This window comes from Notothenia rossii (genome assembly GCF_949606895.1).
Source record: "Notothenia rossii genome assembly, chromosome: 3".
Classification (NCBI taxonomy): domain Eukaryota; kingdom Metazoa; phylum Chordata; class Actinopteri; order Perciformes; family Nototheniidae; genus Notothenia; species Notothenia rossii.
In genome coordinates, this window is record NC_136901.1 from 24,810,764 (window position 1) to 24,954,942 (window position 144,179).

Sequence of the window (144,179 nt, forward strand, 5' to 3'; positions counted from 1 at the left end):
ACCCTTAGAAAGCCAGACTAGGGTTAGGTCAATGAAATCAATGGGACATCCTACCCGACTAGATATAATCCCATCTATTGTCTCAGCACCAACTCACATTGAAAAAAACAAAAGGTATACAAGAGAGTGGAGCGGAGGCTTGTGAAGGGATTGGGTAAAAGATAAAAGTGAAGTGTGTGACTTCATGCAAAGGGAGAATGGTATGGTTAATTTCCAAATAGTCATTATCTTCTGTTCTTTTGCTTGGTTTGCAGTCTTCCTTATCAATGGGAATTTTCAGGATCCTTGATTTTAGTTAGACATTTTCCTTGAAAGATACAATTACCACCATTCAAATGGGCAAATAACATAACAATAAGCTGTAAGAAATGTTTCATTATCAACATTTAACACTACTGTAACTTATACCGTAAAAAGCTATGGTCAAAATGGTGAAAAGCCAATGCAAAATATCCCTATGACCATAATATATGTCTTATAGAAGCATCAGTTATTGTGGCTTCCTACTCGCCTGTAAAGCTGTCTACCTAACAAAATGCAAACGCTTACACCCCACACCATATTCATACATTATTCCTGCTTTATTTCCAACCATTTCCTCCTCCAGTTTTGGAAGGTTAGACACATTTATAATCGGCAGCTCTGGTGATGCAGCATTCATCACGTTTGGCATGGCTGTGGCCCCGGCAGGATCTGACCTGACAGGAATAAATGACAACGATCACCAAGCAAGGCAGCCCTATTAACTAGGCGGAGGGAAACATGGCTGCTGATGGGCGAGGCTGTGAGGTAGTTTTAAATAGATGGGATTTAGCTTTTTTCACTCTTTTCTTATTTCAACTGACTTGGTAATTAGACAGATTAAAGTACAAAGTTGATGTTATGCCATTTTGAAGGGTAGTGGTGGGCCAGTGAAGGATGCTTGCAATGCATATAACTGAAAGAAATAAGCACATTTGAATAAATGACATAGGACAAAGGAAGTGTTTATGAGAATTCTAATGATAAAAAGTAAAAAGTTGGCACACTTATGGCGCTTTTCCACTGCAGGACCTAGCACGGCATAGTATGGTATGGTTAGGCCTTGGTAGGCCTGGCTCACTTTATGCTGCGTTTCCATTACAGTTTACCAACTAGGGTAGCAACTATAGTAACGCAGTGTAGACGGGGCGATCGGCTGTTCGGCGGGCGTAAAACTGCCGTGATGTCATCTTCAATGCGAACCACAATACCAAAACATTAGCTGTTAGCACTCAGAGCTCACAGCTCCTCATATCTGTTCAGAAACTAGACAACAGTTAAACAAGTGCAAACCACAGACTGTCTGTGTCATGGTGAATACAGTTGCTGGTTTATTTATGTCTGTAGGCCATTGTTGTGAGTGTGAACGGAGCATATACAACGTTAGCTTAGCCTGATCGATAAGATCTCCATTCAGAAAACACACATTTTAAAAGGTTTTTCGCCTGCCATCTTGTCTGCAGACCGGTATCAGTATGTTATTACTTCGGCATCATTTTGAAACGTGTATAACAATTAAATCACGGTAAAATATGTTCATTTTGTTGTAGTTGTAGCCACCTTGCCAGCGATTCTATCTGACTATTCAGCAGTCGAGAGTGTTTATGTCACTAGTTTAGCATATTCAGCCCGGTTGTTGGCCCGGTAAGAACATCGATTTTGGAGGGCCAGAAAAAAGGTGAAAAAGTAGCCCTGAGCCGGAACTAACCCTAGTGGAAAAGCAAAAAAAAGCAGATCTGGTTTGGCCCGGCCCGCTTAAACCGTGCTGCAGTGGAAAAGTGATTTCATATGGACATTGAGAGCAGTTCAATATGAACCAAATCTTTTTCTGAGTGGTTTGAATACACTGTGCTTGTCCATAACAAGTTGGTTAGTTATCAAATCAACAGCCTCAAACAAGAAAGCCAATTATTATTTATGAAGAAATGGAGGCCACTTAACTGACCAACGATTTATTATGGTTAAAGTAACTTTCGATGATATTTAGTTAAGTTTTTGGAGTTGTGACCTGACTTTACCTTAAACATTACCCTAATGTTTCCATTTAAATGAAATAGGATGGCATCTAGTTGATCAATTGCCATGAAATATGCGATGTGCATCTATTGTATTACTATCATTTTTATCATCAAATAGGCATCCTGTTAAACTAATGGAACTCACATTCACCTCAGCTGTTCTTTCATTTTAACTCCAACAATCAGCATGCTCTAATAATGCTAAGCCTGTCCAATATTACATGCCAAACATTAGCATGTTAGCAAGTCACGTTGAGCATTAGCATGCTAATGTTTGCATTTACCTCAAAGCAATGCTAAAGTACAGCCTCACAGAGCTGCTAATTGTCCATTTTGTATTGCTCTTCTGAGTTGAAATACCTTCGACTTATTTTAAAGAATGTGTTGTTGCTGTGACATTTAACTAGTGTTTAATGTTTGCTGTGATTCAGTTTTGTCAATGAGGCAGAAAGGAAACATATTCATGAAAACTAAAGTAACATGAGCTAAAGGAGAATAAAGTAACTTGAGCTTTGTTTATGACGTGTTTTGCCCTTCTCATAGTCGAGATCTGTATTGCCAAGCCCTATGGATTATGTTAAATTGATCTCCACACCATGTCCAACGGAAATTTAACTATTGTACACCTTTAAAAGTCCTATAAGTATGTGAACTGTGTCCCAGAGACAGTGTTGCTAGTTCTGGTGAACTCCTTGTTCAATGTTGCATTCTACATGTGATAGTAATGTATTGTCAAAGTAAAATGTGTATCATGGTAGTATCACTACAGCTAGGTTACATTGGCATTTTGTGTCAACTTACCTCCCAATGTGCTCAGGCAGCATACACAACATGCCAGCAGGAGCAGATCCAGGCCTTTCATGGTGGCAACCCAAACCAAAAAGATCTCCCCTCCGCCGAACAGATCCTTAGTAAATAAATCCAAACTTTGTTGGTCCCTCTTTGTCTTTCCAGTGCGGCCGACTGGAACTTTTCAGTGCAAGTTTTGGTTTGGTCGCTGTGTACTGTTGTTGTCTGTCAGTCAGGCCAGTCTGGCCAACTGCTGTCTCCTCCAATTACATGCTTGGGGAGGGGGGGATGCGTGTCACTGTTCACCCCCTCAGTCAGTGTGGATCATGCTGAACTCAAGCCCAATGAGAGCTTAGTGTACTTACATACCACTGGTTCTTCATATGACATGTCCTTCTCTGCTTCCTCATCTTCTTCTCTCGTATTATTAGAACCAAATTGGAAACAATGAAGCTACAATACACTCAATGGGTCACTGGCTATGATACCTTCAGAATTATAGCAATGATTGATCTACATTTGACACTTACTTTGTGCCCTAAAGCTAAACCTTCATTTTCTCTATCTTGCTTATTTCGAGGCCCATAATGAAATCTGCACTTTGCAGTTTCATTCAGGAGCAATACAGGGAGTACTGGTGTGCTCTTTATTTAGTGAAATGTAATAAGTAAAGTAGGCGAGCCTCTGTCTCCACATGTATCATGTTGTATATTAAAAAAAAACAATTAAAAGAATTGTGTTTGTAACCTAGAGATTAGCTACCATAACACCTCATAATGTGGAATCTTCGACTAAACCAACCGTTAGTCGCTTAAAGGCCTTACTGCTTATTCAACTTAAACATGGAAAGTATGGTTTTCTTGTATGGTGTTGAAGTGATATACAATGCCCTTTCTGCAAAAAAAAAAAAAGCATTGTTCAATCACCCACTATTATGCCTACCGTATAGTTAAACAAAAATATTTCACTGCCACACTCTGCTGTATTTCCTGAAGGCCTATGCAGTAACACATCTCTACCAGCCTATATCCCTTTGGTTCATGCCACTGTGCTTTCACTCACATTCACAGGCCTTCCACACCACCGTAATTTACAACCCGCTATCACTGCCATTTGGCCTCCTGCCAATTTAATTACCATAGAAGCTAACTATTAACAGCTAGCAGCTAGTGTCAAGTCACACATCAAATTTGTGGTCATGAGGGAGTGTATATGAAGACACTGTTGGCAGTGAGTCAAAGTCAGGGAACTCTCTCAGGGCAACCATAATATATCACTGTTTAATTTGGAAGTAAATAGTATAGTTTAATAAGATAAATTGCTTACCCATGATTGTTATTTTCAAGGTAAATAATAACAAATGAAATGTAACAGAAAGATATTAATTGGATCACGTCAAAAAAGTTGATGTAAGAAAAATTTAGTTTGATGTTTTTGATGTTTAGAGATGTTTTTAAAAATGCATTTCAGCACAGTGTCAACTTTTCTCACTTTGATTATATTGAAAATCTATCAGTGTAATCACTTCCTTTGTGCTTATTTACCTAATTACCTGGCAGAGATCAACTTTGTCCTATCTGAGATTTCAAATTAAAAGTCTGCCAATTGATCTTTGTGTTCAGTTGACAATTAAAAGTAACACAAGAATACTTATAGTAATAGGCAAAAAGGTTTGGGGAGATCTTAATAAAGCAATCTTGCACGGTTGAACATCTTATTCCAAAACCATCAAACTGGTGCTATTAATCCCTTTCAACAACAGGTCAGCCACTTTTGTTGGGAGAAAGGGTAATCCAATTATTCTCCAAGCTTGATGTCTGGGTTTGGCTCTTTTTGACTAGGCCAGTTATGAAGGTAGATATGGTGCAAAATGCGAGAGCGTGTCAAACCTGATGTGAGCACTTGCAGAAAAAAAATCTGAGCTTGTGTGCATACATTTACACTTGTATAAAATATCCACGTAACTGTGAACCAAATGTACCCTTGTATAAAAATATCCACGTAACTGTGAACCAAATTTGAAGTCACAGAAGAAAAAAAAAGTTTTGTATCTTGTAGAAAAAAAATGAACTTAGTGATGAAATATTCACTTGCAGAAAAATACATATTTTTTAAATATATTTTCCATTACAACTGCAACTTGGTTATTACAACCTCTCAAATCAGACGAATCTGCTCTGTGGCAGTATAAATCGACGAATCTGAGGTCTTGACTTTTGCTACACTTCTTGCGATAAATGTGTCGCAAAAGTAATTTTCACCTGTAGATCAGCTGTAGATATGGGGGGAGGGAGGGGGGTTGGAGCGAAGGGGCGGAGCTAATGGTTTGTGTCGCTACCTTTTTATATATACAGTCTATGGTCGCTACCAGTCCGCTGACATGGCGCGTCAATCAACGGTAAGTTTTTTTCCCATTACTTGCCCAGTATTACTTTGAATATTATTATTGTGATTGAGGATTAAATCCGCTTTGAAGACCACCATTTTATATCGTGCAGTTTAGTGGCAAAATAACGTCAGTTAGCCAGCTAACGCTAGCTTTGTTGAGTTTATGCTAGCTAAACAAGGAGTGGTTGTAGTCTACAGCGAATCACCTTTTTTGCGGGTCACCCGTCGGGTACCCGCGGGTACCCGACCCGATGCAGGACTCTGCCATAGACTGTATATATAAAGGTAGCAAGAAGTGTAGCAAAAGTCAAGACCGCAGATTCGTCGATTTATACTGCCACAGAGCAGATTCGTCAAGTTGTAATGACAGTTTTGAGAGGTTGTAATAACCAAGTTGCAGTTGTAATGGAAAATATATTTAAAAAATATGTATTTTTCTGCAAGTGAATATTTCATCACTAAGTTCATTTTTTTTCTACAAGCTACAAAACTTTTTTTTTCTTCTGTGACTTCAAATTTGGTTCACAGTTACGCGGATATTTTATACAACTGTACATTTGGTTCACAGTTACGTGGATATTTTATACAAGTGTAAATGTACGCACACAAACTCAGATTTTTTTTCTGCAAGTGCTCACATCAGGTTTTACACGCTCTCGCATTCTGCACCATATCTACCTTCATACCAGTCAACTAATTCCACTCCAAACTGGGAACACAATTTCTTATTCGAGCAGCTTTCTGCCATGTTATAAAAGGAAATGGACACACTGGAACTGTTCCACAACGTTGGAAGCACACCATTGTCTAAAATACAAATGTAGTATAATATTATGACTTTGCGTGTTTGGAAGTTGTTTTTCTTTTCCCGTAGCGTACCAATTGTGTTCGGTCGTTTTGGTTCAGTTACTTTAAGCTGGTTCAAAAGCCGGGTTTTAATGGCATTTGACATCCAGTGTTAGTCTTGACTTTTTATTGACTTTTATTATATTTTCTCTTAAAATCAGTGTTATGTTTTCTTTTGGTCCAGACTAATTAAACACCTTTTGAGAATTTGGATATCCTTGATCCAAACCAACTGTTCTACAGATGCATAAGCGTCCAAAGGAACCCAGCCCGAACCATAACATATCATATACACATATTAGTCAACTCACCTAAATTAGAAATGTAGGTCAAATGTCTTGACATCAAAGGAAAAAAAACTCCCAGCAGACCAGCGATACAATCATACAAATATATTAGTTTGTTTTATTCAATTATATCCAATAATATGTATCCCCTTGACTTTGTGTAAGTTATCATAGAAATAAATACATATTGCAAATGCAGAGACAAGAGTTTGGGATAATAGTGTTGGAGGATGGGGGGCTTAAGGGGTTAAAGAGTAAATATTTGGGTAAAGACTGTTTCTTCGAAGGTGTCCAGTAAATGATTGGCGCATGCATGCTTGTAATCTCGCCTGCCTGTGATCCTCTACCTCAACCCAGGAGTTTCAAACTACAAGTCCCACAACTCCTATTCCTTTTCAGCTGCTTTCTCGCAGTGATCCATGGGTTCAGATGGCGTATAGGTGTATAAGTGTTATTCCACCTTGCCAGCAATAGGGGGAGTTACTGCACCCCAACCACGTTTGCATGGATATATTTATATATATATAGATATCTTTTTTTGCCCCATTTGTATACAAAAATAGTGTCATTTTGGCTTTGGAAGACTGAAGCACTCTTTTTGCATTTGGAAGACAAGAAGGAAAGCAAGATTATGGTGATTTCCTTAACATCGTTTCTGGAAGACTTTGTCACAATTACTTGGATCGTCCATGCAGTACAAAGAAAAGAAAAGAAAACATCCCTCAATGATCGATCGAAGAATCACACACACACGGAGCCGGTGTGTTTGTGTGTGTCTGAGGGGAAGACAGACGGTGAATGAGCAGTCCACATGCTGCCGGTGAGCAAATTGAAATCCCGTTAAGGTATCAAAGATCGGTTGGTCTTTGATCGACAGGTGAGTGCTAGAGGGGTGTGGAGGACTTGGCGTACTTAAGTTTTCTCTCTTTGAGCTCTATTGTCCAACATCCAGAGAAAATACACGTTTAAACACACTAAAACAAACAAACACACATGGACAGACCAACATGATTCATAGCAATACTCAGAATTCCTCATTTCTTTATAGGTCACAGTACTTCCAATGATATACACATCTTTTTTTAACAAAACACTTTGGGGTAAATAAAGACATTTAAGCCTTGTGTACAATCACAACTTAAACACTGCCGGTGCATCAGCTTGGGAGAGGTGGAGTCCCTCCATGTTTTTAAAGGTCACCACATTGGGTGTATGTGTGCAGTGCAGATGTGCGCTGGGAAAAACACAGCCTGATTTTGATACCTAAAGTTAATGTGGGGACAATATCATACAGGATGTGACATGATGTGCTCTGGATTTCGGTATAAAAGCACTTTTTATGAAGAGGGAGCAAGAGAGAGAAATGTGTCCGAGGACGGCGTCACTCTTTTTATCACGTGAGCCTCTCTCTTCCTCCCTCTCTTTTTTGTGTTTTCTGCTGCATTGCAGATGTGGTGAAGGGACTCCACCTCGTAGTAATGCACACACACACACACACGCACACACACACACACACACACACACACACACACACACACACACACACACACACACACACACACACACACACACACACACACACACACACACACACACACACACACACACACACACACACACACACAGCAACCCAGATCACAAAAGGGGTTAGAAAAATAAAAGTTCTAATAAAACATGCGGTTGGTTTCTATATCAATATTCATCTTTTTTAGTTCACACTCCTTCCCAGATAATGTGACTGCACCTTGTTAATGGAGTTTATTGCTTTCTGCCCAAGGACTCACACTCATTCATTTGGCCTCTGGTTTATCGTCTACCCCCCCTCCAATTCTCTTTATTCCCTCACACATATTGGACATACAGAGATATTTAATCTCGTTTACAAAACGATTACACACAAAGACCAAAGCTGATGAGTGAGATCGGGAAAACACACACACACACACACACACACACACACACACACACACACACACACACACACACACACACACACACACACACACACACACACACACACACACACACGCTCGCCTCCAGGTTAAAGGGAAGTTGTGTTTGCAAAAAGGATCAGAGAGGAAGTGCATCTTCAGAAGGAGACAAGTTGTGAGGGCACAAGTTAGCTGAAGTAAGTGTGACACACACCTCCCTCTCTCTGAGTCTTTCACAACCCCGCATGACCCTCGCTTGATTTGCTCTGCAAGCAGGGAGAGACCTGACCCTGTAAAAATTGAGTCCCCAGAGAGGTATGTGCGTGGGTATGTGTGTGTGAGGGTTTGACGTGTTAAGCATGCAGCTGAATCAGATACACTTCTTTAACCCCCTCATATATCAACAGACACACACCTCTCCCACTGATTTTTCACAGAAAAAGAAACAGCGAGCCCAAAGGCCAATATTTAACATTTACAGCTGAAACCAAAGACATTTATCAGTGAGTTAAAGGCTGTATATTAAGCAAAAGAGGGGGTTCACTAATCAAACATGTGCACAGTTAGACGGCCTACCGAGATAAATGGCAATCTTTACATCCTGTTATCCACAGGGGTGTTTGAAGTGAAGCCTGAAGGCTGGTGAACAGAGAAGCTGATTTCAGGCTTCACAAGGGACTAACAGACAGATAAATTAGTGTGCAAAACACACACACACACACACACACACACACACACACACACACACACACACACACACACACACACACACACACACACACGGAATCAATTACTTTTTTACCTTTTTGCAAAGTTACAAAGTGAAATCACTGCAAAACGGAGTGGGATTTTCATACCTCCTCTTTTACAATCTTTACCCCCCATCTACAGACCCAAATATATCAATAATAGTCCGCTATCAACATCTAATTAATCTGATTAATCTAATTAAAAACTATAGTATCTGTTACAGCCTCTGCATAAATTATAGTAATTACATTACAGATGTTAATAAAAAATAAAGAGATTATAGGTCAGATTGATTCAAATGAAAATGTAAGAAGAGCTAATATAGCTGCACATTCTAGACGGGAATAGATCCTCATGACTGATGCAACTATAAGTGGCCAATGTATCATTTGTATTGGATTGGATTTAATCACCATGTCTACACACATCATGAAATATTCCAGCAGATATAAATAAAACTGTCTGAGGCAGGAAATGAGATGATTGTAGACCACCTCGATTCCTATTTAATTTCTTTTGCATCTGTGTAGGCATATGCATCAACTTAAAATAAATACTGCATTGAAGTTTTAAGGGGCTCTCAATCAGTATAGTAATGCACTTCCATAAGGGGAGGGGACTCACCAGAGGCCAATTTAAAAAGAAGCATGAAAATTAAAGGCAGAGGCTGAGATATCCTGTCTTTTTGTGTCATTGTTTTGTCTAGCTGCAGCATACATTTCCCATAATGCAACTTATCTTTTATCAGAACCTTTGTGCCTCGTAAATGCTCACTTATTTTAAACCCCATAGGCCTACCTCCAGTCGGCTTGTGTGCATGATTGATGCATTGCTTATACACTTTATCTGGCAAATATTCTTATGTATTTACTATTTCCTCAGTCATCATGAGCTTGCACTAACATATTAGCCCTTAACTCTCCTTTAGAGCTATTTCTTTTTGATACAAAGTCTGAAAACAGCAAACATGACATATACATAAGAAAATATTGCAACATAGATTTCCCAGCCCTTAACATAGAAGTTGTAACAGAAGTCATGGCTTTGCAGAATTCCTCCTACCCTCTCATCTAAATGTATTCCTCTATGAAGTCCCACTAAGTATTTTTTCCAATCTAGTTGGCAGGAGTTTCATTTAATTAAACATTTGTGTAATTACTTTGTAAATAGTACTCGTGCTCTGGATTTAGCGATCCATAGGGGGAGACTGGTCGGACACACTAGCCTGAGGGTCCATTTAACAGTTTAATTAAGGTCTTCCGAGAGTGAGTGAGGTTTTAAAAGTAGTTTGTGTTGAATAAAAGAAAAAAAAAATAGTAATAGGTTTGTTCCCAATAAGTCCTTCCTGTAGATTGTTTTTGGAATCAGTTCTTTCTCCGTTAGTCTTCCCTCTTGAACCTTTTATTCTCCTTCAGTAAACTCTCTCTGTTTCCTTTTACCTAGAGAAACAAAGGTAAAGCTTGCCCAGATTATTTAGCTCAGCAGCTCACCTCTATCTTGCACGGGTTATCAGCTATCATTATTTACAACAGCAGGTTAAAGTGGAGCTGAGTGTTGTGCATGAAATAAGATGTGTGTGTGACTATGTGTGAGTCCAGAGAACGCTGTCCACTTAATAACCTCTTTTTCTTCTACTCATCACTTTTCCTCTCCTTTGTTGGACCCACTCTCTGAGGCTTGATCGTGAATCTATTCAGGCCTCCTGAAAACACAGGACTCCCTCTTTTCCTTCAATACATAAACATTAGGCAGAAACAATTACCCTGCCAGGCATATTGCACCAACACATTTGATATGAAAAGTATTGCTTTTTGTGTTGAATGGAGAGAAAAAATGGAAAGACTCAAGACAATGTCTCCTGAGCGAGCATAGTCATATATTTTCAAATGGTTTGTTTCTTTACCAGGAAGCTATATTTTTCTGTCCTCTACAGCCATCAATTTTAATATTTGTATACGACTTTAGTTTCCTAATTCCCCCTAACAAAACAGTCATATACCTCATTCACACCAATGCAACTCCGGTTCAAGCTCCGTGCTAGAGCTTTTCAGGTTCAGAACCGGTTCTTCGGTTTAACTGCGGCTCTTTTCACACCGCCCAGAGTCCAACTGGTAATGCGTCATTGCGTCATCGTTTGCGTCATGACGTAACCGTTTGTGTGCCTGCTTAATAAAGCCAAACCGCACGGATAAAATCAGTTGCATTCATTTCTTATGGCTCTATCTGCAGCTTTTCCGGAGTGATTTCTGTGGTTTAGACTATATTCTTATAAAAAAGTGTACTCATGTCAATAAAGTTTTTTTTAAAACACAACTGCTTCCGAGGTCGGTCTTATTTCTTAAGGTGGACTGAACCATGAGTGTGGAGTAACGTTGTATCTTTCATTTAAATGAACTGTAACCTTCACCCAGGTATGTAACAGCTGTTCTCAAATGAACACGTGAAGTAAAGTTTAATATTTATAGTTTTCTAGATTTATAATAAGTTATAATGAGAGGTGATCAACGTGAATGCTCAGGTTCCACCTTAACACGCAGACACGTCACTTCACCATGAGCAGAAATCTTTATATATACAGTCTATGGCAGAAACACTGAAACTCTGAACTCTTGTTAAGTTTCTCCATCGTTGTGCACAAACTGGATAAAAAGCTGGCTTTTTGATGTTGTTCAGGAGTTGATCCTGACTCTGCCCCCGCCTCGATGTAAGCGTGACGTATGCGGTGCTTTTGCTCTGGTCGGACAATTTGTTGGTGCTTGAAACGAACCGGATTCCGGAGCTAATACCTCATTCACACCAACGGTGTTTCAGGGCCGGTTCGGAGCTGGAGCTTGAAAAGCACCAGGTTTTCCTTTTCAAAACGCAGCGGAGCAGCCTCTTAGCTCCGGAATCCGGTTCATTTCGAGCACCAAAAATGTTTCCGGCCAGAGCAAAAGCACTGCATACGTCACGCTTACGTCGAGGCGGGGGCAGGGGGGGGATCAACTCCTGAACAACAACAAAAAGCCGGCGTTTTATCCAGTTTGTACACAACGATGGAGAAACTTAACAAGCAGCAGTGGTCCACTGAAGAGACCAGCGACCTACTGGGAATCTGGTCTTCCGAAAAAGGTACAGAGGAAGCTGGAGCGCAATCGGCCATTGTTGTTGTTGTCGGTGTCAGCTGTGAGGGGTTTCCGCGCGGTTTGGCTTTATGAAGCATGCACGCAAACGGTTACGTCATGACGCAAACGATGACGCAATGGCGCAGCACCAGTCGGACTCTGGGCAGTGTGAAAAGAGCCGGAGCTAAACCGAAGTACCGGTTCTGAACCTGAAAAGCTCTAGCACGGAGCTTGAACCGGAGTTGCGTTGGTGTGAACACGAAAACCCGGTGCTTTTCAAGCTCCAGCTCCGAACCGGCCCTGTAACACCATTGGTGTGAATGAGGTAATAGTAATTAAAATTTATTAATTCAATCGTACGACTTGAAATGTCTAGTGATGAAGGCTTGAATTCCATTACATCATAACATTTCAAAAACTGATTAAAAAAAACTGAGCGACCAAGTGATTAATTTGTAGCATTGTGTTGTTACTTGTCAGCAAGAAGGTTTGAGATTTACTAATTCATGTGTAAATAAGGGCTTAAAGGACCACTGGTGATTTAGTAGTGCACTCCCTATAAAGCAAAGCGTTGGTCTTGTCATACGTTTTCTTTTTAGTTTTGCTTCCCAACATGGAAAACTGTGTTGCATAAAGCTTTGGGCTTTATTTGGGTTTAGTTTTTATCTCATTTCTAATGTGATATTTTTAAACGGCAACTTCTGCAAATGTAAAAAGTTGAATAATACATTTTGGACCTGCTGAAGGAACTTTGTAAAATCTGATAAATTGCCTAAAGTGATTGGACACAAGGAGGTGTCAGAAATTGGGTCAAAATTGGGGTTGAAAACTACAGTTTTTTTAAAGTGAAAAAAAAATCTTGAGTCAATAAGAAGAGATCTTACTTGACCTTCTTCCCAAGCTCCTTGGCCTATAGTCGCTCAAAGTTATATTAGCCGCTACTAGCATAACAGACCAGAATATCCAACCAAAAGTGTGGTGGTGGATTCCCATTGCTTGCAGTTCGATTAATGTAAGCCCAAGCATGAACAGAGCCACTCATAATACTAAGCCTTAAGGACAAACCAGTGGGCATGTTGAGGAATTTTCTATCTAGGACAGCAAAGACGCAAATAGAAATGTCTACCTGTTGACTTGGTATTCCAGACATTGTTATTTGAGAAAATGGCTTTAGATTACTCAATCTAGTATTTTCTCAGAATTGACAAAGCTCCCATACAGCCCCAGAAGACACTACACAAATGTTTGCATAGGCTTAAACAGGCTCTCCGTGACTTCAACATGTAAAATAGGTGGGGTGCCCCTTTAAAATACTTGAACACACAACTTTTCTTTTTTTTACCATATTGTTATTTCACAATTTGGATGCAAGAATTGAAAACAAAAACATGGTTGTATTATTTGGGAAGAATACCAAATTGAGTGATATCCCAAGATACTTCTCGGGCCTCAAGGGTTATGTGCAATGCATGGCCAGCCACAGCGAGAAAAGCTATCGCAGTGCAATCACAAGCTACACAGTCAGGCTCCATCACTACCTGCTGATATTCTCATCATCCCCCCCCCACCTGCACACACACCCCCACCAAGTCAGCATGTGTGCATGTGTGTCTTAATGCATGTTGTGGTGTTGAGTGTTAAAACGTGAGATTATTGTTCTGATGTCGTTGCTCATCTATATCAGGATGTGTACAGAATACGCACACTTCTGCATGTGTGTATATGCCAGTGTAATAATACGTGTGTGTGTGTGTGTGGTGGGTTATGCAGTGTGTCGAGGGAGCTCTTGGCCCCTCGTTTAAGGGTCGAAAAGATTGTGATCAGCCCCAGACTCCATTAACAGAGCCAGGGACGACGGGAGGGGTTTTCTTGTGCGGCCGAGTGGAAAATTGAGTCCATGTCACAAACTAATCAAATCGCGCTAAAGGTGAAAGGTAGATGAAAGGAACACACACACACACACACACACACACACACACACACACACACACACACACACACACACACACACACACACACACACACACACACGAATGAGGTTGACAAGTATCCAGGCCATCTCACAAAGTCGCTGACACACACGGAAGAAGTGGACTGAGCAGATGGCTGCGGAACAAAAAGTCTGCAAGGGTCTCTGTGACAGACTTGCATTAGCATGGAACCCTGTGGGGAAATGAAAACTCGTTTGTAAAGTAAGTTTGAGGGACCGTTTTGACTGTTGCACCCGTTGTGGTAGAACCAGGAAGACTTTGTTCAAATATTTGGTTGACTGGAAGCATGTCGCTGATGATGGCGGTGTGGGATTTTTCTTCCAGCAAGTTAAACACGCAGTGGTGACATGCTATACGATGATGTTCACCTCTTCGTGGAGTTATTGCTTTTATATCCCAGGCTTTGATAATAAGAAGGTGGAGGGCTGGTGTGGGTGCGTGGGGGGTCTGTGAATGTAAAAGGGGCTCCCCATTCGCCACTTGTTTCTCCAACTTTACACCAGTGCATTGTGGTACGTAGAGTTCATGTAGGGTCAGTGTTGCACATTGGGAGTAGCCCTAACAACCCTGTCCAGGTGTCCGCTGGTGCCAAGTGCCCCGTGTCCTCCACCCCTCCTCCCACCCGTGTCTTTAAGTGCTAGGAGGTGGAGGTTTTGGTTTTGGATTTAGGGTCCTTCTTGCCGTTCTGGAGCACTGGCGAGTCACTGGAGGTCTTCTGCGTTTTCCTGGGCGGACTCTGCTCCACAACGTCGTGTAGAGAGGGCTCCCGGTACATGGCCACTGTGGAGGGAGAGGGTTGAATTAGTTAAAACTGGGAAGAGACAAGTGAAAGTATAAATGAAAGACTTAACTTTGTGTTTGTGTATAATATTTTTGTAGGTGGACCCGGAAATTAGCATCTCAAGAGCTCCCTCAACAAAAAGCAATGTCGTTTTTCCATTTGACTTCGGAATAAACAAACGTTTATGATACTTGCATGTTTTTTTCGGCAGGATAATCTCCACATATAACAGCACTATATGATTTTGTGGCACACATGGAATTGCCAGAAGTGAAAAACTATTGTTAGGCTATAAATGAACAGTGGTGTATCTGTAATGTTTAGTAGATTTAAGTAGTCGCTTGTTTGCATCCGCCATTTCACAACACATAGAAGCTTCAGGCATTCAAGGTAGGGGTGATAACTGATGTGTTTTTACATTCGACCTTGAGTTATGAAAGGCGCTATATAAATTCAAGTTATTATTATTATTATTATTTTATGTCATGGAACAAAATGTAAAAAAACCCGACAAACCTTAATTCAGGTATCTAACATCAAACCCATTTTTAAAAAAAAGACTTTGATACAAGGAAACCGGAAGTCGTCAAATGCTATTTCATCTTCAGTTGTACATAGTTGTTTGACACTTTTAACATGACCTTATATATAAAAGGTCATGCTTCATGTAGATACAGAGGGAGTGGGGAGAAATAGTAAAGGGCAGAGAATTAATTTCCAAACTTTTATTTTGAAATATCTATTTAATATATTTAAATGAGCAATCGATCAAATAACTTTGCATAAAGTGGCAGTCATTCTTTGGTACTTGATGTGACTTGTCTTTTACAATTATTTTAGCTAAATTTAACAATTCCCCTGAGTATATTAAATGGTAATTCAGATCACCTATTGCACAGGTGGTGGAGACTGGCTCCTAATCAAGAATTGAGAGCAGCTTGCTGGATTTCCCTTGTGGTGGAAATTCCACACATGACAAATATTCAAGCTTAAACCAAAGTTGTGTTATTTAATAAAGAGTTATAGCATTTAACAGAATCAATATTATTTCCAGTTGGAATTGCCAGAGGTCCAGCACTAGTAGATAGCACCAGGATCTGACCCCATTACAACAGAAAAACAAGCACTTTATACAGGAAAAAGACAAAAGAGGGGAGCTCAGCTAGGGAATTTACACTACAGGCCATTGAAATGTTGGCCAGACGGGCGGAACTTGCAGATAATTCACCCAGAAACTCTACTCTTCAGGCCCTTTAGAGACTTTGCTACTGTTTGAACTTTTCGGATTAAGGCTGATTTTGAGCATTCTGAAACATAGCTGGGGTGAAAAACAGCTTTTCACTACCTCGAAGTGGAAGGTTTTTAGAAACCCCCTTCATTGGCATCCCCTTACTTTTCAATTTCTTTTCATTTTGAATCCGCTAGTCAGCCTTGCTTCTCCAAATTTGCCAAAATTCATTTTGTTTGACCAGTCCACCTCTCGTGGCAGCATGAGAGCATTAAGAGCATTGTAAGTTATATGAATCTGTTGTACCTTCAATGAGTTTAGGCAGGAAGTGCGCAGCCCCCTTTGTCTTCTTGACACGGTTCCCTTTCATGACCTGTCCATCTCGGTTGATGCCGATGTACCACGCCCGTCCTGACTGGGTCTGTCTGTACAGGATGGATGAGTAGGTGACGTAGTAGTTCTCAAACACACTCTCCTTAAACTTACACTCCGGCGTGAACTTTTCCTGAAAGACACACACAGAAAACAAAAGCTTCAGGTCAGAGAAAAAAACAAACATCTGGCATTTTTTATCGCTTCTATTATTTAAATATTTACTCTGCAATTCCACTGAACTCAGCTGGGAATGAGGGGAAAGGGGCCCCACATTTCGTGACAGGGTTACAGGAGAGTCTGTGGTTGCATCAACAACACACACACACACACACACACACACACACACACACCTATTTGCCACATGACCAGAGCGGTGTGTGATGCCATAACTCAGCCGATTCGGTTTACCTGTAACAAACAATCAAGGGATCCTTCCCCCCCCCTCTGTAGCAAACTGTCGGCCTTCAGCGCACACACACACGAAGCTCTGCATTAGACTATACGTCAACACCGGGACATCCCCCACCCTCATCCCTCTATCTCCCTCTCGTTACAGCGCTCACATATTCCCCCTCTATCTCATATTCTGCACTTCATTCCCCCCATCCTTTCATCATTTGGTAACCTTGTTGAAGGAACAAACCAATTTGCAGGATTGATTTGGAGCCTTGATGTGACGGGTGAGCAGAAAAGGCCTGAATAAGGACTTTGCTCTCTCTCTCTCTCACACTCATTCATCCCTCACTCCTGCTCTCTCTCTGTACTCGTCGGTCACTGCAGGGCCCTAACGTCTGCCTATATCCATTGTACTGCACATAAACAAGCTAATTACGTTGACTGTATCGCCCATTTCATAATTACACATCCATTCACTTAGGCGGCCATTCCTTTCTTCAGCCACCCATTAACTGAGCTCTAATAGCACGGAGCCAAATCCAAAGGTCTGGAGCCTCTTGGAAGGTGTAATAAGATCGCTGTTATTAACCGTGTTTGCACTGCAGTGTGTTGCATCTCATCTTCTTTTGGTAACACCTGATCACCAGCACACACACAATCAAAAACAGGCTCAAGCTCATTATTTGATTATGAGTTATAGGGAATTTTCCAGGTACGGTCTAAATGAGGCCTGTATCATTACCAATCCATGACCAAGCTACTGCAAAAGAGGTGTTTTCGATTATCCAACAGAGGAAATATAGAGGCTGGATTTTCCAACCCCAGAGAAACGCTGACTTTGTGATTACAGATAAAACTTTAGGAGGCCATTTATGATGTTTCCTCTGAGAATAATCCATATATCGTGACATTTTGCGTCCATTTACAGCCTACGTGCTGTAGATACACAAGGAGCCCACATATAACTGAAGTAGAATGTTGAGATACTTTACTTAAAGATGTTTGTTTGATGCTTGTTATACTGTTTTTGTTTTGTGTAGTGTTTTTGCAGTGTCACTTTACATGAACCTACATAATGATAGTTATCTGTTAGCGATACAATTCATTCTAATATCCTCTTTAGACTCTATACTGTCTACTATTATGTCTACTATTGTAGAGGTATGTCCTCCAGTCAGTAAACATCATAGACTGAGCAGCAAAAATGGGCAAGAATCTTTTCTGTTTTCAGTGAATCATACATTTTAGATTCCCCCTTGAAAAAAAAACCTTTACTATTTAATAGATTTTTAACTCAGTGTTATGCTTAGCATGGCGCTACACCGGCAGAGTCCCCTTGCAGGGAAACACAAAGACTTCCTGGCTCACACGCTTGATTGCATGAGAAAACGTTTTTGTCAGAAGAATGATCCAACTATTTCATTTTTATTTCAATACATGAAACACTTTTTTCTCTTCGTGAAGTTTCCATCAGTCCACTTTTGTCCCGGCCAGACTCCAACCACTTGTACTTAGTCACACACATTTGGGGTGCTATCAGCGATGATGCTTTATAGGATAACACACTATTAAACAGTCATTTACAGAGACACATTATTCACCAAGCAGAGACACAGGGGACATATGCACATCTGTCTGCAGAGTGTTTACTCTGACTGCACTTCAGGCTGATTTTACATTGTGATTTACTCTCTAAAACAAAGTGAGAAAAAAGCTTCCTTACACACTGGAATGAAGATAATTCAGAATGACCGACAACTGTTCTCGTCTCACACCCTCCAGGACTGGGGGAATGACACGCAGCGGTGGAAAGGCGTAGAGCATGTAAATAGGATAGAATAGAGCCAAATGTACCGGACAGAGGCTCTAGACTCCCTTCCTCGCACCAACGTTGGAATCCAAAGCACTCCGTCCTGTAACAGGCAGTGGTGGATCCCACTTTTGCTGCCTGGATAGTCTGTATAACATTGTCAGACAGTCCACCCCTTCTCAGCCTGTCCCTCTCAGGAGCCAAGCCTGTAGAGGTTGGCCCAGATTGGGTAACGCCCGTTTTGCACCCGTATTGCACCTGCTTCCTGAGACAGCCCCCCCCCCAGAACTGAGGCACGGTCCAGGGCTGGCCCACCATCATCTGTGTCACTTCTGCGTACCACGGTGCCGAGCAGCGACCTGGGGCTACCAGAATGACCGAAAACTGTTCTCGTCTCACCCTCTTTAGGAGTGGGGGAATGAGACGCAACGGTGGAAAGGCGTAGAGCAGCTTTCTTGGCCATGGGTTGTGTGCAAACGCGTCCACCCACAAGGTTGGATTGTCCTGCCGAGCCAGGGAGAACCACCATTCGTCTGGCAGGGGCCCGCCTCTTGATATGAGGCCAGCCCCCCTGTTCTCCAGTCCCGGAATGTGGAGGGCCTTTAGATAAAAACATTCTCTGAGGCCCACAACCACAGGTTCTCCGCTGCGCTCAACAAGGCGTCGGAGCGGACTCCGCCCTGCCTGTTGATGTAAGCCACTGTGGTGCGGTTATCGCTCCTCACCAGCATATGTTTTCCCTGTAGTAAGGGTTTGAAGTGCTGTAGGACCAGCACTACTGCCTGTAGCCCGAGAAGGTTGATGTGCCGGGTCTCTGTCAGAGGCCAGCCACCACCTATAGCTGTCTCTAGGCAGGTCCCTCCCCATCCTGTAACGGACGTTCTTTTTTTCTGTGAACACCGTGACGTAGGAGGTCAGCCGCCCCAGTGGAGTCCCCTTCAGCAAATGCTTTGGGGACCCCCAGTATCAGAGGTTACCCTCCACTGATGGGGGATGGTCACCAGACATTGTTTGTGTGTCTTGGGATCTAAACAAAGGCGGCAAACCACCTCTGTAGGCGACGCATGTGCAGTAGCCCCAGCGGTACCACATGGTGAGCAGCCGCCATGAGACCCAAGGTCTGCATGATGGTCAGGGCTGTCACCGTTGCCCCCCGTCCGTCACAGTCTGAAAACTGCCTGAAGCAGGGACGTCTGTCTGTTCTCTGACAGAGTGGCACGTAGCCTGCCCTCTTTCTCGATGGGGGCGTACACTGAACGTGCGTGGGGACAGGGAGTCTAAACCCAAACAGTAGCCTATTGTACTTGTAGGCTATCCCCCGGAATGCAAAACACAAACACTTCCTGCGTTTTGGAGCAATTTCGACTTGAAAGTAAGCATCGTTCAGGTCGATGGTTATGAACCAATCGCCCGGCTGCACCAGTTCCAGTAACTGTTTAACATGTGGAACTTTTTTGCAGGAGGTGTAGCTGCCTTATATACTGTTAGGCCTGCGCGCGCATTCAGGTAGGCTCGCCCTGATTGGCCGGCTACGGTTATGCAAATTCAGTGTGTGAACGCTCGTGTATCATGATGAAGAGTAGTATCCAGCGGTTAAATTGGGCCGGGGCTGTCCGGGGAAAAACTATATATATGTTAAAACTTTTTTCGTTCTTAATATAGACTATATTTAAGGTTCAATATGTGTTGACTTTACTTTAAAATAGCAGATCTCTGTGACAGAATATAGTCGGCTTCGTGAACGTGCGTCTCTGCTCCGATCAGGAGCTGCAGCACCAGCCGCCGGACCGTGCAGAGAGTCTGCAGCGGTTCCGCCAACCCCCCCCGACCCGTCCTGTAACACGTAAACGTTTCTTAAACCATGCAAAATGTATGTGTGTGCATAAAGCTGAGTTATGATTGGTCATAATATCATAGAATTTGGTGATGATTAAATAGTTTAAGCTTTACAGTGAGATTTACTCACATGCTTTTGGCCATACTCGCGGAGCCTACAAATGAACTGAGATTTCCACACAAACATTCTTTAGCAAGTGTGCAGAGCATTGTTGATTTAAAAAAGCAATTTGAAGCTTGGATATGTAAACCTTTTTTTGTGTATATATTAATAATTTAAGATGTAAATTAATTCTAGTTTATATGTAGTACTTTCCATTTGTATTGTGTCCTTTGATGGCATCAATGTGTGCATTTGATACAGATAATGGAGCAGTTGCTTTAGGGCCTCTTATACAGTATAGCCCTTAAGGTCAAATAATGAGATCCTTGAGAACCCCCCTTGCACCTCCACACAGAGCCCCCCCACATATCAAATCCCAATTTAACCCCTGGTAGTACCCTTAGAGTCCATTAGAGGGCGGAGCCTGTGTGAGATAGAACTTGTAATCATCTCAAAGACAAATAAGTGCTGCAGTTCCTCTTGTGTTCAGCAGGGGATGCTCCAAACACATACTGTCACACTTCCTGCTTGTGTTGATGCTCCAAAATTAACTTGTGTCTACTTGCCACTCCATAATGCTCAGCTCGTCCCAAAGGGCCTCTTTTAGCTCGCTGAAAACCACTCGAGGGGCAGGTACACACGAGGATTCCTCTCTGTGCTGCTATTTATGCACCAATGGTCTTTTTATATTTCTAGCAGGATTCGCTGAAATGAGCCATCATGGTTCTTAACACGATTTAGGAAGAAGAGACATGGATATAAAAAAAAATATGGAAGTTGAAAGAAAAAAAAGTCACAGCTTTGCAAAGTTCCAGGGCCTAAAAATCGGTTGAAATGTACACTGATTACACAACATGTATGGACAGAAGAGTATATTAAAAATAAAGAAAGAAAGACAAAACCCACTAAACAGATAAATTCAGTAAAAAGTATCCATGAACACACGCTGAAATACTCTGTTACACACAAATCACATTAGAGGAGACAACTGCATTGTGTGTGTGTGTGTGTGTCTGTCTGTCTGTCTGTCTGTCTGTCTGTCTGTCTGTCTGTCTGTCTGTCTGTCTGTCTGTCTGTCTGTCTGTCTGTCTGTCTGTCTGTCTGTGTGTGTGTGTGTGTGTGTGTGTGTGTGTGTGTGTGTGTGTACACGTTCACTCATGCGTGTCTGCTGTTGTGACAGTGAGACATGACGGATCCCTCTTACATCAGCGGGAGGCCACCCGGCGCCAGATGACATGCATACGTACACACAGACACACACACACACAACATCAACAGTGACGGATGGACCGGTCGCCTCCCTCATCACTCAACCCCGCAGAACAAAAGACAGGGAGCAGGAAAAGAGGGGACGAGATGAAACTATTACACGTGAGGACGGAGAAAGTGTAGTGGGATTATTCCCCAGTAATGACACACCATCTCATTTACATCCGTTGACACCTAAAGACATTATTCCGCAGGTTGCCATTAACTATTGAGCCTCTCGTGTGCTTAACTGGAGAATTGATTCAATGTAAGACCTCTGTGAAAAGTCAATAGGCATTAGTCCAGAAGAAAAACCCGGATTAAGCTTTGATTGGACCCACAATGTGGTGACATAACTGAGCGTGAAGAACTTGAAACAATTACAAGCGGCGATCGGGCAACCGCAGGTTAATCTGGGGGCTTTCAATCGCAGACGCTTATCGACCGCATCCCAGAGGACGAATGTATTTCACGGCGTTGATAAAGCACGCGTATGAGTTTGCTCACATGTGGGAGATACACGAGATGTGCCATATTTTTACAGCCTTCAGTAAATGATGTTTGTGTGAACAGCTGATCAATACCGGCCTATTCCTGTCACAGCTGTTACAGCACCGAATGAACACTGGGAGAATGGATGGCCTCGTTCAAGTCCAATGGGCTTTTGTTGGCTAGTGTCAATGTTTATGATGGATCAGATTGATATATATATATCAGCCGATAAGCGTGGGACAATGTGAGTATTATGAAGTCAAGTCACAATGTAGGATGTAGGAGTTTATTGTCAAGACCAACAAGTTGAGTCAAGTTCAAGTAAGCTAATCTTTGTGATTCAAATCCAACGCCAAATTATTATGCATCCTTCATCAAATGTAATGCCAATTTAGTTCCCAATTTACAGAAAATATGATTTTAAGATGTTGGGTTAGGGTTAGGAATACAACTTAAAATAAGTATGGGTGGACCAGTTACAAAATAAAGTAGGCCATTAAAATGTCCAAGAGCTCTTTGGATGCTGACCATGAAACCGTAAAAACCTTTTGTTACAGGTTTTAACAAGTGCACAAAAACCTTTAAAATATACTCCAGCATGCTCAACTTCATTGGTTTACGTGGGATTGGTTCAAAACCTGAGAAGCTTGGGAAATATATCAACAAAATACTAAGATCAAGTATTGTAGAGTATTGTAAAAAATCAATGAAGTACCATCTTATCTTATTGGAAATTCAAACTACAATGCAATCCTGTGTTAAATGTTAGTCACTTTTTTAAGCCAAATACATTTAAAAATGTTTAGAAGCAGTTGTATGTCTTTGTTGCATGAGAATAAGGGTCATGTCATGATAAAGGTTATAAGGTCAAGTTAGATTCACAACCAATCAGTCAACATCTTCAGCCTCCCTGTCCCTCCTGTCTCTTCATCTCACTATCCAACAAAAAAAATGAAACTGTCAGTAAAATCTCCTGAGGGGAAATTTCATGGAACAGCTTAAAACTTTATTGGATTGATCATGAATTGAGGTGTTTTCTCAATTTAAAAAGCACTTCTCGGTAGGATTTCCAACCAGAAATCATCTTTTAAGGCCCTAAAAAAAACACTTCTGTATAAATCAATTATATGTGGAGCATCTTCTATCATAATCATACATTGACAACATCTGAAGATATAAAATAACAGAGTGTTTTGATGTTATGCTACAGCTGCGAGTGTTACTTTGTGTGTAATCTTAGTCTAATTAAGCTTGAAGCAGAATGTAAAGCACAGGGAATACAGGATATTTGGCTGAGGATAATAGTGAAATAAAGTGGGACGTTATTGTCCCTGCAGGAAGAATGATGAAATATTTACCCTGCAGATGCAACTCTTGTCAGAAGGATAAGAATCAGCACTAAAAGCACACAGGGCAAGGTTAGCCTTACAAAAGCTTATTTACCAGCTATGCTGATTACGATCTGAACAAATGAGCAGGAGAAAAAACAACTTTAATTGAGGATAAACAGCTGAGGAAGCATCACAGGAGCTGGTAGAATAATTGTCTTAAAGGTCCCATGTCATGGCCATTTCTACTTATCATATTTCCATTGTTGAGGTCTACTAGAATAGATTTAAATTGTGCAATTTTCCAAACTCACATAGGTTTCTCATACAGCATCTCTGTATAGTATGTGTATTCACTCTGTCCTAAACGGCTTTTGGAGCTCCTGTCCCCCCCCCTCCCTGTGAGCCCAGTGTGCTCTGATTGGTCGGGACGTTGCGAGGAGCGGACAGGTTTCCGGATCGGCGATACAGCGAAACACAGCGGAACTCATCCTGAGCACACACAAACACTCACAGCCCAAGTAAAAACAATAAGTGTTGCTTGATATTGAGTAAGAAAAAGGTTTATAACGCTGTGAGAATGGGTCTGCGGAGAGCATTTCTCCGCCATCCCAACTCGTCTATTACCAGCGTTCAGGGAGCTCTATGCAAGTCAATGGGGACTCCCTGTTAGTTAGCCAAGGGATCCTGGTGTGTGAGGTGCTCCGCGGATTGGTCCATTTGGTCCAATCCGGTCATTTGTTGTTGATTTGGGTGTTCACACGTCACAGAATCCAGGAAGCAAACAATGGAAAATGAGAAATCCCCAACGAGGCGTTCTGGGGCAGCATAGACAGGTATTTTCTGTGTTAGAGTTTTACTCGCTACAGGGTGTACTTTGAGGGTTTATGACTCTGCAGACCGTTTACATGCATAAAAACCTTCATAACACACAAGGGGAAGGGTAATCCCCGGAAAAGCATGACATACTTAAAGATAGGAGTAATTATCATTTATTAATTTATGCACAGCATGTAGCCCCGCTGGCATTATCTGGAGTGTTATCATCAGCACTGCTCCTTGAAATGCTTTGTAGAAACCATCACTCAGCACTTAGAGAAGAAAAACTTAAACAGTCTGTTCGCTTGAGTTTGAATTTTTCTGGTTGACTTGTACAACTTGTAAGCAGAGCTGCTGGAGGAAATGCTCTGTCTGAAAAATAAAAACGATGTGTCATCCTCCCTGTAGGCGTGTGAGTCTGCTGTATCACTGTGAGACTGCCTGATGTACAAGAATTGCAAAAGATGGCAAAGAAGCTGTCTATTGTTCACCAGATAATTACTAATTTGTCCGTCTTTGGTGCCGGACAGGAAGTGTTCAGTTGTTTTTTAGAGCTTTTCTTTGCTGAAAAACTGCTGCTTGCTTCTGAAACTGATGCTGAAAGCACAACAAAGGATCTGGTGGTCATTTTTAATATAGTTCCTCACTGTAACAGACCACTTTCTCATGCACAGAGCCATTTATTCAATTGTTAGCAGGAAAATATTGATTATAACTGCTCAAAATGTTAAGAAAAGTTGGCATTTTAAACATTTAAAGCTGACTGAACTCCATCTTTTGATATTGAAGAGAACTTAAGTGAACCGAAACATTAAATATAGGTGTTATAAACACAAAATAATGAGCTTAAAAGCCCTAAAATAGGGGCTGCAGAGTTGGGAGGCAAATGTCAATGGGTTACCCAGTGAGAGTCATTCAATCCATTTTAAATACAGAAATATTGATTTTAGCTGCTCTAAAGATTTAGGGTTGAATTGAATTATGGTCATTTAAGGCTTAGCAAACTCCATCTACTTATGAATATCATGTGAAATGATAAACCCTCCAGAACAGCTACTCAATTCATAGATGGGTGGACTTTTGTACTACTGTTTCCAAGGTCAAGAAGCCACTTTATCGCTCAAAGTGATTTGTGTAGAATGGAGTAGTTAGCAGAGAAAGCATTACCAAGTGAAACTCAAGATCAAAACATCACATTACTTTGTTGCTTTTAAACACAGGATCCGTCGTTCTGTCAATGTTGGAAAAGTAAGACGGCATGTTCCCAGTTTAACTCAGAACATTTCTCCATTCCTCCGCAGAGGGATTTTTGAATGATCTGACAGCTCTCCCAGCTAACCATGAATCAAACAGACCTCACAACAACCCAACCGCCAGCTTTTAAAGGTCGTTTCTCCATCTATTTTCCACCTCCTGGCCCCCCCCACACCCGTGTGAACTCTCATGAGTGTCTATGAGTTGCTGAACGACAGAGGAGAGAACAAAGTTTTAGCAGTTCAGACTGAGAGGGGGCCTCATCTGTGCCAACATTCTGGCATTTACAGGGACGCCCTGAGGAGCGCTGGACCATAAAACACACACGGGCAGAGGTGGGAAAAGTATTCAGATTCCTTACCTGAGTCAAAGTACTAACACCACATTGTAAAAATAGTTAATTTCAAGTAAAATCAGGAATGGCACTTGAGTGAAGTATTTAAGTAAAATGAAGAACCCTAACCCTAACCCTAGGAGTAAAAGTACTCCAAAAAGATTTGAATATTAAGTAAAAGCAGTAGATCTTCAGATTGAAATATTTCTTTTTTGAACAAAAATACTTCTTCGCAAAATTGATGCCAATTAATTTATGTTAACCCACTCATGGTATAGTTACAAAAATATAATGTTCGATGGTTTAATCTATTCCAAATAATAATATTTGTAATAGTTTTTCCAAAGTGTTGTGTGTCAGAATGGGAATTTATAGAGTAACTAGTACAATCAAATGTAATGAGGAAAAAGTAGAATATTTGCCTCCAAAATGTAGAGTAGAAGTATTGAGTAGTATAAATTGAAAATACTCTCAGTACAGTGATTGAGTACATGTATTTAGTTACTATTCACCACTGCAGACAGGAAAAGAAGAAACGTCCACATACAAACATGTTCATATGACTGCACCAAAGGGCGAATAAACAAGATGCATGAAACAACCCTCTGACACACACCCAGTAGAATGAGGCGAAAACACACACAGTAATGGGAACAGCTGGAGAAGGTGCAGGCGGGTGCACAAGGGGGGAGGAGCAGAGAAGGAGGGGGTTGGATGTCCTCTGCTTCTCACCTTGACTGCCAGACCCTTGCAGTGCGTTTGGGGATTTTCCAAAGGGAACTAGAGATCACCTGCATTACTTACATTGCATTTTATCATCTCTCATTCTATACTAGCTTTTCCTCATCCTGCTTCATCTTCCTCCACCTTTCACATTTCCTGTCATCCCCTTCCTTAAGGCCACGTGTGGCTGCCTGCCACATCAGAGGAGAAAGGGTGTGTGTGTGTGTGTGTGTGTGTGTGTGTGTGTGTGTGTGTGTGTGTGTGTGTGTGTGTGTGTGTGTGTGTGTGTGTGTGTGTGTGTGTGTGTGTGTGTGTGTGTGTGTGTGTGTGTGTGTGTGTGTGTGTGTGTGTGTGTGTGTGTGTGTGTGTGTGTGTGTGTGTGTGTGTGTGTGTGTGTGTGTGTGATCTGGGGTAGAAGGGTCGATCATAGTGCAAAAGAGGGAAAGAAAGAAAGGAGAGAGAAGGAAACAAGAGTGCTGACTCAAAGAAAAAGAGACAAGCGGATTCGATGGGCGGCTGAGGGAAGGTCAGAGGAGGGGAGATGGAGGCAAGAGGAGGTGTGTGTGTGTGTGTGTGTGTGTGTGTGTGTGTGTGTGTGTGTGTGTGTGTGTGTGTGTGTGTGTGTGTGTGTGTGTGTGTGTGTGTGTGTGTGTGTGTGTGTGTGTGTGTGTGTGTGTGTGTGGGGGGGGGGGGGGCTCGGTCCCCTCAGGTCATACTGTTAGAATACTTTGATGAAAGCTTTGTTGAGGAAACAGACTAATTGCCAGTGTGCTACCTGTCAGGTGTGTGTGTGTGTGTGTGTGTGTGTGTGTGTGTGTGTGTGTGTGTGTGTGTGTGTGTGTGTGTGTGTGTGTGTGTGTGTGTGTGTGTGTGTGTGTGTGTGTGTGTGTGTGTGTGTGTGTGTGTGTGTGTGTGTGTGTGTGTGTGTGTGTGTGTGTGGGAGGGAGTGTGTGTGTGTGTGTGTGGGAGGGAGTGTGTGTGTGTGTGTGTGTGTGTGTGTGTGTGTGTGTGTGTGTGTGTGTGGGAAAGAGGCATCAACCATGATAATGGTCAGCAAAGTAAAACACTGCCCAAAAGATGTAATAGCATATTTATTGTGTGGACAAATTTTTCTAATTTTAATAATTGTACATGATGAAATATTCACTGTTACATTTCCCATGGGTGTGAATTCAGCATTTTTCTGAACCTTCCTTCATCAGCATGACACTCATACAACTCTGAATAGCATGATTTTGGTGGGTTTGTTTTCACTAGCTAACAGAAGTTAACTTTTAAAAGTATATCCTCAGCCCTGCATTAATAGTGTGACCTACTCTTCACACTAGCTCTGCAGGAAAATCCATGAACTAAATATTGTGAAGAGAACACACACACACTTACTGCCTCACACACAAGTTCCCTCAGCCAGTCTCCACAGCTCGCTGTTATAGAACACAGCGTAATGATGGATGTGGTAACTTCATCCCAAATAACATGCTTTGTTAGATATGGCAGCATTATGGCACAGCATGAAAGTATAAAGAACAATTACACCCATGGGGAAATAGTTGTTAGTAAAAAGTGTACCGTACACATATCTGTTTCATATCCCATAAATCAAGTATGTGTGTGTTCATGGATTGTTTGTACTGATCAGAATGCTGAACAGGGCTCTACCATCTCAGCTTATTGGAAAAGTTGTAGCTCTGTCAACACACTATATTGTTATGAAATCCAGTCTCATCAGTCACTTCCCTCACCTTTCTACCAATCACAATTCCAATATCCTTCCTTCTCATCTCTTCCACAAATATGCCTTCTGTTAATCTCCCCATCCTCTCTAATGTTGCTTAAGCCCCTGTCACATTGTCCCGAAATGTACACCCGATGGACACACAAATATTGAATTGTGAATTTCGCACGAAGATGGCCCCGAACCACACACGAAGGCAACATTTACATTACATTTAAGACATACAACTGCAACGAAAGTAACACAAACAATTATGTTAAAGTACTATGATACTCTACTGATATTTTCCGACTTTGTTCTTTACTTTCTCCGTCTTTATACGTAGAAGATATTAAGTCTTTTCCGTCATGTTGTTTCCATAGCAACAACAACTTCCTGTCAACTCGCCTTCAAAATAATATATTATATCCTTTCCAGTTTCACAGAACACAAATTGGGTTATTTACATAATATGTTTACATGATTTTGTTGTGTAATAAAACAACCAGATGGACACACTATAAAGGAAATGTTCAAATTCGCCTCTGATCGTAACAACATCGGGCTATTCGTGAGGGCATCTTAAGCCATCGTATGACCGCCGGTGGAGTTTCTCAGGCTCCGGCAGCAACTTCGTGAGCGGCATGCCAAAAAATTGCCGAAGGACCTTGCGAAGGTTAATTTTCGTGTTTAATTTTTGTGTCAATTTTGCCCTTCGTAAGGCCATCGTTAGGTCATCTTGTTATCATCGGTGCCATCGGGCATTCACCCCGATCAGAGTGAGGGTGAATGCCCGATGGCACCGATGATAACACGAAGATGACACGACTTGACAAGATGCCCTCACGAGTGCCTTACCAAGTTGCCGCTCACGAAGTTGCTGCCGGAGCCTGAGAAACTCCACCGGCGGTCACACGATGGCTTAAGATGCCCTCACGAATGGCCCGATGTTGCTACGATCAGAGCCGAATTTGAACATTTCCTTTATCGTGTGTCCATCGGGTGTCAATTTCAGGACAGTGTGACAGGGGCTTTAAGAGAATCAAGGTATTTTATATGTTGAGGATTGTTGGAGATTTGGAGGATGTTTAAAACCAACCTCGTCTCCGTGTGTCGTTTGATAAGCTGGGTAAATTCGTAAAAAGGAAGGGATTAAGAAACAACAGAATGCAAGTGAAACAATAATCTTGTTTTAATGATACAAAGTAACAATACAAATACAAAGGAATCACGAAGCACTCTGCAGAGTACTCCGGGCTCAGGTTCTACCACGTGTGAGACAGGTCTCAGGAACGGCCAGTCAAAAACAAGAGCGCGAACCAAAGGAAAACACAGGCTTTCATACTAAAACACAGGAGGAGGTGTGTGCGTGCTTTCCCCCAGAGGTCATCTTATTGGGAGAGACCAACACATGGCCTGTCGCACCCAATCAGTGCGACACAGCAGAAGAAACCCGGAAACAAAAAGTCTCTTTCAGTTTGACGAAGACCAGACAGCTTTTGGTGTCTGGTACGAACCTGCTCTAAACAACAAGTTTCCTTATCTTATTTCACATCTTGCAGCCAGCACACACACATCCCCTTTATGGCCCTTTGTCCCTGAGTCCATCTTCCCGCCTCAGGCTACCACACACAAGTTAAAAGTATGTTTTAAGATATAGTTGTTATAGTTGGCTAAATATACGTAATACATGTAAATCACTTTCATATCAATAATAACGAAGAACACATTACCTATGCTCTTAAGCAGTATTAGATATGCTTTTCAAATAGTCAAACTTCACAAAGGCCTAATATAGAGAACACACTCATTTGTCCTACACCCCTTCCCGCCATTTGAGCTATTGTTCACATCTTTACTTCAAATAAAAGGTTTCACATTGCATATTTCCAGCTTCCTTTGCACATACTGTTATTATTAATACAAAGTAATTAACCACACACATCTATTGAAAACAAGTAGATTTCCCTGATAATTGACATGCTGAAAATCTTAGGAAGAATGTCCCCTCCCCCAGCTCTCTCGTCCCTATCATAAAAGCTGCTTCCATTTCATATAGAGTAATAAAACATGTTTAAGCTAATTTCTCCACAATGTTTGTAGCCATTTAGTACCCGCACATGAAAGAATAAAAACAGAGGTATAGTTGAACAGTAATCACGCAGCACATATATTTACTGCAATGAAAACACACACATTTGCCCTAAGCATGTGTAACGCACCCTCTTCTTTTATGAGGGAAACATTCCAGAGTTTTGGAGCTATCCCCAAATTAGGATGTCCCCTGCTTGCATCCCTCTCTAAACACAAAGACTTCACCTCAATATATTGGGGAGGGAAAATATACTTTGTCCCTTCAAATTTAACACATATGAATATATATAAGGTGACATTAAAATGAATATACCAGATTTAACTTTCCTGCCATAACACGTTACTTTAATACTTCAAATAATTCAACTTAATCCTTCAGGATAGAGAAAAAGCAAAAACAGTTCAAGATGTGATAGAAAAAAACAACAATTTGAGGCATTGAAGAACCCATAATGGAATATGAGGAAGATGGAGGAAATGTTGGGGTTTAGGAACTTTGGGATGTACAGTAGGGACTTCTTGTTCATTATAAGTTGTTGGTTAACTACAATAATACTTTTTATTTGCATTTAACCTGGAAGTTAGCATCTCCCTGGTGGCCTGGACAAAAAAGCCAATTGGATTCTTCTATTGGTTTTTGGATTATGTTAACCACGGACCTTATTTTTCGGCACCTAACCATAAAACCCTTAAAAAAACGATTGACTTTGAAGCAATGGAAACTGATGTGCAAAAAAGGTAATTTCCACATTTTAAGAGTCATTCCTGTGGCGCTCTATAACAGACAGACAACTGGGACAAGGAGGCACCGTTCAGTCAAGAAAGCTTCCTGTGCTTCGTTATACTTTCTCTGCCGTTAAGTTGTACTCCCTACTGACATTTTGTTCCTGTTCTTTGACACTGTACATCATTTCCTGCAATAAATTGTTTTATTGAAGAGGACAAAAAGTCTCGACCAACAGGCTTCTTATCGTATTAGCCCTGAAGCTAACGGGACAATAAGTTCACACAGCTTATTTAAAATGTATTTTAGTCCCATTAACGGCTGTTTCATAACTGTCTGCATGAACCTTTACTCTTTTAAAGAAGCACGTTATAGTATGACAGGAAGTTTAAACACAGTGGATGGGGCAAAACAGTTAAAATCCTTCAATGGCAATTCGGAAAATGGAATTAGCGTCCTCAATTTTGAGCTCCTAATTTCTACAAGTCCAAGTCAAGTTTTTTATATAGCACATTTAAAATAACCTCAGAGGGCCAAAGGTCAGCTCTGCCACAATACAATGTTTTTATAACATTAACAGTGTCTGCTTTTGTCAACCCTAACCCCAGGCATGTGCAGAGGATGTTAAAGGGGCAGGGGCACATATTTATAAAAGGGCACTAATTACTAAATAAATTAAAATATACCTAGAATGTCTACTTTTGTGACAGTGAGATATTTAAATGTATGTTTTTAAAACAAATCCATGACCGAAGTTGGTTAAGACACTGATAAATTACATTAAATTAATGATCAATACATTTCTGTTTGTGCACATGTAACCCGGTCACAAAGGTTTAACCAGACAGAAGTGTTATAGCCAATCGTAACACAGAGTTTCATCACAGAAGTGCCTAAGCCAATCAGAATACATTTCCCGCAACAAAGGCTTGTCGGATGTGAGTTTTAAAAAAAAAAAAAGGTAATTCGAAAATGGGCACTTCTTTAATAGGAGGGCAAAAGGGCAGGTGCAGGAACCCCCATTGAGGTCTATCTGTCCATGGGTCTGCCTTAACCTAATCCACCTTTTCAAAACCCAAATCCTGACCTTTCCCTAAAGTTAACCAATCATGTCTTTAACATTTCATTTAGAGACAGCTTTCTCCCCACTCAGTAAAACACACACTGAATGGAAGTATCTCTATCTCCTGAGGTATCCCAACATTCTACCCATAGACTTTCTGCAGCTATATTTGTGTTTCCTGCGTGAAAAGCGGTGGAAAATTGGTTGTATTTCTGGCTCCCTTCCACCCCACCAATGCTTCTCAGTATTGGTGGAGATTAAGGAGAGATGGTTGTTTATCCTCCAAGTGCAGATCCACAATGTCAGCCGGAAGAGTAAAGTTTTTACTTTGCCCAACTTTCCCCCGTTAACTGGGTAGAGTCTGGCCGGAGCTTGTCCCGGGTATCAGAGTCCGGCCCAATTATGTCTCTCTGCCGCTGTCAGATTGTTTATACCTGGCTGCACATTTGTGTTTGTGGGGATGTGGAGGGTAGCTAAATTGCACCGGGGAGTGTGTGTATGTGTGTACAATACCAAGCCAACCATCCAGCCATCACTCCTACCTCCCTCTCCGCTGCCATCTCTCTACCCAGGAGGCTTTTCCACGGCTAATAAAGTGGGCCAGGCCCGCAGTTGAGCACTATCTTTATCAGAAAGCAATTTTCAGGAGGTGCCCACAGGTAAGCGGGTCCCAGAGCCTCAGACAATGGAGCCATGACAAGGAGTTTCCCACCGCCATTAACCTTTGCCGATCTACTGTGGAGTGCACCGGTGCAGCAGGAGCATTCCACAGCCATTGCATAGAACTGGGCCATGTATTTATAACCATGCCTCAAAAGCCATTCCTTGTGTCAGATTTTCTGGAGACACAATGGATAAATGACACAAATTGTTGTTATGCCCTTTAGTGATTTGAGATTTGGAGGGCGTTAGACATAACTAATCATGTCTGTCAATTAACTTAGAGACAGCACAGTCTGAATAGAAGTGTGCATGTATCATTGGTACTGTCTCCTTAAGTATCCCAACATACTATCAATACACTTCCTGGAGCTATATTATTCTCTCCTATGTGAAAAGAGGTAGAAAATGTTTTGTACTTCTGCCTCCCTTCCACCCCATCATTTAAAAATGTAAATAATGTACGGGGACCGGATGAACAAAGGTACTGCAGAGGTGAGGAGAGGGAAAGATGAAGAGGTGTGTACTGTTAGGGATGTGTAAAGACAGATGGATACACACAGCCCATCTGTCGTCTTACAGCTGGGCTATCCAGATCCGCACTGAAAAACTTTAGTTGTTAAGTGTTATCACCACGGAGGAAGGCTTCAGTTATTGCTGTGTGTTATCATCGCTGAACTGCGGCAAAGTGAAATGTTTAAGTGTATAGATGTAGGTCACTCAGAAGGACTGTAAGAAAGGAGACCCGGTCTTTCCTCTTTTACACTACAGCTGTTCCAGATCAGAAACTTTGAATACATAACTTTCAACTAGAAATTGACTGATTTGACGTAAAAAAATATCATTACGTTTCACTTTTATCCAAAGACTGCTAATCAATAGACTGTTGGACATGCCTACGGGAGCAATTTGGGGTCCAGTTTTTGGTCCAATGAAACTATATTAAGTTGACTCGAGGGGCTGGGGATTGAACTACCAACCCTCTGATTGGGGAGTCATTCAACCCCTTATCCAGAATTGCCCCAGATCAGCTCTTCGCTCGTATTCCCATCGTCTTCCGTCCATCCCACATTTTTAATCAGTGAATGAGTCTTGTACCTGGAGCTGTGCCACAGAATGTTATCCAAAAGCATGGCACCAACATGTCTCATGTGCTTGCTGCATTGTGCCCTTACATTTAACATTCACCTGGGACAGCTGTTTCTACTCTGGCACCTAGAGGGTTTTGCTGATTAAGGCCCTGTTCACACGGAGACGATATCAGTTGAATCCGCTAACGTTCTCTATCGTATAAACGGTTCGTCAACACGAGGCCGAAGCGGAAATGCAGATTCGGAGCCCGAATCCGATACCCTTTGATAACGGCTCCCAAAGTGGGTAGGTCTGAGGACGAAACGCTTGCGGCTCCATGTGTTACGATCATTTCCTGAAAACGATGATGCCATAGCCCCGCCTCACCCCACCTCTCCTGCGGACACGTTTCTTGATATCGACTTCGTTTTTGTTTTCATCTCCGTTTCGTCTCCGTGTGGACGGGCCTAAGCCAAGACATCATCCAACAAGACTTGATTGTTGACATTGGGGGAAATGCTTTGATGGGAAATCATCAAAAATATGAAGGAACACGCTGTCACAGAAATTAGTTTCAGTTCATATTAGTTTAAAGTGGCAAAAGGTTCTCCCTGTAGCATTTTAAAAGTGATTTTACTGATGTCCGCCAAGACTACCTGATCGCTTACCGTAAATGGGAATAGCTACCGGGGAAGACAAAAACGCTATCTTCTTCTGGTTTTGGTTGCACCATAGTTGGCACGCTTCAGTAAATTGAGCCTTTATTTTCCGGGAAATCGTACCCGGTGACAGAAGTGAAGTGAAAGATTTGACTTATAGTGAGCCAATCTAAATGCCAATGCTGTCATTATTCTATAGCAATCTAAAACCATCGGGCTATCAAAATGTACTTCATAATAGGTCAAAGCAAACAAAAATGCATCTATTGCCACTATGAGGAATGGATTATGTCCGAAAATAGATACGGACGGAACCCTGAGGAAAGTGGATTTGTCTTATTCAGTGTATAGACAGGGTGCAGTTAAAGGAATGGTGAAATAAAGAGTGGAAAGAATAAAAACGGGAGAGGGGGGAGCTGACAGTGAAGGTTTCAGATCCTGGAGGCTAAGGACAAATGGAGGAAAAGGGAACGGAGAAGTAAGGGACAGAGCCGGGACAAGGACAGCAGATATATATTCTGAATAAAATAGGTTTGGGGGAATGACAAAAAGCAAGGGAGGATGTATTAGTGATGGTGGAGAGGCGAACCCACAAGAGAGGCCAACAGACAAAAATGTCCAGACAGGGAGCAAGACAGACTGACAGGCGAGTACAAGCTGTACAAGTGAGACAGGGTGTTGAGGCAGGGCTGGGGTTGTTGCTCCCAGCAGAGACGTTATGTTTGTACGAGTCCAGGGCTGTCAGGCCATAGTTCTCTCTCCTCGCCCCTTCTCTCTTTCCATCTTCCTCCTCTCAAGACAGCGACTACAATCAGCCCTGTTTGTTATTACTAGTGTTAAGACCCAGCCTGTCCTGTCAATCAAATTGCCCTGCCACCCCCCTTATCCTCAAGGAGTTTGAGAAGCCCCGGCCGTGAATACAGATTCATATTTGTGTGCTATATGGATATGAATGCTGTGTGATTGCATGTATGGGAAGGTCACACATGTTACTCAGAGTCCATTTCCGTCATGTACATTCTAATACAGATGCAGAAAAACTGATGCTCTGCAGTGACTCACTTCTCTATATCACCATCTCGTCTTATCCTCCTGAAACAAGAGGCTAAGGGCAAAATAACAATCAGGGTTTTGTCTCAACCTGGTAACAGGGGCGCTGCACACTCTTACTTTCGGTGGGCACCTTCACGCCAAAATGCAGATTTTCCCTGGATCTAAAGTGATGCCAGAAACGATATTTTTGTTAGTCAAAAACGGTATACATATATATATATATATATATATATATATATATATATATATATACATATATATATATATATACATATATGATAATAGTGTCAAATGGACCGTCAGACGACATAGACACTTTTATCGTCCTTTTTTCTGTAGAGGAAACCGTAACTTGGGATGTATTTGTTGTTTGGGTGTAATATATGACTCAGCAGCTTTAATATATGAAGAAACTATTATATTCCGCTTCGCTCTAATGCATTATTTTTGCTGGAATGTGGGCGGGGCCGTAATTTTGCCATAAGTGACATTTGCGCCCTCATAATATAGTTTTCTAGAAAACCCCTGACAGTCCTGCTACTTTGTTTTCCATGATCCATTTCTAAAATAAGCACGAAACATTTATTTGTGTGATCCTTCAATATCTGTGGAAGCTTAACGCTAATGTTTGTCTGCCAACTTCTCAAGAGAAGGAGACATTTCATCCCTCTTCCGCAAAGTAGTTCCTGTTTACTTGTTTGTCAGGAGCAGTTGAGATGTGTGTGTGTGTGTGTGTGTGTGTGTGTGTGTGTGTGTGTGTGTGTGTGTGTGTGTGTGTGTGTGTGTGTGTGTGTGTGTGTGTGTGTGTGTGTGTGTGTGTGTGTGTGTGTGTGTGTGTGTGTGTGTGTGTGTGTGTGTGTGTGTGTGTGTGTGTGTGTGTGTGTGTGTGTGTGTGTGTGTGTGTGTGTCATCTAGTTACCCGTAGCCACAGAGGGGAGCTGAGGAGATACCCTGCCTGCATGTGATCAATAATTCATGCTGTGTGTTTGCAGGGGAAACACCACTGTGCAACCTAAAGCAATCAAACGTAATGTACCTACAGGAGGTATTTATTGTGTACTCGGCATATTTTTGATGGACTTTTCTCATGGCGGGAGTTGATTTTCCCCCTGCTAGAAGAGGTGCCTTTGACTTAACGTTTTAATATGATGATCAAAGGTCCAAGCTCATAAACTGTTAGCAATTTAGGACTTTCCTTACAGCATTCAGCATTTTGCAGGCTAGATTAAACCACAAAGTGGAACACATGATCAACTTAATTTCACATATAATACTCAACTCAACTCAACTCAACTTTATTTATTAAGCCCTTTTCAAAACAGCCGGAGCTGAAACAAAGTGCTGTACACGCCATAAAAAACAAAAACAAAACAACAATAAATAACAATATAAAAACAACAAAACCAATGAAGCATATAAAAACAAACAGAAACAGAGTCTCATGCTGGGTTAAAAGCCAAGGAATAAAAATGGGTTTTTAGGCGAGTTTTAAAAATGGACAGTGAAGGGGCTTGTCTAATGGTCAATGGGAGGCCATTCCACAGTTTGGGACCGGCAGCGGAAAAGGCTCTATCCCCTCTGAGCTTCCGTTTAGACCTCGGTACCTCCAGGAGCAGCTGATCAGCTGACCTGAGGCACCGGGCAGGAGAGTAAGGATGGAGCAGCTCTGAGAGGTACGGCGGGGCGAGACCGTTAAAAGATTTAAAAACAAATAAAAGAATCTTAAAATGGACTCTAAAATGCACAGGCAGCCAGTGGAGGGAGGCTAAAATGGGAGTAATGTGCTCCCTCTTACGTGTTCCAGTTAGAAGGCGTGCGGCAGCATTTTGGACTAACTGGAGACGTGCGAGGGAGGACTGGCTGACTCCAAAATACAGTGCATTACAGTAATCCAGCCGAGATGTAATAAAGGCATGGATTACTATTTCAAAGTGCTTGTGTCCAAGGAAGGGCTTCACCTTTGCCAGCTGCCTAAGATAAAAAAAGCTGGACTTCACTACTGCCCCAATTTGCCGGTCAAGTTTAAAATCACTGTCCATCTTAAAACCCAAGTTTGTCACTGTTGGCTTCCTTTAATGCATCAAGGGGCCCAAGTCAACAGGAGGGGGTTTACATGAGCCACTGGGACCGAACACCATCACTTCTGTCTTATTTTCATTGAATTTTAAAAAGTTTAAAGACATCCAGGCTTTAATGTCTTCAAGACATAACAGAAGCGGTTGCAGAGAGAAAGCATCCTTCTTTTTTAGTGGCATATAGATCTGGCTGTCATCAGCATAACAATGGAAGGAGATACCATGCTTCCTCAAGATGGAACCCAGGGGCAGCAGGTACAATGAGAAAAGCAGGGGCCCTAAAATTGAACCCTGTGGAACCCCATATGACAGTGGAGCAGGGTGGGACTCAGAACCACCAAGGCTTACGCACATGGTTCTGTGTGATACTGTGTGTTGATGTGTTTCAGGTTGTTAACTTTGGTCACAAATATTGGGAGTATTTATAAAAGGTTGAATGATTCAATTACATTGGGTTATCAGATGGAATTTCAGTGACCCCCGTTGGAGAAATTAGTTGTGGCAGCAAAAGGAGCAGGCAATATAAATAAGAACATAAAAAAACTGAAACTACTGGAGATAATACAAAAAGAAAATAACACCAAAGAGCTTTCAATGAGAATGATGCAACTGATAAAGATAAATGAAGGCCAAGTTGGAAAACTAATGTCTCTTCCCTCTGAGCCATTACTGGCAAATGTACAGCTGGGAGAGGGTACTTCATTTTCAAATCCGTTAAATAAGTGTTGTAATTGTCTGCTTGGATGTGTTTGTGTGTGTGTAGCTGCAGAAGGACTAACACACACACACGCCTGCCACAGAAGCCCATGAAAGATTAATGCTGAGTAGCCACTGGAACACTGCCGCAGCCGAGATGAGCCTTTGTTATTGCAACAAAAAGGTACGAGGAAACTCCTCTCCTCCTTGGTTATGTGTTTTTTTTCTGAATATGCCGGGAAAAAAAACTTGATTTGAGTCTGAGAAAGTAAATAAGGTTGTAATTGCCAGACTTGTGTCATGGAAATAACTTTCATACTACTGCTTTATTTAGTTTTTCATCAAGATAATCAGGAGAACATTATAAATGAATGTTGAGTTAGGTTTGGGAAATAAATCGTCAAATAAATAACTAACCAGTGACTTGAAGCACAATATACTTAATCTGTAAATGAATATATAAACCTAATTTCTAGACAGTATACTTTGGAACTTTTTTTAACATGTGTTTTTTCTATCCACTAGAGGTCAGCAGAAACAAGCCTTCTAAGCAAATCATAGCTTGTTTACAAATTAAACGCACAAAACTTAAGTCCAATGTTCACTCTTTTCTGTTAACCTTTTCTCCAATAAATAATTAAAAAATATCTCACTCTTAACTGCTAGTTTCTGCACAATGTTCGTTAGCTAATATTGAAAACATTTTATGTCGTTTGGCCGTTGGGTAACAATGCTGATGAGAACCGTGAGAGTGAACTAAAGCCACAACATATACATTTATTGGGGGGTCTAAAAAAAACTGTAAATTGATCCATGATTGATATGAAAACATTGATTAAAGCAGATTTAATAGCAATACCTTGCTTTCCTCTCCTGTCCCTGCAATGCAGACCAAAGAACCACCCACACACTAACAGCCATTATCTCTAACATCTCCTCCATTGTGAATCTTTAAAGAAAGCACAATAAATTAAACAACAACAACAACAACAGAGTGTCCCCATCTCCCACAACCCCACAGAGCAGATTCCACAACAGGAAGCAACAAGAAAGTGGTCCCTGTGACCTAAAATGGCACCAATGTATTTGGAGAAATATCTGTATGTTCAAATCAAGATCATACATTGAGGTTATTTCTTCAACTGCATGCTAAAAATCCCCTTACCCTTCAGGGGTTGGTGCAAGGACCTTGTTTTCTGCACATGCTAACGGTTGCATAACAGGGTGTTAAGGCTCTGCACGGCCTCTCCCGGGACCCTGAGGGCAACCAGAACAAAACATGCCCTCATCCTCTATTTCTGATCTCCGGTCGTCTTCCCTCTCTCTCTCTATGGTGCTCAGAACAATAGCAGAGCAGGTAGTTTAAGGTGTCCTCCTTCCTTTCTTATCTCAGAGGGATTTTCTCTTACTTTTTTCTCCTTCCCCTCTCTCTCTCTCTTTCCCCTTGGTTATTCCCCCAAGTGAAAATGGGTCACGTTTCTTCTGTCAGGAGAATGGCTGGGAAAGTATAACCTCTATATCCTGTGTGTGTGTGTGTGTGTGTGTGTGTGTGTGTGTGTGTGTGTGTGTGTGTGTGTGTGTGTGTGTGTGTGTGTGTGTGTGTGTGTGTGTGTGTGTGTGTGTGTGTGTGTGTGTGTGTGTGTGTGTGTGTGTGTGTGTGTGTGTGTGTGTGTGTGTGTGTGTGTGTGTGTGTGTGCTCTGGAAAAGTCATGTGCAAGGACCATTTTCTGGGTCTCATTAGGGTCTCATTTTCTTTTTTTGGGTATGGCGTTACAGTAGGGTGGAGTTAGGGTAATATATGGATTGGGGCTACTTCTGACTTTTTAGCAAGTTAAAATTACTCAGGACTGTTTCTGTTAAGAAGACAATGGAAATGCCGTAATTTTAAATAAATGTATCTCAGGTATTCAGTCTAAGCTAACGGTTAGTTCAGGGGTTGGCAACCCGCGGCCCACGGGCTGCATGCGGCCCATAAGCCCTCTGTTCTGGCTCCCTTGAGCTTAGACAAAAATAAGAAGGAAATAAAATAAAAGTATTTGTAGGACTATTTATATTTTGTTGAATGGTTGAAAATGTTTCGTATCTTGTATTTTAAGGTGATACTGTGACACATAAATAAGAAACAAAACGGTTTTAATTAGGTCAACTAAAATATGCGTCACATCCTGCTACGGTCCCTTGCGAGCGCCTTTTCTTGGGGGCGAATAACCTGACCCCCGGCTCGATGAGTGAACTATGGATAAATCAAAGAAAAGTACCGGAGGAACACAGGATTTCATTCTGTGTGGACAGAGTTATATGCTTTCACAGCAAACGATGCTTGTTTACCGGTATGTTTGATATGTAGAGAGAAGTTGTCAAAGGTGCTGCAGCCTTTAATGTACGTATCGAGGAACAACACGGGACAGGAAGACAGTTGACAATCTTCAGTCATAATTCAATGGGGTATGTAATTTATTTCAGAAAACACTTTTTGTTATATTCCATGGAATGCTCTTAACGTCCCGATAGCAATGAATATATTAAATGCTTTGACAATAAATACATACAAAAATTTATCTCTGGAAGCCGTAGCGCTGTAAAAAGCACGACCAATCATTTTAGCCGACCCGGCTAAAGTAACTGGATGGCCTACCTGCCTGTTAGCCTTCCATCTGTGCACAAATTTATCTCGTGCCCTCATTGGTCATGTGCGCGTTCGTGTGTGTTGGAGGAGGGACTCTGTAAGGAAGTCTGAAGGAAGAGGCAGATTTTTTCCGGTTGTGTATTTTCAAATTCTAGCGCACTCGAGCTGGTTTCTCCATTCTTACCTACCCTACCTTTAACTCTTTTTAGGGTGCAGCTATATGTTTTATTTATTTCAAAGTGGGCCCATTTTAATAATATTTTTTTTCTTCAAATGTGCAGAGGACTCCCCAAGTACTGTGTTTAATTTATTTTAAAGTAGGCCTGTGTATTATTTGTAATCCTCCTTATAGGAGTTCTTTGTTTCTTATTAGAGGTTAACAGTTTTATATAATGTAATAAATAGCCTGATAAATGCAAAAAAACTGTAGTTTTTGTCTGATATAACAATAAATACAACTTTATTAGCTATCAAGCTATGAAATATGTTTCGCGGCTTCAGACAAAAAAATGTTTGGGAAAAAGGAGCAAAATGGCTATTTTGGTCAAAAAGGTTGCAGACCCCTGGGTTAGCTAAATGGTGGTAAGATGTTAGCCGATTAGTGTCAAAACAGCATTTCAGCCAATAGGTTCTGCCACTTTTGCTTTCCACAGGGATTATTTTCGCCTGCATTCAACCAAAGCTGGCTCTTACGTGATTGGTCAATAGTACATGACCAAAAACGGAAAGCCTTCCAAGACGCAAATTTTTTCCCGTTGCCTACAGCACGCTAATAAACGGAGATAATGTCTGTGTTTACTTTAATTTAAACAAAGCAACAAGCTCTTGAAGTACTAGAATGATACAATGTGGGTTTATTTGGAAACTATTTGTACCAGAACATTGTACGTTGCCTTTCCCGATTCATTACGAAAAGCGAGCACAAAGTTAGCATTAGCATTAGCAGGTAGGCCTAGTCTAATTGAAAAACGCTCAATTCTCCCTATTGTTACAAGATGAGGCTAAACATTTTTACATTCATTACTGTAAGTAACACATGTTACATAAAACTCAAGGACTCTTGCCAACTACTTAAAGTCATGTTATGTGATTTGTTGACCGGGAAGGGATTTGAACTTCAATGACTTGTGTTAAGTCTCACTGCAATTCCTTGTTGGCAAAGGCAGAAGCTACTAAAATTAAGGACAGACATTAGGTAACGTACATGTTTCAACTGAATGATGTTCCCATACTGTACATGCAGCAGCAGAATTGTGTCTCTCACTGTATGCGTGTTCTCTCAAGGCTGAGTTTCCATTGTTCCTGTATCTGCTCGTTTTCTGGCAGTATGCATGCAGGCAGCTTTTGATGGACTTTGAAGTGAGCGCACCGATGCACTTCAAACAAGATCTCACACACTTTGCCTGTGTGCCAAGAGGAAAAAGAAAAAAGAAAAAGAAAAACGCTTTTCTCTGCATGCTGATAGAGTGCACTCTGATCCTCGTTCTGTTTCTTTGTCTGTTCCTCCATCTCACTCTCAAGACTCCGCTTCTCTCTGCACATCAAGGAGAAACAACTCTCTGGAAGCACCGTATGAGCTGTTCCACAAGTTGTAGCGTACAAAAGCTGAAACTGTTTCATGCACAGAGGCAGACATTACCCACAGTTTCAGCCTACCACTGTGTGAGTAAAAAGGAACCAGGTTGGGATAAAAAGACTCAAGTCTCAGTCGACATGCAGCTTTAAAATACATTACAAAATACTGAGCATGCTTAGAAAAATATGCTTTATTTGCTGTTTAACTTAGCCCATGACAGGAATTAAGAACTATAACTGGAACTGAAGTTAACAAGAAGTAAGTTCAGATGAAATTCTATGCTGATAATCTCTATTTTTCTTTAGTTTTTATCCAAAAATAATTAGTGTTTCATCACCTTTCCATCTGTATCGTAACTTATAATAACACATTAAACATTTGTTGTGGAAAAAAAGGCTAGGGATAATATACTATTTTTAAAATAGTGATCTATTTTTAAAATAGTGATCTATTTTTAAAATAGTGATCTATTTTGCGTAGTATTGCTTGACATTGGCTACAGTACATGCAAAATGAAGCCTGGTAAAAGTAAATGACATATATTTGCACACATAAATAAAGTCATAACTTGCTGGTAACACATTTTACAAGATGGAGAATAATGTAGCAAGTATATCATATTTGTGTGAATTATGGTGCCCTTTTTTTAATTTCAAGTTATGTTGCCACACATTATTCATGTGACTCAAGATGTATTTTTGAAATGACAATTTCAACTGACATTTATAATGCACATGTTGCTGTTAATGCATATGTGGAAGGGTTGCAGTTTTGCAATCAAGACTGGTGTATTAAAATCACGATCTTTAAAGGCTTACTGCGATACTGTACTATGTGCTGACCGTACCGAAGTGTAGAGGTAGCCCTCGCTGTTCATGGCGACGTACAGCCCTGACTTGGTGCTCTGGATGGCCACTATCCTGAGCCCCACAGGAATCAAGTTGAACTGCACTGCAAGAAAAAGAAAAACAGAGAAAGGATGAGTGGTGTTAGAGCAATCATTCTCCCTCTTAAACGCTCACAGTGATTCCTCGATGCATAAAAAGACAATTGCTTCCCAGCTGTCTCCTTTTTCATCCTCCCTGTTGTACAGTATATCTGTCAAAGGCGGGAACGGGGGGGGGGGGAGAGAGAGAGTGAGAAGCAGGGTAGGATTAGGAGTGGGAGATTTAGGAGGAATAAAGTCTGCTTGCTAATACACCGCAGGTCAGACAAAGCCGGGAGTGAGAATTCCCCTGCTGGAGAGATAGATAAAGAGAGCTTTAGGAACACAGTACATTAGAAAGTGACAACTCCTGAGCCTGCTTTCAATTCATTTCCTGTCCCGACACAGTAAACAGTACTTTGTAATGCTGTTTACCGAATCCCCGTTTGATGGAACCTTGGATTTTTATATGTGCATAGCTCTCCATATAAAATAACTTCAATTCAGTCACTGGAGCAGCACACACTGATGTTTGTGAATGTGTACATGCAATATGTTAGGGGCTTTTTGAATGCATTACTCTGCTCGCCAGTGTGTGTGCACGTGTGTGTTTATCCCTCTCAGACCGCTGGAGTGTGTGCCATAAAACAGTGCCTTATAGGATGTGACACGCTGAGCTGAGTGATACTGACAAAACGGCCTCTGGCTGCCAGCTGCTCTGTGGTCACGTTGTCATGACGAACACACATTACCATGATGCATTTGGATCCGGGAAGAGACATCCAACCAAAACAGACCAGCTTCAGAAGATGCAACGGCTATTATTACATTATACAAAGTGGGAATAAACACGTTTTATTTTTTAACTCTAGCACAAAGTTTGCAAATATGCTGATTTGCCTACAATTGGTTATGGAATCAATACCACTCTTACTGTATGTCTGTGCACTCAGACTAATAAGTTGTAAATATATCTGCCATCTTATGTCGGGAAGTTGTTGCAGTTCACATAAAACCACAACCTGTTGCTACTATATGGACAATCATTCTTATTTTAGTGAATAAAATGTGGTGCCCGCTTTGATACTTTATGCCAAGCTTATTGACAGACCGCACAGTTACCCAGAGATTAGAGCAGAACAGTAGCAAGTTTGTGTATTTCCAAAATGTTCTTAAATATAACCTCTTACTATATTTTGCACATTCTTGCACACATGTCTGCACAGCCCTCCACCTAAAAATATAACTGTAGTTTGTCATATATTCATTATCCTAAGTGTTTTTGTTTTTTGTAGCTTTTAAGGTACTTTGTATATGTCAATTAGGTGTCAATACTTGTCTTTACTCTTTTTTAATGCTAAAAGTTTTCTTAAAAATACTTGAAAGACATCCAACATTTTTAATACCACAGGTCACATCCATGTGCCAATTGCCTGACAATGGTCTCAGTTGCACACTACTGTTTGTCAAATTCTACTATACTCATACTGTAGATAGAAAAAGTACCCAGATCATCCTGGGACTTGGGTCCATAGACCATAGGCACTGTAGTGTTTCTTAAGCTTTGAGATGAATGGAGAGGGAAAATAAGTCTGGATTCGGCTTTTGCGCTTTTCACAACTTTTAGGCCCTAATGATACTGATGGAAGTTTAGTACCAACTCTAGGCACTTAGAACATTTGCTTTGGTCCTACTGGGGTCAGCCACTGTAAGGCCACACAAGTTGAAAGAGACTAAACATAACAAAATGAGACCCAATCAGAAAGGCAAAACCCAATCGCAGAGCAGACTATATTTCAAAAATCACACAACAATAAGTTTCCATCCTGCCACAAAGCTTTTATCTAGTCAGCTTTTGACACAAGTTAAACTCTGCGTGACTTCTCACAAACGACTGTAATCCTCTTCTCTTTCCAGTAGAGACCAACTGGGCTACAAAATGCAACCGACAGTGTGCAGGCCTGTAGATGCCCTCTGCACAGCTGTGCCCCCCCCCCCCCCCCCCCAAACCCCTCCTCCATCTCACCCCACCTCCACTTTCTCCTTGTTTGTTTACTGTGTAGATGATCCAAGCCTCAAATTGACTTGCGGGATTGATTTGGCAACACCCTCCTCCCCTCCCCCTTCATTTTTCTCTCCCTCAAAATACTTATGATTAATCCGGCGACCTCCTCTGTGAGAAAAAAAGGCGAGTCAAACAGAAAGGACGATAAAGGGGAAAACAGAGGAGAGATGGGTTGCCTCTGTTATCCCAGGCAGAAAGTTATGTGATCCATTCGATAAGAGAAGCTCCTTTCGATTGAGGAAAAAAAGCAAGCTGTTTCCTGGAAGGGGAAATAAAGAGAGATAGAGAGAGACAAATGACAGTGGTGGAGAAGTAGGAAGTAATAGACAGTTTGCTAGGCCCTGTTACTGTTGCTACGCCTGCCAAGCTTTCCATTCTTAGTACATAGCTTATAATGACGGGGGCAGCAGAAGATCTGAAGCTAACTAGCTAATTAAGCCGCCGTTAGCTTGGTTGAAATCATTCAGGTTATGTGGGGTCATCAATACCGAGCAGAGCGACAGAACAAGAGTGAAGGGAAAACGGGAGGGGGAGGCGACGGGAGCCTGCCCTGCTCTATTTGTCATCCCGCCCGTGGTCTTTGGTGACACCTTGTTCATTTGCGAAAGCGGCTGTTTGAGATGCAGGGATCGATGGAGCAAATAAGAAGCAGGGCCCTGAAGATAGAGAGAGAGAAGGGGAGAGAAGCAGTTGCAGTTTTCATTACCCACATCTGCATTTACGCAATGGCACACGTCACTGTTTGCACTGCGTTTCATGTATGATGCAGGACAGATGGGATAAGCGATAACCTTTGGAATTAACAAATGTCTGCTCGTTCCACACATCGCCTAAAAATAATAAGCTTGTTATCTAGCATGTGAAAAACTTTAGAATCTTCCATGAAAAGAGGACAACGTTGTTTCGTCGTATTTAATTATACACTTCCAAACTCAAGGCTAGGGTTAAGTTGATAGAGTGGTAAGTTATGTTTAGTTTGTGTTTGTCGCCATGGCCAGCATTGACTTTCTATCTCCACTTGATGACTTTGCTTCCATCTATTATGTTGGCAGAAATGTTGATGTGAAATTGATTTATTTTAATAGTAGCTGATGCCCCCAAGAATCTAAAAATTACCCCTGCCCTGAGATTACATTTTTCATCTGTATAAGAGATCCATCATCTTGACAAACATGCTGTCATTTTAAGAATGCATTGAAGAAAAAATGCTTCATCACAATGATGCAGGTTTAGTTTTTTCTGACCAGAATTCAAGCATAAATCTGTTAGTGACTAAATAAAGATGGCTAATATTAGCTATTTAGCATTTCTGTTGTTACATTTGTTTTTTGAGCTTACAAAAAACACTTAATTGGTCACTTGGCTGACTTGTGTTATGCTCAACCTAAAATATAGTAGTAAAATAAAGTTTGAAAGGTCATTAATTAAGGTCAAGTTTGCCCAACACTCCTTAAGAGGATAACTTGTGTTTCTGTATTCTCGCTCAGATACCTGTAACACAAAACTAGTTTGAATACATAACACCAAAGACACTTTTCCTAACTTGTATCTAGATTATATTGTCGTTTGCTTTTATTGTGAAAGCTCAGAGAAATCAACCTCGTTACAAATTAACTTACGATGTACGTGTTTCAGGTGTAGAAAAACTCTTCCGTGTTATACAATTTCTGAAAAATGCTAAATAAATGAATGAAAAAACGCCCCCAATGTTTTCCTCGTTTTATTTTGCAATGTCATGATCCGCCTGTTTTCCTTCTTTTTATTTTTGTAAGTTTCCACCCCCTGTTATGTCTGCTTTACTTCCTCTCTCCCCCTCCTGTTTGACTACCTGATTGTGTTCACCTGGTATTTTCCTTCCCTCCCCAGCTGTGTCTTGTCCTTGTGATTAGACTTGCATGCATTTAAGTTCTTTTTTCCGTCCCGTTTGTTGGATCCCTGTTTGTAGAATTATATTTGATAAGCCTTGCTATGCCATAAACCAAACATTACAATTTTCCTTTGGGTACCTCCTACATTTGGATCCACCCTTCATTGCTCTCACGTGACAGAAAGCAAATGTCCATGTTTCACGCTAAAAACAATCACTTCCAAAAAATTGAATTACATCTACATCTTGAAACAAGGGCCTGGAATCAGTTAAGTGACACTTGAACTGATAAATACAAGCTGATTTGCATTGGCAACAACGGAAACAGCCTCTCTCCATTCACACACTGTCATTGGTGTAGTAAAAAATGAGCTTTAAAGACACACCAGTAGATTAAATGACTTGTAGAACAACTTCGCGGCTGATTTCCCTCGCGGTCGATGACGCCGATGACAAGACAACTACCTCTCTCCTCCTGTTATTTAACTTCTCCCTCTTCCCGAGGCTTTCCTCTCCATTCCTCTGAGCCTTTTATCAGTCTGCCTTTCAGTCCATCTGTCTTCTGTCTCTTCTTCTCTCTTTCCCTGTTGCTTTCACCCTGCCTTATCATGAATTAACAACCCTTTTTATTATCTAACTCTGTGTTTTTGTTACCCGTCTCTTAATTTGTCTTCCCTTTCAATTCAAACGCCTGCTGCCATTCTCCCCGTCCCGTGAAACCAATACATTTCCAACGGCGTCCATTCATCTTTGTCCTATTTTACCCTGCAGCCTTCTCTGCGGGTCTCTTCATCACTCTCTCCTCTTGTCTCTGCTTCCTCACCTCTCCGCGTTTGGTATTCTTCATGCTCTCCTTTTCATCCTAACCAAACCTGGTAGTCTTTCACCTTTCCTCCTCATCTGGCATCTGCTTTTCGATGTTCACATTTCTGCTGCTTTCAAGTTTTTCTCTCCCTCTGCCCTCTTTGAAGGATTGTTATCGAGCACTGGGGAAAGTCAGACAGAAAGAGCAAGCTTGTTCCAGAATAGAGAAAAGTCAGATTTCTCTCCAACAGTGGAAGATTGTAATTAAAGTGGATAAAAGTCGAGCTTTTTCTTGTGGCTTTCAAATGTAGAGTCAATAGCTTTCATCTCTTTCTGTCGCCTCTTTCTCTTTTTCTCCGTCAACTCGTCTGTCTTCCTGTCTCATTCTGGGTTTTTCTCTCTACTTCTCCATGAAACAGAATTTAAACCATCCAGTGACAATCACACCAACAGCTCCATCACTTCAATTATTTTCACTGTGCTTCCTTTTGTGTATTTTTTACTCTTCATTCAGTTCCTATGATCTATGTTAAATTCACTGTATCTCACTTAATCTATATGGTTAGTGAACAAACCCTCCAAACAACAATTATGTCCTTGTCTCACCTCTGTTTCTGTTTCTGTGGTTTGAACCAGTTGTGGATATTTATATCTCAGTCACAAGCACTTTCAATCAAAACTCCCAAAAAAGAATTACTAAGGGTATTTTTCCAAACGTTAACAATTGTTTGTGGGTTTTTTTAGGTCTTGAATATTTAATTTGTGTAGAGAAAACAAGTTTGCAGGGCCTTGGAAATTTCATTCCCAACATGGGGGAAAGGTCGGAATAAAACCTGACAGGTCAAAGGCCGCAAAATAACGTTTGCTACACAAAACTATATTATAACTGAATTTCTTTATTATTCAAAGAAAATCCAGATGTTCCCTGGGTCCTCAGACCTTTTCATTTTTTTTGTAAATATGAAATAACCATGACATTCAAGACATGTTTAAAATTTTCCACAGCATAATACACTTTATGGGTTTTGTTAGGCAATTTATAATTATTACACAACATTTCCACTCATGTAAATAAGTTCCTAAAGTCAGAAACTAATTAAATTACAGCCATAATGTGCAGCGTGTGAACCCTACAATTACTCTACATAGCACTACAATTAACAATGTATGCCATTTTAAATATGCTAGAATTGCAACACACTTTAGACTTATGGGTTTGATTACAGAAAGACTTAGGATGCATAAGTCCCCCATTAAAGTTATGGGTGAAGGTAAGAGATTGAGACATCTTTGTTAAAAAAAATGGTTAGGGTTAGAAAGCAGCATTCCATAATGGAATGAATGGAAACCTATGGCTGCTAGAACAGTACTTCAGGAAATGGTTGGCGAACTGTAAAGAATAAGTGATTCATTGTAAAGGGGCTACATTAACAGCACCTTATGGCCTAATAAATAGATAATACATCTCCCTCAGCATGCTCATTTCTGCTGCCTCCAATCCTCTTCCAGCTTTATTACATAACAGCAATGAAGAGCCAAGAGGAGAGAGGGGCAGGGCGGGGGGAGCAGCTCCTCTGACCTCCCACCAGAGGGGGGAGACACAGTGATGGAGGAGCCATCACCTGTGTGCCAGCTGCTCCTATTGCTCCCTCTTTTTCCTCTCTGTCATCCTCACGTTCTCTCCCCTCCCTCTCACTTCCTCTCTCTTCCTCTGCCAACCCACCGCATCTTGCTGGCTCGGTTCTCTCTGGCGTATTCCGCCGTGCCCTCTTTTTGTTTCTCTGATCCTCTTTTGTCGTTCTTTTGTAGCTTGGATATACTATCACTTCCAGCTTTGTAACATCTTTCTCTATAGCCTAGTTCCAGAAGCCCTGAGGGAACTTAGTGATCAAAGTATTGCTAGGCCATACATTTGTCACATTTTGTTCTGCTACATCCCCTTAGAGCTTCCATACTTCCTCCCTCCCCTACATCCACCTTTCCCTTCCCGCTCGCCTTCCGATGTGCCCTACGGTATTATGTGATGAATATTTCAGATCGAACATGAGAATGTTTAAAGTTCACAGTGCAGCGATGTTTGCCTCAGTGTAGGTGTGCGGTTACATAAGAGAGAAAGGTGAGAGCATGTCTAATCAGTTACTGCAGAGCTTTATTGAGGTGTTGCGGCCTAATTTATCCAAACATATGTTAAAGGGCTCAAACAAGTTTTCCCAATACTTTCTTTCAAAGGATTGTCTTTTAAGAGAACTGTCTTGAAAGGTTGTACACGTCCAAATCTAAATGAACACTTTAGAATCAGCAAACATAATCCTGGCAATGTCTAAAGGTCTTTACACACCAAGCCGATTTCGGCCGGTGATAGATGTCGATAGATGTCTGGCCGTCGATGAGCGTCCTGTCGCCCTACTCAGATTGGTGTGTCCCGCCCCGTCGTGTCTTTTCGGTCGTACCGACACCTTCCGCAACAGGCTGTTGTCTATAGGCTGTCGGCCAAATACATCACTCTGATTGGCTGTTCAGCTTAGCGAATCAGTGCATGAGAAGCGAAATGGAAGTGAGGGACCCAAACAAACTATTAAGAAGGCAAATCTGAGATTTCATTTAACTCCAGCTCTCGACACAGGTTTGGGAAAGCCCCATGAGCTTCTCGCTGTAGAGTGAAAATGGAACGCACACGCTATTTGTTGTTTGTTTATATCAGGCAGTCTGTTCTTCTTCTCTCGGTGTATCACGCAGTCTGTCTTCGGTTGTTGCCTCTTTTGAATGACGAATACACACTACCGCCACCTGCTGGTAAGAAGAGTTATTGCCACTCACGCATGCGCAGTTCGTACGTGCTACTTGGCCGTCGGCTGAAGTCTTTGCGGTGTGTTCCAGTGCGACTCTTGGCCAAGACGCAGGAGGCGTGAGGTGACACAACAGTCGTGTTCCGTCGGGACGTGTTCTTTGGTGTCAGTTTGGTGTGTAGGCTCCTTAAAGAGCCTGTGAGACGAGTTTCCCCCATCATCCAAACCCATCAATTTGAGTAAATATTGACCCCTTGAAAACCGTTACTGAACTGATTTTGGATATTTGTACTTTGATAACCATTAATCTCCCCTTCAATGTTGACCATATTCTGGATCTTCTCGGGGATTCTTCAAATCCCGCCAAATTATGTGTGACGTCATTGCGGGCCAAGCGCTCCAGCTGCACCGTTCAGGATCCCAGCATCTGCATGTAAACACATGATGGCGCACACAGCAGCAAGCTCACACAGCGATGACAGTTTAATTTTGAACATGTCTGAGAGCTCATATGAGGCTGAAAGATCGGTTTATGTTTTATCTGTTAGAAGTTTAGGGATTAGGTGCGTCAATATGGGCGATAATACGGTCATGTAGCCACTGGTGGACTGGGACTAAAAATCAGCCCGGGACTCTCGACCGGCCCACTTCGGTACCGCTAGTAAATTGTCAACGGGGGGAGTGGGGGATGTGCTACTGACTTATCCGACCGGCCCACTTCGGTACCGGCCCATCGGGATTCGTCCCGATGGTTAGTCCGCCACCTAATCCAGCCCAGCCCACGTAAACTGTCAACGGGGGGAGCCTCGCTGGAAACGGTGGAAGTAATGTCCCGATCGGAGTGGGAATAATAATAATAATCATAATCCGTGCATTTTATCCATTAATTTCCCGCACATTGTGGTAAAAAAAACACACGTTTAATCCATATTGGTGTACTACAAAAAGCATCGGTTTGTTTTTTCATCAGGAAATGCAGACCGGCTCAAACAAACGATTTTTAATCATCATCCTCACGATCATTTAATGCATCATATGTTCGCCGAATTGACATGAAAACACAATAAATGTAGTTTAATCCACTTGAGTTTACAACTACAAAAATAATCGATTTGTTTTTATATCACATCCGACGGGAGGAAATTCAGCAGCTCTCACTACCGATTTTTAATCCTGATTTAATCATCATCTTCACCACGATCATTTATGTTTATGTTCGGCGAATTGACATGAAAGCACTGACAAATATGAATATACTGTAGTCAACTTCATTAAAACGTTATTAACGTGCCCCAAACTCAGTAATTCACCATTCCTACGCATGACAATACACTTTGTCCGTGTTTGGCTCTCTCGCCGCACAGTGAAGCGTTCCCACATTGACGTCACTTCCGGCTTCCCCCAAAGCTTCAAAATGAGTCGAAGGAATTTCCCCGCGATGTTCGAAATTATTGATATTTATCGGAACGGTATCGCACCTTCTTTTTTAAGCTGACGGTTCGAGATTACTATAGTAGCCCAATATTTCATTGCACAACAGTTGATGGGAGGCTGTCACAGGCTCTTTAAGTCACATAAAACGTGCTGTTAAACATTTTCTGCGGGACAAACGCCAAGGGAAAAACTCCCAATATTCGCCTCACGGTTAAATCCATTAAAAATGTCTTTCAATCTTGGCAACACTGCTGTTGTAAAGGAAATGTTCACAGAGAGAACCACACAAGTGACATTTATTTTACTTCCTCCTTATGAAGATTATAAATCCAAAATTGTGCAAGCATCATGTTTTCCCTCCAAACTGGTGTTATGACAGAAAAAATGCTGTGTTGCCACATCAGGGTTATCCTATAATACAATATTGATCTCTTTGGGAGGGTTGGATGGAATCCAGGGGATATGATGTTTTGGGCAGTAATCACCTAGCTGATGACCCTGCAGGGAGAGGAGTGTGTTAACATGGTTGTGATGTTGGTGTGTGAGTGTTTTCATCAATAGAGGACATCAGCAGGTTTTTTGCAATAATGGGCGAAAACTTAAAGTCTCCATTCAGATCCTCAGAGGACTCTCTGCTTAAGTGACTTTAAAATACTGCATTTATAAGCTGAGTGCATGTAGACATCTGAAAAATAGTCTGATATGAATGTGAGAAATGGAGGACAGAACATTTGAAACTGTGGAGGGGGCCCATCTGTGCCAAAGCAAATAGTGCATTCACATTCTCCACTGATTGCCCTAAAATCCCTAACCCTAGATCAGAAGTTGTTCCTCTAGCTTTGGTGAAATATGGAAACAACTCGGAGGCTACAATAAAGATGCGCTGTATTTTATTTCTTAGATTTTTTGAATAACATATTGACAGAGGTGGGGGACTCGAGTCACATGACTTGACTAGAGTCAGACTCGAGTCGCATATTTTTGGACTCGAGACTTGCTCGACTAAAATTGATAAAAGACTTGACTTGACTTGAGACAGATGACTCAAACGACTTAATTTGTATTAAAAAGATATTTGCATTTGTTTTTGTATTGTACGGAGCCCCTAAAGGGCAATGAAAGAAAAAACAAGATACTGTATCTCGTTCGCACGAGAAAGTTACCGGAGCACCAAGTAGGAGGTGGAGCACACAGGAGACCACCGTTTCATTGAAGACTGTAATATAAACTGTAATAAAGACTGTTTATGTTGGGAGATGGCAGTGCATACATTATTTTAGATATATTTCTAACTCGTCTCGGACTCTCATTCACTTCATGAAATCGCTACAGCACTAGGAGGCAGCGGGACATGTAACTCCGCCTCTGAGAAGTGCAGCACCAGCGGGCAAAGAGCTGTGCCTTTTACACAACGCCTTTACTGTGTTGACTTTCATTAGAACAGCTAAAGAGCGACCGCAGGCTTCTACGCTTTAACCACACACACACATCGAACTGCCCGATTAATCCCCCTTTTACTCGTTTTATGAAGGAGATGTCCGGTCACTAAGGCACATGATGTTTGTGTGTTGTGCTCTGCTCAGCTCTGCTGTGCGTGTGTGTGCGTGTGTTCGTGTGTGTCCGACAACGGCATTTGTTTTCAAACTACCATGAACAGTCATTTAAGCCCCTGTCACACTGTCCCGAAATTGACACCCGATGGACACACGATTAAGGAAATGTTCAAATTCGGCTCTGTTCGTAACAACACCGAGCCATTCGTGAGGGCATCTTAAGCCATCGTATGACCGCCGGTGGAGTTTCTCAGGCTCCGTCAGCAACTTCGGGAGCGGTGGCAACATCTTTGGCATCACAAAGCATTGCCGAAGGAGCTTGTGAAGGTTCATTTTCGTGTTGATTTCGTGTGTCCATTTTGCCCTTCGTAAGGCATTCGTGAGGGCATCTTAAGCCATCGTATGACCGCCGATGGAATTTATCAGGCTCCGGCGGCAACTTCGGGAGCGGTGGCAAAATCTTTGGCATGCCAAAGATGGCTTAAGATGCCCTCACGAATGGCCCGATGTTGCTACGATCAGAGCCGAATTTGAACATTTCCTTTATCGTGTTTCCATCTGGTTGTTTTATTGCACAACACAATCATGTAAACATATTATTTAAATAACCCAATTCGTGTTCTGTGAAACTAAAAAGGATATAATATATTATTTTGAAGGCGAGGAAGTTGTTGTTGCTACAGTATGGAAACAACATGACGGAGAAAACTTAATATCTTCTACATATAAAGACGGAGAAAGTAAAGAACAAAGTCGGAAAATATCAGTACAGTATCATAATACTTTAACATAATTGTTTGTGTTACTTTCGTTGCAGTTGTATGTCTTAAATGTAATGTAAATGTTGCCTTCGTGTGCGGTTCGAGGTCATCTTCGTGAGAAATTCACAATTCCATATTCGTGTGTCCATCGGGTGTCAATTTCGGGACAGTGTGACAGGGGCTTTACACACATCTGGCCAACTCAATATGTACGGTATATGTGGCATATGCCAACCTTTCCAAATCCAAAAGAGGTAGGTTTGCGCGTGGCAAATGTGCACGCCCCAAACTAGGTAATCAGAAGAAATGGAACCCCAGTAATTACATGTATAAACCATGTATTTAACATATATTGCATCATTTTATGCATTTTTCAGAAAAAGTGGTAGTTTGGTAAACAGTGACATCAACGACATGTTTGGTCTGTAAAATGTCCAAAAGTAAAAGAATTGGAGATAAATATCCCAAAGTCTCCACATTTTATATTATTTTCTGTGTGTTTCTGGTCCTCTTTCAGTTGAGACAGTGTATGAAGAATGTGTAAGGATGTAGGAAGGCCAGGTTCATATTCTTGTTTCATGCTGTTGACATATTAGTCAAAGGTTTGCACAGAGCGATATATCTTTTTGTTTCTTGACCAGTGTTCACTTGAATTCAAAGGAACTACTTTAAAGTTGAATCTTCCAATGTAAACAAACGTGAAATTTAATTTGAATATCTGCCCAATGATTCAGAAGCCCTTTAAAATATAATGAGTTCTTCTTTGGACCATGCTTTACACTTGTACTAAGTAGTATGGAAATTGGGCAAATGTTCTTCCTTAATCCTGCTGAGCTCGGACATACAGACAGACAAACCAAGCCAAAACATATTTTGTTTCATATTAAGGTATATTTTTCATATTTAAATAGTCTGCATAGTGATGTACAGGGGCGTTTCTTGGACCCGGAAACATTAGGGGCTTAGCCCACAGTGGCGGTGCCAGAGATTTTCTTTTGGGGGTGCTGTGGGGTAGATTGTCGTTTCATAGAGGGTGCTCAAACATGTAGGGTTTCTCATTAAGGTACCGGGGACTACAGTGGAATTTTCTACTGCAACACTCCCCACACGCACATACAATGAAGGCTCGATAATCAGCTCACGGCATTTGGATGTAAAGTACTATTTTTATAAGTGGGGAGTGGGCCTAACATCCTCTACGGGGGTCCGGGGGCATGCACCCCCGGGAAGATTTGTTGTTTAAATATTGAAGTTAAATGCATCAATCTGGTGCACTTTGAGAGCAAAATGAAGAGATCTATGAAAACATCTCTCAATACCCATATGAAACACAACTGTAAACAGATTTTATTTTTCTTTATGGATATTTTACAAATCACTCCCCTTTTAAACTGTATTCTTGTTTTACAGCCATATGGTATTTCACAACTGTTTTTCATTTATTCTCTTGTTTTTTTTATAACTATAATGATCATATGAAGGTGTGCCGTGGAAACATGCTGCCGTCCTCTCTAGTGTCATGATGAGGTTCAGGTAAAGCACGGTTAATGTATTATATTCAGGGGTGCACATCACTTTTTTAGTCAGTTACTCAGATGAGTACCAGGAGACAGCGTTTGGTACTCACCCCACACGAAGTGTGGTCCTCCTCAGTGTCTCCTTCATTGTCCTCTATTTACACTTCTTGCATGCTAGATGATGAAGATGATGAAGATGTGAGTTCTCCAAAACTTGTTGCCAAAACTGTGAAGACCTTGTATTTCCTGAGGCCAAGTTGAAGGATCAAATACTAAGAAATTATCAAATGACTTGAAGTCATATCTAATTTCAGATGTGGGAAGTTACTAAGTGCACTTATTCAACTACTGTACTTAAGTACAATCTTGAGATATGTGTACTTTACTTGACTTTGATGCTACTTTGTACTTCTACTCCACTACAGTTCAGAGATAAATGGTGTGCTTTTACTCCATTACATGTATTGAATACCTTTAGTTACTTTACAGATCTAGATTAATGATGTAAAATCAGACTTTAATTACACCTGGAGTAAATTCACAAGCTACCCTGCAGTATACAAAGTCATTAAAACTAGCTGCACCTTTACCAGCTTTGAGAACACGTTAATGATCAATCATTATAAAACATAACATATATATTATTCTGAAATGATACAATCTGCACAATGAATACTTTTACTGTTGGTATTTTAACTATATTTTGATTATACTTTTCAAATTTTACTTGAGCAACATTTTGAATGCAAGATTTTTACTGTAACAGGGGAGTCTCCCACTGCAGCGAGTTGGCGGAGTTTTTTCACAATTCTGTTGTTCGTACCGACGTTAACCCTGTCTGTGCACACGGTGAACAACTCTGTTGTCCGGTGATCTAAGCCTCTGCATCCTGTAAAGCTTCACAGGTCCGTCGGTTATGTCCTGTGCGGCTCGGCCAGCACCCAGTTCAGTCAGTCATAGAAAGTCCGAAGATGTTTTGCAGGGAGCGAAACGGCAACGTAGCTGCTTGATGTCTTTGTTTTTTCTTACATGTTTCGTAGTTTACTCCATTGAGTGTTGACAAGAAACACGTGTAGACGAAATATGTATTTTGTTTTGATGTGTTGAGGTACGCAAAGGCGCGTAGTGACACAAGTGACGTTATGCAATTCAGATTTTTGCCGCGCATGCATACTGATTATATTATTAAGGGAGAATTGTCGAGAAGCCCCTCACTGTCGTGCGCAGTACCTCGACGCCCCTCCTTCTCAACCTCAAGACCGCCCCTCCTTCTCAACCTTTGAGACACGTGACGGGACGCCCCTCCTTCTCAACCTTTGAGGCACGTGACGGGACGGCCCCTCCTTCTCAACCTTTGAGGCACATGACGAGCTTCAGTGATGACGCGTTGCATCCTCTTTCCGGGGTAGCAGTTCTCTTCCCTCCCTTCAATCTAACCCTAACCACTCCCTACCTTTTTACCTAATCCTAATCTTCCTTCCTCACTCCAAAACCTAAACCCCAAAACCTCTCCTACTGTAAGAAATTAAAATCAATGTTGATATGACGTAATTTAAATTAAATACAGGGTTTTAATATAAAGCAGTTTTATTCTGAAAAAAACGGAAGTTCACACTAACTATTAACTTAACAGTTTTATTCTGAAAATTCTTCATTTCCGGTTAGCATTAGCATGTGGCTAACGTTTTGAAAACCGTGAATTGAAGGTGAAATGCGATGTTGCACACTAAACACACTGGGATTAACACACATTGACGCTGAAATAACGTTTATCAGGGAATGTTTAAATAACCAAAGACATCTGAATTATATATATATTAATAATATAAGATATAATATGTTACTTTTGTGACTGGGTAAGTACCATAGGTAAGTACTAGGGATGTGCATCTCCATCACTGAGGCCGATGCGATGCGCATCTCGATACGTTGCCACGATACGATACATTAACGATACCTTTGAAACACCAGGCGATGCGATACGATACGATTCACCCCTGTTGCGATACAGTTCGATACGATTTGATTCAACATTATGCGATTCGGGGCGATACGATGCGATTCAACACGATGCAAAAATAATGATACTTCAATATGGTACGACAGAGGATTTTTGTTTTATTCCTGATATGCAGCAAATCATACATTAACAAAAAAGTGCTTTACATATTTGGTACTGCACATCCCATCATGCCGTTTATATTTTTACCTTTAAAAGCTCTCCAGAGTACAATTGTATAACACCTCACAGTTAAACAATGTAAGGATGCATTGCCCATGATTACCAATGTTCAAATAACAGCTACCATAGAGCAATGCCCATACAGCTGCCAGCCTGATGTGCTTAACACTCATAGGCTAACTCACCAGTGAGCAGAAAGCAGTGGTTTTTATACGAACAATAAAGAAAATAGCCTTTCACAAACAGGTATTTCATAACTGCTTACAGTAAGGAAGACATTTAAATTATTATTGGCCGTCAGAGGCTGCTGTAAACTAAACACCACTCTCTCTGACAGAACACCTTACTGAGTGATTTAACTCATATGTCTCACTTTCAGGTTTCTCTTTTCAGCCGCAGACCCCACGTCGCCTCTTTATGTGCGTCGCTAAGTTCTCTGAACTACTTGTGTACTTTAAAGCGGCTCGGCATCGTTAACAATTTGCGAGTGATTTTTCAAGTTGACCGTCTGTAGTAATAGTGCCGCGCACATATACCATCAGGACGTTACTGATGGGGTGCGGCTGCGGAGTGATACTGTGTGTATGCAAGTCCACATCTAGGACGGATCTATGTATCATGGCTGTAGACCTGTTAAGTAATAAAGATACCTCATACAAAGGTCTACGGATACCTTATTACTCTCCATGACCTGCGCTCAACTATATAGCATAAAGGACTATTTCACCGTCTTTCTTCAACAATCCGAAGTGTTGCCAAACGTTTGATTTGTAGGTATTTTTCGGTGTGCTGTGTTTCTCTTTCCCCTCAACTTCCGTGTGTGTTGATAACTGAGACTCTCGTTCTCCGTAGTGGCGAAGCAAATATCAAAGATCGTCTCTGCTGAGCGTTGACAAGATGAGGGGATTTTATATGAATGAATCGTTTTTTTACCGATGCAAAGACGCTACGCAATCGATGCATCGCGAGTTTAACCCGGTTCAACCCAAACTGTAGCCGATGTGCACTCTTTCAACCGGTGCACTCGCATCTTGAACGTTTATGCCGGTGCACCGATGCGAATCGGTGAATCTTAACATCTCTAGTAAGTACACAACACGGGAGTCGGGACGTCACGTGCCTCAAAGGTTGAGAAGGAGGGGCGTCCCGTCACGTGTCTCAAAGGTTGAGAAGGAGGGTCGATCTTGAGGTTGAGAAGGAGGGGCGTCGAGGTACTGCGCACTGCAGTGAGGGGTACTACGAATTGTCCGGGGCTACAGAAAAAACATTCGGGGCTTAGGCGACCAAGTGTGCATACATGGCAGTGTTATTCTGCATGCATGTGCTGTACAAATTAGAGATTTACGACCGTCCTGTTGGGAAGTCCCTTTTAAAATATCCTTTGGCCTAGAAGCAGGGGAAACTCCTTGTTGTATATTACAGAGCTTTGCAATACACACCCCCATCAAACTAGCTGTGTGTGTGTGTGTGTGTGTGTGTGTGTGTGTGTGTGTGTGTGTGTGTGTGTGTGTGTGTGTGTGTGTGTGTGTGTGTGTGTGTGTGTGTGTGTGTGTGTGTGTGTGTGTGTGTGTGTGTGTGTGTGTTAGAGATGTTAAGATTCACCGATTCGCATCGGTGCACCGGCATAAACGTTCAAGATGCGAGTGCACCGGTTGAAAGAGTGCACATCGGCTACAGTTTGGGTTGAACTCGCGATGCATCGATTGCGTAGCGTCTTTGCATCGGTAAAAAACCGATTCATTCATATAAAATCCCCTTATCTTGTCAACGTTCAGCAGAGACGATCTTTGATATTTGCTTCGCCACTACGGAGAACGAGAGTCTCAGTTATCAACACACACGGAAGTTGAGGAGAAAGAGAAACACAGCGCAGCGAAAAATACCTACAAATCAAACTTTTGGCAACACTTCGGATTGTTCAAGAAAGACGGTGTAATAGTCATTTATGCTATATAGTTGACCGCAGGTCATGGAGAGTAATAAGGTATCCGTAGACCTTTGTATGAGGTATCTTTATTACTTAACAGGTCTACAGCCATGATACATAGATCCGTCCTAGATGCGGACTTGCATACACACAGTATCACTCCGCAGCCGCACCCCATCAGTAACGTCCTGATGGTATATGTGCGCGGCACTATTACTACAGACGGTCAACTTGAAAAATCACTCGCAAATTGTTAACGATGCCGAGCCGCTTTAAAGTACACAAGTAGTACGAGGAACTTAGCGACGCACATAAAGAGGCGACATGGGGTCTGCGGCTGAAAAGAGAAACCTGAAAGTGAGACATATGAGTTAAATCACTCTGTGAGGTGTTCTGTCAGAGAGAGGTGTTTAGCTTACAGCAGCCTGTGACAGCCAATAATAATTTAAATGTCTTCCTTACTGTAAGCAGTTATGAAATACCTGTTTGTGAAAGGTTATTTGTTTTCTTTATTGTTCAGATAGAAACCAATGCTTTCTGCTCACTGGTGTGTTAGCCTCTGAGTGTTAAGCACATCAGGCTGGCAGCTGTATGGGCATTGCTCTATGGTAGCTGTTATTTGCACATTGTTAATCATGAGCAATGCATCCTTACATTGTTTAACTGTGAGGTGTTATACAATTGTACTCTGGAGAGCTTTTAAAGGTAAAAAAATAAACGGCATGATGGGATGTGCAGTAGCCTACCAAATATGTAAAGCACTTTTTTGTTAATGTATGATTTGCTGCATATAAGGAATAAAACAAAAATCCTCTGTCGTACCATATTGAAGTATCATTATTTTTGCATCGTGTTGAATCGCATCGTATCGCCCCGAATCGCATAATGTTGAATCAAATCGTATCGAACTGTATCGCAACAGGGGTGAATCGTATCGCATCGCATCGCCTGGTGTTTCAAAGGTATCGTTAATGTATCGTATCGTGGTAACGTATCGAGATGCGCATCGCATCGGCCTCAGTGATGGAGATGCACATCCCTAGTGTGTGTGTGTGTGTGTGTGTGTGTGTGTGTGTGCTTGTTCACTTACAGAAGGAGCTGCTTTCGTCCTTTGTGCCTTCCATGGTGCCACCCGGCAGCATCTGGAGGTAGAAGCCGTGTCTGCAGTAAAGCCGCGTGACGATGCCCTTCAGCTGGGGCTCTGCAGAGCAAACACAGGGTTAAACACACGTTAGCATTCACGACACACACAAACACTTGTCAGGGCACGTGTATTAATGCACACGCCCACCTGTGAGCATTCACATTGACTAAACAAGAGGCTTGATATTTACACTGTGGAATAGTCAAACAATGAAATGTGTGCACTTGCATGGGTGTGTGTGACTCTTGCCTTCAGCAGGATTGAAGGCTTCTCGGTGTTGGCTAAAAAGAAGCATCTTATATGGGTTCAAGTGAGGCAAGCAGTGTGTGTGCTTGCTTTAAGCAGATGCCCGCCATCACTGACTCTACAATGGGGCGAGGCTAACATGGTGACCAAAATTCAGTTAATAAGACTTTGTGTTATTTCGAAAAACAGCAAGAACATAGGGACTTTTCTTTGTTATAATTTATAAAGACAATTTGTTAGTTATTGTTCTTCCGCTTTGCTTTAATTAGTCAAATGTATGACTGTTTTTATTTCACTTATGTTTACATGTAAATAACGGTCTTAGATCTTTCAATTATTATAAATAATACACAACCAAGCCAAACCATTTTGTTTTCCCTTTAGGGTAGTTATGTTTGTTTTTGCACGTTGTGATCATTACACATGGGTAAACCCTTGTTATGCTGCCTCGAAATAAACAGGAAACTCTATGTCCTGCATGTAAGATGGCAAAAACTCAGGAAACAAGCAAGAACAACTTAACCGTCCTACTGAATGTTTAATGAAGCATCTCCTATCGTCTGTTTAGCCCTCTCCAAAATACCAACTGTCGTTATTTACTCAGTGCACTTGGAGGCATCAGACTGTTGGTTTCAAATCAGGCATTTTCATCAGGGATAAAGTAGCGTGTCTTCTTTAAAACTTTAAGTGTTTGTGTTTAAGTTTCTTCTTTCTCAGGTCACACACAAATGACCGAGGGGGGCTATCTCACTCGGAAGTGCTGAGGGTGACTAAATAGTGGATCAGAAGGGATGTCAGAATGCTGAAGTGTTTCCACAATCAAGTTTTAATGAGACGCATCAAATATGGATGAGGACAGAGAAGTACGGGGGCAGCTGGCAGTTGGCCCTCGGATGACAGCAGGGGTGTGAGACAGAGATAGAGACCGCAGAAGAGAAAGACATGCACTGTAAATGGTATCGTTCACAAAATGTACACTCAATTTTGTAAACATAAAATGTTCCTTGAAGAACATGGGAAACAAATATTTTTGTTTCTGTGCCTGAATCTAACTCGAGAGAGAGGGATAAAGAAGGGAACAAAAATGTTTTCTGAAGTGAATGAAATAAAAGTAATAAATACAATTTTAAATGTAATGCTACTTCAATTGGTGATAAAAAAAATGGATTTAAATGCCAGTAATAATGATTTAGCAGTACTTTTTTGGCAGATTTATTTTTTCTGGCAAAAGATACAGCCACAAGAGAGTCCCATTTTCTGCACAAATCCAAGGCGGTGGTGTTTATAGCTTTTCTGAACTGCCTCACTCAAAGGCGGGGTGGAAACTGTGACAGAGCGCGGCGAGATGCAATGAATTGTCCAAAAGAGATAATAGTGCACAATTTTGTACAGTCCTGCACTGTCGTATACTGACACCTTAGTAGACCTTCCCTGTCTATAAAACAGCAAAAAGTTACTTGTCATGAAGAATACATTGAACTGCATATGTTAAACTCTAGAAGTGAATCTTGTGAAGTCTTAATATATATTCTTCATCAACGAAATGTATTGTGGAATCATTTGTTTAACATTTTCCAACCTATTCAACAATCATCGATTAAACGTGTATTTTTGTCGTTGCAAACCTAACCTATCTCTCTGCAAACCTCAAGAAGTTGTTGAATGGAAGCTCATTAGGGCTTGAGTTAAGCCTTGAGGTCCGTGAATGACTCAAAGAAATGCTGGTGTGACACAACATGTTTGGAAGCTTTTCATCGGAGGCTTTGGCCTTAAGTTGCTGTAACTACTAAAAGATAAAAGCTCATCCATCCATCGCTGGCTGCCGAGACACAGAGAGGTCAAACGCGGAGTGTTGTAATCTGTAATATCCTGAGCGTTAATCCCAAATTAAGCCTTGGACCACACACCAGGCCATGTGCTGCCCAACACAACTGCCACAGTGCAGAGTGAATCAACAAACGCACACAAGAGGCGGATGCTGACCTTTAAACGTTTTCCGGTGACTATGCTGTAATCCAAAACATTGAACATGCAAGACTACTAGTGCATGTAAAGAGCCTTGACAAAGCTAACACACAGCATCAAATCATGTGGAAGCATCGGCTAAAAGCAGAAGAAGTGGCCTTGAGTGCAACATGAGGCAGTATATGAGTTAATCTGATCTAAATTGACGATTCAATTCCACGAACACACAGACATTCACATATTTGTAGTTTGTGTAGAGGGTCTGTAGCACTGCTGGTGAAAACTGCATGAAAAGACCATTGTTAGCTTAATATTATGAAGCAAAAACGCTGTATAATAGTTTTCTATTCTTTATCATAACTGACTGAAGACAGGGGATCGATATTTCTTTAGGTCGTAGATCTACTGTACTTCACACTATTCCATGACAGCTTGTTAAACAAGACTTTCAAAGTGATGGATGCTTTGTCCTCGGCACACTGAGCTCAGATTCTGTCCTCACAATGTCAACGCAGCATGAAACCTGTCTGAGTTTCAGGAGTTCAATGTAATGAGTTCCCTGGACCTACGGGTTCAGTCAACAGACTCTCACTCCCTGATAGTCCAATAGCGACGCTTGGTCAGGGTCCTTTGGCGTGCAGTTGTGACGCACCGAGTCTCCTTCAGCTTCATAAACGGACGCAAAAAAGAGCTTTCAACTGAATGCAATGTATTCCCATCGGCGGCGGTATTTGACGCTCAGGGAAGCACCGCATCGGTCCATGTCGGCGGCAGTTAAAGGCAATGTGAGCGTCCATTCCCATTGGATAACGGAGGATTTTACACCCGGAAGTAAGTATTCACCTTACTGTCGATTGATTTGACAGTGATATCTGCACTACTCATCAACTCAAAACACCAGATTATCCTTGTTAATTAGACAACATTGGTTGGTTTATATTGTGTACAATGGTTTTGTGTTTTTCCCCTTCGACTCTGAGAAACAAATAGTTGTATCGGAGTTTAGGATGGCATAAGACACTACCCTACCATAGTACCCTACCCATAATCCTCAGCTATCGTTTGAGACTACACCATGCGCTTTGCTCGACAAACCCCGTGATTAGTCCTCAAGCTCTGTGATTGGTTAACCTCCGACTGTATTCTATATGAAAAAAAAACTTTCGGAAAAGATAAAATCATACTTTATTCAGCTAGTGCTTGCTTTCCTCTTTGAAATTCATCATATGAATGCATTGTAATAAATAGTTTGGCTGCATTAAATATTACACATCCGTCGTTGTTCTTTATGTATCTACAGAGATTGGGCCTCAGAATAGACCGGACACTATTCTTTTACCGTTCTGTTTTAATTTCACAATGAAGTTAATAGTCAGGGGTGCACATAAGGTACGCAGGTACGCATGCGCGGCAAAACATCTGAATTGCATAACACTACGCGCCTTTGCGTACCTCAAAACATCAAAACAAAACACATATTTCGTCTACACGTGTTTCTTGTCAACACTCAACGGAGTAAACTACGAGACATGTCAAAAAACCCAAAGACATTAAGCAGCTACGTTGCCGTTTCGCTCCCTGCAAAAACTCTTCGGACTTTCTGTGACTGACTGAACTGGGTGCTGTCCGAGCCGCGCAGGACATAACCGACGGACCTGTGAAGCTTACAGGAGGCAGAGGCTTAGATCACCGGACAACAGAGTTGGTCGCCGTGTGCACAGACAGAGTTAACGTCGGTATGAACAACATAATTGTGCCAAAACTCCGCAGACTGGCTGCAGTGGGAGACTGCCCTGTGCACATTCTGTGCCCCGCGCACACACTGGAGAACTGCGCAAAATCAGCTGATCACAACGTTCACGCTCTGTGCAGTGGCGGAGCTGGGGAGTGGCTGGGAGTGGCCACGGCCACCCCCAGCTGAATCCTGGCTACCCTATTGGCCACCCCAAACACCCTCACCACGGGGGCCTAAACAATTTTAGAACATTAAGAAAAAAACATTTAAGTAACCTTTCATCATTCATCAAGAATTAACATTAATAGGACGTTATATTGATAATGTACTCACTAAACTTACAATTCATTTAACTTATTTTCTTTCAAAAGTTAATTATCCAAAGCCTCTGTACACCCCATTCTATTTACATGTAATGGTTTGGTCCTGCCTCCAAACTCGGTGCAGCACCGCTGGCACTTTCTAGCAGAGAGTGAGAGCATGTTAGGAGCAGGGATGGTAGTACTTAGGTGTGAACCATGTCTCAACGACTCACAAAGTCAGGCTTACAAAAGAGATAAGAAAGGAGAGAAAGAAAAGAGAGAGGGACTAAAGGGCGACAGTATGTCACCCAGTTTTTCAAAGAAAAGGTGGGGTTAGCTATGCGTAGTCCATTGTAAATAATAATTGTAATGTTTTTTTTTTACTAAGCTGACATTAAGTACTGTTAATATCTATACAGGTTTTTAATTTCACTGCTCTTTTAGCTGTCATTTAGTAAATGCAGGTACATTTTTAGCAGCTATTCAAACTAAATCAGTTGTCCCTCCCCCTGGTGCCAGGACTAACAGATCCATCTCTAGGCTCAGCAGCCCTGTCCCCCCATAAGTGTTATATTTTCACAGCTCAGTGTCAGTAAATATTGTGCAGTTAGTATTGGACTACAAGATAGATGCAAGCCTGTACAGGTAGAGTTATTTAAAGCATAAATTAGAGATGTCCCGATCCGATCACGGGATCGGGGATCGGAGCCGATCACGTGATTTTTAAAAGATCGGAATCGGGAGAAAAAGATCGGGGATCGGGATTTTAATTTTAATTTTTAAATACTTTTTTAAAATTTTGTATTCAATGTTACAAAACAAAAATGACAATTTTCAAGTCTTAAAGTCATCCTGAGGCCTTAGTTTTGGTTTCAAATTACACAACATCATGTATGTGTTGCTTCTTTGGGGCTTGTTTTCATAAACCTGGTTGCTTATTTCTCTCAAATCTGGCAACAGAGTGGGCAGGGCGCAGTGTCTAATTGTAGCAGTAAGCTAACGAGTACTGATAAGCTTTATTTTGTTTTGATCCAATGCTGCTGTGAAAAAAAGAAGCTATATCCATGTTGGATAGAATATCCAATTTAAATTTTAAAAAAAAACCTTTTTTCTCTTAATGCATTGCATAAAGATCGGATCGGGAAAAATCGGTATTGGCAAATTGTCAAAATCAAATGATCGGAATCGGATCGGGAGCAAAAAAAGGTGATCGGGACATCCCTAGCATAAATGAGTGGGTTGGGTTCTGGAGGTGTGGTTACAGCAAGTGTGCTTGGTTAGCGTGGCCTGGGCCTGGTGGTGGGGCCCAATGTGATATCTTTTCATGGGGCCCAAAATCCCTGGCGTGTATGGCCAGAGGGCAGGACCTATAAACACATTTACTACCCAATAGCATTGCCTTACAGGGTTAAGGGCTATTGTTTATTGTTATTTACTTTAAGATGTTTATTCTTAACCTATCATTTAATTTAAAAACTCTTATTTAAATGATGTGTGTGTGTGTCTCTGTATTCCTGATGATACACTGAGAGAATGAGCTCATAGTGCTGCTGATCATCATAAGCTAAACAGTCTGTATATTGCATTACATTTGTATAATGTACGCTTCGTTGATACTTTGCCTGCGGGAATACGAAAAAAATAGTTAGATATACTGAATGTTATTTGATCTATTCCACCACTTAATCCCAAATAATGTAGAGGTGTGTTGTAGGTGCCTTAAATAACCCCTTATTTTATAGTGAGATGTATTTTTATGTTCATATAATAGTGATTTCAATGCCATTGCCACCCCAAAATGATCACTGCTTCCATCCTAGCCACCCCACTGAAAATGTCCTGGCTCCGCCACTGGCTCTTTGGTCAAGCTGCTGCAGTTTGATTTACAACAAAGTGGAGTGAAACACACAGCTGCAAACTTACTCAGGGTGTTAATGGAAGAGTTTGAAATCAGACAGAGGTGGAAGAAGTACTCAGATCTTGTACTTGAGTAAAAGTAGAAGTACCAGAGTGTTACTCTGTTACAATAAAAGTCCTGCATTCAAAATGTTACTCAAGTAAAATTAGAAAAGTATTATCATCAAAATATAGTTAAAGTACCAAAAGTAAAAGTAGTGATTGTGCAGATTGGTCCATTTCAGAATAATATATGATATGTTTTGTAAGGATTGATCATTAAAGTGTTATCAAAGCAGGTAAAGGTGCAGCTAATTTTACAAATTAGATTAAAGTCAAGTACAGTACAAATATCATATAAGTACAGTAGTTGAATAAGTTTACTTAGTAACTTCCCACATCTGAAATCAGATATGACTTCAAGTCATGTGATAATTTCTTAGTATTTGATCCTTCAACTTGGCCTCAGGAAACACAAGGACTTCACAGTTTTAGCAACAAGTTTTGGAGAAAGCAAATCCTCATCATCTAGCATGCAAGAAGTGTAAATAGAGGACAGTGAAGGAGACACTGAGGAGGACCACGCTTCGTGTGGGGTGAGTACCAAACGCTGTCTCCTGGCACTCATCTGAGTAACTGACTAAAAAAGTGATGTGCACCCTTGTTAATAGTAATATTTTGTTTGATATTATTATTTTTTATTAACTAGACCGCTGGTTCATGTTTAGATCGTCTTTTCTGTGTTGCTGTGGGTTTTTCCCATCGCTTTTGTGTTACAAATATCAAAACAATATATGTGTGGTCGCCTGTGGGTTGCAGTTCCAGCAGAGAGCCCCAAACTTTCTTTTCCCTGGCCACATCAACCAGCTCTGACTGGGGGATCCCAAGGCGCTCCCAGGCCAGCGAAGAGATATAATCCCTCCGCCTGGTCCTAGGTCTACCCCCTCGGTCTCTTCCCAGCTGGACGTGCCCTGAACACCTCCCTAGGGAGGCGCCCAGGTGGCATCCTAACTAGGTGCCCGAACCACCTCAACTGACTCCTTTCGACGCGAAGGAGGAGCGGTTCAACTCCGAGTCCCTCCCGGATGACCAAACTTCTCACATTATCCCTAAGGGGGACACCAGCCACCCTGCGGAGAAAACCCATCTCGGCCGCTTGTATCTGCGATCTCGTTCTTTCGGTCATGCAAAACAGACAAACTAATTAGGCTTCATTAAAACATTAAATAATACTTTAAGTTAAGGTCTTCTTTTAAATACATGTAAGCAAAAAGCTTTGGGGGTATCGACAGATAAATGTTAAGCCTGACAAAGTATTTAAAGTCTAATATATTGCATGGTTTGTTTTTCGGATTTGACAATCAACTTTCGTGCAATGTTAACTATGTTGAAGCAATTATTTTAACCGATATTATACATATTTATTATACTCTTATAAGATGTATGTAGATAGAATAAGAAATGTGCATAATATGACAGTTTAATGGTGGAGATACACACATATTGATAGATGTCTTGTCATGCACTGTTGAGGAACCTGCGACCCAAGTTTTTCATTCATTGCATAACTACACCGTAGTTGTGTATTTGATATGTCAATAAACCTTTGAAAATCTTGAAAGGGATGTGCAAAATAGCCATTATTTATATACAGTTTTTAATGAACGATTAGAGAATTACAAATTAACAATAAATTGCATGTTTCACATGCCGCAGTAACAAAAACATTTCCCAACTTGGGATCAATAAAGTATATCTTATCTTAAGATGATCGAAAACTACAATTCCCAGTAGAGACGTGCCATAGAATATGTTGCGAAACACACATTTAGCCAGCATGTGTAGTTTTGGGGGGGGGTCGAACACGTTCGAGTCCAGTTTTGGATAGTGTGCCGTGGTTTCATTCCATTTCAAAGTGCTGTTTGACACTCGGCGTAAACTTTGCGCACTGCCACTCCAGCATCCAATCACAGAGCTTGAGGAATAATCACGGGGTTTGTCAAGCAAAGCGGCTGGTGTAGTCCTAAACGATAGCTAAGGATTATGGGTAGTGTAGTGTCTTCTGCCATCCTAAACTCTGAAAAAACATTTGTTTCTCAGAGATGAAGGGGAAAAATACAAAAGCATTGTACACAATTTAAATCAATCAATGTTGTGTAACTAACAAGGATAATCTGGTGTTTTGAGTTGATGAGTAGTGCAGATATCACTGTCAAATCAATCGACAGTAAGGACAATACTTAATTCCGGGTGTAAAATTCTCCGTTATCCAATGGGAATGGACGCTCAAATTGCCTTTAACTGCCGCCGACATGGACCGATGCAGCGCTTCCCTGAGCGTCAAATACCGCCGCCGATGGGAATACATTGCAATCAGTGGAAAGCTCTTTGCGTCCATTTATGAAGCTGAAGGAGACTCGGTGCGTCACAACTGCACGCCAAAGAACCCTGACCAAGCGTTGCTATTGGACTATCAGGGAGTGAGACTGTGTTGGTTCAGTGGGTCCAAAATAAAATGTTTGTTCTTTTGACAAATTTAAGCATTAAATTGGTGTTTGATGATACAGTGTTAGACCTAGCCACATCACTTGAAAGTGGGATGACCTTGGCAACTGATTCAGCAGTCTCCTTGGCTTTTTGGTAAACTTTAGATGGTATATTTGCTGAGCTCTAAGGGCGATGATGTGCGTAATGTATGCAGAAGTCAAACTTGATTAGGGCAAGATGTGAAAACTTGTATTCCATATGCATAATGGGGTGGCCTGCTGGAGTTATGTTCGAATAAGAAGTATTCAATCAAATGTATCCAAAATCTAAATTACATTTAGAGAAAACTGTCTTAAAAACTGAAAATGCTTTCTTGTTTCAATCCATTACTATTAAGTACATGTAAAGTATGAACATATTGCTTTGATTGCTGCATTTACCAGATGTAGTTACATGGACCATGGAGGCTAAAACATTCAGCAAGTTAACGCCTGACTTCAACCCAAGGGTTTAACTAAAAGGGCCCTTTGAAACTCATACTGACATATCCGGATTAAAGCTGCTGATTTTAAAACAAATTGTCTAAATTGAAAACAATGCAGAGTTCCCCTTACAGCCTTGGCAGGGTTAAAAGGCCTCTGAAATTGCATTGAAACCATGGGACTATAACAAATTCGCACTTGTATAGCCAGCAATCCCACTGTCACATTGGAATAGCATTAGTGGACAGACAAGAGATTTGCTATCAGAGTTCATCATACAGCATGTCATGTGGTAGTATGTATGAGTGTGTTATGCATGGGAAAGATGTGGGTCTATAATTCCACAGACATTCAATCCCAATTATAGAGTGACCTTAAAAAAGAGCAGGATTAATTTGACTTATTAAGAATCTCAACCATTAAAGTCACCGTGAACCCTCTGGCTGCTCGATGCCTCAAGGCAGATGACAAGTGGGCAGTGTTATTTTCACCCCCCTGACACACTCCAATTCTCAATGTGTGTTGGACACCTCCAATGGCCTTGGCTGAAGAAGCAGAGTGAGTGTGCCAAAGATAATGTCTGTCTGTCCTTTCCTCTGTCTATACATCTTTCTTACTTTCTCCTCAAGGGTTTTCTTAAATGACTTCAATATTAGACAATTTGGGTAGGGGACAGTTTACCAGTGCCAACATTTAGAATCAGTAAGGGTAATAGAGGTCAGGGCAGTAGATGGATCCCTCTTTCTATCTTCTTACCCTCCCCTATGCTTGATAACTAGCAACATGGGAACTTGTCCTTGACCCACTTAACAGCAACAGAAACTCTGTTGACTGACAAGAAGACGAGGGGGGAACAAAGAGTAAATCTCTTCAACTTTATTTGTTTTTCACAGGTAGTCACTGTATTTCAGCAGCACTGGTAGACACTGATGACTTGTAGATTTCTCATTTAGCGATTGCAGTTATTCCTATTTTTCTGAGACACTTAAGTTTGTAAAGCAACTTGAAACTGATGTCACTGCGCAACGGTTTATTATGATATGTCCATCTGTTTGCCGAAGTGTCATCTTAAATGCTCCCTGTTTGGTCTGTGTCAGCACTGACGCATTCGACTCCGGGGAGAACAGATGTGCTACTTCACTGATGCATCGCTGATATATTATGGTTATTGTAGTTCACTAACTGTTTCAGCGTTTGCTACATTAAAGCTTGAAAACTTCATCGAAGAGAATCAGCAGCTCTATGCATCATAGCACCCCAAATTAATCACCACAAACAGAGGAGACTGGCTACTGGTAAAGTTCGACGAGGTAACACTGTATAGAAAAAGTGATTATTTAAAAGTAAGTCATCTATACTGGACTAAATAAAGAAGGTTGGGAGAGAACTGAGATGGGTACCTTTAGAAGAGATACTGCTACAGGTAGTTTTTCCCAAAAGTTGATTCATTAGCTGTGTCCCAATTCTCTGTGTGTGTATACTTGTAAACCTATCAAATAGGGGACCACAGCATTGTTACACATCCACGCACAGGGTACTTACGCAGAAAATGTGAAAGTCTGTAGGCCCCCTGGTACAAATGCTTGATATCAGGTTAAAATCATGTATAAAACCAAGTAGTACTCTATTTTTCTAATTGTAGATATGAGGGGTCTTGCTTGAAGTTTGTGAGTTTTTGCTCAACACTACTCCTGCTGGCTGGTCCTAGCTATGTTAACCTTATAGGCCAAAGTCATATACTATGAAAATGAGTTTGTAATACAGTACGTACTGCAAGTGGTATGCAATTCAGACATACTTTCTTCCAGTGCAATAAAGATTATGTAACAGCAAGGCCATACATTGCTGTGGAGTGGTTCTTTCCCTTTGGATTTACTGAAGATCAACGTGTTTGTAGTGATTCTTTCATCACCTTTCACATGTATACATGAAAGACCTCACTGCTTTGACTCTGCCCACTGCCCTGTTTGTCTTCAATAAATTCAGATGCTTTTCTCGGTTGCCAAAACAAGATTATATAAGTTACTTGTTTATAATAGTAAAATAAACGTAACCATTAAATCCAATTAGGACATTATTTCTCTTTTTGTTGTTAAATGAATTGCACAGTCTTATTCAGCGACTTGCATGCTTCTTTCGAATCACACACTCTGGTTAAGTTCTATTTTCTGGAACCTAAAAAAAAACAAGCATCCAATTCTGGGAAGTAGCACAATATCTACGAGCCCAAAAAATGTCTCGGCAACATGTAATGTTTGAAGTTATATACAATTAAAAATCATGGAGAAACCAGTTTCACAGCTTATAAAATGACCAAACTAACACAAATGGAATTACTAAAATGTGACTAAAGTAAACAAATGTTTCCTTCCATTCTGTAGCTATCAAAGCAAATTGAATGGGCATATTGTAAACAAAACTCTCAGTCAAAGGCAGATTATCCTTTGTGCCGCCTGACAGGTGGCAACAAAGCACAGTTGAATTTTTCAAATAATTAATCCTTGAGGCTAGCAACAGAGCTACAACAATTTACAGTTGCATACTGTTCCTGCAGTAAAGGAGCATTGTTGTCACTTTATAACACATTATAATTAATTATATTACAATCAGCGTTTGTGCATTTCTTTTGTGTAAATAATGCCTACGATTCAACTTCAAGCTTATATCATCTTTGTCCCTTCTCCATCCTGTGGAAAAAGGTCATTTCAGTATAATTCTCTTTTATCGAATACAGCACTGTGGCCAAATAACTGCTTGGTTGCTGCTACTTAACATGCCATGCCTCTGCACACTGGTCCTAGAAACACTTCTCAGCTTTCTCCGGAGTTAATAAGCTTGTTACTCCCAACTGACTCTAATATTGTCTTTCTCACCACTAGCATGAGAGCCTGAAGCTATATTAATCCATGGAAATATGGATACAACTGCCAGTATTTCATCTCCCAGCATTTATTGCATTCACTGGTAAATGCCTGACAGCAGCCACAAACATATATTGTATTAATATGAGAGCAAGTGGAGTATGGTATGTAGATTTTCTTTTTTGTATTACATTTTTTTGCACTTTGCTCTATCTGAAGAGCAAGACTCGGGATGAGGAGGCGCCATACATGTTCTCATATTTTCATATTTCACCATTCACATTAAGTGCACAGCTAAATTGCATAAAATTAGGGGCTCACAGTGCCCCGGTTGACAATGAATAATGAGTATAAAGGCGGGGAGAGCCTACATTGTAATGGCCATATTTACAAGGACCATCAATCATCTCCAAACCACCAGCAGCCTCATCCCTCATAGGAAGGAGAGAGAGAAAGGGGCGGGGTGCCTTCAAAACAAACTGTTTCTCTCTCTGTATCCCTCTCTCTCACTGCAGTCCAACTTTACATTTAAAAAAAAAATCAATAGTGACGAAAGTACTGAAGCAGACTTCCAGATCAGAATTTGTTTTGGTTGTAGTTAAATGTCGTTAAGTTTATAGAAATTACACAAAAAAGCATGAGCAGTGCACAAAGCTCACAACACTTTGATTGGCCTATTACATTTCCTGACTATTCGGAATCAGCCAATGTGGAAAAGTATTTCTAAGTAAGGGAAGAACAAGTGTCCATTTGTGAAAATCTAATTCTGACGTGTCAGTGTCTGTATTACAGAAAATAAATCAATGCTACCACAGACAGCAGATACGAAGCAGAAGGTCCCCTGTATCTTTATATTCACTTCAAGGCTGTGGCTGTAAGAATACTTTTCTTAAATTCAACAAAAAACTACCAATAATTCCTCATTTGCCTATTATTAAACATTTGCAATACAATCAATACAGGTCTTTTTGTGATAATCATGGTCATTTACCTTATTCACCGTATATTTGTTGCAAAATTCATGGAAAATTAAGCCCCAAGCCTGTTTTTAAGGTCTCAGGATCTAAAATAACATTCCCAGAACAAATGACTATATCTTCACTTCTAAAAGGGGTAAATTAATAATATTTTTTCTCAAACAATGATACACCTGTGAGTTTGATGTAGAAAAGTCAGAATCAATATAGAATTGTTTTTATTTTAAAGTAAAAAAATGTAAATTATAGTGTCTGTCCATGAAAAATACATTACTTATCGTGAAAACCACTCTTGAATGATGGGATCGGAGAAGATCCTAAATCCACATACATGTACACCATGAGGAGCGAGAGTGATGCGCACGCAGTTTACCCAAACCGAAATTGCCATAAATATGATGATAGATTATCAGAAATAATTTCAAAGTGACAGACACATTGGATTAACCTTCAGCAGCGTTTTTATCATTTTAATGTCATTGAACACAACCTTTGATCAGAACAACAGCAAAGGTAAGACTTTTTCCCGTTTTGGCTCAGTAAAGCTATGTTGTGTGATGTCTGGGGATTGCTTCCCCTGCCGCAAGTTTTGATCGCACAGTGATGATACTAATACTTTTAGAATCTGTGGAATCTCAGCTTGCTAGCAGATGTCTTGTTTGTGCAGATCCAATATCTAATAAAGTATTTCTACCGTAAGGTGACCAGATTTTCTAAATTAAAACCAGGGACATTTTGAGTTTTGCGGTCAAAATATCATTAACATATCCAATTTTCTTCACTGTTAATGAAAAAAGAGGGACAATTCTGGTTCAATGTAATTCGAACATTTTAACTGTTGGATACAAACAGAAGGACGATAGCTCATATATGAGACTTCAAAGGTCTTTTATTTTGAAACTGTACATCAGATTGTCTGAGTGATTAGATGGGGTGTCCTGCTATCACCCTGGAGTGAAATAAGTCTTTGATACTGGATAGTTCTTGTTTTATTCTTATCTAAAAAAAGAGGGATGATAGCTCATATATGAGACTTCAAAGGTCTTTTATTTTGAAACTCTACATCAGATTGTCCTGATTCTCTCTGAGTGACTAGATGGGGTGTCCTACTATCACCCTGGAGTGAAATAAGTCTTTGATAATTTGACAGTTTTTTATTTATTCTTGTATAAAAACAGAAGGACGATAGCCCATATATGAGATTTCAAAAGTATTTTATTTTTGAAACTCTACATCAGATTGTCCGGATTTTCTCTGATTGACTAGATGGGGTCTCCTGCTATCACCATTTTACATTCACTCAGTTATAATGTGGTAGTCATATGTAGTTTCTTTTCAATTATTATTGATCACATTATATAGTACATATTTCTTGATTTAAGCTCCAGTATATGAATATGTTTGGTGTGTTTTGTAGATATATTTGTTATTGTCCGAGTAAACGCTTTTATTGTGAAGGCAGTTTTTACATATGCATAGGATATTCGCGCACCGCAATACAACGTGCGGGCTGGCTTGAATGTGTTTTTCGAAGTGGGGGCTGGCTTGACCACAGTCTGTTTACCCAGTGTTTCCTGACATTAAACGTTTTATTTCACCTTGCTATGTGTTTTTAAAGTATATTAAAAAACGGGGACATTTCCGGGGACAGTTTCAACCAGGGACAGGTCAATACAAACGGGGACTGTCCCCGGAAAAACGGGGACGTCTGGTCACCCTATTCTACCGTGAGTTCTGTGCTAAGTGCGTTAGCATTTTTTCGCTCAGGGCTAATTCAGAGGCTCGGCGTTAGACTTTTGTTTTGTTTAGCTAAAAATTGTTCATATCGTCTGATAGCTGAGTTTCTTCCTGTTAAGTGGATATGACACATTCATAGTTTGTTAAATGTTAAGAAGCCCTCAGATGCTGTTTCTTGCAAGATGTTGCGTTTTGCCCCCGCCGGCGGGGGCATGGGGCTATCAAAATGCCACAAATGTACATACAACAGACTTCCCAATGTCATTCCTATCTATATATACTGTATGTTGAAGGTTTCTTTCTGATGGGTTTGTTCATATACCATTCATGTCATGATTGCGATACCATTTTATCCCTATAACATTGAGACAATGGATTCCCAATGGCTGTTTTTTGGAGTATTGCTAACATATATGATATCTGGAATCATCAATATGTTAAGAAGTGTCTAGATCAGACATTATTTATGATGTTATCAAGCCTACTGTTTAGCTAGAATGTCTAAAACCTCCACCAAAAACACTGGAAAAGATTCAAAGATTCCAAGTTCATTTGGAACAAGAAACCACTTGGATATGAAGTGACACCCACATGTGTAGGTCAGGGAAAGTGAGACGTTGTGGATTAATTAGAAAGACAACGGGTGAACTTTTCAGACTGCTTAATGATTTAAAGCTTAAATGAATGTCCTAATGATTTACTCAGAGGGAGGCAGAAACAAAAGCAGCTGTCTCAGAAGTGAGAGAGAATGTATATGGAAAGGAAGATAAGGGAAGGGGATAAAGAACGAGATTGAAAATGGAATGAAAAGGAGAAAGAGCAAGACAATAACGGTGGGCATGAATCAAGAGAGCAGACGACACTTTGGAAAAAGCTGAAAGAAAGATACCCATGGGGGTTGTAGTGTTTGTAAGAGGAATACAGACAGAAATGTGGAGACGAAGAGGGAGAATATCTAAAGCAATGGCTAACAAAGAAAAAGAGGGGCCCAGTGAGACAGCCATAACCTGGATCAGAGAGGAAAAAGAGGGTAAGAGAACAGAGTAAAAAAAAAAATGCTTTAGATCAGAGACAGAACAGAGGGACAGGAAAAGTGCAAGTGTCAAAAAAAGAAATGTAAGAGATACACAAAAGGAGGACAGCTTTGCAAAAAGCACCAGTGAAATCTGGATTTATGGGTCATGCTGGACAAGTCAAAAAAAAAAACAGCGATTACCTACTGTAACCTTGCCAACAAGATGTCAAAGCTGAACAGAAAAACAGGATGTCTGGAACAAACTTTCAAAATCCTATTGGCTCTTTTGGATCCTTGGTCAGTGTCTTTCAAAAATCAAAGCTTACTTATCTGCTAGCTCAATGGATAAGGCATAAAAAAACCATCTTCTGATTATGGTTATACGTTTTCTTTTTTTACATTTTAGTGGCAATGTCTGGTTTGAATCCATCCCTGTAGCCATTGTTGCATTTAATTTAGTTTGCTTTCAACACATCTTCTGTTTAGCTCTACTGTTGCTTTTAGGGTCAGGGTTAGGGTTAGGCATGCACCACTTAAGCACTGTCAGATAAAATGAAGGGCCAGAATAAAAGTTTGGCCTTATTACCCGTGCCAAAATCTTGTTAAAATCCCTTGTAATTTGAGTTTTGTGATAATATGTTGCCTGTTCCAAATTAATGTTTAAGACCTGGGACCATGTGATACTCAATATCCAATAAGGTTTTGGGCTTAATGGCAGCAGTTAATTTTTTTCACAAGGCCCACAACTATTTTAAATAGAGTTCATATTGTACAAATCTAACCTGGCAGTTGTTAGTTTCCTTGCCATAGAGGTAAACTGTGATCCAGTGTTTATATCTTGACATTTATTAGCTTACTTTGCAACAGAACACTGCAGAGGACTGGTCGAAGTAAGACAAGTCAAACAGAGACAGCTGAGTGAGTCAGAGCTTTTCAGTATCCCAGGACTCTTTTTTTCATGATGTTGATTACAGTAACGATTAGCTGTGAGACCCCGCCCACGAAGTGTAAATCCGGGCCAGGACCCGATATCACTTGAGGGGGAGGGAGAAAGGACTGGATAAACAGGGCGGGACAGGAAGGAGGAAGGATGGAAGGAATAAGAAAGTGGAATTAGAAGGGAGGGTACAACAAGGAGAAGGAATACGGAAAAGATAAGGGGAGGAAGGAAGTGTAGAAATAAACTTTGGGAAAATATTTCCAAAGGGGGGAGATGAAAGCAAGTGAACTAGTAAGAGACGAAGGAGGGCAATCGCAGAGGGAGAGAGAAGGGTGGGAGGCAAAGCGACAGATCAATCACCAATGGCCCTGGTGTTGTAGCATTGAAAAGAGTCAATAGCCAGGAACCAAACTTTCCACCCACACTTCTTCTTTTATTCACCAACATCACTCTATTTCTCTTGAAAAAACCCTCCAATCTTCATTCTCCTCAGCACTCACTCAGTTTATCGCCCTCTTTTTCTCTCTCTTAAAGATGCCTTACATCTTTTAGCTTTTTAACACCATACTATATTTCTCCTAGACCTGGTAAGTGCTGACCTATACAGAGATAAATAGGAATATTCCCTTAAGCGCCATTAGAGGCAAATACAGGCAATTTCCTGTCTATAGACGCTCTCCAGATGACACTTAAAGCCTATTATGCCATAATTCAGAGCAACGCACAACTGGAGGGAATAAATATCGGACATAAGACTGGGAAAGAAGTACAAGAAAAGAAACAAATTGGCCAAATTCTCAACGTTTACAACTCTGATGTTATTAAATGATTGAATGTGCAGAATTTGCTGAGCTTTTAGTCCTGAACCTTTAGCCTTATCTGGTGCCAGCACTGCATGTCTACTATGTGAATAGGTCTGCGTCCGATCCATAGATTGCTTGAACATGTCGACTCAAATTGAGAATAATATATTTACATTTTAAAAAAAAAATTGTTTGTCTTTATCTTTGGTCTTGAAATAAAAATGAAAGCCAGCAAAATAGAAATACATCCAAAAAACCCTATTCATTTCAATGCTTTATTTGTACTGAACAGTGTTTTCTCAAAATCTGCTGACTATTTTCAGATTGAATTGTGAGTATTTGCATGTATCTGCATTGTGTGTTTCTTCTAACTAGAAGTGTTTGTGCTGATAAAGTTACTGCTGTCTCTTGCTTTTGAGTACACCTCCACGTGTCCTCAGATGACACACATCCACAAGTGCGCCCACACACAAACATAGTTCATGACACTTGCTGCTGTCATTCTCTTTGTCAATCGTCTCCCATGCGAGTCCAAACAAAATGCATTTGAAAGTGACACCAGATGCTTTGATGTTGCCCCATCTGTGTGTGTGATCGTAGGCAGTGCATGCAAACGTGTTCATGTTTGAATGCATGAAACCACCTGAGAACCCATACATATGTGTCTCTATTGATCCCTGAATGTGCGTTTTTGGGTGAGATTCTGACAGAGATGGATGAGGTGGAGTCGGTCCTGCGAAGGACTTGTGTGTTTTTTGCGTCAGCGACTTATAACCTCGGCGAGTCCGGCAGCGGTGGACACGCTCTCCCACCATGCATTAGTGTGTGTGTGTGTGTGTGTGTGTGTGTGTGTGTGTGTGTGTGTGTGTGTGTGTGTGTGTGTGTGTGTGTGTGTGTGTGTGTGTGTGTGTGTGTGTGTGTGTGTGTGCATGCGTGCGTGTGTGCGTGCGTGCGTGCGTGCGTTTTGGAACAGATGGGTAATGAGCTGGAGGGAAGTGTGAATCGACAATGACTTGACGAATTTAAACAACCCAGAAGGACTCTCAGCTCAATTCTTCACTTGGATCACATCCAGACTCGCTGATATAAAGAGGACAAATCAATTTGCTTTCACATTATTATCAGAAACACTTCACAGCTCTACGTGTGTTGGTTTTAAACGTCAGGACATCACTGGAGAATTAATTGTGATATCTTGCAAGGCTCAGACTTGACAGTATTTCAGGATGACAATGGCTTTTAGATAATGTGTCACGTTCTATTATAGGTTTTATGATGTTTTGCCATTTTTTTCTTGTATTAACTACTTTCCATGTAGGGCTGGTGTCTCTATGCCATAGATCTCTATATTTGTCCCAAAAATATTTAAAAACAAACAAATTGATTGAACTTATTGCAAGTCACTTTAGTATCAACTACATTTAAAAAGGGAAATAATTTAATTTCCCTCCACTACATTTAATTAACAGTTTTAACTAAATGTATCTCCAAAAATAAACTAGTGGACTAACTCTTTGAGTCATAAAAGAGTCAAATTATTTTAATATTTTACAAAAAGTCAAGCAGAACTTTGTCTACAACAGTAAAATGCGATTAGAAAAGTCACATTTAAAGATATAGTTATATACACATAAAGGCAATTTATATGCCCAATGATTAATTCAACCTGTTCTACTTCGAGTACATTTTAGTGATAAGACTTCTGTACTTTACTTAAGTAAGATTTTACATGCAGGATTTTACTTGTAGTGAAGTATTTTGACAATGTATTGGTAATTTTATACAAGTAAAGCATCTGAATACTTCTTCCACCTGTGTCGTTTTAATGTAAATAGCCCTCTCTCTTTATCCTTGAATGTTCGAATACTTCTAGTTAATGTTAGCTGCTATAGAAACATCAACACACCCACTAGTTTGCCATGAAGGTTTCCACAGGGAGCGACTCTGTTCACACATGGGCTTAAATGTACATCACACAGACTGAGTACTAGGGTAAAGTATGCTTAATGTCAAGTCCGAATGATTTGGACATTTGCATTCCCATACGGCTCCACTGTGTAATGTCTAGATAATTACAGTGTGGCTTTGCATGTTAAAAGGGCTTATGTCTGACAAATCTCTCATGTTTGTTTCATGTCTCAGCGCAAAATCTATTTTTTAACAATGAGGGAAACAGAGAGGAGGCTCTACCTTCTCTTCTTATCCCTCACTGTGCTCTGGTCATTCATCTCTAAACATATGAGTGAACACCTCTCATTTCCTTCTTCCTCTCTTCTTCTCCTTCTCTCCTTTGGCACAGTGCTGAGCAAGCACTACTGCCTCCTTCACTCCTCTCATTCTCCCTCGTCCTTTCCCTCTCCGAGCCACAGCAGTGGAACATGGGGTACAATGCTTATCAGGCTCTCGCGCCATATGTACCCATTCCTCTCTCTCATTTGCTCACACATACACACTCACACACACACCTACACACACACACACACACACACACACACACACACACACACACACACACACACACACACACACACACACACACACACACACACACACACACACACACACACACACACAGGAGATGGGAAACATTGTCTAACGGGTGTCAGGAGTCGTAAAAGGAATCAAATTTTGCCTTGCATTTTATGCTCTGACTATTCCTCCTCTCGCCCAACCCATTCCTCTGTCTCTCTTTTATGGGTTTATGTCAGCATCAGCTCCCAAATGAGGAAATCAACCACCACCGTCTTTTTTTTTTCAGGTCATATCCCTAGGACTTTCTTGAAACTGCACACTGTGATATTTCCAAAGTGACAATACACACATTTTTTGCTTTTACTTATCATTATGAACTAAATGTTGAATGCACAATGTAATGACTTTAGAACCATAACACCATCTACCTTGCAAATGAAGCTTACCTTTCACTTTCCAACTCTAATTGCCACTGGGTAAGATCTACTGGAAAAATGAAGGCTCCATTATAGCATCTATAGCACTAAGCATCACTCAACCTTTGCGCAACTAAAACTGGAAAAGATAAGCGCTTTTCCCCCCTGGTGTTCCGGAGGTGTGTGGTGCAGTGGGTAGGTGTTCGGATCAGGGGGTCACAGGTTCAAACCCCACTGCAGTCAGCATGTCGTTGTGTCCCGGGGCAAGACACTTCACCCCAAATTGCTCCTGTTGGGATTGTCTACAGTATTGAGTATGTAAGTCACTTTGGATAAAAGCATCTAACAAGTAACATGTACAGTAATGTCAACGTATTGGTAGAGAATCCTTTTTACCAAAGCGTGTCAATTGTCCCCGGTACGTTTTTTGCAACCTTTATTTTTACGTTGACTTCCATATCTCCTTGGGATTGACACGTTTTATTGGATCACATGGTCAATTTGCGCATGTGTATGCAAGAAAGAGCACCAATAAAACAGGATAATGCAAATAAAGCAAGCCATTCTAAATTACTTATTTATAACATTTCAGATTAGTTTAAAGAGGAAATAAATTCGAAAAATCTATAAAGCCTTAAAGTCTGGGAAATACGCAAATACGCCTTTATTTCCCAGAATTAGATTGGGTGATCCATACCAATCTTATGCGTGTATGATACATAAGATGCTCCAAAAAGCAGCTGGGCATCTTAGATTAGCAAAAGGAGAGGATTAACTATGGATTGCAAAGATTACCAAACAAGATATCAAAGCTTTAGTGAGCTTTGCTGGTATGTACATGTTGTTCCATTGGACAAACACAGAGTAGCTGCTTCCAGTCTTTATGCTAAGCTATGCTAACTGTTTTGTGGCTGTGCCCTCATACTTACTATAGAGCAGAAATGTTCCAACTCTAAGGCAGAGTACTGCATCGGGTCGGGTACCCGACGGGTGACCCGCGAATCACCTTTTTTCCGGGTTCGGTTCTGGGTAAAACAAAGATGATGCGGGTCGGGTCGTGGGTGTTGCATAATAAATATATTAAAATAATAATAATTTAATTTAATGTTTAAATCCTCAGACCTCTCCCCCGAGGGACCGCGCATAATCATAACCTCTGCAGGGCATCAATCTGCTGCTGAGCGCACCACATTCGAAATGGCTGAGGTGAAGCTCTCTAGCGGAGAATACAGCATTTCAATAACACTTCCTCAAGAGCGAAATCCAACGTCTAGGAGGCTTGTGGTGTCATCCTAGATGGAGAAAATAACCAACATCCCACGCTTTTTTAGACAAATATGCAACTGCGTGTGTTAATAATTGCACGTTTTCACTGCTCATATATATGCGGGTTCGGGTCGGGTTGCGGATCTTGTGCCAACGGGTCGGGTCGGGTTGCGGAACTAATTGGCAATATGTGTGGGTAGCGGGCGGGTTCGGTTTTGCACGTCGCGGGTGCGGGGCGGGAGCGGGTCTTGAAAATCAGACCCGTGCAGGACTCTGCTCTAAGGGGCATGAGATCATTAATGGTAATTTTAGTTCAGAAACTAAAAATCCTTACACTGCAATTTGTGAGAAATGTTGACCATTAAAACATTTTTGGAGTACAGATATAATTGTTCTTAGTAGGGTGGACAGGGTTTTCAAGAAGTAAACAAATCTCAAAGCTTGAATTGAGTATTTCTGAGTGTTATTCACAGCTTATTTGACACTAATCTAAACTGGCTGCTGGTACGTTTCAGTCTGACACTCCACACGCTAGACAGCAGTAATTGTGAACCCAATTTCAAGGATTCCAAATTACTCGAATGTAAACCGGCCATGCAGCAAATGCTTTTTATTTTATGACATTAAAAGATGCGCCTGTGGTCTGAGAGTCTTTGTCCTCAGAGAGTGCAACGATGGGGATTCAATATCCTCATGAAGGACATGGGACGTACAATAGTGTGTGTGTGTGTCCTGCAGCAGTTGTGTTGTATCTTGTCACCAGATTCTGTACGACACTACTAATTAGGCTCTGAGAGACAGACAGTATGCACTGCCAAGGATGTTTCACCAACACAGAGAAACAAACGCATATTGCCTGACTCAAGGGGTACTACATTGTCATGACAGGAAACACCTTGGGTGGCGTGGCAAGCTTAGCAGCACCATGGGACCAGCATGCCATGCATCATCGCAGGCAACAAATACCTCAAGTGTCTGCTGCGACGTGGTTGTGTTTCCTCTGAAATCCATTGGCATCATTCACTTTCTCTCTCCCTCTTATTCTATCTCCAACCTGGGTCCTTCTCACTGTGTAATCATATCCTTTACACCATAGGCTCCCAATCTAATCTCATGCATCGGTACTCTTTAATTAAACTGATTTGCGGAGACTCTCTCTTCCAGTCTGTCCTCAATTCATTCATGCCCCCATACCAAAACGTGCACACACACTCATGCAGTACATCCTCATCCTGCTATGTTCTCCGTTGGCAGATCCGCAATCAACTCAAATGCCACGTAGTTCACGAAAATGTTACTCCAAATTATTTCCTGATCTCATTGAAGCAGCTTTTCCACATCCAGCACAATCTGAGTTAATTTGATTGGCGGCACCAAACAACGAAGACTTGACAATAAAACAACCAACCAAAATGTCCAAAGTAAAATTGTCACTGGACGTTTTTCTGCGCAGTTCATTTTGTCAGCCGAAATTGAACCGAGCGAAACGTGGTTATCGGGTTTCGTTTCTTTAACCTGCTGCAGCTAATCACAGCAAACGAGGAAACACACATACAAAGAGTTTTTACAGTAGCGCCTGTGAGTATAATTTGAATTAATGGAAAAAGCGAAGCTAGGGAACTCTCCTTCCTTCTCTTCATAATTTGTTCACCTGCTTATCTACCTTCTTTTTCTCTCACCATTCTCACCCTGGTACTGAGGGATTCCATTTCCGTCCATCTAGTAAAGTGCACTGTAATTATACATGCTGCTTTATTGAACTGTATGGGGATAATTCCCTTTATGCGCACGGAGACGGGCCTCCCTTTAAAACCCATCCAGGCAACCCCATCATCTCCAGGTGGCCTGGTGATCTCCTTCCTACATTTATCCATCTGTTACGTCACCCAGTTGTCCCTTTAGTACCTCTCTGTTTCCTATTTTGTTGGCGGGTGAGCTTCTCTGGCGCACTGCTAGGGATTCTATTTATTGCCGTAGTGTATCTCTATTACTCCGCAGCGGAGGGTACAACACTATGATAACACTCAGCACGGAGAGGTTAAATAAGGTTGAGGGGAAGCTATTGCAAGAAATAGTTATCCAAGAAAGTAACTGAGTATGTCAACTGAAGAAGTGAAATACTTGGGTGTGTTGGTGTGATTGATTTACTTGGCTGTGATGGATCAGAAAAAGATTTAGCAATGCTTTTGCATAAGTAAAACAATGTGCTCGTAGATCTGATAATGTAGTAAATAATAATGTGTGTATCCCCCGTGATCTGGGTTGTATTGGTTCTTCTTTGGCGCACTCTACCATCGAACGACTTTCATGAAAATTGGAAAAGTAATTGTTCTGTAATCTTGCAGACAATTGGACAAACAAACCAACAAAACAAAACGTCCTTGGTGGAAGTCAAAATAAAAATCATTCAAGCATGCACTCTCTTCATTGCTTCAATGAAGTGAAGTCTGACAATTAACTGGAATCCTCTTCAACATTATTTTACATCTAATTCAGGTCCTCAAAGTGTTCTCATGGCCCAGTTTAGAGATCTCAGCTACAGAAAGTGTTTTGTTGGCATAGAGCAGGGGTGGGGAACCTTTTTCCTCTCAAGGGCCATTTCAATTTTTTCAACATCCTCCGAGGGCCGTAGAAATTATTGACCTCTGCTTAAAAATACTAAAATCACAGCCGATTCATTTCGCCTTTCTTTCATGCTGTGCAAAGAAACAGCAACCTCTGAATCCAGATATCTCACCATGACTCGTGCATGCATGCAAGCAAATGTATTTAGTATCCTATCCATATTAACATGATTTAAGTGGGGGGGGGGGGACCGAACCTCCTCTAGGGGGGGTCCATCCTCCCCCGGGAAGATTTTTTTTTTTAAATGTTGAAGTTAAAAGCATCAATCTGATGCACTTTGAGAGCAACATGAAGAGATCTATGGATACATCTCACAACACACATATGAAACAGAACTGTAAGCAGATTTCTTTTTCTTTATGGATATTTTACAAATCACTCCCCTTTTAAACTGTATTCTTGTTTATTAATAACAACTTTTTTTACTGTCATATAGTATTTTATACCTGTTTACTTTATTCTCTTATTTTGTTATAACTATAATGACCATATAAAGATGTGCCTTTACCTCACTGGTTGGAGAAAAAGCTTCTTATATTCGTTAGCATAGCTAGCTAACCAGATGCTAATAACAACAAAGTTATTGACTGTATGATCAGTATGACAGATGAACAGATCGCCTCTGGGCTTTCAACTAAAGACACAGCCACCGAGCCACGCAAAAACTGCGGCATGTGTACGGCTCCTTATGGGTAGGCCTACTGCAATTTGTGAAGTGTTGGAGCCGTGTTCTGGTGCTCTCCGTCAGAACTGCACCCCTGTAAGACGAGACATATACCACGTGATGACACGTTAGGCTCGTGTTGTGTTCAAGGACCCTGACCTTGGCCAGGAAAAACAGGTACTTGCATGTTTAATTTTTTTTGCGGTCTAGATTTTTTTTTTTTTTTTTTTTTTTGTGTGTGTTTATAAATTACCTCGAGGGCCGTACCAAATGGTCTCGCGGGCCGTATACGGCCCGGAGGCAGCAGGTTCCCCACCCCTGGCATAGAGGAAGTAAGTACAAAGTAAATACTTTATCAAGAAGCAAGAATTTCTAGGATTTAAGTGATGTTAAGAGATCAATGCTTCACCAGCCTTATGGACATGTTTAATGTTTCACCTTTTACAAAAGAGAGGGCTTCAATGATGAGGACTATATTGTCCCCTGACAAATGGTGCACACTTAAGCATAGATAATCACAACTAAACACCCTTTGACTGTGGCTACGAGGGATGCGGTCGTGTTTCAACCAGATGGTTGTGGGTTCGATCCCAGCCAGTGCAGTCAATATGTTGATGTATCCTTGGGCAAGATACATAACCCTGAGTTGCTCCTGATGGCATGGCCAACGGTGTATGAATGGTAGTTCCCTAGAGCAGGGGTTCCCAAACTTTTCCATGCCAAGGCCCCCCAAAAATCATTAGCTTCTGGCCGGGGACCCCCTTTGCAAACCCACCAACAATGCTACAAAATATGTCACACATCAACTTTAAGAACGTTTTTGTTACTTTTATTCTCTATTCAATACTGTAATTATTACATTTGTTTAGCATGGGAATAATATTAACAATATGTTTTCAACACAGAATAAGATTTGTATGGCAGGGCATCTTTGTTCCACCACAATGTTTTTCTTATTATAGACACTATGTTGCAATACATTTTACCCTACAGAAAATATATTTACATATGCAAGAGTTTTTTTTTTTTGTCTTTCTTGCATTATGTCTTCAAAAGTTTTCAGTCAAAAAAGAAAAAAAATCTATTAAACTGACTTGGTTCTGTAAGTTCAACACTATATTCCCACTGAATAACAAACCTTTCAACAAACTAGTGGGAGGGATGGGCTTGGTGGCTCCTACACAGTCTGTCAAGCCTGGGCTTAATGTCTGTCAGTGCCATACGCATGTCATTGTCCACATGTAGACGTGCTCTATGTTTAGTTTTGAGTACCTTTAAAGTTGAAAAGCCAGACTCACACAAGTAAGTTGTTGCAAAAGGGAGAAGGCATTTCAGTGCCCTGTCAGCCAAGGTGGGATAGTCCTTTCTTACATGTAGCCAGTAGTTAGACAGGGGAAGAGCCTCAAAGTTTAGTTTTAAATCCCCTGAGTTTGTCATCTCAATCAGCTCCTCCTGTGACTTTATGTCCAAACTAGAACCGACACCGGGGGAAAAGGGGTTCCTAACCCAGTTTAAATGTGTGTTTTCAAGGTCAGGGAAATAGTCTTTAAAATATCCTTGGAGGTGCTCCAGGTGGGACTGGATCATTGGAGAGATGGAGCCCAAATCATCACATGACAGCAGCTCCTGGTGAAGTAGTGGGAACATCTTTGTGACTCCCTCCTGGAGCTTGTTTGACCACAGCATAATCTTTTTGGAAAAAGCACGCACTTTGTCTTGCACCTGCAGTATGTACGTGTCACGTCCTTGCATGCTTTGGTTCAGTACATTTAGATGCAGAAAAATGTCTGACATGTATGCAAGTTTGCGGATCCAGGTTGCATCAGTGAACCGCTCTGCCAGCTGATGCTTTTCAGAAGAGAGGAACTCTCCAACCTCCCTCCGCAGCTCATAGACACGGTTCAAAACTGCGCCCCGTGACAGCCAGCGCACGTTTGAGTGAAGCAGCAGCCCCTCAAAACTGGCGCCCATCTCATTACAAAGCAGGGTAAACAGTCTGTGTTTCAAGGGGCGGGCTTTAATCAAATTCACCACTTGTACAACCTCCTGTAGTACCTGATTCAACTCGTTATCCATCCTTTTTGCGACAAGTGCCTCACGGTGGAGCATGCAGTGTGTGGCGACTACATGCGGGGCTTTCTGCTTAATGAGAGCGGTCACTCCACTGATCTTGCCGGTCATTGCCGCGGCTCCGTCCGAACACACCCCCACACAGCGGGCCCAGTTCAATCCGTTAGACTCGATGTAATCGTCCAAAACTTGAAAAATATCTTTCCCAGTGGTTCTTCTTTCAAGTGCTTTACAAAACAGTATTTCCTCGACAAATCTCTCCTGGGAAATAAATCGAATGTACACAAGCAGTTGGGCCTCATTCGATATGTCTGTGCTCTCATCTAGTTGAAGAGCGAAGTACTCGCTGGCTCTCACCTTCTCCAAAAGCTGAGCAGATACGTCCTGCGCCATGTCACCAATCCGTCGGCTGACGGTGTTGTCCGAGAGTGGGACAGCGTCAATTTTTTTAGCAGCATCCTCGCCAAGCAATTCTCGGACAATGTCTTTGGTAGCTGGTAAAAGCAAATCCTCTCCGATTGTGTGAGGTTTTTTTGCACGAGCAATGTGGTATGAAGCTAAAAATGATGCCTTCAGGGCCCGCTCGGGAACGGTAGCTTGCTGTGTGAATGCAGCAGATTGCCTGGCCAAATGCTCCTCTTTACGTCTGAAGAAGTCTGCCGTTTTTTCGGCCTCTGCCGGATGTTTTTGCATCAAGTGACGCTGAAGTTTCGAAGGTTTTAAACACTCGTTTGAGAGGGTCTCCAGACAGAGCACACACTTCGGGCAATCATGGCCATTTTTCTGTATGGCTGTAAAGCCATACTTAATGTACGCTGCCTCGTACCTTCTGATTTTAATTGGCCAGGAGTTCTTAGTTTTTTTTGCAGCAGTGTCCTCCACAGCAGGGCTGTTGGTCGGTTCCGTTGACCTGTTCTTTGTCAAAAACCTGTCCATTTTGAGCTAGCTAGCTTGCTCGCTTGAGGAGCAAAGCAGCTTGATAAATGGCGCAAACCGCCAGGTCTAAACATGACGTCATGGCGTCGTGAACGATGTTTTGACTGGTAGGCAATCAGAAAGATGACTATGGCAAATTATATGTTCCATTATTATAAATTATATTTTATAATTATGATTTTTTTTTAAAAATCAGATTTAAAATATTTATTAAAAAATAATTAGAATTTTTTTTTTTTGTCTTTCCTTTTTTTTTCTTATCTTCCCTCCAATTTTCTGAGGCCCCCCTAGCGCCCCCTGGCGGCCCCCCAGGGGGCCGCGGCCCCCACTTTGAAAACCACTGCCCTAGAGCAAGTGGGACTGCTCTGTATGAATGAGGTATGAACGGGTGAATGACTCTATGTAAAGTGCTTTGAGGTATCTCAAAGACTGGAAAAAGCGCTACTGTATATAAGTGCAGTCCATTTACCAATTACCTTCTAAACAATAATTACTTCACTGAAACGACTAAACTCCAACTATTTCATTGATCTTACTAGAAAACGATCCTACTCCACAGCCCACAGTCAGAGGTTAGGGTCACCGACAGAGAGGACCATTGGTTTGGCACCATGTTTCTGTCTTTCTGAAGGACACTTGAGAAGAGCGGATGCTTCCAAACCAGCCTGTCCTCCTACAAAAAACGACCATATAGGCCGATTGTTCAAGCCCTTATTAGGACCCAGAGACACGTTTTAAAGTGTATGTTGTTTCCAACCCTGTCTCCTAAAAAAGTTACGTTCCCACAGAACTAAACTGCATCCTCAATTACGTTTAGCTAGAAACGTATTTTCTCCCACGTTACGTTAGTTATGAACGTATCTCAAATACGTTTATTTTCTACATATCTTCTAGAAACATATTTTCTCCCACGTTACGTTAGTTATGAACGTATCTTAAATACGTTAATTTTCTACATATCTTTGCCATTTATTGTCTTGCTTATAATAATGATAATAGTCATTTATAAATATCATTTTAGAGCACACATTTGAAATCGACAATCGGACTCGATATATGGTTAAATTAAAATCAGTAGGTGAGGCTGTAATTTCGCTTGTTACTCTCATGAGCGAGGCAGAAAATAATAGTTGTAACATGCCAAAAAGCTGCTGTGTCGTTTATTGCACCTCAAACATTAAAACAAATCCACAGTTACGTGTTTCTATACTTCCAGTATAAGGCTTGACCGCCGTTCAAATGACAGCGTTGGGTTCCCCAAAAGTGGGCGGGGCTGTAAAGTGACGTAGATTTTACTCTCATCTATTATTCAAAACCATTCTATTTCTTCTAACGTAAATTACATGCCAGTGTTTTATCTTTTTATTTATTTATTTTTTATTTTAAATCGTATAATGTCGGACTTTTTTTGCCGTCTGTGAGGAAAAGAAATGGGGCTTAGAGCCTCAAAATACTGAAATCTGTATTATTTTAAATCTTTTTTTCCTTCTAATTTGTTATTCTTTTCTCAACAGTAACACAGAATTATCCTTGTTTTTATTTATTCGTTTAATTCTATAATCTTGGGCTTTTTAGCATGCTTTTTAGATGTAAATAAAGTCACCGGAAACAGACGGGATATTTCATTTCGAGCGATACACACCACAAACCCACTGAACTGATTACCCAAGATCCTCAGCTTGAAGCTTGTTGATTGGATGTTTTAGCCGCAATGCAGGCTGGGATGTGGTGTTAATGCGATATGATATCCGGAAAAAAAATCAGATTTTAGGATGGCCGAAGACACTACACTACCCATAATTCCCAGCTATCGTTTGGGACTATACGTGATTAATCTTCAAGCTCCGGGATTGGATGTTGGAGTGGCAGTGCGCCAAGGTTACGCCGAGCCTCAAGCTCTTTGAAATGGAACGAAACCACGGCAGACTATTCAAAACTGGACTCGAGCGCCCCCCGAGAACTACACATGCTGGCTATTGTGTTTTGCATGTTCTCTATGGCACGTCTCTACTGGGAATTGTAGTTTTAAAAGACATTTTCGTTTTTCCCAAAATTAGAAGTTGACAGTATCAAACTGTGTACAGCCCTGGAGGTTTAGGCGATAGGAAACAAATTGGTGTGTACACATTTAAAACATGTAATTACTAAATGGGTGAAAATCGCTTTTGTCCATATTGCGCAGCATTAATATATACCCACATGACAGCTCATTGTTACTTTGTAATTCTACTCCACTACAATTCAGAGGGTAACCTGATATTTTTACTCCACTACATTTATTTTAGTTACTTTGCAGATTCTGATTAATGATGTGAAATATAAACAACCCTTAAATCAGACTTTAGTTACACCTGAGTCAAATTCAGGGAAGGTGATTGTCAAGTGCCAACAATCAGGAGAGATATTCGATAGTTGTTGCTTGAGAAGACTAAACATTTATCTGCAGATCTCTATAAAGTATATTCATTAATCGTTATTCTCTACTAATAGTTAATTAAAAACTGTATATAATTGCTATTTTGCACATCCCTTTCAAGATTTTCAAAGGTTTATTGACATATCATATACACAACTACGGTGTAGTTATGCAATGAATGAAAAACTTGGGTCACAGGTTCCTCAACAGTGCATTACAAGACATCTATCAATATGTGTGTATACCTCCACCATTAAACTGTCACATTCTGCACATTTCTTATTCCATCTACATACATAAGAGTATAATTAATGTGTATAATATCAGTTCAAATAAGTGCTTCAACATAGTTAACATTGCAGGAAAGCAACATATTAGACGTTAAGTACTTTGTCAGGCTTAATATTTATCTGTAGATAGATACCCCCAAAGCTTTTTTCTTACTTGAAAGAAGACCTTAACCTAAAGTATTCTTTAATGTGTTAATACAGGTTAATTAGTTTGTCTGTTTTGCACATCCTCATATTAATATCTTTGTGCATCCAGCACTAAACTGTTTTATTGTAGAGATCACTTACAGTATCTTCTTGATTTTTTATATTCTATATTTCTATCATTGACCTTCTACTTTCTCCCTATGAAAGTATGTACTCTTAATATTTTTTCATCAAATAACATTATTCAACGAAAATAATTCAATAACGTGCTTTAACCACTAGGCGGTGCACACAAGGTACACACAGCATACTAATAACTTTGTATTATTAGTGTAGGACACTTATGTATGTATAAATTCTCAAGATGTATAGTTTTATTCATGTGTTTACATCGTTTTACAGGATATTGCTATACTATTTATCATGTTTTACTTCTACACATTAATATCTGATTTGTAAAACATCACAGACAAAAAGGTATATCCGTCATGTAATGGTAAGCTATTGAAATTGTGATTCCACAGATGTGTCTCCCATCACCCAAATACCCTGACTATTCTCTCAACTCAGTATTTACATTCTTATATTCAAAGAAAATCAGTAATATCTTTAAAAACTACAAGTCCTTTTCTATCAGTTGTGCACCGTTATGGTGTAAATATAACTATAATATAAATCTACCAACTGGATCAAATATAAAAGTCAGCCGAATTAGTATTGATACTGCAAAGAGACGTATTTTGTGAAAAGAAATGTAAGGTGTTGTTTAATTGTTGATATATTTATGATCCACGTCACATATTCAGTTTTGGCAGCAGTTCTTCCTGTTTGTCCAGAAGTCTTCTCATCAGGGCTCTATAAATAAAGAAGTACGGCAGATATGTAATATTTAATGCAGCCGAACCGTGTATTACAATGCCGTTATGTGATGACTTCCAAAGAGAAAAGCAAGAACACTCGGAATAAAGTATTATTATTTTTTTTTAAATGTTTTCGGATATCATATCTTATTAACACCATATCCCAGCGTGCAGTGCGGCTAAAACATCCAATCAACGAGCTTCAAGCTGAAGATCTTGGGTAATCAGTTCAGTGGGTTTGTGGTGTGCATCGCTCGAAATCTCCCGTCTGTTTCCGGTGACTTTATTTACGGCTAAAAAGCATGCTAAAAAGCCCAAGATTATACAATTAAACGAATAAATAAAAACAAGGATAATTGTGTTATACGATTTAAAATAAAAACAAATAAATAAAAAGATAAAACACTGGCATGTAATTTGCGTTAGAATAAATAGAATGGTTTTGAATAATAGTAAAATCTACGTCACTTTACAGCCCCGCCCACTTTTGGGGAAACCAACGCTGTCATTTGAACGGCGATCAAGCCTGAAGCCACAGAGCTCTTCTGTTACTGTCCTTTCTTCTTAGAGGAAGTAAAGAAACATGTAACTCTGGATTTGTTTTAATGTTTGAGGTGCAATAAACGACACAGCAGCTTTTTGGCATGTTACAACTATTATTTTCTGCCTCGTTCATGAGAGTAACAGCTGGCGAAATTACAGCCTCGCCTACTGATCTTAATTTAACCATATATCGATTTCAAATGTGTGCTCTAAAATGATATTTATAAATGACTATTATCATTATTATAAACAAGACAATAAATGTCAAAGATATGTAGAAAATAAACGTATTTAAGATACGTTCATAACTAACGTAACGTGGGAGAAAATATGTTTCTAATTAAACGTATGTCAGGGTTTGAGTTTTGTTGTGTCTAGTTGTGGGGTTATTTTGCTTTTCTGTTCTCCCTGTCATGTTTTCCTCCTTTTTTCTTGTCTGGTCCTTCTCCCTGTGTTTTCCTCCCTGTCGTTAGTTTCCCTGGTGTGTCTAATTGTCTGATTGTGTTCACCTGTTGCCCTTGTGTTTCTCCTTCCCTGTTTCTCGTCTCGTGATTACCCCTCCCTGTATTTAATCTTGTCTCTTCCTGTGTTCAGTGTAGGTTCATTGTTTGTTTGTCCTCCCGTCATGTCACTTCTCATGTTTTTCTCTCCGGTCTTCCTCCATGTTTTTCACGGTCAGTTTTTATGTTATTGTTTTTCTGAGCTACAGTTTGATTCATGCCATGTTTTTGTGATCAGCTTTGCAATAAATATCGCTTTTTGTTTTCTAGACCAACTTACCTTTTTTTGTAGTCTGCTTTTGGGTCCTACCTTTCCCATACCGTAACATCGTAATTGAGAATGCAGTTTAGTTCTGTGGGAACATAATTTTTAGGAGACAGGGTAGACAGGGTAGACAGGCTGACACTCCCGTTGATTGAAAACGCTCCTGTGGGTCGTATTATGGGTCGGAACAATCGGCCTATTTGGTCGTATTAGTTGGAGGACTTGTTGTTCCAAACAAGGTGGCTCAACTAGAGCCTACTCAAGATCATCTTAAAAATTCTCCAAGAGCCAGCAATTATTCAGCGGATCGCTGCTTAGGAGGAGTATGCAAAGGATCTGGCAACCAAATCCAACATGTAAAGCCATAATGACTATCGTCAGGCCGATCATTACGGCCATGCAACAGGGAGGCAAAACAGGACTAATTGCTGCCTTCTATGGTCCTGGGAGATTTACTATGTACATAAATGATGGCTTCTAGAGGGTTAGACAGGAGACGGGGAGGAGGGTGGGAAGTAGAGGCAGGTTTTCAATACAGTGATCAGCTCTCCCATATTTTCTCTCTCTGGTTTAATCAGAGGGAGTGAGGCGGTGGTGGAGGAGATTCTCAGCCATTTTGTATTCTAATTGCTGTGGGAGTAGGTTTTTTGTAATTACAGTTACAGTAAGTCATAGCCTCTTTAGGTTGTAGGAGGATTGAGTGAAGAGAGGCTGACAATAAGGAAATTATTTTAAATGCATACATTTTAAAGTTATTCAATTAAAGCTCAAATACCATCAAGCAAACATCTGATTGCCAAGATAAAGAGCCTGATTTACACAAAAATGGCAAAAAAAGTTAACTATAACTAATGTTTAATGGAAATTAGGATAGTCCATTAGTTCCCAAGTTCTTCTAGAAAAAAACTGCTGTAGTTCTAGCCGAAGCAGTGACATTAAAAGGAAATTAGCTGTTATCTGGCTACAGTAGCTCACCAACATGCTAATGTACCTTAGCAGGCATTTAGCAACAGGCCTGGCTACTTTAGCAATCGAGATGGAAATATTGTTGTCAAGATATAAAATGATGACATTACCTGCCTAATATTTCAATAGCAATACATACCCTCAAACATCTTGCTGCTGCTGTGTTACTTTGAAAGTATCCCCAAGTTGAACTGCATGCTATGCGAAAGCTACGAGTTTGTGTTGCTTCCGGAGGTTAAAAAAAAAAAAGAAGTCCAACATAGAAAGCAAGTGAGCTAAAGGAAATCTAATGTAATATCAGTTGGGTTAACCAAAACCAGGTTTCACATGGGCCGGCACATTATTATAAGCTTTAACTTCTCCAAAAAATGCCTAGTTGAATGTATATGTACGTTAAGGTTAAGTCGCAAAGATAGTTTTATTGTTATCGATGTACATTTCATTCATTTGTCTGGCACTGGGTAGGAGGACTCTGGCATTGTTGAATGAAAAGTACTTTTTGGACCGATTACGATTGCACAGCAGAAAGCCTTTCTGGATGTATAAATTCAGACAAACATTGTGTGAGTCCACAAAGTCGTTGTCAGTAGACAACCTCCAGGTTGTACATCAGGTTGACATTCCAGATTACAGTATGGGCTCTGTTGCTTCAGGCTTCCAGAGGGTAGTTTCTTGAGTGTTAAAGCTCATAAGTTAAACCTGTGAGTTTTCTGAAATTGAATGTCAATCCCTTCGAAATGCATTCCACCAAACAAAACATGATGTCAGTGTGAAAATCCATTTCTGCAGCAAGTTTTTACTCAAACATTTAAGTTCACAAAACTGAAGGTCATTCTAAAACACTATGATTGAAGGCAGCTAGGGCGTAAGTAGCAGAATAGCTAGGATCAATCTGTCTCCATGGAGGGAGAATAAATTCACAGCAGTAAACTCTCCTCTTCTTTACTGCCCAGTTAGGGTTTCCCCGGGTGACTCACTGCACGCAACCCCCCCCCCCCCCTTCCCAGCGCTTCACTTACTGAACTTCACACATGCTCAAATGTAAACTGCAATCAGCACACACACGCTTCAACTTCCCATGTCACATCCTTCTCTGACATAAGCACTCCCAAGCTCCCTGACTGACATTAATCTAACATTTATACTTCCGCTGAAAGCCTCACATAGCACAACACGACCCTCAGGCTGGACGGACTGGGTGTGTGTGTGTGTATGTTTGAGCTGGTTAATATTTGAAACTGCTGTGTAAGACTTGAGAGTTCACTTTACCTTGACATGTAGTAGGCGGAGGAGTGCTCTATATGTAAGTTAAGCCCAGCTTATCCTGAACTGTAATAGGTAAACTTTAAGGTGGCTTAATTTTATGTGATGCATTTTTTTAAGCTCCAGCTTGCAGGTAATGGTGTTTTTTTCTAAAATATATATATATATATACATATATAAAGATTTGCCGGGTTCATATGCTATATATAAGCACGGACCTTGGAAATCATGGCTTATTCGAGCTCTGACATTTTCAAAAAAAGCCTAGCTTTCTTTTTTTCAAAGGGACTATCACTCTCTCGCCAGTTGTGTGAAACTACAAAAAAAGTCCCCTAAAAAAGGTTTTACTATTATGTGACAAACCGCAATGGTTTTTCCTAAAGGAGAGCAGGTTTTGAAGAATGCTAAAATGATCACCTATTTTGTGATGTATTTTATTTTAATTTCATTTTCTGGATAAACTGATGTTCTGTTTTGGCCTGATATTAAAAAGCATTATCATTTCCTCTCAGCTGAAACAATACAGACTTATGATGCAGTATGAGGTCTTCTAGAATATATCTTAGGTTTGATTGACAAAACAAAAATAAAAAAGTAACCAATTAGTGATGATAACGGTACGTCCACACGGTTCCATTGCGTGCTTCAACGGAGACACTTCCCATTCACTTTGAATGGGGTGACGTCAAGCTTTGCAGAACTGCATTGTGGTTCCGTCGCGTCGCTTTGCCTCGGCTGCTTGCTTTTCCTCCGCTGCTCGCTTCGAAAGTTGAGAAAAGTTCAACTTTTCAAGCGTCGACGGAAGCGCCAGCCAATCAAATCATATGCCAGTACAAGCTCTAGCCAATCAAACCGCGTGCTTGTGTCTCCGGGGCTGGAGATTAATGTGATTGGTTGTTGGTCACGCACCAGACACGCCTACCGGCAAGCTTCAACGCAACAGAGCCGTGTGGGCGTTCCGTAGTGCTTTCTTATGACTTTGAACGCTTAAAAAAAGCTAGAAACTAAGCCTGAGTTCCGAATATTCGAATACAAAAAAACAGTCCATGATATTGATATACATTTGTTTAATTAACATTTTTAACCTCTTGCAATTAAGTTAATCCATTCATTAAACCATAAATATGAGTAAAGCTATTATGCATTTGGGGCGTGTGTGTGTGTGTGTGTGTGTGTGTGTGTGTGTGTGTGTGTGTGTGTGTGTGTGTGTGTGTGTGTGTGTGTGTGTGTGTGTGTGTCTTCATTGACTTATGCAGAGATACTGTCATTGAGGGTACAAGGGCATCGCTAAAAGCCCTCTTTATGCAAATGGGGCGGGGATGACAGTGAGTGTCTGTCACAGGCAGGACATATCTCATAATGATAACTTATCTCAGTCTACAGATACGCCTGATATGGAATATGAGAGACACACATAAAGTCTCCACTTCACACATGTAGGCATGATCTCCCTCCCCTCCCATGTGTCTCTCTCACGCCTTTCTCCGTTATATGTGCTCATTAACAAATGTATTAATGGCCTCTTAATTATGTCTGCTTATCTTCTTCCAAAGCTCTGGCACTGCCCCCAGACTACAATTTCCAGTTTGGCTACACACACGGTATGTAGATATTTACATAAAACCCTTCACACACTCTATATACATAACTTATATATGTGTGTCTCCAACCAAGCATGGAAATCTTCATTACAAACACACACACACGTAGAATTACTGGCAGACTAAATTATCTGATGAAGGCTCCTGTGAAAGTCATGAATCCACTTTTCCTCCCCCCCCCCCTTTTTAATATAATTGAGCACTGCTGGTAGCTTCATCTTTCCCAGGCCCCTCCATCGCTCTTTACTTTGTATTTTTTTCTCAATTATCCTCCTCCCTCCATCTTTCTCTTCCTTCCTCCTTCCCCTATCAGCCCATCTCTCTCCAACCCTCTTACATTCCTTCTTGCCCACCTACCTCCTCTCCCCTTTATCCCTCCATCTCTCTATCACGCCATCTCTTCGTCGCCATTTTGGAGCTGCTCTTTAGTTCTCTTCCCCCTATCTGTCCATCTCTCTCTGGCTCTCCAAGATATATGTGTGCTCCTTGCTTCCTTACTTCCTTACCTCGCTTGAGCCTGACTCATCACCTCCTGCAGAGCTGAACCTCTCCTTATATAAGATTATATAAAATCCTCTTAGAAGTAAAAAAAAAGATTATCGTCATTTCTGTTTTGTTTTTCTTCATGAATCTGCAATAAAGTTTGGATTTAATTTGACTGCAAATCACCTTATTCGACCAAATTGTTCTAGCAATTTGACAAATTCTTAATAAAGAGATTATTTTGTCAATAGTGCATTAAGGTGAACTTTGAAAAACTTATATTCAAGCATTAACACAAACGCTCTTCACAAACGTTTCCTAATAATCACAGCCGCCTTTGAGCAGTGATATACGTATACCCATGATGATGGCCTCTGGGTAATGGCTGTCATTTTTTGTGACATAATGCAAGAAGAACCCAACCCTTTTGACAGTGTATAACAACTTATATACTCCTTTTATAAATTGGTATATAAAAATAGACTTGGAAATTAGGACAAACCTTTCTCTGGAAAATGTTGGTAACAATAAACACTCTAGACACTCTAAACCAAATAGAGACTTCCTGATATCAGAGTTGTTTAAAGTTTAAACCCTCCAAAACTCTCTGGTTCAACAAGAGCTGACAAAAAGTCAATACTCTCCATGCTCACACTTTGAGGAACAGACACCTGAAAAATCCAGACTTTCATCCGGCCGCTGAAACACTCCAAACTGTGCAATCCATGCTCGGAGTTCATCCTCGAAGGGATAAACATGTATGCACGTTACAGAGAAGACACTTCCTTTTAATAAAACCATTGATTTATTCTTCTCTGGTAAGAAAGATGAATCTGTACAGCTGTGTAAGTCTCATGAACACTCGTCCTGTAGCAGTTTATCTAGCTATATGTAGAATGCTTGCTTTTTCAATGGCTTCTTAATTGCTAATGGTTGAGTAAATCTTATATTCACAGCAATTATGCAGGGTGTTGAGGTTAAATCACTTGCGGCTCTCCTATAATAGTTTTGAAGTGTTTAGTCATTTTACAAACATGAATGTCCATGGGCTAATCCACACAATTATTATTTGTTTGCATAAAATATGAATTGGTTACCATTTTCCATGCTTTAATGTTCAAAAAGATCTTTATTTTTTCTCATACTGCCTGTGCTGCAGCACCTTCTTTCACTACATGAAGCTCAGCGCAAGTTCAAGTTTTCAGATGTTTACATTTTAGAATTGTTTATTTCTACTCTTTTAATTTCTCTTATGTGCAATGCCTTCTCTTTTATGCTGCTGCAACGCTAACATTTCCCAAATTGGGATCAATAAAGTACATCTTATCAAACAGGAAGACCGTCTTTATGTCCTGTTACTAAGCTCACCCCTCCAATCAGTGACCGGGGGTGTTCAATCCCCAGCAAAATCACTTTGTCTCTATTCCCACAAGCCAATCATATAGCGCAAACCTGGTGACTCGTCGCAGCCCTCCTCCACCCCTTCCAACTCCTGTTCCTCTGAATCCAGGGTCCACGTTAAGCTTAAACTACTCCTCTTCAGACCGACCTGCATTGATACCTTCATGCCTCCACCAGTGTCAAGACCCCAGGGGGGGGGTTTCCCCTCCCTAATGATAGTCCCACACAACAGGGTTTAATTGCCAATATTTTCATCTGTGTATTCTTGGCAATAAATATATATTGTCATCAAAACATGTCTCTCCTGATTGAATTTTAGATGTCCCACCCCTTAACCTATCACGTACATTTGTGTTGGAACACTATCCAATAGAAGCGTGAGTGTTACAGAAGCTCACAAGGTAGTCCAATGGAGGCGTTTCAGGCAGAGGGAACTTTAGCCTTTGCAGATCATTTACATGCACAAAGACATATATAACCAGGGGTGCACATAAGTGGTACGCAGGTACGCATGCGCGGCAACAATCTGAAATGCGTACCGTCACTTGTGTCACAAAGCGCATTTGCGTACCGACGTACTTGTGAAGCTTTTCCAGAAGGCGGTTAGATCACCGGAGGACAGTCGGTCTCCGTGTGCACAGACAGGGCTGCTGTTAACGTTGGTCTGTACAGCAGCACTGCGCTAAAACAGCTGATCACAACGTTCACATGCTCCCCCCCCCCCCCGCTGACATTCGCGATACAGAGGGCTTCCAGGTACTCATCTGAGTACCTCACCCCTGTATAACACACTGCAGGAAAGGGAAAACCCCAAACAGCATGAGAGCGTCTCTTTGAGGGAAATATGATTGGCTTAAGAAAAGTTCTTGTTAAGATAAGAGGACCTCTAGCAACATGGTTACCTTATTAGTCACTTAAGGTTATGGTTGGATGAATCAAACTGCTGTCTTCTTTATTATCGTCTAATTGTGACACTATTATAAAACCTCTTTATTAAGCTTGGCCTGAACAGAGTTGTTTCAGTTTCCTTATTTTATGCTTTGATTTTATGTAAACAGATGGCAGACTTAAGAGTAAAAGACAGGAAGAAGATGATTTCAGATGCTGGGGCGAATAGTGAAAGAAACGTTTTACTTAGAGCAATTTAAAGTTGCATACAGGCCAACGCAAGCAATAGATCTGTCTCTCTTTACCTCTCTTTATTTATCTCTCAGCGCTGGGATGTTAAGATGGCGTCCTGCCACAAAGTCTGTTCTCTGGAGCGAACAGCTGAAGCTTTAGCAGAGTCCATCGGAAGTCCCGGGGAAGGCATATGAGGCGGATCATGAGCCGTAAACGCGTTAGAATGGCACAAATCAAACACTTTACAGTATGGACCGATTTAATTGTGATTCAGCTCTCGATATTCAGCTTGTTCTGTCACATCCAATTTCCAATAATGAGTAGTCATCGAACTGCCTTTTTCAAACTAGCAACTATCAATATGCCATCGTCAACTAGTTGTATAAAGTCTTTATGTAAGATGGGTTTCACATAAATATTCCGCACAATACAGAACATTAAAACTGATGTAAATGTCTTAAGGTTAAAACGAGATCTTGTGCAATAAGACATGATGAAATGATGAGCCTTGATTTAAGAGTGACATGAATTTGTGATGAAAATGTAGTTAAATAAGTCATAACGCCTGGTTTTATTATAAGGACTTAATGCTTCTGCCTTTCCATCACAGCATGTCCTTATATGGATTACACAAAAAACACCACTGAACACGACTACATGTGTTAATATATCCATTTATGCATTGGACATGAATGAAAGCAGAGAGCGATATATGTCTGTAGATGTGAGTCATCATGGTTTGACAGCATCATGGCTTTGAATCTGTCATGTGACCTTTGTGAATGTCAGCACCCGACCGCCGCTCTATCCCGTCACTTACCACTTCAAAACGCCTAATAAAGCTGTAATGGTTTAAAAATAATGATGATAAATATCTGTGAATGGCTGTCCTTCATGGCCCGACGGCCTCAAGGCGCTTAAACTTGCAAATATTTCAAGAGGTAGTCCACCTCCGCCTTCTGCCCTTTAGTTGCCTGCTGCTGGAGCCATTCACATATCCAGCGTGAAACCAGCAGCTTTAGAATTTGACATAAATGGATGGAAATTATTTTAACTGACTCCCCGCCAATCTACGGGACTTTCATCTTGAGGATAAGCAGTGGAGTTAACATGTGTCAAGTGCTTGGCAACAAGAAAACTACCAGTATGAATGTATTTTTACACATTTTCACAATTTCCAGACATTTTCTAGACTGTACCTTTTGATTAACTCAGGACATAATCAACAGATTAGTGTTCAAATGACAATATGTGTAAGTTGAAGCCCTAATTTTCATCATAGACAACCCACTCTACTGCATAATCTGTACAAACCTTTGTATTGACACTGAAAGGAATGAAATGTATATCTATGCCCCACAGCTGTATTGAAAACATACATGACATATCAAAAATGACAGTCCAAAAACATGTAAATCATAATTTCTGCAACTTTTACGTTTACTTGAATACTTTTTTTTACATTTAGTCTAAAAACATTGATCTATGGTTTTATTTCAAGAGACACTATTAGGCTTTTGGGGTATTCCCTTTCCTGTAGTGTGTTATACAGGTTTGAGTGCATGTAAATGTTCTGCAAAACCCTAAAGTTCCCTCCAGAGGGAGTTCCTCTCCTCCTCCCCCTAAAAGGCCTCCATTGGACTCCATTATTTAATTTTATAACAAAGTGATGTCACAGTTGCTTCGATTACATGTTGTTTCTGCATTGACATAACAAAAGAGAAAACAGAATTGATTGTGGCAGGTTGATTTGTGATCCATTTGTACTGAGTTTTTACCAATAGTTTTACTGAATGCATGGCTAAGAGTGCTTTCTATCTCTGTCTGTCTCTTCCTTTATCTCCCACCCTCTCTGCACGGTCTAATTGCATGATGGATAATTTAATAGCAGCGGAAAAGTCCCACTTCGAGAGGAAGGTCTCCTCATCTGCATGCAAAATCTCCTATTAGAGTACAGCTCTATGTGTACACAAATGTATGGCTGTGTGTGCATGTGTGTGGGATGGGGAGGTTGCGCTCTGGCTTGTCTCCAGCTACAGATTGATGGCACATTGAAGTGAAGGACGTGTCACGCACCTGTGCTTGTGTCCCACAGGGGAACAACACACAGGTAGACAAGGTGCTGCAATCAGCAAGGTGCCACACACACACACACACACACACACACACACACACACACACACACACACACACACACACACACACACACACACACACACACACACACACACACACACACACACACACTTGGGAATTTACAGTGTATCTGACTCGTGTGATGTATATTTTCAATGGGAGCTAACACATGCCAAATCCTCACACAAGAACATATGTATCAGCAGCAGGGCCCAGAGTCAACACACACACATGCTTTTTGAAAACACACCATGCCTAGAGGCGGTTGATAGATCTGTTTGTGCACCGTGTCCCCTTTTATCATCTGTGTGTCCCTTTGTGTGTGTGAGCAACTGCAAATGTAAAGTGCATGCCTGTCTGTGCCACTTTTGTCTTTAAAACAACACAGCGGCGCTTGCATTTGTACACACAGATTTTGCACCGGCGCATTATGTGAATGTCTGTAATGTTCTATACAGTAACATAATGACTTATCTCTATAGGGTCGCAGCGCTCGCCTCTGCTGCCTGTCTATAGAAACAGGCAGGCGAGTTCCATTATTCAGTGTTATTCATGTACCAATGTGGTAAGAGCACTTTATGTACAGTAAATGGAGGATGTAAGATGGAGAGGGAAAGTGGAGGAATGGTGGAGAGATGATAAAGATACAAGATGGACTGATAAACACAACAGGAAAGAGCGGGAAAATTAAGGTGGAAAGTAATGTGGTTCATTGACAAAATTAAAAGACAATCCCAAGTTTTCTTACGTTTTCTTCTCTGAGAATGTCTGAGTTTCTTCTTGTGGATGTAACACTTTTCTATTATTATTATCTATTATTTTCTACTATTATTTCATCTATAATTATCAAAAAAATATTCATATTTTTATCGACAATTGCCCTGAAACACTGTCATTGGAAGGGTTTTTGTATTCATTTGAAACAGAGATGTCTATCCCAACTTCAATCCAGGTGAATAGAATACATTTTTGACACACAAGGCGTTTATAAATGATATTTAAAACCTGATGAAACAACATCCCTTGGATTCCAGGATACTCTGCAACTTCTACAGGTGCACCATAGAGAGGATCCTGACTGGCTGCATCACGGCCTGGTACGCCAGCTGCACTGCCCTCAATCGTAAGGCTTTACAGAGGGTGGTGAAAACTGCAAAGAACATCACCAGGACTGAGCTGCCATCCATGGAGGACTTTACTCCCAGCGGCTCAGGAAGAAAGCCCTCAGGATTATAAAAGACCTCCATCACCCCAGCCACAAACTGTTCAGTCTGCTGATGTCTGGCAGGCGGTACCGCAGCATCCGGACTAAAACCACCAGACTCAGGGACAGTTTCATCCCACAGGCAATAAGACTGCTAAACAACTGAACTGCTGAAACAACATGCTAAACACCTGAATTGTTGAAATAACATCCATAACATTCATCTGCTACTTAGTAATTATTTATCTAATATATCATTCCAATAACTTGCATATAGACTCTTATTGCACTATTTCACTTTTTTAAACTATTTTTCTTTTTGTATTTACTATTTACTTGCACTATATTTGTTTGTTTATCTGTGTTATTGTGTTGCACTGTTGGAGAAGCCTGTGACCTAAGATTTTCATCGGCATAACTAACCTGTAGCTATTTTCGTATGACAATCAAACCTCACTTGGGAAGGATTTAATGGAAACAATTACCTTTCATACTTCGAAGATTTGAAATAAATGTGTCCCTATGAAAGCCCACTTAATATTTTAAGAGGGGAAATTTGTGTTTTTAATTGAATTGCAACTTATACCATTTTGAAACACAGTAGGGGGAAACTAAGACTTAATAACAGACATAAATCCCTCTTTAACTAAAATACATTAAGTGTATTTGAGAGATCTCCTAAATAAGTGTAGCCGGTTTCGACTCATTAAAACTAACAAACCATTGCTTTTTACAACAGCTAAAAGCTAAAGAGCTTTAACTAAATAACTTCCAATCTTCTAAATAAAATAGATGTAATATTCATTTATTAAACACTTTAGAGTCCAGCCTCATCTATGCTGCTGTATGCTGATCTGTTTGTCCACACAGCACCTGTCAGTAAATCCTACACCACCCTTGGGTGCTACATCAAAGTAAATGAACACGTAATCAGATACGCACACAAGCAGGGAATGCACACAGGCTTTTTCTCCATTGAGGGGGGGGGTTTATTCTCGCCCCCTTATTCTCAAGTTTGAAGTGTTTCAGGTGGTTTGTGTGTGGGATTGAGAGGAAAACACACACACGCAGAGATGTGAATAAAAATCACACATTATTTAATGAGCTTACTTTAGACAGTGTCACTTCGGTCAGGGACACTGTGGTTGGCGGAGGCTTAAAAGCTGTGTGTGTGTGCGCACGCCCGCGTGTGTCCTGTATCCCTAAACTGCCATCTCCATGTGACACACGTCAGCACTGCACACAAACCATGCGGCAAATTGATTGCATACGAAAAACGCTAATGCTGGCTTTCCTGTCCTCGGCATGTTAATATTGCAATTTAACTATGGGCATTGATTAAAGGGACGGTGCACACTTTTCCGTCTGGTTTTTTGACATTGAGGAAAGCAAGGTTGTGCTGGTGGTGGCAGTTGCTGACTCAACGCTTCCTGGTCATTTGTTACTTTGCCTCTTAAGACGGCGAATCCCAGCGGAGTGGAAATTGTCTGATGCTAAATAAGATGTTGAATCCTGCTGTAGATAAACGCCAGCAGATTTGCATGCATGCAGAAATGCTTCACCGTGAGGGTCTCCGCTGGAGGTCATTTGAAGAGCAAAGCATCCAGATCTTAAACCCCAAGGCATCATTGCCCTGCTCTCATTACACTTGCTGTGCCGTGCCGTGCCAGGAACGTGCCATATTGAGTCCAAGCAGCTCACCTCATTCCTACCAGGGCACAGTGCAGCCTTCATTAACCCCACATAGCCTAACCAGCACACACTCACACTTCTTTTCTAGAACACACACAATCAAACCCTGAGCCCACATTGAAAAACGCACACAGAAATATTCAATATTGTTTATATTGATAACGCTGATTGATTCCCATCAAAAAGTAGTTCCGCGTCAATACAATTGGAGGTCCGCACCATAAATCAATAGGTTGGGAGGGGCGGCACTGAGAGCCCACATTGATCATCGCACAGGCCAAGTGTTAGCATCCCCAAATTATTTATTCAAGGCACCATATCACACAACATCTGGCACACCGGCAAAACAACAGAAGCCTGATGGTAATGCACGCTTTAAAGCATGTGGCGATTTGTCGTTTTTGGTGATGGATGGGGGGCGGTTGGTTGTCTGTGGCTAATGAGAAAAGGAGCATGCACAATAAAAAGTTATTTAGGTAGTTCATGGGACCAGAGATGGAAAAAGTAAACACATCCTTTACTACAACACAATCCCTATTTATTCTACAAAAAAGAGCAATAAGACTTATTAAGGATCATACAAACCCATTATTCTTAGAGATACAATTATTAAAACTGTCAGATCATGTTGAATTCCGAATTGCACAAATCATGTTTAAGGCAAAAAACGTTCAATTACCTGGGACTATTCAGATATTGTTCAATGAAAGACAAGGGAATTATTATTTACGTGGTTCATTTATATTCACTAATGTTAGTTTTTGTGTTTCTGTTTGTGAGGTGAAGATCTGGAACAATTTGAGTGAGGAGCTAAAGGGATTTCCAATTACTAACAACTAACTATTCAAAAAGAGGTATAAAGACACAATTCTCAGAAGGTACAGGGATGAAACTGCTAAACCATAACTGTTTATATTCTTGCTTTGTATTCTATTTATGAATTTGTGTTTGTAGGAATTTGTGTATGTACATATGTATATATATTAGGGGTGTAACGGTATACGTACCCGTATTGAAATAATTCGGTAAAGGGCCCTTTGGTTCGGTACACGTGTGTACAGAAGTGTACCGAACGAATATAACGTTAAACGTAAAAAATTGAGAACGTGAACAACCTTTTGGAAGTAATCTCAGGTGCTGAGTCGCAGCATTCAGAGTAATTTGCTCACATTGGGTTCAACGCGTCATAGAGCGACCAAGTCATTTAATTGGACCAGAGGTATACTATGAAAGCTGGTCACAGGGATGCGTTTAAATTCAGTCAGTAATTTGAGGAAATGGCGAATGCAGATAAAGTTGAGCTTGAAAATCCTCCAGCATCATTGAAGTCTCCAGTTTGGGAACATTTTGGTTTCGCAGTTACGTACAAGGATGACGGACAAAGACAGGTGGACCGAACCAATGCTGTTAAAATTTGTTACGCGGTTGGCATTACATCAAACTTGCACACTCATTTGAAAAGGCATCACCCGAACGTGAATATCACCGGTACCAAAAGAAAAAAAGACTGAAGTGCAAACCCAACTCCCACTAGCATTTAAGCCTCCACCACTCGCAAAAAGTTCAGACCGAGCCAAAGCTATTACAAACACCAAATATCCTTATGTTGCCATGTTAGCAAAGCGCTACCTGGCTGTATCTGCTACCTCTGTCCCTAGCGAGAGGGTGTTCTCCACTGCAGGAGACATTGTTAGTGCCAGCAGGTCTGCCCTTTCGGCAAGCAATGTGGACAAGTACATTTTTCTTTAAAAGTCATAATGTCAAGCTGGCTGCTTAGGTACTAGTACAGTACAGTTCAAATACAGATTATTTCAGCTCATCGAAATGCTGCACCTTAATGTTTATTTTATTATATTTTGTATTTATTTGAGTGAATATTCACAGTTTAATAATAATTAAAAACCCCAAACTAATAGTTGAAGTTTTGTGAGTACTAGTACAGTAAAGTTCAAATACAGATTATTTCAGTTCATCGAAATGCTGCAACTTAATGTTTATTTTATTATATTTTGTATTTGTTTGAGGGAATATTCACAGTTTAATAATAATTTTAAAAAACAAAAAATATTTTATGTTTTGTGATAATTTTTTCTGCTGTACCGAAAACTTATCGAACCGAACCGTGACCGAAATGTTTGTGAACCGTTACACCCCTAATATATATATATATATAAACATAAAGAGACCATTCTCCTAACTTGCCTCTATATATTATATCAATGATTATATAAATTATTCAAGATTAAAGTATACATTGATATTGTATGTTAACATATATTAAGATGTAAAAAAAAAAAAAAAAAAAGGGAGAAGGGGTCGGATTAAATAAGTGTAAACTTCTTCCGACCCCTTTTCGGACGTGTAATTAGATAAATAAAGCTTTGTTGTTTATTAATATCAGACAATGATACTACAGATTATTCAATTATTAATTAAATATTTCGTTTTGTTATGGCATTCATTTGTATAGTACTGTATCATGTCTATCATCTTTTGTTTCATTTGTATTTTCTTTGGTTTTACACGCTCGAAAAAATAAATAAACTAAAAAAAACTAAACTCCATTAAAAGTAACGAAGTATGCGCTTTGAAATGTACTTAAGTAAAAAGTACCCACAACTACCATCTGTTTTAAAGAGTACCTGACCTCCCTTTATATTAATAGAACAATAATGTCATTGTTAGCTAATGAATGTTTCCATGCTGAACAACGGCAACATGACGACGTTTTCATTGGTCCCTCTTCTTTAGAGAAGACCAGGAAATGATGGATCCACGAATCGTATTCAAATCAATAGGCACGCAATAATAATGATAAAGCCACCAAGCACACATTCAAACTAAAGTAACAAGCCTGTTTTGAAAATGGAAGAAGTAGAAAGTACAGGTATTTGTGTTAAAAATATAAGAAGTAGAAAGTACAGGTATTTGTGTTCAAAATGTAAGAAGTAGAAAGTACAGGTATTTGTGTTCAACATGTAAGAAGTAGAAAGTACAGGTGTTAAAAATGTAAGTAAAAAGTCGTCAGAGAAATAAGTAGTGGAGTAAAGTACTGATACCAGAAAAATGTAGAGTAACAACTTATTTGTACTCCACTACTTCCCACCTCTGCATGGGACAACATATATCCGTTGGGATATAGCTAAAATAGTCTTGAAAAATGTCCTACTGTCCAAATCTATGCCAGGCATTTATAATCTGTGAATGCCTCAGGATGCTTGGCACTAAAGGGACGGTCCAGGGTCAAAGTGGGAGCGCAGCAGAGGTGTCACATGATCAAATCCGAGACATCTTTATGTGCAGTCTGGTGGACCTGAACCGGGAATATTGTAAAAATCCTTTCATGAGTATCCTTTCGGAAACAACGATGATAATGAAGCAATTTTAAATGCCCACCGGCTTGTAGCAGCTTCATTTACTGTATTTTACTGTACAGCTGCTCATTTCTGCATCACCACTGCACTTACTCAAAGGAGGGAGCATCTTTTAACTCTTTGAACCGATTCTGCTTTGTTTTCACTCCTTTTATCTATAGGGTTATTGTACAGTTACTGCATTATTCCATAGCAATTGTGAGGAGTTCTGTACACGGTCATGGATAGGTTTTGGGTGAAATTAATGGTTTGGATTGAGTGTCAGTCATCAGGGGATATTCAAATTGATATTAGAAAATGTTAGGTTCATTGGATTTATTTTTCTACATTTAGGATGATAATGATTTTTTCACCATGATAATCCTCATGCTTTGAGTAAGAATGAGACATGAAGTGGATCAATGTGTGCCATTTAGCTCAATTTATTGGCCTGAAATCAAGAAATCAAGATGATTTTTTGCATAAATGTGCATAATGGAGAGTCCTGATGTCTTATACTGTAAAGACAATGAAACATTTTTAACAATCTTGTACACAGAAACCTCATCAGTTTGGTCTGTTGACCAGCACCACCCTAAAAATTGTTGACAAAAAAGGAAAAGGTTGAAATGCCTTGTGCAAATCTTCTATGCAAAAAAAACTAAGTAAAGCTAGAGCCACGAAATATATTTACTACTTCAGCCATAAAAAAAGACGGACCTAGCCAAACTGCACAAAGTTCAAGATAGCTGACCAAAATTCAGATTGTGCGGTTAGCAGGTCATTGATCATTTCGGCAATTCATCAGGCGTCACCACCCCTTTCAAACTGAGCATCAAAAGACAATCAATCTGCTAGAATTTTGACTCAATTCCCCCAAAAATTGATTTAAAATCAGGTCAATCTCTAGTCTACCTATGGCTTTAGCTGCAGCTGTCAGTAGTGTTAGCCTAATGATTGACAGAATATTAAGGAAAAAACAATGTCTTCATTAGTTATTTGTTATATCTATACAAATTGTCTACCCAAGCAAACCTACACCCTCCATATATCTGCATCACATACAGTATACACCAAGAGGGGGGGATAACAATAGCAAACAATTATTTTCCATACATTAGACGTGCATCATGCATCAGTCCTGATCCATTAACAAAAGAAGCAGGGTTACGTAACATGGCAGCACAATACCTCCAGTGACTAACTGACTGGCCCAGAGACAACATGATTAGACACAATGGGGAAATACGGCGAGTGAAGAGCGAGACACTGAGGGAGAGACAGTTATAAGAAAGCCAGATGTCCTTGAGAAGATAAGTGGGTGGTGTGGAGGGGGGACGGGGGCCATGGGAGAAAGGGAGGAGGCGAAAACAGGACGCGAAGAGAGGGAGAAAGTTGATAAAGAGACGCAAAAAGAGAGAGAGAGTGGGAGAAATATAGTCCTCTCTGGTGTAGCTTGTCTAGAGTGTCCGGTCTACGAGGCAGTAAATCGGCCCGGCTCAATGTGTGCTCTCCAAACGCTGCCGCACATTATTGATAAATCATTGTGTGTTAATGAGAGGAGCTGATGTGGCCTGATGAATCACGGCACAACAATGAGCTACACACACAGCAATTTGCAGTGGCAGGATGAACACTTGGCCCCCACGCTGCAGTAACAACTCAGAGTGTTATTCTATCCTGTTAACAGAACAGAGGAGATCAGGAAGCTAGAGCCACACATTTTAAAATATAACTTCAGCCGCGAAAAAAGACGGACCAAGCGAAACTGCTCATAGTGCAAGATATAGAGCGAAATTCAGATTGTGTGGTTAGCAGATCATTGATCATTAAGGTACGGAGCCCCCATAGGGGACATGGAGAAGAAAAAATATATTATTTGAACAAAAAAATAATAATGTTTTGCGAGGTCTCGCAAAACCTTTTTTTTTTTTTTAAATAATATTTTTTTTCTTCTCCATGTCCCCTAGGGGGCTCCGTATTAAGACAATTCATCAGGCGTTACCACCCCTTTCAATCTGAGCATCAAAAGCCAATCAATCTGGCAGAAATTTCACCCAATTCCCCCCCAAAATTGCATTTAAAATCTGTAATTTGTTGTATTTTCGCACAAACCAATTTGCAGTGGTTGGATGAACACTTGGCCCCCGCGCTACAGTAACAACTCTAGTTTTATTCTATTCTGTTAACAGAACAGAGAAGGGGCTTCCACAGCCGCTCAGAGGACAACACGAGCTATTTAGGTTTTTGCTTTGATATCCAATAGGCGGCTTAACATCCTCATTAGATCATATCAGTGGCGGACACACGCGCCAGGGCGAAATTATCTCTCTCCCACACTCGCTGCTTAAATTATCACCAAATCTCATCATTCGTTTGTGTTGATTTATTATTTATTCTGTGCGTAGGTGTATTTTTATGTGTGAGTAATTAGGGGTGTTCTTCCGTATATCTGCACTTGAAAGTCTATGTGTGTGTGTGTGTGTGTGTGTGTGTGTGTGTGTGTGTGTGTGTGTGTGTGTGTGTGTGTGTGTGTGTGTGTGTGTGTGTGTGTGTGTGTGTGTGTGTGTGTGTGTGTGTGTGTGTGTGTGTGTTTGTGTGTGTGTGTGTGTTTGTGCAGGGGCAAGTTGACCTTGTTATAAGCTGATTGGGCTGTAGTACATCATTAGTATGGGTTAGGTGAGGGTTAGAGGGCGCGTGTGTGTAGAGGTGAGGGGTGACAGAGTGGGGAGAGATGTGGTTTGACACCGTAACCGAGGAAGTAAAGGGAGGGGGGGGGGGGGGGGAGGTATTTGGGTCGGGTCAGGACACGCAAACACACGTCACACCTCTCCATTCATCACTTAGAAGCAGTTATCACACTTTAACAGTGGCCTTAAATGACCTTCAGCAGTACAAGGGGAGATGCTCACAATGCAGTGTCGCATAACAAGACATTTAAATGCATGGTAACGAAATCAACACACACACAAACACACATAGTGTCTGTTTGAGGTGTCATTAACTTATCTGTGGAAAGTGTCACAATATACTGGACTTCAAATAGGGACACAAATATGTCGGTGAGTCTCGAAAGATGGGATAAAGCAAAAAATACAAAAAAATTATTAAACTTCAGATTTCATCTTTTCCATAAAAGTGGAGTATCCTTGGTTATTGTTGCAACATTTGGACAATTAATTAATAAGTTGATTTATACAAAGAAGATTATTCACTTCCAGTCGACACTTTCCATAAAACCTCCTCCTGATGGTGATCATCTTGCTCTTGTGCTGTGCAGTTTGAGTGTTTTGTGCCTGCCTGGGAACAGTAGAAAACAGTTACTGACTTGGGCGTGACTACTGTACATGTTCTCGTGGATGTCATTTGACATTCAAGCAAGCTGCAAACATAATAATGAACGTTAATGGCTGCATCCATAATATTGACACGCTCACCCGGTGCATCACAGTAAAAAATTGTGTTAGTCATCTTGGATTATAAATTACAAGCTTGTACGAGTACTGATACTGTGATATGTGAAACTGTTGTCAAATCTGGGTGGATTTTTTTTGTCATCATCTCTGCTGTTTATTGTCAAATAAATATTTGAGATTCTTTGGCTTTTCTCGTTGGCATCTGACGGAGGACATTTAAGATTGTGGTGGTCACATTTGTGGGGACTGGGTTAGGGTTAGGATATGCAGCAGTAAAATGGCTGACAAGATTTAAAATAAATAATTCACTGTGGGCTCTGCATGGGAATGATTTGAACTCTGTGGGTGTAATGTGTCAATAAAACCAGTCAAACGAGGGCAGTGGATTCCACCATTGTCCATCGCTCATACCAGATGAACTGAGCAGAATATTGTTCTGGCGGAAGTTAATATAGTTGGGCTGCCCATCCAAGTAAAGTCAAAGTGTGGGAAACACTGGCTTGATAAAAGTCAATAGAAGCCAAAAAAAGGCAACAGAGTCAATAGAAAGCCAATGGGACAATGGAAGCCATGGGAGAACAATGGGCACCAACCAAAATACAAGACAATGCAAGATACTAAAAGCCACAGGGTGCAGAATAAGCCAATATCATCCAAATAATGCCAGCAGAAACAATGGAAGCCAAAGTGAATGCAAGCTGTAAACAGGCAGCTCTGAAGAGATGCCAAGATGAGGAAGAGGAGGAGGAATATTCTAGTCGTTTATATCTGGCCAGGGGTCGACTGTGGCCTCGGGCTGAAGCTCAGAAAAGGAAACTCGCACAGAATAAACACTAACATACACCAGCTGGACACACTCATGGCCAGGGATCAGTAGTGTCCTTTCTACACTGACCACACACATGTAGAGGATGAGGAAAATACACACTGCTACACATGGTACTTAAGACAGTTGTAAATCACAACCCTGAAATGGTAAAGCTGGTAATGCGTCTCTAACCAAAGCCTCCATACCTTGTCCAGGCGATTACTATAATAAACCCATCAGAGTTTGAGAAACACTGAACCCAATGGGATGGAAATGGTTTCCAACGATGGACATGGCGCACGCTTGGTCTTTTCCCAAAGAGCTGGCACTGCCACGACCCGTCCGACATACTTTACTACGGTAATTACAATATAGAGAGCAGCCGCCTCTATGGCAGATGCCGCTTCCGTGAGAGGTTCCCCACGTAATTACAATGATGAACTTGGCACAGTGAGGTAATAAATATCACAGAACACACAAGCACAGTGCAGAGAAGGACACACACTTCCTCTGCATGGACGTGCAAGGAAGGCAGATGTGGGGAAAGGAACACACAAGCTGTAGACAGCTGAGGTGAGCACTTTCATGGAACAAACACGTGAAGATACATAGACTTATCAAAGATGAAAAATAAAGCTTTTTTTTAATTAGCAAAAACAATCTTTAACAAAAATAAAGGTTATGTGTTAATGTATAAATATCAAAAACAATTAAATAAATGGGGGGTCATTTATAAATACCCACAAAAAAATTACAAGACAAAATAAGGCTTTTTAAAGTGTAATTGCTTTGAAGAAACACAAATAAAAAAGTAACTTCCTCCAAAGAAAACATAGAAAATGCATCCCAAGACAAAAAATGCAACTTTTGATTATTTATCTTTCAGCTTTTGATAGAGACAAATGATCAAACTATCTTAAGAAGGGTACAAATCTAAAATCAAAACTTGGCACCAAGGTGGTCTGACCTACAAAAGTACATTTTGTCCATGGTCAAAGTGCCAAATGTAGTGTTCAGTCCTGCCTTTCCTTATATACATTTTTGAAGTGTATTGCAGAATAGATCAAAAAGGTTTTGACAAGACCACAGAAAGTATAACAAAATAAGGAATCAACACATTGCTATCATATGGATACAGATGTTCAACACTATAGAATAATAATAATGTATCTTTGCCTCGTAATGTCAAAAACCTTCTTCATATGTAGCACAGACACACTCATCGCAAACATAAAGAGTCACTGTCTCATTCAGCTTCATTGAATAATTTTGCAATAATATTTAACATGCAAACACACAAGACAAATTAGGCCGCACTGTGCTCCACTTGCCTTGGGGGAACAACAGGGAGAGTAATGGCCCCCCAGAATTGCAAATGAGACGCCTCCTGACATTTTTATATGACAGTAAATCACCGTATGTATGAGCCAAGTTTGTTGTGTGCTCGCAGATTACCAGCGTGTGGTGGATGTGTTGACATGAACAGAGTCATCTCAACAGTCACAACATGGCCGAGGTTATGCCTTTGGTCTGTGGTCTAAATCTGTGTGCATTAAGCTGGATTTGACTCCAATTGCCTTACAACCATAAATACAGGACATAATGTGTCCAGCTACCAGTAAGATTGGCTGGGAAGTTTCCCAGATTCAGATTAAGTCCTGCACTGGAAATCAAAAGCTGTGGGTGTTCTCGATTGAAGCTTTACAGTTGAGGATTAATCAGTAGTCTGACAACTTAACCATCAAAATCCAGTTATTCAGTACTGGCAGAAAATGGAGCAAAGAAGATGAAGTGAAGAGGAAGAAAGTGGAAAGAGTTTGATAGGAAGGCCTTTTGGGAACTCACCTGGTCTTTTTTCCATTTTTCTCCCTCGACTGCCACATAGTCGAACTTTCGATATTAATATTAGAATTTGCTTCTGGCAGAGCGACTTGTTGCTCTTTGGGCAGGGCTTGCGCTTGCTGGCGATCTGCCGGTTCGCCTGGGGGTCCTTGACCTCCCTGCGCTGGCGAATTAGGGAGCTGGCTAGAGCGGCCATCTTCCCAGCGCTGACCCTGCAGCCGCCTCACCAGCCTCTGGCGGTTCAGTGGCGCCCAGGTGTCGGGGGGTACCGTGGGCCACCCCCCTGCCCGCTCACCCAGGGCGACGGAGCACCGCTGAGGGAGCAGTGTAGATCGATGGAGTGGGCTTCTGAGCAAGGACCGTATCACGGGGAGAAGGGCACAAAAAGAAGAGATGGGGGAAATAGGGGTGGATACCACAAAGGCCCACCCAAAACTGAAAATGGGTGCTTTATGAGGTTGGATTGATGAAGGTTTGTCTTCTTGTTTATTTTAGGAAGTGAAGATCAGGTGAAGCTTATTACAAATCACTGTAGGACCAGTCATGTCATCCACCCAAATCCATTGCAGTTTAGCCCAACAATATGTCCTTGTCCAATCGACTCTCCTCCTGGAGCTCTAATCAAGTTTAACCCCGTCCGATAGAACCACTTCGTGACGAAAGCAGAAAAAAGAAAATACCTGCTCAGTCCTGCAGTTAAGACGCCTGCACCTATTCGGTGGGACGCCCGGATGTCAACGCTCCAAAATAACAGGAGTGACAGTGCTCCTTTTCCTTCTGTCCCCCAACCTGTACAATTTCTCCAAGCAAAACAATGTCAGAGCACGAGAAGTAGAAGAAGTAGAGACTGTCCGGCCTGAGGTATCAGCTTTTGGAGCTGGGACGAGGAGGAAGGGGTGCGGATGGACCCTGCTGGACGAAGTGCATCTTGTTTCCGCGCTGTCTCTCAAGCTCTTCTGGCATCACCCTTGCGTTCACCTGCACTCTGAGAAAAGAAGGGGAAAAAAGACAGGGAGCTTGACAAATCCAGCATTTCCCAGAGATAGAGGTGACATTCAGAGAGCGACGGTATAGAGACCGAAAGGGACACAGAAAAAATGAGGGGGAAAGGGAGGGAGGGAGAGAGAGTCTATCTATTCCTCCTATCGGATCGGACTCTCCAACTCTCAGGCAGCGCGCTACACCACAGCAGAGTCTGTGTCCTTCAGCCATGCATGCTTCCTCGCAGCTGGGAGAAAAGAGGGATGAATGAATGGAGGGAGACGGAGGTGAGGTGAAGGGGAATAGAGAGGTGACAGGTAGCCATGCCTTACGATAGATGCTGCTCCTCCTGCCAGAGTCTCCACCGGTGGGTGACAGTAGTCCGGTCTGGTTCTGTTGAGTCAGTGTGTGTGTGTGTGTGTGTGTGTGTGTGTGTGTGTGTGTGTGTGTGTGTGTGTGTGTGTGTGTGTGTGTGTGTGTGTGTGTGTGTGTGTGTGTGTGTGTGTGTGTGTGTGTGTGAGAATAGAAAGTGTGTGTCTCCTCTACCTCAGCGCACACGTGTCAGGGTGTGTACATGTATGTGTAAGAAGGAGCGACACAGTGTGAAGGTGTGAGGGTGTGTGACGGAGGCAGCATGTACTCGTGTGTGTGTGCGTATGTGTGTGACTTGCTCCCTGTTCACAGTGCATTACTGAGTGAGGGCTGGCAGCGTGCTTCACATGCTCTCCCTCCCTCTCTCTCTCCCTCGCACACACTCCCTCGCCTCACTCTCTCAAATCTATTTCCCTAAACCCTCCCCCTTGCTCTTCTTTCTCCCTCCCTTTTCTCCTCCCCTTCTGTCACTCAGTTCCTCCTTTCCACGTACAAAGTCGCTTCTACCTCCCCTATTCTCTCCGTCACTTCCACGTTACCAAACTGAGCCGGGTCAGAGCAGGGTGCCCCCACAACTCCAACCTTCTACTCTCCCACCCCACCCCACCTTCTCTGATGTGATGTTGGCTTAAAGAGACAAACTAAGCCAGGTTGTCAGTGCTGTGCTATGACAAGGACGTATAGATGCCGTGACACTGTCTGAGTCAGTCGGGACTTTGCGTCACTGCCGTCACATCAACCATACATCTGCATCAGTCAGTCAGACGAACACACTCTTATCAAACACACTGCACACTCCACTTCAACAGAGTATGGAACTAGATCAGATCAGACAGGTTGTTAAAAAGCCAATGATTGTACAACCATAGAAGGAGGTAAATCAGAAATGGGGATAATAATTTGCAAATTGTATTTTTGTTTTCGCTACAGATGTCAATCATGTCCTTTGTACCCCTGACTTTTCCCCCCAGCACAAATATGATATAAGAACATCCCACGACCCTCAGCTGTGTTGGTGCTAATTTGCTAATGGTTGCATAATAACATGCTAAACTGAGATGGAGGACATGGTAAACAATATGCATTTTAACATCAGTATGCAAGCATTGTCATTGTGATCATGTTGATGGCAACACGACTGCAACTGAGAGGTCAATCGTCGGGTGAAGACCATGAGATGTGGTTTATGTAAAAAAAACGGATCTTTAACAGGAAACTGCATTTTCTGGCAATCGGTAATACAAATAAACAATGAATACTTGGGATCTGAGCGATAAGTTCACGGTAATGTTGATGTTAGTCATGCTTTGTTACCAAATATTTCTTAAGTTTAGATACTCTCTTGAGATAGTTCTACTCTCTCATTCTGTGAGGGCTTATTTATGAATGCCCAGCTGAATAACACTGGTGATTAGCTGGCAGTGTGGCAGTTGGCCAAAGACGTGGTGACGTGAAAGTGAATTACTGAATCACACTGTATCTGGAACAAGGCATCAGCTAAATGGATTGCTTTCTCATGTTCTACACCGCTAGGTATGGGTCCACCACACAATTGGACTCATTACAAACATTTCAGGGTTTTTGATTACACCCTGAATAGTATCCAGAACTCACCCCTGAACCCTTGCAATAGGCGTTCCTAACTGTAGAAAGAACGGGGATATCGTCTTCCAATTGTTCGCACATTATTAACAAAATGTCAGAATTTTTTTTTAAAACAAAACACCAATTCAGTCTGATTAGCAGGCTAGGTTAATCTGTTACACTGCTTGCTTAGAGTTGTATTCTATTAGCAACAATAGACCGGACTGGTGAGGAATTACTAAGAGCAGTCCCAATGATTAACTGCCAACACAGCTGTAAAAAATAAAAGAAAGAAGAATTCCCCTCCTGTTTGTAATACAAGGTTTAAATTAAACTGAGACGACAGTAGAGCAACAGCCGCAGCCCCCGGAGCAGCCAGCATTCCCCTGAGAGGGCAAATGTTAAATGATAGAGGGATTCTGTGATTGTAGGCAGACCTGCTGTAGTCTCTCCCTCCCCATTTTTGCTGGCCTAGCAGGGAACGAGAAGAGAAAGCCCTGCAGGATTTCCCTTACGCCCACACACACACACACACACACACACACACACACACACACACACACACACACACACACACACACACACACACACACACACACACACACACACACACACACACACACACACACACACACAATCACCTATCACCACCGTATTGCAGTTTCCTGAGCTGTTAAATAACGTAATTACCTCTTTCACTCTCCTTGCCCTGTCCTCATACTGCACCATTGCTATATTTCCCTTCTCCCCACCCAAGGGCATCCCTCACCCTCTCTCGTTCTATTACACCAAACCCCCTAGTTGGAAGTTGCCCAAGGAAGTTGTCCTAACCCTAACCCTAAAATAACAAACGTGGCCTGTGCTGGGACAGACAGTTACCAAATTAACCCTAACTGGGGGAAAAGTCTGGCTGAGTAAAAGGACACAGTTTCAAAAAGCAATTGGAGGATTGGTATAAAGGGGGGATTTGGTTTTGGGGGGTGTAGTAGAACAGATGCTGATATTTTGCAATGAAGACATCACTCAGTACAAGCAAGCCAAACATTGTAGAGAGAGTGCCAACAGGGAGAACAGAGATGCCGAGGAGACAGACAAGAACCCGGGCCAAGATGGAGAGGGACAGAGGAAGAAGACAATGAAACAAGAGGGACTGAGAGCAGGACATTTTTTTACTGAGTCAGTTTGTGTGTGTCTGTGTTTCCTGGGCCAAAGCCATCAACCATTGACAGGGCATGAATCTGTGAGCGAGTCAGTTTCCATCGGCAAATGCCTTAGAGGGTGACACTATGATCAGGCAGCTGCATTGTTTTCCACTCCGCCCTCCCTTTTCTCCACCCTCCATCTATTCACCCAGATGTACTGATCTATTTGTAGATCCCTAGTTAAATTCACATGGTTCTTTATTGGTAAAGTACAATATTACGCACAAAACTTATATCAAAAACGCATGCAGCATTAAGGCGAGACACTACAGGTGAATAGGGTAATTTTTTTAACTTAAAGATATCAGCTAGTGATTTCGCTGGTTAATTACTTACATTAAGACTGTTTTTTGTATTACAAGTTTTATGAAATAGCATGTTTAAAATATAAACCAAGGGTGGGATACCTTTTTCCTCTCAAGGGCCATTTCAATTTTTTCAACATCCTCCGAGGGCCGTACAAATTATTGACCTCTGCTTAAAAATACTACAGTCACAGCCCATTCATTTTGCCTTTCTTTCATGCTGTGCAAAGAAAAAGCAACCTCATAATCCAGATATTTTACCATGACTCACGCATGCATTCACGTGCACGGATTGTGGCATGACCACCAAAACAGAAAGATATTGGACACAAGATGTGTGCAAATGTATTTAGTTTCCTATCCATGCGGACATGATTTCAGTGGGGGGGTGGACCTAACCTCCTCTAGGGGGGTCCAGGGGCATGCTCCCCCGGGAAGAATGTTTTTTAAATGTTGAAGTTAAAAGCATCAATCTGGTGCACCTTGGGAGCAACATTAGGAGATCTATGGATACATCTCTCAACACCCATATGAAACAGACCTGTAAGCAGATTTACTTTTTCTTTATGGATATTTTACAAATCACTCCCCTTTCAAACTGTATTCTTGTTTATTAATAACAACTTTTTTTTTTACTGTCATATAGTATTTTATACCTCTTTACTTTATTCTCTTATTTTTTTTAGCTATAATGATCATATAAAGATGTGCCTTTACCTCACTGGTTGGAGAAAAAGCTTCTTATATTCGTTAGCATAGCTAGCTAACCAGATGCTAATAACAACAAAGTTATTGACTGTATGATCAGTACAACAGATGAACAGATCGCCACTGGGCTTTCAACTAAAGACACAGACACGCAAAAACTGCGGCATGTGTACGGCTCCTTATGGGCACTGCTTGGAAGTGCCGGAGCGACGTTCTGGTGCTCTCCGTTAGAACTGCACCCCTGTCAGACGAGACATATACCACGTGATGACACGTTAGGCTCGTGTTGTGTTCAAGGACCCCGACCTTGGCCAGGAAAAACAGGCACTCGCTTTGTTTAATTTGTTTGCGGTCTTTATTTCTTTAATTTTTTTCTTTTTTGCGTGTGTTTATAAATTACCTCGAGGGCCGTACCAAATGGCCCCCGGGCCGTATATGGCCCGGGGGCCGGAGGTTCCCCACCCGATATAAACAATGACAAAACAGAACACTCAGAACTTAAATACACACAAGACTAATCACACAACAAGACACAGGTGAGAAGGGAGGAGAAAACACAGGGGCCCAGGTGAACATAATCAGACAATTAGACACACCAGGGAAACTAACGACAAGAGGAAAAACACAGGGAAAAGGACCAGACAATAACCCAGAGGAAAACATGACATGGAAAACAGCAAAAACACCCAAACCTACAAAACTATAAACGTGACATAACATGAGAATCGTGACATAACCCCCCTTCTCAAGGGACAGATTCCAGACGTCCCAAAAAAACAAACTCCAGCAGGGTGGGTGGAGGGGGTCTGGAGGACGGGTGGAGGGCGGACGGCCCGGGGGCAAGGCAGAGACCAAGGTGGGGAACTCGGGCGGACGGTGCTGGAGTCGGCCGGTACGCTGACAGGACACGGGGGCTGGCGTCGGCCGATGAGTCAACAGGTGACGAGGAGCCGGAGTCGGGACCATGACTGCTGGGGCCGGTACTTGAGCCGGAACCATGGCTGGAACTGGGGCCGGAACCATGGCTGTATGGGCCAGCTCTGGAGCAGGGACCATGGCTGCATGGGCCGGTTCTGGAGCCGGAAACATGGTTGTAAGATCCAGTTCTGGAGCCGGAAACATGGCTGTAAGGTCTGGTTCTGGAGCCGGAAACATGGCTGTGTGGGCCGGCACTGGAGCCGGAAACATGGCTCTAAGGTCCGGTTCTGGAGCCGGAAACATGGCTGTAAGTTCCGGTTCTGGAGCCGGAAACATGACTGTAAGGTCCGGTTCTGGAGCAGGGGGCATGGCTGCTGGGGCCGGCACTGGAGCCGGAACCATGGCTGCTGGGCGCGGAGCGGAAGCCTGGACCCTGGCTGTATAAGCCAGGTAATGGAGTATGGAAGCAAAGCTGCAAGGGCCGGTACTGGAGCATGGAGCCATGGCTGCTGGGGCCTGTACTGGGGCTGGAGCCATGGCTGTGTGGGCCGGTTCTGTAACCGGAACCATGGCTGCTGGGGCTCGGGCTGCTAGCCTGGCCTTGCAACTCCTTCTCTTCGCAGCCGCCTGAATACTCTGTGGACCTCCATAAGCCAGACGAGTTCCATCATACGACTCCTGAACAGGAGCAGGAACTGGGGCAGAAGCATGGGTTGACTTCAGACGGATCCCACCGAGGCGTATGGTGCCAGGTTGGGAATTGGGAGACAGGGAGCTAGCATGCCTGGGGCTAGCAGGCCGGGAAACCCACACCGGGATCATGGCTGTTGGAGCACGGGCTGAAATCCTGGCCCTGCGTCTCCTAGAGGCTCTTTGGAGACTCCGTTGACCTCCAACAGGACCGTAGTCGGATCCGAGGAGGGTTACAAGGGTCGGACCAATCCTCAGGACAACTTGTGAACAGCTGTAACCAATCCGGCAACAAACTTCTCAACCAAGGCATTTCGGCCACCTCCATTCGTGCTCTCTCGAGAATAGCCTCTTTGTCCTTTCTAGAGGAAGTTCCTTTCCACTCGGCATGAAAACATTTAAGGAAAAAGTCTAGATCGAACAGATCTAAGTCAAAATCTTCCATATCCGCTGGGTCCATATTTTGGTCGGTTCATTCTGTCACGGTTTGTGAAGGAAGCAGGACACAAATGCAGATATAAACTGAAAAAAGCTCCTTTATTTCAAGGCTATGATATAAACAATGACAAAACAGAACACTCGCCGCAGAACTAGTCATGGCACAAGATGAACCGACAAAGACAGACAGAAAACCCAGAACTTAAATACACACAAGACTAATCACACAACAAGACACAGGTGAGGAGGGAGGAGAAAACACAGGGGCCACAGGTGAACATAATCAGACAATTAGACACACCAGGGAAACTACAAGAGGAAAAACACAGGGAAAAGGACCAGACAATAACCCAGAGGAAAACATGAAATGGAAAACAGAAAAAACACCCAAACCTACAGAACTATAAACGTGACATAACATGAGAATCGTGACAATATCTGCATATTTTTAATACACTTCAGGAACACAAATCTGAACATTGGATAAAGCCAGGTTCAAAATTCTTGTTTCATTTTTTAGTCATATTAGAATCTAAAGTTTTTACAGAAGGGATTTTGGATATCTCTTTTTATCACTCCATAAATCAGAAAATACTGTCAACAGCCCTAAAATATAAATTTTCGCGATGTTTTTAGGTATACAATGTTATATAATTCAGGCTATGAATTATATATTAACAAACCCTTATGTAAAGATCTTCAGAATATTGATAGGAATATAACTGTAAGTTTGGTGTATGTATGTGCTACTGAAGTGGAAATGTCTTACTCAGAATAGGAGAAAAAACTCATTTTGAGTAAACGACCTTTAAAGATTGCTGTGTGGCGCTACCTAAACCCTCCTGTTCTTTGGATGACAGCTTGCGCCTCGACGCACTCTGTGAAGGTATTTCATGGTCAGGGTCATTTGTTTTTGTCTAACCTTGCTTCGTGCAAATGAAAATTGTTGGAGAGGGGTCTTCCTGCAGGCCTCCACTATCAGGACAGTTCCGGTGTGGGCTCCACTCTCAGGACACCTCCACTCTCTGTACAGGAAGTGACGATTCTGACGAACATGTTTTTTTCCCCGCCCCCCGAAGGACTCGTCTGATGGAAGTTTTAAAATCACAATTGAGACTCATCACGGAGGTGATTTATCCGCTCACCGTGCACTTTGGGTCGGCCTTGGTCAAGCCCTTTTGGCCATAACCAGCCTGGTTCTCGTAAAAGTTGACTTAGCCATGTTTCGCACAAATGACACCATGGAGGAATGTGACGGGAGTTGACAGGGGACATTGTTGCATTTTTCTCCTCTCCTCTCACTGATCGAATGGCAAACGCGACCCACCATAGGAGGGCCTCTGCCGGCCCGGCCTAGTGCCAGTGCTCTGGCGGTCGGGTCATCCGAACTGCGGGTTCGACTCTGATGGCCGGGAGGGTTTGCTGCGTTGGGGTGGGGGACTTCCCCCACTCTGCGTGTCTCTTCCTTCCTGGACCGGCCGATATGAAGCGTGACCAAGACGCACCGCACCGTCTGACTCGGGGTCCGGGTCCCACAGCGGGGTGGAGGTTCCGGGCTGGAACCTCCCCACTTCCGCTGCGGTGCACCCCGGTTTCTCGAACCCTCCAGTGTTGTCTAGCGGGTGAAACTCAAATGCAAGATGTCGTTATTTGTATATATAAATATATATAATAAGTGTCAGTGCGATTTTATTTTGTATTAGCGTGCATTTCCTGTTCGGAAAGTGGCGCTGTACTGAGAGTAAACAATAATAGGTGTCCCTATTTCCCCCACCCCAATGCAGCACACCCTTCCGGCCATCAGAGTGGAACCTGCAGTTTGGAGGAACCAACCGCCAGGGCACCGGCACTAGGCCGGGCCGGCGGAGGCCCTCCGATGGTGGGTCGCATTTGCCATTCGATCAGTGAGAGGGGAGGAGAAAAATGCAACAAAAATTGTCAAAATCCGTTAATATATGGATGAGTGGGGGGGGGGAACGAGAACAAGGCTGGGGGGGTCAAAAGGGCTTGACCAAGGCCCACCCAAAGTGCATGGTGAGCAGACTCATCACCTCCGTGATGAGTCTCTGTTGTGTTTTTAAAACTTCGATCAGACGAGTCCTTCGGGGGGCGGGGAAAAAAACGTATTCGTCACAATCGTCACTTCCTGTACTGAGAGTGAAGGTACCCTGAGAGTGGAGCCTACACCGGAACTGTCCTGAGAGTGGAGGCCTGCAGGCCCATGAATTGTTGTCATCTTCTCTGTGAACGTTTTTTTCAATGAGATTACATTTTTTGGTTTAACACCCCTTTGTACTTTCACGATTGGTTGCTGATACAAAGGAAATTACCATATTTGGATCCGATGAGATTGTGCAGGAGAGACGGAGCTTTCTAACGATACATCTGATTACATGGTGCAAACAGCGGTCGCTGTACTTTGTTACGTTAGAATGCTAACTTTTGGTGAATTTAGGAGAAATCTAGAGACGCAAATAGACAAACTATAGTAAAATAAACACCTAAATGTGTATTTTGTACGTTTTCCTTCCGAAAGCCTGAAAGAAAACATGTTATAGAATCAAAATAGCACAAAATCTCAAAATTGACCAGCGCATGAAAAACTATGTTTTTGTCTGCCGTGTCTCACCTTAACACAGCATTAACATAGTGGTTATGATCAAATGTGTGGAGGTACACTAACCCGATTTTATGTTACTAAACATGATGACATTTTTTGTGGGTGGAGCTTAACAGGCGGCAGAATAATTCTGTGAATATGTTAGCTAACGCTGTCTTGCATGTTTTGTTGTCTTGCTTTTAACGACCCCAAAAATGTCAGCCTTGTGTTTTTTTTGCTCCACCCTCTGTGTTACGTCTGGGTCCAACGGCCAAACGTCCACTTCTTATATGTCATTGTTAGCATGGTAGCGTTTTAGCATGCTTACGTTTGTTTCTCGCAATTATCATTTAAGCTGCTAACCATGGGATGTTGACCTTTTTAAATAAAACCTTTTGCACTTAAGCATAATGTGTGCACATCATGGATGTAATAAGAACTCGATACAGCGTCGGATGCAGGGTCTCATTCTTTCCTATGAGAGCTGCTCATTGGTGCATGAGGACAAGATGGCCTGAGATTTTCGAGAGCAAAACGTCACAGATTACCCGTCATGCCTGGCTGTCAGAGCAGAAGTACCCGTATGTACGGTCATAGAGCATGCACAGTTGAAGCCCTGCCCCCCGAGCTCCAGCTCTCTGCTCACTAGAATGAATGGAGAGAGAAAATAAATCTAGATTCAGTTTATTTTACAACTTTAAGGACCTAAATATTCTAATAAGGGCTATAAAATAGTTATTAGTGGGTAGTTTATTTAGTAAAAAATAATCCGCTGATTTACAGACGTCTCTTTCCCAATATTTGTCAATGGGAAAAAGTATTTCTGGGCCGGGTAACGTCACGGACTGATACGGAAATTGTAGTACCACCTTTTGGACACCACAAATATTTTCCTCTGAGTCTGGCGCACTTCCTGGGGGCTTGGCGCCCCCAGGAAGTGACACACAACACACACACAACACACACACAACACACACACAACACACACACAACACACACACACACACACACACACACACACAACACACACACAACACACACACAACACACACAACATGATTATATAATTCTCATGGTAGATGGTTTCGGTAAGCATATTAGCATGCTACCATATCTTTTAGTGGCCTGTAGCATTGGCATAAAACGTATTGCGCAAATGAATGCATTTAAGAATGATTACTTACAGTATTTGCTCCGTTACAACACGTCATTTGTATAAAAAACGATCCATCATTTTTCATGTTACCCTTGTGTCTTCATCTTCCTCCGTGATGTGTAACTCATTCAAACCCCCACCCCACCCCGTTCTTTTACTCATCTCATCGTCTTGCCCCCTCCCATTGTCGCTTCACATGGAGCCCTCTTTATTTATCTCTCTTACCTCATTCACACCAACGCAACTCTGGTTCAAGCTCCGTGCTAGAGCTTTTCAGGTTCAGAACCGGTTCTTGAGTTTAGCTCCGGCTCTTTTCACAACGCCCAGAGTCCGACTGGTGCTGCGTCATCGTTCGCGTCATGACGTAACATTTTGCGTGCCTGCTTCATAAAGCCAAACCGAGCGGAAACCCCTCACAGCTAACAACAACAACAACAACAACAACAACAACAACAACAACGGGCGATTGTGCTCCAGCTTCCTCTGTACCTCTTCGGAAGGCCAGATTCCCAGTAGGTAGCTGGTCTCTTCAGTGGACCACTGCTGCTTGTTAAGTTTCTCCATCGTTGTGTACAAACTGGATAAAACGCCGGCTTTTTGTGGTTGTTCAGGAGTTGATCTGCCCCCGCCCCCACCTCGACGTAAGCGTGACGCGTGCGGTGCTTTTGCTCCAGCCGGAAAAAATGTTGGTGCTTGAAACGAACCGGATTCCGGAGCTAAGAGGCGGCTCCGCTGCGGTGTGAACAGGAAAACCCGGTGCTTTTCAAGCTCCAGCTCCGAACCGGCCCTGAAACACAGTTGGTGTGAATGAGGTATCTGACACTGCGGAGGTGACTGGTCCTGTTTTGTCTCGCAGTCTAATCTTGAGCTCATTATGTAAAGGCGTGTTGCCTCATTTGTTATTTCTGGCTCCAATAACCCTGATTAAGGCTGGATTTTTTTCTCTTTCTTTCTCTCCGCCTCCTTTCTCAACCCTGTTATCAGTCGACATTAATGATAGCAACACTAACCGTCTTTGAGAACTTTGCGGAGGGTTATAGACATACAGAGAGCAAAGAGCCCGGAGCTAATGTTGGAAAAATCCTACATTTTGGAGAAGGAATTTGGTGATTATGTATGATGGATATGGAGAACATGTGAAGTGTAGGCCGAGATATATGACATATACCTTTGAATCTGTCATCTCTACATCAGCAATTGCATGAAGGGGGCCTGGGGTGCTTATACATTATGGCTTAGTCCTGCCAAGTAGGGGTGGGCGATATTGAAAAAATATAATATCACGATATCTTTCAAGCAGTATCAAGATAGACGATATTTATCACGATATTTTTTCATGTCTGTTATTATGGTTATTTTTCAAGTTACTTAACAGTACAACCACCTACAAAAACTAAAATAAAAAGGAGTAACAGACCAAAATACCATTTAAAGCTGGTTTTAATTCTGCAATGAATCCCTGAATGAACAATTCAACAGGCATTTTGATATGGTTTTCTCAGTGTTCAAGTAGGTAGGCCTACACCCTACACAACAAACGTTAACACTGGTTTCTTCACCAAGTAAAGTGCACTCTCTTGCTATATAAAATAAAATATTCAAGGCACAGTTTCTCAGTATAAAAATTCACTTTCTGTTTTACGTAGCACTAGCAGTGATGTAACATCAATAAACATAAAAAGGAGAGTAAAACATGAAAAGTCAGTGCCAAACAATTCAAATGTAAACTTTAGACTTGAAGTGCAATCAAAGACTTTAACATAACTGAACATCTGTTTCAAAAGGGAAAAACAATTTAAATACCTTATTGATCAAATAAAATATAAGCCAACAGAATCAACCAAGACAATAAATGAAGTGCAATCCTGTCTGAATCCTGACTAGACAGCTTGGTTTTTACTAACCGCAGTGTTTCCCATACATTGATTTATTTGTGGCGGGCCGCCACAATTAAATATCGGCCGCCACAAATGGATCTCATAAAAAAACATTAAAAAAATAATTAGGATTTTTTTCTTTTTGTAGTCAAATGGATAGTGAGGTGGGCTGATGATCGGAAGGTTGCGAGTTCAAATCCTGCCTGGAACACCACTACTAGTGTGCCCTTGAGTAAGGCACTTAGCCCTCGGTTACTCCAGGGAGAATGTCCCTGTAATTGGTCATTGTAAGTCGCTTTGGAATAAGGCGTCTGCGAAATGCCTGAATTGTAAATTGTAAATGATATCTTTGGGAGAATAAACCCCACAGATCTTCAACTCTGGTGTGTTTCACTCAAGGCAACACAGAGCAACAAGATCATTGTCTACAGCAGCCATGAACTCGCATGTATTATCTTATTTGGGGGGGGGGGGTGGATGCATGGACCACCCGAATAGGTTAAGGGGCCTTTGGCTTTTCTTGCCAGGAGGGGGTGCGGTGCCCCCACAAATAGAATCAAATTCTGTGGGAAACACTGAACCGTTATCAGTATTTAGTTACTTCGGCATCATTTTGAAACGTGTATTACAATTAAATCACGGTAAAATAGGTTCATTTTGTCGTAGTTGGTTTCCACCACAGTATTTACATGGATATAAGCCCCGCCCCCTCTCCAGTGCGTCCTGTTTGAATGACAGGAGTAAACACAGCTGACAGCCGCGGGGAAACTCCAGCGGTTAGAATATTTGCATTGCTTCCGTTTTGAACGCAGCATAACGCAGTTCAGAAACCAATGCTCTGTGGCCGTAGGACGTACAATTATTTTTGAGGCTTCACGGCCAGACCGGCCATCATGGCCGCCGTGAAAATCCTACCCTGGTGCACTATCACGATAGATATGATATCTCTGAAAAGGCATATCGTGGAGACCTAATATCGTCTCGACGATATATATCGTCATATCGCCCACCCCTACTGCCAAGACTTGGTGTCACAGATAAATATACCCAATAAAGATAGAAAATGCACACCTAACCACAAATGGAGCCATGTCAAAGCTTACACAATAGGTTGAAAAGCGCATGTTTTTCATTTGCGTATTTTACGAACTGTGTTGAACTGAGTTTTTGTCAGTCGGTTTGTGTTTGTGTGTATCTTTGAGTGCCGCAGCATCTGAGTGTTACCCCCCGCTCACCTCTAAATCCCTCGATACAGCTGTGGATTAGACGCCGGTATGCCTCAGCTGCGCTGTGCTGCCTCAAATAATATGGTAATGCACCTTCCCTCTGTGCCTGTTAACCTGCACAAATCAGGAACAAATGGGCCCCAAATTGGGATTGATATGGAGGGGTTTTCTGTGGGGGACTTTAATGAAGACATAATGCATGTATCCACAGCTTTGGCCTCCCTAGATGATGCAAATAAACCTCTGGATAACAAGTGAGACTAGACCAGGATGCTAATAGGGACCTTAAAATATGTATGGTAGAGAGAGAAATAATTTGTTGATCCCATTTGAATTGTGCCATGAATTACGCATATGATGTTTGTCAATTAAAAATAATAATTTCTAAGTCAAGGAAGTCACAGTGTGTCGTAAAACTGTTGAAATATAATACTATGAAAATACGCAACTAGAAAGACCACAAATCCAAGAGTCGCGTAAGTGATGTCATAACTCGTGTGATCATCTTGTACAGCCGGTCTCGCATGCTGGCTCTTATCGGAACCGACTAACTCCCCTTTTGTGTAATAGCAGCTCTCAACATGCCCAGACGTGTAATGATTTTCACCTCGTTTAATACACCTCTTTCTTTCAGAATGAGGTGAAATGTTCCAAGGTGACGGCCGTCTTGGTGTCGGTGACGTGTATTGTACGAGACCAGAGATGTAGTTCATTGAGCGGTTTCACACTAAGTGTTACTTTTTTTTTACTTGCAAAATTATCTTTTAAAGTGACAAACATCATATGTGTAATTCACGGGACACTTCAAACGGGATAGAAAAATTATTTCTCTCTCGCCATTGACTACCATACGTATTTTTTCGGAAATAAGGTCCCATTGGTCGAAAGTAGAAGTTTTGAATAAAGCATAAACACACTGGGGGCGCCAAGGCCATAACCACAGGAAAGTCCTGACCGGCAGACCTGTTTGGACCCTCATGGACGCCGGACCCGGAAGCGTGCGACACCGAGAAGTCCTCGTCGTCTTCCTCCTCGACAGACGGGGCCAGCCGATTCGCAGGAATGGCGAATGTAAATGACACCTCTTCGACAACATCCTGTTCCACCATCTCCACCACGTCGAGATCCAGCTGGTCCTCCACCTCACCCGGCGAGACATAATGTGCCTGGAAATGTTCCAGGCGGTGCCAATGTCTGAGCCGCGGGAGCATTCGGCAGGCATTGCAGGCCGGGGAATGGTTGACGCCGTCCACGGTATGGTCAGACCCCAAACACTCGAAACATAGGCGGTGGGGATCGGCGCCCACAATTAAGCCAGGGCATGCAGGACAGGGCCAGGTCTCGAGGAATGGTGAATCCATCTTCGCTTATTCTTTTATTTTTTCCTCTTCTCACGCTTAACTTCTCATCAGTTGTTTGCTGCTCGCTGAAGAGAAAAAGGATGACAGGCATGAGGCGTAGCCACCTTATATACTGTTGGCCTGCGCGCGCATTCAGTTAGGCTCGCCCCGATTGGCCGGCTACGTTTATGCAACTCAGTATCTGAATGCTTGCATAGCATGGTTAAGGGTAGTACCCATAGAGTCCATTAGAGGGTGGAGCCTGTGTGAAATATAACAGTGAACCATCCTGCCATCCAAAAAGCCCAGCAGCCAGCCAGGTGGAGCCAGGTGTAGCTGGGTTTATGGAGAAGAGCTGTATTATGTCCCAGAACAGAACCTGCCATCCTCCTATCACAATAACACCACATTAGAAATACACACAAGAGGTGGAAAGGCCTCTACTTTGGGGTTTATTGCTGATTATAAAAATGAGAAAGAATCAGGTTCCCTTTGTTGACTTTATACTATGATTTATTCAGTCTCTTCCAATTTCCTCTAATTTGTAGATGTGCAAGGACAGAAAAGCCTGTTTTCTGCACACAGTGATTATGTGAGTGCAGTTAGGCGTCCCTTCCCTCATTTCTGTCTGCAATACAAGACAAGTAACAACACAGTGGCCCACCAAAACAGTATAAAGATTTAATGGTCAAAGTCACACTGGGCTAAATACAGCTCAGGGCTCCCGACTGGAACCAAGATGACAATTAATGTCAGTACAGGTGCTGTTAGCTAAAGACGAATGACCTTGGTTAGAATTCAAAAGTATTTCGTAGCCTGATATTTGAGATTCGTATTACAACTTTGTCGGCAAGAAAAACAAACGCAGAAGAGATTTGGCCACACTGCTAAGAACGTCTTTAGGTTTGAGGTTTGGCAGCACTTGTTTGTTATTTTTCTTGTTGTAAATATTGCGCTACCCTCTGTCACCATAAATTTTTAGCAAAGCCAGACATCGGACAGTTTCTGTGAGACATATTTACTGAGAGGTGAAGGTGGAATGATTCTTGGTCAAGGATTCTTTTTCCCTGCCGTTGGCAACTCAAAACCAGAAAGACAGCTATCAGCTTTTTTCAAGAAGATTAAAGGTAGGGTAGGTAAGAATGGAGAAACCTACGGAGTCCTGGAGGGTTCATAGAGAGAAAAATAAATAAAACGAGGCCACGTTTTATTAATTTGTGCGCACGAGATGTAATTTGTGGCCTCAATTTAAATAAAACAAGGCCACGTTTTATTAATTTGTGCGCATGAGATACTTTCTTATGGTTAGACACATCGAACTGCCCGATTATTACGCCATATTATTAGTTTTATGAAGATGTCCGGTCGCCAGAGCGTGTGTTTTCTTTTTATTTAACCAGATAAAAGCATTGAGGTACAATCTCATTTGCAATGCTGACCTGGCCAAGGCAGCAACGTTACACATAACACAAACATATAAAATACAGAGATCATATTACTAAGAAAACAAAAGACGAAAAAGCAGTCACTACATTGTGCACATTAGGACAATAAGAAAGGTACACTACTTATTACTGCAAGAGCAGCTGGTGGTAAGGACTTCAGACAACTTCAATTTAAAACATGCTATTGAGACAAGTCCCCTCACACACACTGTGTGTGTGAGGGCGTGTGTGTGTGCAACCCAGTCTCATGGCATTTCGTGTTCACCAACACGATTTTTAATCTATTGATTCGTGTTCACCAACACGATTTCCCCCTTTTTTTTGCGTTGCACAGCACGATTTTAAAAGCAATGTATTTCTATTGGTAGTCTCACGTGTTATAGGAAGACCGGAAGCTGTGTGGTTCATAAAAGGATGTTCTTACTCAATATCAAGGCACAATTATTGCTTTTATTTTAAATCATATCATTTCTGACTTTTGTTGCCGTCTGTGAGGAAAATAAATGGGGCTGAGAGCCTCAGGATACTGAAATCTGTATTTTTTGTATCTTTTTTTCCTTCTAATTTGTTATTTTTTTCAAAATAACACACAATTATCCTTGTTTTTATTTATTTGTTTAATTCCATAATCTCTGGCTTTTTTGGCATCCGTCAGGAACTGAATTTCAAAATAAAAATAACCAGAAACAGACGGCATTTCGAGCAATTACCCAAGATCCTCAGCTATGGTTTAAGCTTGCTGATTGGATGTTTTAGCCGCAATGCATGTTCGGATTTGGTGTTTATATGATATGAAATCGGAAAAACATTTTAAAAGAATAAAATAATACTTAATTCCGAGTGTTCTGGCTTTTCTCTTTGAAAGTCATCACATAACGGCATTGTAATAGACGGTTCGGCTGCATTACATATTACAGATCTGCCGTAGTTCTTTATTTATAGAGCCCTGATCGAGTCATATGCCAGTACAAGCTAGCTGTGTCAGGGGCGGGAAATTCATGTGATTGATTGTTGGTCGAGTTTCAGACAGGCCCTCCGGCAAGCGACAACGCACGCCGTTGTGTGGACGGGCCGTAAAGGTGTGGAAATTCTCTCGCGTTATAATATCAGCGCGGCCGCGGTCAGATCAAAATGCCTCCGAATGCCATTTAAATAGACCTACAGCCAATCAGAGCAACGAAACGTTGGGTATGCGTCATGGCTTACTGATTGAGATCAATCGGAACCGCCATTCAGTATCCCCTTTGGATCTTCAACGTGTACTATCATACGTTTCGTTCACAGTGATCCCTTTTTATTTACTACAAGACAAATGTGCCGTTTTATTTCATACAGTTCAATTTTGATTGAGACTGGGAAATAATCTAAACCTCACGCGTGGCGTTTCACTGTCACGGGGGGCGATATAGCGTGTATGTAATTACATTGCAAATACTGATTTGAGCCCCAACACTGTATGGGTTAGCCCTACCATAGATTACCCAACAAAAATACTCTGGCGCCACCACTGATTCCATGGAATATAACAAAAAGTGTTTCTGAAGTAAATTACCTACCCCACCTTTAAGTAAAACATTCTGTGCCATTTATTGTGTGTGCACATGGCCTCAGGTGATGGCAGGCATGTCAGGTTCTGCAGCTTTAGCAAGGCCAACCCATCCTCAATTAATTACTTTCAATTTAAGGAATAAAAAGTCCCATATTTCAAAGTGTCCTTCCACTCTCTTTAGTGTAGATGAGGAAATAGTAGTTACAATTAAGTTTACTCACTTCCGTTGACAGCTTGTTGGCTCTCTTTAGGGCCCTAAAATATATTGGTTTGTTACGCCGTTAAAAGCCTTGTTTTAAATGAAAATGTGCTTTTACTCTTCTTATCTCATTAGGGAAATGTTCAAAATGACTTATAATTAGTTTCTGGCAAACATTGGAGTTGCTTGGCTGTGAAACTGATACAAAGCATCAACAAAATGCAGGGATTACATAAATGTCAATTCAGGATCTGACGTTTTGACTTTTGTTACCAAAGAAATATATAATTTTGTGCGTGTAACAAATGGTATCTACACTTTGTCTTTAACATGTAATCTGAACTCTGCCACACACAGTGTTAAACTGTTAATAGCTGGTGACTCTGAACAAAGGCTAACCTAATTTATTGGTACTTTCAGTTTTTACCTCTGCCTAGAAGGTAATTTTGTTTTTTGTGCCCTGCTGAGTACACTGTATTTCCGATAGCTGAACAGCTCCGTCTGTGAGCTAGCCGACATAACTATATTAAATTCAAGTTTTTTAGTGTGTCACACAGAAAAACCCTCAGCTTTTGTATATCTCTCACAGACCCTCCATTAATATTCATGTGTGTGTGCACAAACACACAGACAAGATGTCTACACTCATAAGCAGAGGTTAAGGGTTCATAGAAGTTGTATTGAGGGGACAGGACAGAACGTGACGAGGCAGAATGACAAAACAAAGATATGAAATACTTATTTCTTCAAGAAGCAAGGAGACAAGAGTAGACGTTATGTCCAGAAACAGAAATATGCTGATGAAGGGAAGAAGACATGAGGGAAATGAAAGGGAGTGGAGGCCAAGCTGACAAGGGACGGAGCATTAGACCCACTCAAACCGACAGAAGAGAGGGGGGGGGAAGAAACGGCTGGCAGCTTTAAATACTTAAAAAGCACACAGCGGACGTTGGAAGACGGAGAGAGAACTGACCCGTTGTCTTGTGAAGATACAACAGCCAGTCGAGCAAAGTGCACAATCTCTCCGCAGCACAGGCCTCCACCCGCTCCTTCTCCGCTTCAGTCGGTTCATTAGAAGTTTCTTTACTTCCTCTGAAAGCTGTGGTGCACAACACTCTGCAAACAAATATTGTTTCAGCCCTATTCAGTGTTCTGAACTTGAATATATATTTTTGTTCAAAGCAAATGATGAGGCAGTACCAAAATACTGTGGTTAGATGAGGAGGGTCATTCACAGTGCAGTGATGATGTCAACATCCAGAGACGGGGGGTTTTCCAAAACGTACTGTGTCGGGAGATTGATGCAGTCCAGATTAAATCACAGGGCAATGAGGACAATTTAATGGTTAAAAACGATAGGTTACGTATTGTAACCCTAGTTCTATAAACACAGGTGGAGCCCTCTACTGGACTCTATGGGTACTACTCTCATCAATGATACGAGAGCATTCACACACTGAAGTTGTATAAATGTAGCTGGCCAATCAGGGCGATCCTACCTGAATGTGGACCGTAAAAACCCTGGCGGAGGCGGCCGGCAGTGGTGGGCGGTCATCTTCTTCCTCCTCAGCAAACGGAGCCATAACCCGGACGGCTGAGATGGCGAACGTTGGTGGCGTCGCCTCGGCCATATCCTGGTCTCCTACGTCCACCACCTTGAGCTAGTTTTCGGTGTGGTCTGGTGTTACGTCCCCAGCTCGCTTAGGGTAAAAGGGAAGCAACACGGAACCAGATATTCTTGGTAAGAAGTTGATTTTAATAATAAACTCAAAATAAAGATGAATACATTTTCCTGTAATTATTTGTGACATTTGTTTTATATTGCAATCATTGAAACATTTTTGGGAATATGGTGTAAAAGTCCAGGCACTCCTCTTTTTTTGCCGAAGAAATGTTCCAGTTCATAAAAGTTTCTAGTGGCATTTGGCTCGAAAAACGTAGAAGATCAGTGTGTCTGTACCAAATGTCATGAAAATCATTCCAAAAGTTGTCGAGACGTTTCAATCAAAACCTATTGGCGCTAGATGAAGAGGCAGGGCTTTTACTATTTCCATTTTTTTATATTATAGAGATTCACTACAACTGACGGAAGGAAGTGTTAAGCAGCAGACCTTCAAATTAGTGCACAGTGAGTTTCTCAAGGGCTGCCCAGATACGCTTTTATGTGAGACGAGGATGTTTCTTGTTCAGTGTTTCACCAGCCAGCCTGGCAGTTCAACACTGGGATATTAAATTATCTATCTTGCCTTGACACTGGCCAGTTCACTGGGTCCAGAGCAATTTCCCCTTTACGAGACACAGCAGACTACAAAGAGGATCACATGTAGTACAACATGAATTCTGATGCAGTGTCATGGTGGTTTCCATATAGGGTTGGAACATAAATTAAAACTTTTAGAAATTGAAAGAGTTTGGAAAATAGTTGTATCATAATTACGGGATTGTGGTCTTCCTGGCATTAAAACATCTGTAGTCTCTTACTTTTTAATAGTTCAGTGTAATTAACAGTCTGTCATGGCCAACAGTAATAAAAACGTGCACTAAAAAAGAAAGATATGAAGGTGAGCACACCTGGGAAATCCAGCAGACACTGCGCTCACACTTTCAGCAAAAGACAGCTTGGATGGACACACACACACACACACACACACACACACACACACACACACACACACACACACACACACACACTGTAACTCCTAATTAAAAGGGTTTAAGCAATTGTTCACAGAGGATCTCCCATAGACCAGGTTCACTGGTGACATATTAACTTGAGCTACTCAAAAGGAAACTAAAAACTATTGGAATGTAGATACTTTAAATGTATCAAATCAATCTCTGGCTGTCTTCATTACCAACGCTTGATCACATTCGGAATATTGACATTGATGCCTGCAAAAGAGCCTGTTTATTTCCTCAATTGGTCTGAAAGTAATTAGGAATTGGAGCTTGAGACCTCAGTTAAACACTCACTTGAAAAGAAAAATACTTTGAGTTTACTCAATGTAGTGAATGTTTTCCCACACTCTTCACAGCTGTGCGGTTTCTCCCCAGTGTGAATACGTTGATGGAATTCAAGGCTACCTTTTTGAGAAAAGGTTGTCCCACATTGGTCACAGCAGTATGGTTTTTCCGCAGTGTGAGTTGAACAATGGCTGGGAAACACTTTGCAGCAGATTCAAGCGTTTGGATGCAGCGGACGGAAAACCCCACTAAATGCTGGATTGTATGGAGCTCCGGCTGGCAGACTGCAAGTTGGCACTGGGGCGAATGAGCCCAATAGGCTGGCACCGCCTCAGATATAGAGCTGTTGTGTGATATCACAGCGAAACAGATTGAGATTAGCCTGCCATGATCTACAGAGGAGAAAAAAGGGATGGAAGAGGAAGCGGGGGGGACGGAGACAGAGCTGTGGAGCAGTTTTCATTGTTTGGAAGGGGATCCTCTAAAGTAGAGAAGAAGACAAATATATATATATATATATATTTGTTTGCATATTGATTGGAATATATCCACTATACTGCAATGGAGACACATATTCATAAATGTGTCTTTATCCACCCTTTTTCTTCTTCTCTGGCTTTTGCCTCAGGTTATGCATCTATATGTAATCACACCCTTTCTTTGACAAGTAAGCTACGCCTAGCAGTCGACCATTGGGGTGAATTAGCCCTCATTAGAAACATATTAGCATCTACCCGCTGTTCAGCCCATCTTCATTGTATAATCCCAACGATAATGACATCTCCTGGTGTGAAGCCTCGTCTTCTTCTTCTCTTGTTTCCTCCGCTCTCTGCTCCCATCACGTCCTATAGGAGGTGCTTCAGTGTATTCCAGCGCCTGGCACATGAAGAGAGACAGCCGAGCGGCCTTTGATGGTATTAGCTCTGTGCTACATGAGTGTCTGTTAGAGAGGGAGAGTTTTCAACACAGCATGATATCCTATTCTATATTTATTTTCCAATATGTATAGGCCACGGTATAGATGAGTTTATGACAGCAGGGATTTGCTAAATTGGATTAGCTATTGTCGCTGAGGATTACAAATCTGATGGCAGTAGCCAGGGGACAAGCCTTCCTATACTGTAGCATGATTGACAGCTGATTGGCTCTATTGTGAGTGGGCGGTGCCCTGAGGCAGCCTGGAAAAGTTGCAGACGGCAGCTGAATGGCTGGCTGGGCGGTGGAAGCTGAAGTGTGGAGATCACATAATGTTCAGGATCACGATACAAAGCTTTCATTTCCTGTTTAATTCTGTGTTGCTTAACTAATTTTCTTTTAAATTCTCGCCAATTATTTTAATCATGGGGATTATTAGGAATAATTACTTATTTATCGAATGAAAAGCCCCAACATTGGCTGTAATATTAACAGTGTAGGTGATTACTTTATGAATATGTGTCTCCATTGCAGTATAGTGGATATATTCCAATCAATAGGCAAAAATATAAATATTTTTCTTCTTCTCTATATTATATTTATAAATATAAATTGTTACTGAACATTTTGTATTATTTTTATTTAATGCTGTTTACTCATAGGTGGAAGTGGAGATAGAAATACTCGGAAGAATCGCCAATCCTACTTTTAACAGTTTTCAATTACATTGTATAAAAAGGGGGAATATACTGTGCAGTAGCTGTAGTCGTAAAATAGGAAAAAGTCCATGATTATGCTCATGACTCCGGGGCGGCTGATTCAAAAATCAAAAACAAAAAAAGCCTTTAGATTAAAAATGCATTGTTTTATTTTCATGCATAAAAATAAATTTTTACTGCTAAAATAATTATTTTGGACATTAAAAACATACTGGTAATTTAAGCTTTAAACTGCCATGAATCCAAAGTGAAAAGTAGATTTTAGTTTTCTAAAGAAACTGAAGAATTATTTTTAAAAGTGAATTTTCAAATCAATAGTTGAGTGACTTACATTTTGCTAATTTGTAACAACAATGCAATGGGAATGACCCTTTTAAAAAAAAAATCATAATGGTTATCATGGTAAGGCATCATTTGTCATCACGCTAGGCCCCTACATTGTTATTTTTTGTAAGTCTGGTTAAAAAACTACATTTTATTTTTCACAGTCTTCTATTTCCACACCTGTGAAAGGTGTACGTTAAGTAATCAATGCCATCAAGAATGTTTGGTGTTTTATTGTGTCCGTCTAATAAATATAAATATTGCAACAAAAACATGAAGTGCTTCATCATGCAGCTGTGGGAGTCAGGGGAGGAGCTGGGAGTGCTCTGGTGGTTATCGGGGTAATAAAAGCTATGAGATGTAGTGTGGGTTTGACCCCTGTCAATCTGTTGCCTGTTAGAGACAGGGGGTCCCACCTTCAACCTCAGGAGACTTTAATGAACCCAGAGTTATTTACTCTGGTGCGTGTGTGTGACAGGTGTAGAAATGCAAGTGTTTTTTATCATGCAACAGGCTGTAAAGGTCATGTGTTTTGTGTGTGTCGGAGGAGTAGTGGGCATTCAAGAGAGGAGACAGAGGAGAGGATGACCACAGTCTTAAATCATGCAGCTCTTGGTTGTCATGGCACAGCGTGTATGTGTTTGTTGCACGTATTATCTCGGGCCATAAACTGCACTAACGTTTTCTATGCATGTCGCCTTTATTTGCACTGTCAGTTTCTTGACTTTGTGCATGTGATTCTTATTTTGTTAACACTTAATGAGAGGGAGATGAAAATAATGAGTACTATATCAGGGACATGCCCGTATCTCCACCAATGGGTGGAGAGAGTCGGCAGCTTCAGGTTCCTCGGTGTACACAGTACTTGCCCCTTTCACACCAATGCGGTTCCAGGGCCGGTTCGGAGCTTGAGCCTGATAAGCACCGGTTTTTCCTGTTCACACCGCAGCGGAGTCGGCTCTTTTCCCCGAAAACCGGTTCTTACCAAGCTCGAAAAAATTGTCAGTCTAGAAGCAAGAACCACATACGCCACGCTTACGTCGGAGGGGGGCGAGATTAACCTGAGCAATAACAGTTTATGGCGAGTACGGCAAATACAAGTTGTAACAAGCAGTAGCGCTGAGCAAAGTGACTAGAACAAAACCACAAACTTATAAAAAAAACACACTTTATATAGTCAGGCAACATTAACCTGAGGCCTTTACTACGAAGCCGGATTTTCGCTTAGCAAGCTAACTTCAGGGAAAGCTCTGGGTTTCCGGTCCTACGACGCTGGTTCACTTCTTACCGGGGTAGATCTCCATGGTAACTTCTGCTGAACGACAAACCTGCTCCGGAGCAGAAAAAGGAGTTGGGAGGTCTCCAGGGTAGAAGGAAGCAGAGCTACAAAATGGGCAGACTTAGAAAACCGGTCAACAATGGTGAGAATAGTGGAGTTACCCCGGGAGAAGGCAGGCCGGTGACAAAGTCCAAGGCGATATGTGACCAGGGATGGCTAGAGGCTGAAGCAGGGGTTTGGTGGGGGGACTTGCTCCTAGCACATTTTTAGTGGGGAGTGGACCTAACACCCTCTAGGGGGTCCTGACCTCGTCTAGGGGGGTCCGGGGGCATGATCCCCCGGGAAGATTTTTTTTAAATATTGAAGTTAAAAGCATCAATCTGGTGCATTTTGAGAGCAACATTAAGAGATCTATGGATCTATGTGCTCTTTGCTCGATTCATGCCTTCCCAGTCCCTTATCACTTCGCCTATAAGAGCATGGCGCCAGTTGTTGTAGCCAGTTGTGGTGAAGGCATCTGACTTACTTGAACCGAAATGTGTACATGCATAGCAGAAGATGGCATCTTTTTTACATGAATATTCCAGCCAATCTCTGTTTTGAAACCATGAGCTGCAAAATGAGCGCCTTACCCCACTGTACAGGCGAGTTGGGTACTTTTTTAAATATACCTGGGCAGGCTGTTTTGCCGAGGTCCTCTGGCACTTGCGGGCTGCTGAGGGGTGGCGGTGTTTGGGGCAACGAAGACGGCTGCGGCTTCTCCGCCTCCGTGGGCGAGGCGGGCAAAGCCGGCGAGTCGGGCAGGAGGACGTTAATGTCCACGACAGTAACGTAATGTCCCCATGATCTGAACTGTTATTACCTGCAGAAGATGCAGTGTTACTGCTGGCGATAAGGGCTGGTTGTTTTAACCATTTTCTGATGTCCATCACTGACTGCTGTATAAGCACCTTGCAGATGATGAACGCGCAGCGGCACAGGTCACGCAAACCTGACATAATAACGTTACTTAAAGTTTAAATTGACCAAATAAATGCAGCAGACAATGTTATTTAACCACAATTACAATTGATTCTTCTTATTATTATTCTTATTATTATTCTTATTATTATATATGTTATATTTTTCACTTTTCATTTTTTTCACTTTTCTTTTTTTCACTTTTCATTTTTCAAATGAGGGTGCATAACGACTCAACTGAGGGTGCAATGCACCCCCGTAGAACCGGGCCTGGTCTGGTTGCTCTCTCAATGCCTCCTGGATGATGTTATTAATCTCCCAAGAGAGGGCACCAACGACACAGCTCTTGGGCAGGATAGAAACAGCTGTGGACTTGGGAAAGAAAGCACAAGGATAAAGGTGGTTATTGGGACCAGCAGTTTGTGACAAGACAGCTCCCACCCCAGTGTCTGACGCATCTACTTCCACTATAAACGGCTTCTCAGGGTCTGGCTTGATGAGGATGGGAGCAGAGGTGAACAGGGACTTGAGTCTGAGAGAAGCCTCATTAGCTTCTGGGATCCAGAAGAACTTAATATTGACAGAGGTGAGTCTTGTGAGAGGAGCAGCAACCTTACTGTAGTTCCTGATGAAGTGGCAGTGAAAGTTAGCGAATCCCAGAAATCTCTGCAGCTCCCTCCTCATAGTGGGGGCTGGCCACTACACCACAGCCTCGATCTTTCCTGGATCTGCCTCCACTTGCCTGATGATGTAGCCCAGGAAGCTGACCCGTTTCTGGTGGAACTCACACTTCTCAGTTTTGACATAGAGCTTGTTCTCCAGCAGTCTCTGAAGAACCTGGCGGACATGGTTCTCGTGTTCCTCCTGGTTTTTGGAGAAAATCAGAATGTCGTCTAACCAAACAAAGACAAAGCGGTTAACCTGTTCAGCCCTGAGCCTGTTTTTCAGGTCTCAGGCTAAAAAATAACATTCCCAGAACAAATGACTATATCTTCACTTCTAAAAAGGAGTAAATTAATTATCTTTTTTCTCAAAGCAATGATAAACGTGTGAGTTGGATGTAGAAAAGTCAAAATTAGTAAAAAAAATGTAAATGATATTGTCCGTCCAAAATATAATAATTACTTATAGTGAAAACCACCCTTGAATGGTGGGATAGTAGACGAAAAGCTTTAGGAATCCAAACTATAATATATAATTACCCTGTATCAAGATTGATCCAAAACAAGTTTCCGGGTAAATGTGACCATTTTAGACTGATTTAGCAAAATAAACCCACTTCTGGGGTCATTTGGGTGCATTTTCCATATCTCTGGCCCCCCTCGTTCAATGTTGATGATTAACATCTCTTTTTTACTGTTAGAGCCAATATAATCTAGGGGAAGTTCCTAAAAGAATGTGGCGGTGTGGTGTGGCTCGTGTAATATGCTCAGTTTGCTGACAACGCCACTAAAATTACTAAAACTAAAGTTATCCAATTTAATAAAAGGCGGGTTCGTTGGAACACCACAGGCAGAGACAGTATAAAGGATATTACCACAATGGTTATTTTATTTATACATATCACATTTCTAATAATAAACAATATAATTTTCTAAAAAGGTCTCCAAGGAGGAGGGAGAAGGACAGGGCTGGGGCTTACCAAGGTGGCAATTAACAAAAAGGGGTGGAAGGGTCCTAATCAAAATCTCCCGTGACACTGCACACCAAACAGACACATGAAAAACACGTGAAGAACACCACCACTAGGGATTGGGTTTGCCGCCTCGGGCCCAAAGCACCTGTCCGGGACGCGTCTATCGTTTTTTCCAACCCAGTTTAGATTTAACCACGCCCACTTCCGCATTACGCAAGGATCGACGTAGCTCTACGTGATAGCGTCATAGACTTCATCTTCGGCAGTTTAGAGGTCGCGGTAAAGCAGGATATTGAATAGTTAGGATTTGTTGACTGAAAGTAAACGATCCTATAATAAAGCCATATCGAAGAGTCTTGAGATTGTATTACTGGTGTATTATCATCTATGAATACCCTGTGTGTATCCTCAAATGTCGTTTTCAGGACAAACAAAAGACGTTTTAAATATCTTATCAGAATAGCCTGTGTGTATCCTCAAATGTCGTTTAAAACGTTTTAAATATCTTATCAGCTGGTGTAAGTGCAGAATATTGAATATAACCTTGACTATTAGGCTACTGTGTACTTCATTTATCTGACAGCATTATTTAATGATACTATTTTATATATATACACACATTTATTAATTTTATATATATATATAAACACACACTTATATGTACTCACACATGTATTTATTCATTTATACACACAGATGTATTCATTCATTTATACACACACTCACATATACACTTTATATTAATTCATTTGTACACACACA

At 41.4% G+C, this 144,179-nt stretch overlaps 2 protein-coding genes across 2 annotated transcripts in view; both read right to left on the reverse strand.

The window, feature by feature from the left end:
* The window catches only part of chrnb1 (cholinergic receptor, nicotinic, beta 1 (muscle)), a 32,024-nt gene extending 28,937 nt beyond the window's left edge, over positions 1-3,087 (reverse strand). The window contains exon 1 of the mRNA XM_079671130.1: positions 2,841-3,087. Coding sequence (XP_079527256.1) covers positions 2,841-2,901 — 61 coding nt within the window. The 5' untranslated portion in view covers positions 2,902-3,087. The remainder of the gene's footprint in view (positions 1-2,840) is intronic.
* An 11,093-nt stretch (positions 3,088-14,180) lies between these two features.
* Positions 14,181-117,683, reverse strand: fgf11a (fibroblast growth factor 11a). The gene is made up of 6 exons (XM_079668144.1): positions 117,345-117,683; positions 116,035-117,016; positions 61,775-61,885; positions 43,711-43,814; positions 16,441-16,639; positions 14,181-14,905 (listed from the first exon to the last, which is right to left on the reverse strand). The coding sequence occupies exons 2-6, from the start codon at positions 116,225-116,227 to the stop codon at positions 14,763-14,765; spliced, it is 750 nt and encodes a 249-aa protein (XP_079524270.1). The 5' UTR covers positions 116,228-117,016; positions 117,345-117,683; the 3' UTR covers positions 14,181-14,762.
* Positions 117,684-144,179: the final 26,496 nt, after the last annotated feature.

Excerpts from the sequence above, each read along its gene's own strand:
- fgf11a (XM_079668144.1), bottom strand. The coding sequence starts at position 116,227 with ATGGCCGCTCTAGCCAGCTCCCTAATTCGCCAGCGCAGGGAGGTCAAG. Across the intron at positions 16,640-43,710 it reads AGGGCTACCTCTACACTTCG|GAAAAGTTCACGCCGGAGTG; the intron begins GTACGGTCAGCA and ends TGTGTCTTTCAG. Across the intron at positions 14,906-16,440 it reads CCTGCCTAAACTCATTGAAG|TGGCCATGTACCGGGAGCCC; the intron begins GTACAACAGATT and ends CTCCCTCCACAG.